The 112451-nt window shown below is 37.9% G+C and overlaps 1 protein-coding gene across 8 annotated transcripts; it reads left to right on the top strand.

The window, feature by feature from the left end:
* The first annotated feature begins 15175 nt into the window (after nucleotides 1-15175).
* On the top strand, nucleotides 15176-96194 carry CSNK1G3 (casein kinase 1 gamma 3). 8 transcript variants are annotated; one of them, XM_069001235.1, is made up of 17 exons: nucleotides 15176-15335; nucleotides 15688-15787; nucleotides 30418-30475; nucleotides 32632-33048; nucleotides 36910-36950; nucleotides 55736-55805; nucleotides 67619-67767; nucleotides 69051-69285; nucleotides 77671-77756; nucleotides 77886-77970; nucleotides 79899-80047; nucleotides 81039-81134; nucleotides 81781-81876; nucleotides 89252-89358; nucleotides 89738-89761; nucleotides 94477-94568; nucleotides 95863-96194. In XM_069001235.1, exons 4-16 carry the CDS (start codon nucleotides 32871-32873, stop codon nucleotides 94532-94534), a joined length of 1374 nt encoding a protein of 457 aa, XP_068857336.1. In that variant the 5' UTR covers nucleotides 15176-15335; nucleotides 15688-15787; nucleotides 30418-30475; nucleotides 32632-32870; the 3' UTR covers nucleotides 94535-94568; nucleotides 95863-96194. The 8 variants fall into 8 exon arrangements, with proteins under 8 accessions (XP_068857336.1, XP_068857335.1, XP_068857334.1 ...); XM_069001234.1 differs by lacking the exon at nucleotides 15688-15787; XM_069001233.1 differs by having other exon boundaries at nucleotides 15176-15787.
* Nucleotides 96195-112451: the final 16257 nt, after the last annotated feature.

Below are 112451 nucleotides of genomic sequence, written 5' to 3'. Positions count from 1 at the left end.
CCAGAGTAACTTCTCTGGAGATTTCCATCAATTCAATTTAGAATAATACACTGGTGCCATCATCCTGCCTGGCTGATCTGTCCTAAACTCCCACAACAACATCTGCTTTATTTGCTTTTCCTTTAATCCTTACCTAAAGGTTCTCAACCATGTCACTCCCAGCTGCAAACACTGTACAGTCTGACCTCTCCTTTACATGCGGTGTTACTGCTCTGCCCTGCCTGCTCTGCCTGTCTCTCCTGAAGTGTCTATAACTGTCCATCCAGATCATCCATTGAGCTTTTCCATACTTCGGCATGAGTGCTCCAAAGATATAAATCCCTTATGTGTACATTAATTTCACCACCATCCCCATAAATTTTGTATGTCCTCCCTCACCAGGAAGGCAAAATCAAAGGCTTTCACTCCATTGAGGGACATGGAGTGAAATTCTCTAGGAGATACCCAAAGTGAAAAATTGATTTTCTCTCTGACCTTACTTTTGGAGCTCAACAATTTTGTGTTCAATGAAGTCAGTCTATAAGGACACCAAACCCAGAAACTTGACCCAGTTGCCCATTTTGGTCATCTCTCAAAGACTCATTACTTTATTGGTGCAGATTAAAACAAGAGTCAAAGTGCAGCAAAATACGCAGTGGTGAAACATCTGTGTTCTTTTTCACAAGCTAAATCACTTAAGAAATTTTGTACAGAAAGTAAAACCGAAATGCAGAAAAGGCCAGATTATGTACTGCATTGCACAATCAGCTTTTTATCAAATATCCAATGCTCACTGCAAATTAGCTGAATGCAAGCATATGTTCCTTTCATGCCACTGGAAAGCTCACCAGACAGTGACAGAAGTACTATCCATATTTTAAGTGGTTACCAAAAAGAACTGCAGACAAGACACAGTGTGGACACAATTTATTTTTCCTAGACTTGTTTAGAAGAAAAGATCTCCTTTGATTTTTCATGATGGAAAAATGAACAAGCAGATATAAATTCTTCTAAAGTAAATGTGTGATATATAGCTTTCTACTTTGATTCATCAGGGAGTTATGCTCAGAGGTATTCCTGTGAAAAGCTTTTTAGTTGTGCTTAGGATTTCTATTGCAGTGCTTCTCAGTGGTAAACAAAGGACTCTTACTTTCTTATACAGTTTTTAATATTATTTCGGGTACTAGTTATTAGAATTTAATCAACCACTTAGTCTTTAAGAAATAGGAAGCTGAAACGATTGAATATAAATATGTAACTCTTTATTTTCAGTGATCTTCATACAATTATAAAATGTGCATCATGTCTCTTAAGATCAGTCAGATGTGTTATTTCCCATATAGTGGCCAATCTTCACCTGATCTTACATGTTTTCTGGATGACTAATAGCACTCAGCAAAGTGAAAAAAGGATATATTTTAGGGATAACTAGCTTTAAATTAATTTTCTTAATCCTACTTCATTACATCATGCCCAATTAAGGCAGTATCATTAATTAAAAAAAAACTTAATAAATAAATTCACACTACACAAGCCATTCTGATTTTTTTTGTCTCTAATGCATAAAGTGATGCTGGACCATACTGCAAATGGCTACTGCTAAATATATTTTGAATGTGAAAAATAAAATTCAGGTAAAGTGCTTAGATGAAATGCCTAGTCTAAACCAACAGAATGTTTCTTTAGGCATAATAAAATTTATTCAAAGTTTGCAATCTCTGCCTGTGTATACAGAGATGCTGACTCAATTACATTTTGTGTGAGGTCTCCTTCTTTCACCTTTGTTAAAAAGCATATAACTATTACTGGAAATACATGAGATATGGAAGTGTAAAGTGTGGCCATTGTCATTATTACTTATAATAAAATGGCCATGAATATTACCGATTTAGATTTTCACAGTGTTGAACGCATCTAGTGTGGCAGGAGAATGCACAGATTCAGAGCTATGTAAGACTATGGTAAATCAATCATAGTTGGTTGGGGTTTTTTTCCTTAGTACTAATTACTAGATGCTTCAAAGAAGGATCAAAGTTCCTTTGAACAAAATATTGACATATATTAAAGGAAAAGAGTGTTTCTTGCTCTCTTCTTCACTACTAATATATATTAAGATATGTCAATTATCAAGTATCTGTCAGGCATAGCACTCTTCCAAATCCTCATTTGACTACAAGCCTAGGATAAGTGTTGGAGACTAATTACTGCAAATGACAGTGTTTAATTTTATTATGGAATATTGCATTACTGAATATTCTGCATGTTAAATACTTTTTCCTAGTCCAATTAACTGATTCTTGAAAACCTAAGAACTTTGTCTTGCTAGTGCAGTCAAATACTTTTAAAGTATTCTAGCCTGGATCCTTCCCTTCTGCTCTTGCTCTCATAGCAGAATCAGAGAAACATTTTAAAGTCTTAAATTCTGTGTTTAAAGTGGGCAATGCCCAAAGACTAAACAAGATATAATTTATTTTTTAATATTTTACTTTTCTTCCATACCTCTTTACTGGTAGTGAGGTTTTAGTTTTGCCATTGCCTTCAATCTAAATTCTATAAGGTTATAAAAGTGGTGTGTAAAAATCAATACTACTCACAGTCCCAGATAAGCAAAATTTAGCAGTGCCTCTATTTTTTCTTTTGCAACCTCTAAATAACCTTGAAAAAATTATAATGAGGCAATTTGGATCATAGTGAAATGCAACCAGAATAACTAGATTGCAAAGGATACTGTTCTCAAGACATACATTTTTAGTAATAGACAGAATTGTACGTAGATGATTTCCATATTATTCCACCTCCAGGGAGAACACATATACTGCATTAATTTGCAAGTTAATACATTCTGCTGTATGCTAATATGTCAAGCCCCAAAAATCTCTCCACGGGAAATCAATAAGGCCTCTAAAAAAAGTTCTAAGAATTTAATATATTTATTTAAAATTCTAGACTCTTTCCTTAGTTGCTGATTCAGAAAGTATTTCTAGTATGTTCTGGTGCTTGTCTTTTCCTTGGACAAGATTTTAATAGTAAAATGGTAAGTGAATGATATAGCAGTGTAAATTAAAATAACATCTAAAACTATGTTCTAAAGGGATTGAAAACTTTACTTGTATTGCTAAAATGAATGATCATTACACCACAGAAGCAGATCCCTTTCCAGGTATTCTCTCACCTTTTTTTTATCTGCGGTTTTACATTCATAGCAACTTACTGAAAAGGCAGGAATGGTACTAGAAATATTTTTTTAAAAAGCAGAAATTTTGAAGATTTGTTTGTTTTTCCTACTTTATTCATCCAAAAAATGCAAGGAAAACTTTCTTACTGGTGCTGTATATTGCCAAGAAGAACATGCAGCATTACAGAATATTAACACCAGGTATTTTTGCTTTATCTGTTTTAATACAGAAAATTAACCTGTACATTAAGGATGGATCTCTTGAATAGAATAATTTAACTTTTAATTCCATGTAACCAGGGCTCCAATTAAGAATTTTTGGGGCCGAAGTCACACAATGCCTACTTGCATTGATAGTTGGCAGATTCCACCCTAGGCATCAGGCAAGATCACATGAATGCCTCAGAATCAAGGGCTGAAATGTGTTAGTGAGAAGAATGTTTCAATGACAAGAGACACTGACAAATGTTGACGGCTTATACTAAAACAGAAAAAGCAGTAATCTAAAAGTATTTCATTTTACTGGATACCTACATATTAAAATCTGGTTTATTTGCATTTGGTTTTCACTGTATTGTATTCCGGGGATAATTAACATTTTTTTTGTGATTTCTCAGCATTAAGTAATTCCTGCCTCGATTTTATATTGTTAAGGGATTTTTAACATCATAAAAATTATAATCTTCACCCTGCCATGCCTGAAAAATGTAAGCAGTCCTGGTGAAGTCAACAGAATAATTCATGTGGAAGAAAAGCTATTCATACGTTTGGGAGTGTTCAGGTCTTAAATTTTTTGCATGACTTCTTCTCAATAGTGAGAACGCATATAACTTTACAATTGGCTCACAGTAATTCTACATGGTAGAGAAAAGTATGTCCTCTCCAGATGAAAAACTGTTATAGGGGGAAAGAAAATTATACCTGGTGACTATTCCATATTGTTGTTCCATGACAAAACAAACTAATTGCATATGTTACTGGAGAAAAAGAATTTTAGATGAATAAAAATAATTAATTTTCAAGTGAAAGGTGGATTAAATTATCAACCCGAATGCTTGATAGCATTCCAACTTTCCACATTTTTTCTATTGACTTTAAAAAGGCTTTAGATTAGGACATGAATTACTTAATTTCTTTCAGATCAAGCAACATCAGTATTAAGTCACCCAGTTCCATCTTCCTCTTTTTTTGCCACAGAAGTTCACCTGCAAGTATTGATTATATACTTTAGGTAAACTTATATTTCTATCATTCTCTGATATAGTTGGCAAATAACATATAATATAAATATTATCCCCGTAAAGATGGGGTTTTTCCCCCCTCGGTTTCCAGTAGTATAGAATTTATAGACTGACATAGTACTAAAAGCAAGGGTGAGTTTTGGGCTATTTGCCCAATTATATGGCCATTGGAAATCTCTTGGGAAAAGATTAGACAAGCATTGGCTTGAATTAATGTAGATGTAATCTTGAGACAGGGTATTGGAAATTGTGATCTTTAAGGGCCTCTTAGAACATTATTTTTTAATTTAGCTGTGCCTAATTTTTACATACCTACAATACATGCACTGACAATTTAAAGTTGGTGATTTTAAGATTTATTTAATTTATGATTTCAAGAAATTACATGAGTATAGGTCACAAAATTCAGGAACAAATTTATTAGAAGTGAAAAAACAATGTTAGACTGCTTTATCCAGCTGCAAAGCAGGAAAAAGTGCTGGTATATTTTCCCAAGAAGTCTATGAAGTTGAGGAGAGGGGGGAATGATTCCTTTCAATGGTAGCACTGTTCAGATGGAGGATAAAAGAATCTTTTGGCTGAATGTTAAAAATACACTTGGTATGCAATACTAATTAATTTTGGCAACACTGTGTGTGGACACAAAAAGTAGTTCCCCTTGCTGTAATTGCTTAGCTGTTTTAGTTTTTTTTATTTGGTTGGTTGGTTGGGGTTTTATGTTCTTTTTTTTGCTCGTGTTTGTTTTGTGACAATGATCTAAATAACTAAGAAAGTAGTTCAAAATTTTTACAGTGGACTGTCTGAGAATGGATAGCATGTTAATGGCATAACAGGAATAAGAGAAGACTTCATAGTATCTTCAAATTCTCAAGGTTCTACTTTTGTTAGCCTTGCCAGAGAAAAAAACAAACCACAAACAACTAGTGAAATAATTGAGAATTTACTCTACACAAATATAAATAGTGTAGAATATATGGAACTTTATAGAATTTGAAGAATAATAACAGCAGAGTTAAAGCTATTAGGGTAAGTGTAAAATATATATTTATCTGTATACCATGTAGCCTGTATCACAAGCAGTGCTACAGCTTCTTGTTTAGATTTTGTTAACCTGAGCGATGCCTATGTAACTTAGATGCTTAAACTTTTTCTTTTTTCCTTCTTGCATTTCAGACTGAGACGGGAAGTAAAATGCATACATTGCACACTGCCTGAGCTTTTATTAACCACACTAAGAACAAATAAGACACACTTCTCTCACAACAAAAGTATGTTGGTCCAGACACCTTAAAGGATTTCCTTCCTCCACTCTCTCTGTCTTCCCAGCAGAAAATAACTTCCTATATTTTCTTTGTCTTAACACTTACTTTCATTATTCCTCAAATTCAACAACTTCAAAAACATTAGAGAGCCACATCCTGCTAGATAGCTTCTATTGTCCATGAAGTGGACATTCACACTCTTTTGAACCTTTAGATATGCAGTGAAAGTGGGATTAAACGCTGTTATGCAGTGTGGGGTTTGTCTGAAACTACCCTGCAGGGATTTTTTGTCCCACACAGGAAAACAAAGATATGAACTTAAGGCCTATTTAAATGGGAAAAAAATATAACTTAGCTGCAATGTTTTGAAAAAGAGCAAACTGCTTACTCTTTGAAAAGAGTATTTTTTTTTGAGTCAGATGCTCAGAGATAAATCTTCAGTGGTACAATGACTTTCTGTACTATACTTAGTGTGATGGAATTTCCATTTTTCTTAAGATAAATGTCTTGTCACTTGCCTTTTCATCTTCTAGTGTCACTTTATTTTTCAAAACAAAAGATAACTACAAACCCAAGCTTGATCTGTATTTTAAATGTATCTTAGAAATGTGCACCAGTCTGATTTTTTAGATGACCTAATGATAGAAATTCCTGCATCTTATAAGACCAAATTTTGCCAGCTGAAATGGCCAGGTGAACTTCCAGACAGATAAATGTGAAATGATGGACCTGTGGCAAAACAACGCTAGTTTCACACATAAAAAGGCGAGCTGATCATAACTATGCAGAAGATGACCTTAGTTTATGGGCAAAACTTCAACTTAATGCTCTGTATAGGCCAAAACAAAAGAAAATTGGAAATTAAAAATTGTTTGAAAAGTAATACAGAAAGAACCAAGGAGGATCATCCTGATCCCCGTATCTCGGAAGAGATGTATTGGAATTGTAGAAGATTCAGAGGAGGATAACAAGGATGAACAATGCATGTTACAGTTTCTTTACACGTCTTTACAAGGAACAAAAGAATAAGGTGGGATTTTTTAGTCTGGAAAAAAATCCCAAACAAAACAAAGAACCCCTCTTCCCCCCAAAAAACAGTTTAGTAAGGGTTATGTGAGAGGTTGCAAAACCACTGGTGGCAAAAATTAAGCAGGACTTCTAACAAGAGTAAAGGCCAAGAAGAGCCAGGTTCAAAACAAGCAAAATTCTTCACAGCAGCTGCATTTTCTGTGAATCTCCCCACTACAGGATGTTGTCAGTGCATAGACACGACATGACTTCAAATGGAGCCTGGAGTAACATTGCAAAAGGGATCCATTGAGGGTTACTAAACAGAAAAAGCAAAGAAACTTGTTGCGGTGGCCCAGCCCCCTTCTGGGCTGTGGCAGTCAAATGTCAATGAGGCCAAGGCCATCCCATGGGTAGATTTCCCCGCCCAAGACAGTGAGTCTGGGGGCGGGTCAATAGGCGGCACAGAAGTTTAAGCCACATCCCCCTGGGTGGCACCGTGACTTAAACCCCTCCTCCTGTTCTAGAAAGTTCTTCCCCATTCGGTTCGTTATTGGCTCCCCGTTGTAACTCCCGCCCTCTGTTACACCCATTGGTTGCCATTGAATTGTTTCCTCCCCTTTACTAGTACCCTATTGGTTCCTCCCCTTTCCTCTGCCCTGGCCCACCCTCTATAAAATCCCCTGCACAGTCCCTCTCCTTGTCTTTTTGGTTCCTGGACACTCCGTAGCGTAAACTTGTAGGAACCCATACCAAAGGGCCTTCTCTGCTTCTTTGCCTCCGGGTGACGCAGGCCCAGACCAACAGCCTCCTGCTGTGCCTCCTCCGACAAGGAGCCAGCACGCGCGCCCAGCAAGCGCAAATTCCCACTGAGGACGTACTAAGGACGTCTGTGGGAAAGATGCTGTGTCCCCTCTGACTGAGGGCACACCCAGGACAGCAGCGTCAGGAACTCCCTGACCTGAAAGCAATTAGTGGCTTGAAAAACATGTGGGGGCAATCTTATATGTGACTGCTATGTTCTTACTAATCTCTGGGCAGTGATGGTTCAGGTCCTTTGAACAAATAACAAAAATCCTGTGGAATGCTGTTTGCATTGGTTGTCATATAAAGGCCAAGGGCTGATTTCAAAACATGCTGCAGGCTTCCAGTCCTGCTGGTTCAGGTGAAAATTGCTCAGTCAATCTTTAAATCAGACTAGTATTATGTTAAAGAGTTTCTTCAGATGGGGCTTCTATGAATACAAAGCGGTTACAAGGTGCCTTATCAAAATAATTTTCCTAGGCAAAAGCTTTGGGAAATTTTCCAAAAGTCAACTTTTTTTTCCAGATGGAAATGGGAAGCACTTGAGGACACCTCTAGGCAGTAATATATCTTTGTTTTCAGAAGGAAAAACAACGGAGGAAAAATTAAGAAATATATAAGCTAGTTAATTCAGGGATCCATTAGCTGCTTCAAGACAGCATATTCTGTTGTCTTAATTGCTCATACAAGAGTATAAATCAGGATATATTTTACTTTTGTAACCCTTAGAGACAGAGTATAACTAAGGATAAAATATGATTCTTAGAACTAGAAATTTGTTTGCATGATTTTTGAATTGACAAAAAAAAATTCAGAAGTTTAACTTATTGAAGTAATAAATCCATTATTGGGACACCAGTGCACCCGTCCCCCCCCACAACAAACAAACAAAATCAACCCCCCCAAACAAGCAAACCTTCCGAAACTCAAAGAAAACAAAACAAACCCCAAACATGTCTAATAACATACATATAGCAACTATTTGTAAAAGTAAAAAAAGCTCACGTTGTATTTATCTCACTTTTCTACCTTTCCCGACACAATCCTTTTTTTTTTCAGTACAGCAAACAGCTGCCAGAATTTGTACATTACAAATGCAAGGATTTTCACGAAAAGCGATTCATAGAAATGTCCTTGATCTTGTAATAGTAATCATTCTCTGAGCTTAGCATTTATATACCATACAATAATATACTATTATTTGTCATGAATAAAGAAGGTGAGTTTTGTGGAAATGCCTCTATTTTCAGCACATCGTTGGCAAGTATCCAGAGAAAATTATATAAGAGCAGCAACACAGAGACCTTAAAAACAGGTTTTTATTGAATTAATGAAAAGGTAGTGATGTTAAGGAAGCCAAGATATTTCGTCTCTTATGTTCCATCTGATTTTCTAAGTGGTTTCTATTTCTGGATTGGGCAGGAGATCTTATTTTGTTCTCCAAATCCATGTGAATCCAATTTTCAGAAATTCAATACTCATATCTTAAAAAAATACGTAGCACTTCTTTAGGGTCAAAATTAGTGGAAGAAACTCATATGAAATCAATAGCATAGATAGAAACCTAAATAAAGACAAGAGAATCTCCTTTTGAATGTGTTTTAACAACAAAGTTATTTTTTAGGTTCAGTTCTTCCTTAATTTTCTATCTGTAAAATACAGTCCATTGATCTAAATTTTCAGAGAAAATGTAAGATACAGTGATCAATTCAGTGCAATATTTATATTTGGAAAACCAAGCAGAAGCAATACAAATCTGAACATGCATTTTACTACTGTAAAACTAGTTACTTCCAACAGGAAAGCATGATTTGAGTAATGATGGATATGAGTTACTTCTCTTTAACATTTTAATGTTAAATGCATTCCCATTAATTTTCATAAGAGCCAGTACAGTACATAATAAGATACAAATCTTCAGAGAATTCTCTAGCTTCTACTATACAAAAGCCACTTGGGTTTGGTAGCACAGCCATAATTTTGACATATAGTTCTGTATCTGATCAATTACTCTATTTCAGGAAATATTTTTAGTGTCAATGAGCAGAATGCTATTGATTGGGTAGACAATTAGAAAGCCAAACCCTAATGTGACTAATGTACTATTGATTTTCTGAAGTAGTATTCAAACAGTTAGTAAACTAGAGAACAGATTTGAGGGCAGAATCTTGTGTGTAATCAAGGGTAAAAATCTAGATTCAAAGGAGTATTTGTTGCTCCTCTTCAAGGGAAAGGGTTGGGAAGAACTACGAATATTGGCAAAGCCAAATAATGAACTGTTTAGCAGCTGGCATAAAAATCAAGTACAGTTTCCAGTGTCATTTGTGATACATTAGCAAATGTAGCATTTTAAAAACCTTGAACCTTGGTACCTACTCTCATGAAAGGAAATGTTGCAGAATAGCTTGAAACACTTAGTTTATTTGTACTTCCTTACTGTTACAATAAGAGAGGAAAATAATCACAAAGATCCAGTGCCTGAAAAAGATTGAAAAAATTTACATCACAGCAGTATTCTTCTGGGTTTTGGTTTAGGTTTTTTTCATTCTTTTTCCAGAATTATGGAGACACTTCTAAAACATACAACAGAAAATGAGATAAACAGAATATAAGGAATCTTATACTGATGAAAAAGAAAAGTTACTCTTAAAAATACTCTATATTAATAAAAACCCCCTCAATTAAAAAAAAAAGCCTGTATCCGCTTTAAATTAAAATACTTAAAATTAGAACCATAGAAAGAAAACAAAGAAGTAGCTTTATAATGAAATCAATACATTTCTTTCTAAATATTCTGACAGAAGTGTCTAGTTTTATTTTCAACATTTACTGGGAAGCTCAGCTTTGAAAGTGCTTATGGGACAGAAAACCTTTTCAAATGCCTCTTTAATTTTTAGCCAAAAACTTTCAATCTCCATGTTTTCTTGTCCCTGAATTTTGAGCTTTGATGATCACTCTTACTTAAATGAAAAAATATGTGTGTTCTGTTCAACCTCTTGGATAAATGACAAAGTGATTACAATAGGTTAAGCAGGTCTATGATTAAATGCTTAAAACAAACAAAATCCTCTCTGTACATGAAGCAGCCTTAGATCAACAGTCAGATCACTGATCAGTATCTCAAACTCCAGAATTCCAGCATTTTGCCAAAGTGCATGATCTTCTGTACCTTATCATGTGGTTCTTACGTATGTGGCCTTTTCAGTCCTTTCACTTGACCTGACTCACATATTTTTCATTATACAGTTTAATTGGCTAATTCACCAGTTGTATGGAAACAGATTTAGATGCAGTTGAGGCATATCACCAGTGAAGGTCTACATGTTCTCATGTCCTCTTTTTTGCTTGTTTTTTTTTCGCTTTTTTTTTTTTTTTTTTTTTTTTTGTGCAATTCTGATTTCCAGCAGCTTTTAAAAGCCCATTTTTGTCCATTACTATGGAGGGAATCAACCTGAACTTTTTCACATCTCTCCCTCATGTAGGATTACTATTCCCCGGTTATGGGGAGTTCTTCCAAAGAAAAATGGCGGCTAGCGAATGGCTGAGCAGTTAGCTCAACCAAGAATTTCAGGATTGTGAAGAGAAAGTAGTGTAACATTTGTACGTGAGTCAGATGACATAAACAGCTGAAGTGAGTAACTGTTTTTTATTTCTATTTATTCTATCAATTTTTTATGATTGTATGATGTATGAGATTGATGCATTACAGGTATTCTTTAACTGGTCACGTCACTACCCTTAGCAGTGACAGCACTACACCATGAACTGCACAAGCCTCACATGTCTCTCTTACAGTATTAACAAATCTAGGTTCCTTGCTGTGCTATGTTCATAAAAGGACAATAAAATGCTCCTTGTGGTGCTCTAATTTTGGAACCTAAAAGTAGATTACAATTCCAGTCAGCAATGCATACTGCTCAGTCCACCCAGGTAAGGCTTTCTCCTTCACATCAGCATGCTGCCAAACTGCATGAACTTTAGAACAAATGAAGGGTACCCAGGGCTGTTTGTTTTCTCTGTTTGTAGGCACACATTTGCAGCAGCCAGGAACAGATTCCCTCCATTGCCTCTCCACATAGGGCTAAAAGCTGGTGAAGTGCTGGCTTGTGACTATATACTGTACTGTGTCACAGTAATTTTTTTATCACTCACTGGTAACTTTTAGACCAGAATGAAGAACTTAAACAAAAGGGTAATTTAACAGAATTTGGATGATCCATAAAAAAAAAAAAAATTACCGCAGCAGCTTATATTACTGCTTGTTTAGCTCTATATTTAGGTGTTGAGATCTTCCTAGGCACATGGATTAAGTTACAGGATCCTGAATGGAAGAAATTTGAAGGGACTGTGTTTGAGATACCAGAGTGAGAGCAATCATTCTAAATGAGCTTGACTGGCTCAAATCCTATGCCAGTGAGAAAAATACCAATATTTAGAAATCAGTATGAATTTAAAACAAAGGATGGAAGGAGGAATCACATTCATTTCTTCCACATGTGTGAAATGAACAGAGATCTTAAGAAGCTGGAAGAGCTTTTAAGATGTGAAGGGAAAGTGGAACTATAATACTTAAAAGCCAGATGTTATCCCCGTGGGTTTCTAGTGTAAGAATTTAATTTATTAGTATCTAGTATTTAATTACTATTTTTGGCATGACAAGGGGGAATAAGTTCATTAGAAAAATACAGCATAAATAAAATGGTGTAGGCTACTGGAAGCAGCTGGTGAAATAGTGCCAAATGGTGAGTATTAAAATGCAAGCTCAAATATTAGAGGGAACAAAGTATCATGTCACCTTTATAATAAAGTACTTTATAAAAAGATAAAAGGTTTTGGAAAGTTAAGAGGTGTGGTACCTGGCAATTTCTGTTACTTTGCTGTGTGTGCAGGAACTGTCAAAGGATTCCTTTCCATGAGGGGAATAACGCTCAGTCTAGGATTAAACACTGGAAGTATTTTTCCTTCACTTAGAACAGCATCCATATATATACACAGCAAATTAGATCACCTTTTGGGATGTTCACATGGTGGTTTTGGCTGGGATAAATTTTCTTCACAGTAGCTAGTATGGGGCAGTGTTTCACATTTGTGCTAGAAACACCACGCGTGGTAACACATGTATATTTTAGTTAATGCTGAGCAGTGTTTACAAGGAGCCAAAGCCTTCTCTGTCTGTTGCTCGTGGCTGCTTGGTTCCCTGCCTCTCACCATAAGTAGGCTGTGGGTGCACAAGGACCTGGGATGGGTCACAGCTGGGACAACTGACCCCAACTGACCACAGGCATATTCCTTATCACGTGGCCTCACGCTCAGCATATAAAGCTGGCAGAAGAAGTAAGAAGTAAGAAGTCTGGAGTGATGGTGTTTGTCTTGCCCAGTCACCACTATGTGTGATGGGGCCCTGCTCTTCTGGAGATGGCTGAACACCTGCCTGCAAGTGGGAAACAGCAAATTAATTCCTTGTCTTGCTTTGCTTGTGGCTTTTGTTTTCCCTATTAAACTGTCTTTATCTCAACCCACAATTTTTCTGGCGTTTACTCTTCCAGTTCTCTACCTTATCTTACTGGTAGGGGGGGAGTGAGTGAGTGCTGCGTGGAGCTTGGTGGCTGGCTGGGATTAAACCACAAGAACACTATAAAGTTGAAGCCACAGCACTCTTTTTCTGTTTTATGTACTTGATGTATGGCATTGCATGTCTCTGATGCTCTTAAAAATTAAGATTACATGTAGCAGTCATCCACTTTCTTCACCACTGCAGCCCAACTGTAATTCTAACTACCCAAAATCGATGCACTTTTCTTTAAATTCTGAGATGTGGAAGACATCTTTCTCTTTTGCCTTATGCTTATCAGCCAAATCTTAGAATTACAGGTTATCAAGTAATTTGTTGAGCTGAACGAATGGCCAATCATAACTGGAAAAATATCCTACAGCTTTTACACACAAGCCCCCCCCCCCCAAACCTGCACTTACTGTTAGGTTTATGAGGCCGTATTTAGAAAAGGTTGGGAAAACCAGTATTGGTACTTGTGAATGTGTGTCCATTTTGGATTAAAGTTGATGAACTTGGCATCACAGTAGTACAAGACTATTTTTCATCTCTGCTTAGTTGCTTGGGAGAGTGGAATGCTTGTGTCTGTCAGGATCCTGCAATAGTAATTGGAACTAAGTATGTGCTCACTCCTCTTTGATAAAGACATCTTTTACAGAGGGGAAAATTTCAGAGCAGAACACCAGCTCTCTGTACTGTCACGTATGATGCTAGAGAAGTTGAGGTGAATTGCTGGCAGAGAGAAGTTCTGAAGGTGATTCTGTGCTCCTCAGGGTGAGTGAGGAGTTAAATTTCTGAGAATGAAAGACAGTGACGTTCCTGAGGCCTGCCCTATATACCAGCACACTGCAAAATACTTAGCATGAATACAGGGCAATAATCAATGGGCCTAAACTGCAAGATCACAGTTAAATGTCACCAAGATCCTTAATAGGACTAACCGCACAGATTGCCTACGGAGAATTTTTGGCAAAAGTAATTCAGTGTCTACTAAGACAAGGAAATGAAGCTTGAACAAATGATTTCTGAAAGTTTCTTGAGGGCATATTGCTTCTAATTCTTTTTTTCTACAAGGACTTTTAGAATGTTCTCGAATGTGCCAACTTTAGCTAAAAAATTATTTGAACAACCAATACTCCAAGAGCTGTCAGAACCTCCAACACTTACCCTTTGCATCCTCTCTCCTCCATATTTATGATTGTAAACCAAGTTGTTAATAAACGTTTAAAGTTATTTTTATGCTTTCAAATACAAAAAAGATAATACTTAAAAGCCTTACACCCTCTGTGGCCTAAATGCCACTCAAATTTCAATGCTACTCTCCTGACTGGAGAACTAAAAAAGGGCCTAAAGATCTTTTCTTTTGCACGAGTGTTGGCACAAAGTCGGTGGTGTTATATAGCGTTTATATATATATTTTAAATAATTACATGGCAGCTGTTGCAGACATCAAGCGAGAGCGGGGTTCTGTTTTCCCCGTTTCCTGTATGGATACACAGGGAATGCAGGATGCCCGAGTGTGGCGAGCAGGGTAACCTCACGCACGTGTAGCGACAGTGCGAAACAAGCGCTGTGGCCGCCGCCAAGCGCGGGGAGCACAAGACGGGCACAGCATTTCTGTGAAACTCCAGGCGCGGTCCGCCCGGCGACGAAGGATGCTGGTACTTGGGGACTCTTACCCAGCAGAGGATGGAAAAGAGCTGCGGTTCCAGGCGCCCCGCGGCTGCCGTCTGACACTGACTCAGCCACCTCTGGGCACAGGGCAATCCCTGCAAGCCAGACTTTCACTAAAGAGGTGCCTTTGTCCCTACTAAGAAGACGCTTGAGGCGAGGGAAGCGCGCAGCTGGGCCGCTGCCTCCTCCGAGCGGGATGTCGGCGTTCTGACGGAAGCAGCGGAGCGGCGCCTCAGCCTCCTTACCCCGGGCCCCTCCCGGCGCTGGTGCCGCGGCCCCGCCCCGCCCCCGGCGGCCCCGCCCCGCCCCGCCCTGCGGCGCGCTCATTGGCTGCGGGCTCTGCCCACCAGCAAGCCCCGCCCCCCCGCCCTGGAGTTCGCTTCCCGCCCTCAGAGTGGCCGGCGCGGCCTGTCAATCACCCGCGCGAGGGGCGCGCGGCGCCTCCCGCCCGCCAGGGCGCCTACGCCGCGGTGGGAAGGGGCGGGCGCTCGGGGCTGCCGCCGCTTCACCTCCGCTTCGGAGCGCCGCCCCGGCCGGCCCCCCTTCGGAGCCCCGCGCCAGGGGCGGGGCGGGTCGGAAAGCAGTGCCCGGAGGTGAAGGGCCGAACGCCGGGCGTGTGCTCCGCTCTCCTCGGCTCCCTGGTAGGTCGCTGTCCCCGGCCGCCTCTCGGAGCGGCGTCGGTCGCGGCGGCCGCAGCAGCCCCGTGGGCCGAGGCCTTGGACTGGCTCCTTCCCCCTTTCCCTGGCGGCTGCGGGGCGGGCGGGGGCTGCGGAGCCCCCTGTGAGCGCGGCAGCGGCCGGGGCAGAGTGAGCCGGCGCCCGTGCGGGGCCTTGCCCCAGGCGGGTGCGGGGAGCCGGGCAGAGCGCACCCCGCGGCCGCCGGCAGTGCCGGTGGGGCTCGGCCGGCGCTGGAAGGGCCCGTCACCTCCCTGTGGCTGCGCTCCCGGGTGGCAAAAGCCGTCGTTGTGAGACCTCCGAGTGCCCTCTCCTGCAGGATTTGGTTGCGGCGGTGGGGTTCACTGGCTGGCGGCCGGTGTCGGTGGCGCTGGCGGCGGTTGGTCTGACCGAACACCGAGCTGGGTTTGTAGGAACAAGTAAGTTTGTTTTCCTGTTCTGTAGACGCAGGTTGCTGGAGTGCGATTCTGCTGGGTTAGCAGACTAGCAGGTTAGAGGGAAACTGAGCTGCCAGTGCTCTTCTATTCTTACCTTTTATTTTGCTTTATGGGAAGTTATTTATAGGCACTCTCTGAATGTAGTGGTTTTAAGTTTGATTAATTAAAATCTCTAAAAGTGATATTTCAGTGATCCGCCATGGAACTTGGACAGAGCTTATTTTCAGGCATTCCTGTTCATTTTGCTGGTACGTCCTTAATGAGCGTTGAAGTGACATGCAGTGTGTAAAAAGAAATTGGAATATAATCGAAGATTTTTTTTTTTCTTGCTGAATTTTGTAGTTAAGATCATTTGTATTGACATACATAGTTAGAAATAGGTACTGTGCATGTCCTTAAGCATGATTATAAGTGAAGCACACTGTTAAGCATATTAAGCCTTACTGCTTGGGTTATGACTGCTTGTAAGGATAAACAACTTATCTGCTCTTTAGACTCTCTTACCTCTTCTGAACGCAATTATCTAGTGAATGCGTTTTATCCTTAGCTGCATTGGGATGTTAAAATCCAAGATGGGAGTAATGCAATTTTGCTTTAAAGGGTAAAGATGAGATAGAAGTTTCTGTGCTGGCTATATTTTAGCAGATGTCTTCTCTCGACCTCAATATCCCTTAGTCAGTTTCTTTTTAATTGAGACGTTTCAACAGTTAAACAGTATTTGCAGTGGAAAAAAGTGGTACTTTGTTGTGCTGGCCTGAAATGGACAAATTGTCTGGCAAACGGCTGACTATTTACATCAGCTGAGAATAACTTTCAGCTAATGAAATTAATCTTTTTCTCTTGCCACTCTGCGTCAAATAGATTGGCTTATAAAATATAAACGAATTTCAGAATCTAGAGTACCAGTTCTCATTCATCACATTTTCTGTAGAGCTTTTTTCATCTCTGTGATCAAATATATTTAAGATTAATTAAGAGAATAACCTGTTACAGTCCATATCTTAACACTCCTGAAGTTTTTCTTCCCCTAAAAAAAGGTAACAGAACCGACAAGAGTTTTTCCTTGTCCAGCCTACTTATGTATGATTAAAAAGAATGAATTTACTTCCTGTTGTAATTTTTCAGGTTTTAGTAGTCTCATAATTAAATTAATTGCATTACTAAAGCTCATGTAGTGTATCAAATCTTAGCGTCCTCGCTGTGTCTGCAGTTTGTCCTATGAAAATAAAGTTGTTCTTGTTTCACTGGTTACTGTGCTAAATGGTTCTGTGATTACAAGTATCAAAGTTACATGTATTTCTGATACGTCTATTCTTGTTTTGAAAATTTGTTTGAAAAAGACTAGGAAGTCTTAGGATGTTTAAGAATTACTTAGTTTAGTTATGCCCTTGAGACAACAATAGATGGAACATGAGGAATAGGGAAGTGACAGTGGTTACTTTTCCCCAATATCTTCTAATTACAAAAATGAACTTTCTAAGGAACAGGTACTGATCAGCTGTATTAACTGTCTTTATCTAACTTTTCTCCTGCTGAACATTTTTTTCAGTCTGTTGTAAACAAAACATATAGCTACATCTTGTTCCTCAGGCTTTTCTTTTCACTTTCAAGTGATTTTTTTAGGATGGCATACATAAAAGTGTAATTAAAAGCACACACAAACCACAGGAATAACAGAGTTTTAAGGGAGTTTGACATACTGTTTCTTTACAGTTAAAGCTCAATGATTCAACTGCAAATTAATGTCAAGAGTCCTCAGTCAACCCTTCATACCTCACCTGAGGTTGTATGAACAAAATACCTGACAGTGCTTAGAGGAAGAGTGGAACAATCCTTTTCAGCTGTGTCTGTGTTTAGATGATCTTAAACTAACTGTGATACTGGGGAATAATTCAATAATGTAAATGGAATGGTATGTTTTCAACTAATGTATGTGGGGCCTTTAACACTTTCAGAAATGTTTTGAGACTTCTATATAATTGATTTCCCGTATCTATTAAAAGGTAAAAAAATAACTTTGAAGTACTTGTTTTATACTTTCTGATAGTCCTTAATTTTTTTTATGCTATGTAGGCATTTTAATGTTTCCTCAGTGCGGCTACAGAAACAATGCAGTGAGATCAAGCCTGATGCTGCTGAGCTTGTTTCCAAGTTTAATTCTGAGTAGCTTCCTAGACATTGTCACTGGAGTTCTAGAACTTTGTAAGCTATAGCTGAAACAGTTGGATGAACAAAAACGGATGTGTTTAAGCTAAATAGTTGCTTAAATAAAAGCAGACTAGTAAGAAAGTAGTTAAAAGCTAGGGTGATGATCACAGATGAAGTGACTGGACCATCCGTTCCTCCCTGTGATCTTAGGTAAGCCACTTATAATTTAATGTCTCTTTGGTATAGGGAGGATGTAGAAGAGGAGACATCACATACCAGTCCATGCTGTGGAATTGGTTTGGATTATGGTTACTTTGGGAGCTTTCTGAAAGCAGTACTTTCAAAAGAAGTTCTGAAACTCTTAGTAGTAAAATATGCATTAGTTTATTTTGGTCAGATTTAGCTCACCTCTTACATTTTATTCTAGTGTTTTATAGATGATATATTCATTACCTTAAATAAATGAAAAGGATTCTTTCTAGGAAAAGGGGCAGAAAATATTTTTATATTAAATATATGTATACATTAAATAGATACATATTTGTATTAAATATATAAACATATACTATTAAATATACAATTTTCAAATATTACAGATGTGTTTCCCAGCGCATTCTTCTAAGATGTTTATTTAACTGTGTGTTCCTTATCTCTTACAGAGAATATTTTTAAGAACTATACTTCCCTCTCTTTTTCATTCCTTTATCGGGTGTTTCTGAGTTTATGTAGGAAAGCTTTTTAGTATAAGATACATTAAAATCCCCATTTGGCTGTTCAAAGAAGGGTATTTAGTACAAAATAAGTACATCCTGGAGGTGTGAAAAGCTAAAACAGTTTTCTTGCCATTTGTGTGTCTGGTATCCTGCCTTGTGCAGTGGAGTTAGGAATGGGAGGAGACATATTGATCAATCAGAACTGTCTTTGCCAAAATGTTTACTCAGATAACTGTAGGTCACAGAAGCCCATGATACACACACAAGTAATATTTGCATATTCAAGTAAGTTTATTACTTAATCTGACTTTGTGTGTAGCATCATTAATATAATTGCAACCATTTTTTCCTATACTTTTGGGTCTTCTCTCTAAGCTTACTAGCCACCTTAGCTTTTAACATGCCAAGACTTTGTAGTAGCAGTTTTACTTCACTGAAATCTTAGTGATTTAATGTCATTTCCCTAGAAATAATTTATTTTCCCTGCAGACTCCCTCTTCATCAACTGTGTGTTTAAATTATGTTATTTTTGATTAAGACAGGATGCAGACTGCAACAGTGGAGGATGATGTCCTTTTCAGTAGGCCAAAAATACAAATGTTTTATGACAAGCAGAGGCTAGACTTCAGTTTGAAGTATGTGGTTTGTCACACCTTCTTGTATTCTCTGCAATTATTCACTGAGTAATTTGTGAGTTGCCATGCTCTTTATTCAGTAAACCGTGTGCAATAACAGAATGTAGATGTAACAGTTTCCTGCAGAAGCAGAGTTGAAGGTGGTGTTTGGGTGGCAGTCTGGGTATGGAGGTCACTGGGGTGTGATGTTCTTGAAGGGATGCGCTTGATGGGCTGTGAAGCACCAGTCATTGCGACTGTGCTGCCGGCTGTTGGAAAGGCCCTTCTCTCTACTACCAGGCATTCCCTGGCTCCATTCCTGTCTGTGCAGTTTTGTAGCTCCACTCATACTCTGTCTTGTCTCTTGTATACTCCACTGAGTGGATTCAGCTTCTGTTCAGTAGTGAGTTATTGAGTGTGTGAGGTTTCTGCTGCTCTGAGCGAGTAATGTCTCCACTGAGGCATGGAGTGCTGATGCTAGTGAGCAGCAGGAGCAGCAGGTAGTGTGACCCATGCAGTAGAAGAGCCATTGTACTAACCCATCATAGTTATCTAATTGCATTTTTCAGAACAAAATTTCAGACTTGGGTTCTATTGTGCCCATCAAACTGTTCTTTTTGGTCCAGTTTGTCTTCCAGCTTGAGGTGCTGATTACCTAGTGAATGTTGCATTTGTTACGTTTTGAGAGCTGCATTGGCTGTATTTTTGTAGAAAATGCTTTAAAAGCATGGGCTTCTTGGCAGATTCCCTTTGTGAGGCTGGAAGGTGTGATTTCATCCAGGGTAGGACACATGTCTGCAGCCTAAAAGAAAGTACTATTTAAAAATTGCATTGTTATATGTAGAAGAATCCTGTGAGTATCTTTCTGTATTTAAGGCACTAAGCATTTTCCATTTTAGGTCTTTATATTTGAAATTAAATGAAGTAGCTAACATGGCTGTTAGCATGTTTCAACAGCTTTTCAATGTAACGGCATAAAGCAATCTTTAAAGGCATTCAGTGTTGCTTTAGAGGAGTTCTGCTAGCTTAAAATGAAGAATATATTTAATGTCATATACTCTTGATATTTTTCATGTCAGTTTAAATATATAATGTCCATAAAAATACAGCTTTCTTAAATCCTAAGTAATTGTGCAGTAATCTTGGGAAGATGAAGTTATGCTGTAGAGGCTGAAGTCAGGGACATGATTGCTTTAAGGGTTATGGGAGACATGTTTCACTTCTAACCTCAACCACTAGTATTTTCTTAGTTGCACCTTGCAAATACTTTCTTCTGAAAACAGAGAAGTTCAGTATAAAATGTTTTTTACTGTCGTGGAAAATCACCTCAGTTGGCAGTTATTCATTTCTTGCAATGTTCCAGAAGCAGGTTGCTCAGTGTGTCAGGTTATTAAAGTTTCTGTGTAACATTTGCTGATGGTAGGCTGAGGCATCTCTAAATCTGGAGAAATAAGGATGAAATTTGAATTTATGGTTAACAGTAAAGAGGGAAGGCAGAATTTTTCCGACAGACAAGAGGAAGACAGAATAACTAAATTTGCTCTTAAGCTTTTGTCAGATTGAGATATATATGTCTTTATGGAAATGCTCATCTTTGCTTTTCATTTTTCCAACAGTATTCAGTATTGTTTGTTTTTGTGTAAAACACTGGAAGAATTTTAAGATTGTACTTTGAATTTTCTTCTGAAAAACAGTCTGTTTTTTAAGGAAATTAGGTATTTCTGATGTGTAGCTCTCTCAACTGCTGCCTATTGAAATTTGGAATTTCTAGGGCAGTTTTCACCAAGCTGAGATTGTTACGCCTGTGAAGATAAGTTCCTATAAGCTTCATAAAAAACAATTTAGATAGATTTATTAACCATTATCATGGTGAAGGAGGGATGTTACCTGTTTTTTGTGATAGTAGCTTGAGAGCTGTTCAGCTTGCAATTTGTGATACTAGGCAAGCAACAGAACCTCTCTCTTCACTGAGCAAGAAGGGAACATTTTAGCGTGGGAAGAAACAAGGGGTTTTGTGAAGAAAGAGAGCTGAAGATGTATCAGAGGGTGGCTTGGGAATACTTGGGAAATGTGGAAGATATCCAGCAAGCTGAAATTACTGCACTGGGGCTGTGAGGGTGTTGAACACTAATCTGTAGACAGCTAAGCTTAGCTAGTGTTGATGCTTTTGAGGAATGTTTCTATCTTAATCTTCCTGAGTAGTACATCAAGAGTTTACTACACAGTGCCCACATCAAGATACTGACATTTTCTCATTTTAGTGCTTGAGAATTTTGTTTTGATTTAAAATCAGTGAAGTAATTACCATCAGACTGTGGCAAAACTGATGTCAATAGGGTCAGATTATTTTGTTCTCAGAACTTTTAATTTACATCAGATGATTTTATATTCAGTGTTGTTTGATTTTGTGTAAAACACTGGGAGGCTTGTTTTTTCCTCTGAGTTCCACAGGAAGGCATTGGTTTAAGTATGTTTTGTATTACCTCACTAATGATGAATCCAAGATCTTAACTGTGGCTAGTGTTTTCCCTTAAATTTGTGTCACTAGGCATTGTATGGATTCAATATGAAGGTGTCAAGCATGATTCCATTTGGTGTGGTGTCTGAGACTTTTTCTGTACATTTTTTCCTGTATTAAAATTACGACACAAGAAAAAGGCTTTATAGCCTTTTGAAGACTGTAGAGCTGTAGTTTCAATTTAGTAAAGACATTTTAGGTATACATTGCAGTGAAAGCCATGCAAGCGAGAGGAGAGTTGCAAGTGTATTTCATAGTGCAATACTTGGAACTGCTCTGAAAGGTACCTATCTAGTTTATGGAGACAATAGGACAGCAGAGTAATTTGATTGCCATGTAGTTTGTTATTGTTAGAAAGCCTTGACAGATTCATAGCTGCAAAACTTACTCTGGAGACATTTCCTGTACTGTGAGTTATCCCTTTCCTGACGTGTGGAGTTACTAAATTTGAATTTGGCTCCTATCTAAGTTCTTGAAGTAGAATTTGATCATGTAATTAAAGTTAAGTGACAGAGTGAATTGTGTCAGAGAACTAAAAATACCTTTAATTTTGAAAACTGATCTTCACAATCACCGTGGAATGCTAGAGCACGTTATGTATTTTAGCCAATACAAAATTTAACCTGGAGACAGAATTAGTGTTTTTAGGACTCTCAGAAATGTTTTGGGTTTTTTTTTCCCCATGTAGCACTGGTGTGCTTTACCATGGTGCTTAATTTTGTCTTCAGATGTAGTTACGATGTTAGGTGAAATGCAATACTCTTTGCTTTGTTTTCTAACATTTAGATGTGTTAACTTCACAGTTTCTCTGGCCTAGCCTTAGGCTAATCTGAACCTTTCTGTTGTGCTGCTGTAACAGTTGTGTGCCGTGGTACAATTATTCATGTAGAAAATTGAAGCCTCCATTATGTAGTATTAGCTAGCTCAGCGTTAGCTTTCTGTCAGCTGTGGACAATATAGCCCATTTAAGTCTGTATGGTTGTGGTGGTGGAAAAGTGAAAAAACAAATGACTGAAATATTGCTTAACCATCAGTTTTGTCCTTTCTGTGCTCTTTAGTAAATCAGCTTTAATACTGTCATGATTAGACTTCTAAAAGTTATTCCTGTTGTTATGACTCTCCTTTCTGAAAACTTTTACTCTGAAATGGGGATTATATGAAAGTGCAAGAAGGATGCAAGATTATATGAAAGTGCAAGAAGTTTTGATCAAGTAATTGCATGGAATCATAAAGTGAAGTCGGTAGGATTTTGTGGTGAAAGCCTATGATGAAGTGCAGTTCATAGGTTAGGACCAAACTTGCTGTCCAGGTCAATGAGAAAATAAAAATGTTTATGCAGTGACCATCTCTGCTAATGTTTGTTTAGAATTAACAGAGATGAAGAGATTGCTTGGAGATCTTAATTGCTACATAGTTAGTCCAGTCTGGTATTTGTGGAAAAATTGTATTGAGTTAGGATGACCTCGAGTACTATACCTGTCTTCTGATGTGACAGCATTTTGCCCAGAGCTGGCAATGGGGTGGTGCAGAAGGATGCATTATTGTTCACTAGGTAGCAGACTTTCAACTGACAAAATTAAATGTACAGAACAGATACTGTACTTTGAATATTGGCAGCCCTCAGATTTGTTCATGTGACTTTAAACCTTGGTACGAGAAAAATTACGCTAGCTTAACTAGAATAGACTTCTTAAACAAGCTTCAGTAAAGATGAGGTAGGTTTTTGGTTAGTTTTTGCACAAGGGAGTGGTTGATTAAATGCGTTAATAAAGCTGTTTCCCTGTTAGATTTTGTGCATTAAAGGAGGATTATATCTGGCCATATGTGGCTTGCTGATGAACTTTCCCTAGGGAGATGCCTATGTACATGCAAACTGAAATGCTTATTCTAGAATCTCAAATTAATTATTTTTGTTGAAAATAGTGTGTGGCTGTTGATACGGTAAGAGTAAAAGGTAGTTTTTTATTTTTCTTTAATATATTTACAGCTGGAGATGGAAACAAGACTTTTTAGAAGGCTTGGTTATGTAAATTTTCGTTCTTAAGAAGGACATTTGGATTTACTTTGACATTTTCAATTAGGCTGCCTCTTTGAGTGCATCTCATTCATACGTGTTTGTAGACTGAGAGTAGGTGTATGTAGACTTACATTCAGTTACCTATGCCTTTGTTTTGAGGAAGATCATGCATATCTGTAAGAGTAAGCAAATATATATTTAGAAAAAATCATAGTTTTTAGGACTGCTGATAGTCTAATTTGTACACCAAAATTAATAAATTCTGTTCTTGGTTTGCAAAACTTGAGTCTAGAATAGGTTAGTGTTACAGAAGGCATATGTGGAAAAAGAATGTTGTGAGAACAGTACTGTTGTCTGAGTTTCAGAAAGTGAAAATAAGAATATGTGAAAAACTGAGACTTTTAAGTAAAAAAGAAGTGGTAATGTAGAAGGTACTTGAGATACAAACATCGTATTGTTGGAAGTTCTGGTAATGGAAACAAAATTTATGTGTACTTGTGATCTTAGTTGCGTTGGGGTGCTGAAGAGCCTGAATCAAAAAAAAAGTGTTTTGGGGCCATGCACACTGAGAAATAAACTGCACAGTTGAGTTCCAGCATGATTTGTTACGAGGAGATTTCATTTGCCTTTGAAATTAGGTTATTATATTTGCCTTCTTAAACACCTGCGTCTTCTGAAGTGTGAAAAATTTGATGTGATCAAGAAGTAGCAGTTGCTTTGTGTGTTTTCCCTCTTTGCTGCTGAAACTCTAGGATTTCCAATGTTGTAGTATATTATGTACTTTTTCTCTGTGGAAGAAATGTAGCAAATGTGGGATTTGTAGTTCAGTATTTTGAAAGGCAAACTGGCAGGGAAAGGATCTGGCAGTGGTTTTTCGTGGCTTGAATGGGGATCCTGCCAAGGACCTTATTTAGGTGCGTTGTCATTTCTTGTATATCCCCTATGTTTCTTACCTTATTATTGTGGAGAGAGTAGTCCTCCCATGTGAAGCTGAGAAAGACTGTCCTTATTTTTTGGATTAGTTCACATCTGCTACAAAATATTGGTGGTCTTTTTAGGGAAAAAGATGCTGCTTCAGAGGTTTTGCATGTTATTTTTACAGTGTTTCCAAGGTAATTGAAGTCAGAATAAGTACCTAAGGAATGGGAGAATAAAGTAGTCTTTGAGGAATTAACTAACATCTGAAAATATAAAGAGCAGATATGGCCAAGCTGTATTTTGTTTTTACGTTAAAAGTTTTTTTAAAATGTTATAAGATCAGGCTACATTAGTCTTGGAATTCCCCAGGTATATGAAGTACATTATATTGTTGAGAACACAATGAGTTACTGATAAGTTTTCATTATGTTCAAGTCACATTTAGAGAACACCATCTAAGACTTGTAAAGTGATTCAGTAATGAGCAATTTTGATACAGGTTATTGATAACTGGAGAGAGAAATTTTGACAGGAGAAATTTGTTTGGAAATGTTCTTTGCTTTTGAAAGCTGATACCGTGAATATGTACCATCTGTGAAAGTTTTATGTACTGAATATTTCAGCACAACCATTTTGTCTTCAGTTTTGGCTAAGGTGTCAGTGATTTTGCATATTTTTTCTGCTTCTGAAAAATGATGAAGTAATAATTTGGTTGCATTTAATTGAGTTATGCAATGAATCATTTAACAACTTTTTATTTTAGAGCTTGCCTAGGAAAATATTATACAAAAAATAAAGCTGTAGACATATTTATTTGTAATATAAATGATTGGAATAGCAACTCAACCTATTTGGGTCACATCAAAGTCATGTGAAAGCCTGAATTTCTCTCATTGGACTAAAGTGAAAATAATTAAATCCACTCTTCAGTCATGAAATATTTATTTTTCATTTTAAATGAACAATGGATCTGACTAAACCATATATAATTTTAGAGGTATTTTCAAATTCAAATTCTATCTGAAAACTTTTTCACAGTTAGAAACTGCTGTCCTAAACTTTCAAGGGATCTTCAATTATGAGCCTGTTTGCTGTGGATTTGAAATTCCGTAGATTTCTTCTGTTGCATGGAGACATGTATATAAAGATGAATTAAAATGATGCAGTAATAACTAATCTAGAAAGAACAGTTTAACCTTTCTGTGCGGCATACAAAAATAGCAGACATAGTTGATTAGATACTTAAATTTTGTATTGATGACCTCCCAATGAAGCTCTTGCTTGGTATCAGATTTGTAGAATGAATTTCAGATTTTCTACTCTTAAGTATTTCTAAAGGAGTTTTGTTGCATGGAGTCTTGTATTATTCTCTCTGCAGTCCAAATGTATTTGTAACATTCAAATGATTGTTGGAAAGTGAACATGACTGTTCTCCATCTCAGTTAAGGGCTTTGTAGTAGGTGAAGTGTTCCATAAAAACTGCATGTGATGTCAGAGAAAGTTTTTTGGAAGTCTGTGGTGGAGGCACTAGGAACTTCTTCTGCACTCTTCTAGAAGATGTGAGGAGAAGCTGTGTTGCTAAATTACTGTCATTGCCAAAAATCATGAGCTCTTGGGATTAGAAGTATGTGAGCAGACACTTGAGAGGTGAGAAGCTGCAGAGGTATGAAAATGCCAGGAGGCTGAGTGAATTTAAAATTCCTTATGCTTAAACCAGGACTGTTTCTTTACTGTCTTTCACAAAATAATAAAATATCCTGTGTTGGAAGGGACCCACAAGAATCATCCTGTGCCCTGCACAGGACACTCCAAGAGTCACACCATGTGCCTGAGAGTATTGTCCAAACACCTCTTGAGCTCTGTCAGGCTGGTGCTGTGACCACTTCTCTGGGGAGCCTGTTCAGTGCCCAGCCACTCTCTGGGTGAAGAACCTTTTCCTGATATTCAGCCTAAACCTTCCCTGGCACAACTTCAGGCCATTCCCTCAGGTCCTGTCACTGGTCACCACAGCTCTGTACCTGCCCCTCCTCTTCCCATGGGGAAGTTGTAACTGCAGTGAGGTCTCCCCTCAGTCTCCTTCTTTCCAGGCTGAACAGACCAGGTGACCTCAGCCACTCCTCACACGGCTTCCCCTCAAGGCCCTTCACTACCCTTGTAGCCCTCCTTTGGACACTCTCTAACAGCTCCATGGCTTTTTCACTTTGTTCTGGTTATGGTGGTTAACTGTCCTTAAGGAGTTTATCAGTATCTCCCAGAATAACCTCTACAATTTTACCAGTAACTGAAGTTAGAATGACAGGCCTGTAGTTTCTGGGGTCATCCTTCTTGCAGTTCCTGAAAATTGGGGCATTAGCAACTTCAAATCAAGTGGGACTTCAGCAGATTCCCAAGACCTTTCAAAAATCATGGAGAAGGGTCTTGTGATAATATCAGTGATCTCTTTGAGTATTCTTGGATGAAACCCATCAGGCCCCATAGACTCTTAGGGATCCAGTTGAAGCAGCAGGTCCCACACAAGTTCAGGATTGACTGGGAGTTTGTCATTCTCACAGCCATAGTCCTCCATCTAGGAGTATTTGAGACCCTCTTGACTGGTCATCAGTGTTGAAGACAGAGGCAAAGAAAGCATTATGCTTCTCTCTGCCTTGTCTCTGTCCCTGTTTGTGAGATGACCATCCTCATTCAGTAGTGGGCTGATTTTATTTCTGATTGCCTTTTGCCATTAATGTATTTGAAAAAAACTCTTTATTGTTCCCCACAGTTCTCTCCAGCTTCAGCTGGGTTTTGGCCACATGGATTTTCTCCCTGAGGTGGTAAGCAGCATCTCTGTAGTTCTTCCATTCCACCAGACTTTGCTTCCAGTGTGCATACACCTCACTTTTTTGCCTTATTTGCAAGATAAAATCCCTGTTTAGTCAAGTTGGCCTTCTGCCTCCTCAGCTTGACTTCTGACATTTTGGAACTGCCTGTTCCTGTGCCCTTAGGAGGTGGTGCTTAAAAAATGACCGGACCTGATGGACCCCAGCACCCTCAAAAAGCATTTCTCAGGGCACCTTACTCATTCCATAAACAGCTTGAAGTCAGCTCTTCTCATGCCCAGGGCTGGAATTTTGCTGGCACTTTTACTTCTGACAACAGAGATTTTAAACTTGATTGCTTTGTGGTCATTGTGGCCAAGGCGGCTTCATTCATGAGATCCTCCCTGTTAGTAAGCAACAAATCAAGGAGGGCACTTTTTCTAGCTGGCTCCCTCAGTAGCTGTATCATGAGGCTATCCAGGTTTAGGACTCTTCTGGACCTGTTTTTGCCAGCTGTGTGATGCTCCCAGTTAACATCCGACAAGTTGATGTTCCTATAAGGACAAGAGCAGTTGTTTTGAAGGTGTCCCTTAGTTCCTCAAAGAATAATTCACTGGCATCATTGTCCTGGCTAGGTGGCCCATAGCAGACTTCTGCGATGACACCTGCATTATTTGTGTGTCCCTTAATCCCTACTCAGACACTGTCACCCTGCCATCGCCAACTTCAGGCTCCGTACATTCTAGCCCTTCCACCTCTCCTGCCCTGCCTGTCCCTCCTGAAGAGCCTGTGACCGTCCAACATGGCACTCCAGTCACAGGGCTCATCCTGCCTGGTTTCACTTATTCCAGTGATGTTCCTTGTGCTGTATGTGTTGGTGTAGAAACATTTCGGGTGTGATCTATTGTAGCTGACGTCTCATGGACCAGGTTAAGGATCTCACTAGCACTCAGTTCCTTGAGTTTTGGCATACCATCCTGTCGCTGTAACCCGCAGGGATGGCGAGAAGCACGACACAGGAGTCCAGGGTAAATGGGACGGAATCCTTTAATTAATTACGGACTCGTTTATATAGCATTGTTCGCAAAAGTGGTATAACGTTATTGGGTGCTTGACCATACACCTCCCAGAGTGATTGGCTGAATGCTACGATGCCTATTTCAAAGTATTTTCTTCAGTGAACCAAAACAATATCCACTGCATTCTCACAACACCCTATCCCTGCAAATAGTTTACAAAATAGGAAACCGTCTCTCAGCTTAGTTTGCGTGAGAACGGAGACTTTCACAGAAGACTGTAAAAGGTGGAAAATTTCTCTGCTAACTTTTTTAGCATCCATACTATCCCATTGCTTATCACTGTCAAACCTGTTTATGTCCTTTTCCTTCTTCCAATCTAGTTTAACACTCTATCCGTTTTTTATTTTCCTTTGTGGCTCTTTTGCTACTGTATGCTTTTCTTAAAAATAGGGAAGAATGTTAGTATACTGATACTAGCAGGGATGTAGAATCTTGTAATTGCAATGTTAAGGGTAATGTTTATGTTACCTAAGGGAGCAGTTATGGTTGCATGTTTCATTTAAGTTTGTCATTCCTGGGCAGTGGAATGGTCTATTTAGCAACTTTAATGTTCTCTTAATTAGTTTATTTAGGAATAAATGTAGAACATAAAAAAGGAATGAAGTAGCTAGTAAGTTTTTATTTTAAAGGTGACTTGCACACTTGAATGTGAACATTGTCATGACAACACTTTGGACCATGTCAGCTTGTATATAATTACAGTGGTACTCCTGCTGCTGCTGCAGGATCAGGCATTTGAGAAACACCTGAATGAAGAAGGTACTTAAATGAGCTTTTCTTTTATTCTGCATTATATAGTATTCTAGAGAGTTGTTGCTGCTACAGAATAGGGTTCTTAATGTGGCATATAGTGTTTGGTAGTGTTAACAAGCATTTTCAAATGGAGATTTAGAGAGATGTGTGGATTTATAACTCTAATCTAGGGACACTTCTGCAGGTGTTAGTTTGTGAGACTTGTCAGTCAATTGAAAGTCTGTTGTCAGTTGTCTTTGTCTCTCCTTTTCAGCTAGTCTCTCTAGAGTGCTTGGGAAAGTCTTATCAGTTTACACAAAAAAAAGTAACCTCTGGTAGCTATTGTTAGTTCTGTATCTCAGTTACTCTGAAGTTACCTGCTTTCTTCCAATCTTGTTTTATATTTTATCTTCAGTCTATATGGATTGTAGATTTAGTTTATAATTGAGATCTAATTACTTTTCCTTCAATGTAATACCATTTTGACCTTTTTTTTGATAGCTTCTTTTGCCTTCTCTTTCTCTTCATACTTGAACATAGTCATTTCAGTCCTGTGATGTTGCTTTGTTAACTTGGTTTTGATGGTGTGTTTGCCACTGTCCTGATGTTTAGTCATGTACTTCTTTAGCTAAGAACAGTTATTTAAATCCTAACAATATTTGCTGATGTTGTGCTGAAGTTTATGGTTTAAGTGTGCTCATTTTTGTAGGCAGAGATGAAAAAATGAAAATTAAACAAAATTAAGCTGCAAAATGGGGACAAGGATGGCATGGGACAGAGTGCCCATAACTATCACAAAGCAAGAAAAGAATTTTTGAAATAATTTAGAATGCTTACACTGTATGTATTCCTTTTTCACTTCAGATGATGCACACTTTTGAATGATGTCTGACTTCTGAGCCTTAAAAATTATGTTGAGTCTTCGAGAAAATTCTGCTGAATCTTCCTTAGCGGTCTAAGAAAACTAAGGCTATTCCAAAAACTGTACTTTCATTCTATATCAGAAATTTTTACATGCTAAGTAGTTGCAAATACTACATATATGTCTCTTTTCCTTTTGGTGCTTTTCCTCTAGAATGTGAGCATTATGGTGAAGAAAAGATAGTGCCATCAACAGTATAACACTGCCATAGGTAAGTGCAATACAAATAAAAATAACCATGAAAACTTTTTGTATTTTTTAAGGTAAATACATCATAAAATGTTTTACAGGAACTTCAGTATGAAGAAAGTCATAAGTGCTGTCCTTATTTTGACATAGTTGCAGATTATTTTATTAGGAAAATGTTGTAAGAGAACTTTTGTGTCCTGGAGAAACTGTGACAGGAATGCTTGCATGTCTTCTTTTTAATACATAGTGTGGGAGAAATGTGTAGGACTTGTGCTGCTTGTTTAGCAGGTATCTTATAAAAGGTACTAATGCCAGTTTATATAAGAAAGCTTACCCATAATGTAACTGTAGTATCTGTTGTTTCAGCAGGAGGAAAGGGAAGGACATAAGTTACTGTGTAACAGATTTATCCGTATAAGGACACATTTCCGGAAATCAAAATTTATGTTGTTCGTAATGTATTCGGTACACTAAAAATTCTAGGATTGTTTATTGTTAGTTCTCGCTGAAGAAGCCAGTAAGATATGGAACATAAGTCTTCTTTTCTTTGGTACCTAAAATACTTAGTTGCATTCTGTTGCATCAGATGTGCTGACCTTCTTTCTAAGAACTGAATGGTTACCTTGAAGTTCTACTTCAATACACTTAATGTCTAGCTTTCTTACTTCTTCCGTAGCTTTCGTAGTGATGGGTGAGGGCAAATTACCTATTGTTTCTCATTGAGTCTGTTCCTTTGAGATCTGTGGTTTAGGAAGTGACTTTAGGGTATCTGGTGGTGTGGCTTAAAAACCTGCAAGATTATGTTGTAATATGCCTATCTTTTTCTCTTAAATGCTTCTGTCTGTACCATAAAACACCACAGCGTTCATTATTCACTGCTGAAGTCCTTTTCCCTGGCATTAAGCAAGTCATCTTGGATTGGAATCTGCATTTGTGTTTTTTGATTTCTCTCAGGACAAGCCTTTCATTCCCCCTTTCACAGTATTGTGGTCATGTTTCTTTGCCAAACAAATCCATTCAGGTATTAGGTTAGTTAGCTGTTGATTAATGATTTTTAAATGTCATCTAGTTATAAACATGCTATAACTATGTATGATTTAGCAGATGCAATTGTTCAGATGACTGTTCATATTATTTGTTATATTTTCACTACTATCTCTTTGGTTTTTGAAATTTTGCAGTAAGTATGATGTAAGTAATAATTTTACTTTGTGAGAAATTGGTTTATGAAATGAAAGTGTCTTCAGCTCAAAGTGTTAAAAATAAGTTCCTGGTTACTACCTTAAAAATAGGCTGTAGTGCATGAATTACATTTTTCCAGAGGATGTTTTCCATTACTGCAGTGTATTCCCAACATTGAAGCAAATGTAGCAAAATAATTTTTGCACAGGTATTTAACTCATCATGGAATTTTGCCTGTGTAGAACCTTCTGAATTATGAGGTTTTATGCCACTGTCATCAAATAGAAAACAGTATCCGGTGTTCTTATAGCTGAGATTTAAAACCAAGAGCTTTCTTATGGTTCTTTATTGCAGTAGTAAGATAACATTGTTTTTGTTGAAATCCATGTAGGAATTAGTGTCTAGGCAATGATGCTAAACAAGGGAGAAGGGGAGCAGGGAAACAGATTTATGACATAAGTTTAGTAGGGAAGAGTAAATAAATGCAGGTTTTTTTTAGATTCTAGGAGTTACTGAAAGAACTCAAGTGTCCTTGCCATGAGTTTATAATTTGTGCATCTCAGAAATTACAGTTCAGAAAATACAATATATTTCTGTAACTTCAATAACTGTGCGGCTTGAGCATTTACTTTAAAACAACAGATAATATTTGAGAGAAAATAAATAAAATGCTTTCTTTTGCAGAGCTGGCATAAAGTGGAGTGAATGGGTCCAAGGGTCAATTTTAGATGTGTTTATTCAGGAAGAAGTTTTATAGGGCTTTTCTGTTGCTTTTTTAAAACTATTGCTTGAAATGTTGAAATTTTGGCACACTTCAGTCACACCAATATCTCTTGTCATTACATACTAGAAATAGAGACAATTAAAGTAGTGCTTTTCATAGATCTGTAAAGCAAAATACGCTTAGTTATAGCTTAATTGTTTGACTAGTTGAAGAGAAAGTAATTTTGTGCAATAATCTTAGTGTCTCAAATAACTTTGTTTTTCTTTTAACAGAGTTTGTCTAAAGACTAGGAAATATTGCTGGTGTTGTGCATTCTGGAATTACATTTCACCACAGATACCTCCAAAGCTTTGCAAACAGGATGAACATGCTGCTGTTGACTGCTTACTGATAATAACCAGCTGGGCACTTCACTCATGATGTTTTCATTCTCACATTGTCCAATTGGAATTTGCTTATACTGATTTTTTAAAAAGAGGAATACGTCAAAGTGGAGTACCGTAAACTTGACATGGAAAATAAAAAGAAGGACAAAGACAAACCAGATGAAAGAATGGCACGGCCTAGTGGGAGATCAGGCCATAATCCACGTGGAACTAGTTCTTCAAATTCTGGAGTTTTAATGGTTGGCCCTAACTTCAGAGTTGGTAAAAAAATCGGGTGCGGTAATTTTGGAGAACTACGGTTAGGTAAGATCCTTGTTTCTTTATTTCAGTTTACATTATTCAAGGCCATTTTTATGCAGTCTAGGCATAAAAATTTCTGTATGAATACCATGCAGCTCTTCAAACTGCTTTGAAGTTTCAGATATGCAAGGCATATTTAACCCATCTTTTGTGGCTTTACCCCAGCCAGTGCAAGCTTGATGACATGAAGAATCTGCACAGTAGGATACTTTCTGGGACTAAAATGTTTTGTAACTGTGTGCAGTGCTCTCCTAAATTCACTCAGTTTTCTCTTCCAAGATGCTGGAAGTTACATCATGGTTATTGTAGATGTCTCTTCTGACTTCCTGAGCCAGTTTATTGAGGTCTATTTAGGGCTAAATGTATGCGAGGCACGTCCCTGTCCTGTAGGTCTGACGGATCTCTTGGAGATACTGTACCAGGTACTACAGCATTTTTAATAGCAGCGAGCACAGAAATTCCTTGGTTTATTTTCTAATGTAGTGAGGCTAAACATTGAGTTGCTGTTAAACAGGGCAGTGAGAATCAATCTGTCGAGAAAATCTGAGATAATTCGGTTTCTAGTTCTCTGGTGAACAGATTGGTGAAAATCAGATGGTGGAGAAGGCACAGACTGAGAAGGACCTATAGAGTTTTGAAGAATTTGGGCAGCAAAGCTGTCCAAATGAAATGTTAGCATTTAGTAAAATAGACACTGATGGGTGTGTGGTTTTGGAAGACTCTGTGTTTACTTTTGGGGACTTGTATTTCCAGGATGAACAGCATGATTAGCCAGGGTTTTCAAGGTGTGCAAATTCTGTATGTGTTAACAAATGCAACTTGACACTTAATGGCAAGGATTTATTCTAGTATTGTTAGAAGGTTTCAGTTGAAGTGCCTCATGCATTAAATAGATGTGAGTTTCAAAGTTAGGTATTTGAGAAGAGGGTTGTCTGTATAGGTGTTGTTTCTTTTGATCTTTGCGTATAGTAGAACTAATGCTCATTGGCCTTCCGACAATATTTGTGATACAGTGCTTGCATAAAATATAACATGTTTTTAATATAGTGCATTGTGAGGGCTGTCAGGATGTAAACAAGCTTAGCAAATTTATACTGTACAGGGATTAAAGACAATATTGCTGCAGCTCTGACTTAGGACACTGAATTTTGCAGTCTCAGTAATAGGTACTCTTGTTATTATTTTTGATAGTTAAACGAAATTGATACATTTTGACTTTTACAGTGTTGCATATGTGCCTTTGCAGTCCACAAATAAAGCTGAAAAATAGGTCTTCCTCACTTCCAAAACTTTTGTATACTGCCTTCAAATTGTAACTTTTGTTTCAATCCTCTCAATGAACTAAGTCAAACCAGCAAGATTAATTTTACATAAGGCAACTGCAAACTAGTAAATTTAATTTTTTTGTCTGTTATTTGGTCACAATGTACAGAGCTCATTAAAAATTAGTATCTGATTAATTCATTTACTTGCAGCTGGTACAGAGTGAAACTATTATTTTAAATACAGTATTAAATAGGTAAGACTTACAGTTTGATAGTACTGAAATAAAATAGAACAAGTAGGTAAAATAAATAGGAAGATTACAGGGCAGTGTAGTGTCCTGCAACAGTTACCAGGACAAGTGTGGCTTTCTCATTTTAATATCCTTGGGTTTTGCATATATACTAGATATTTCAAATCCCTATTTATTGTTGTTTGTGAGGTAAGATGTTTTAAATGTAAGTTACTGAAAGCAAGAGTTAATACTGCTATTATAGATTCTGATTTAAATTTTTTATCCCTTGCTTTGCTACAGTAGCAAGTACTTAGAATGCATCCTTTCTACAAAGATGTACACAAGCACGTAGTTTGTTTTATGTGTTTCTGTAAATAGGAGTATATTTTGAGCATGTGTCCTAAGTTTAAACCTGAGGGACTTATAGGAAGAGAAGAGACTTGTAGAGTGGTGAAGTTGCGCTCAGAAGATAAAAATCCAATTATGTATTGGGAGCTGTTGTAGTTCTTACACCAGGGAAGAAAGCGGTGGTCAGGCTTCAGTAGTGGCTTACGGATCAAATGGGAAATTGGCTATGCATAGCAAATTACTATCTGTGATGTTCGCCCATTAGCTTGCAAAGGACTAAATTGGTTTGGATATTGAGCTGTTAATTTTAAGGCTCTTTGTTATAGTTAAGTTAAACTGATTTAGTTAAGATAAACTGATGAGGTAGTAAAAGAGAACTTGTTTCTGTTGCAAGTGATGCATTACTCAAGACCTGTTGTGTATTTTTAGACAAATCAACAATGGCATCATTTATACTTGTCTGCTGTATGTTAAAGACACAATTGTCTTGACTGACCACCTGGAAAGTTAGTGTCCCTTCTGATACCACTTCAGAATAAACATGTCATTACAGCTTTTGGAACTCAATATCCAGCTACTTAACTGTAGCTGGATTGGTTACTTACTCAGAGTAGGTGATTTTTATATCTGAGAGATGGAATGAGCAGGGCTCCTGCAAGAATTTCTATTAAGTGTTTTATAGATTGTAATACCATACAAAGACAAAGAAACAACTTCAAACAAAGTACACTTTTTATCAGAAATGTAACTGATATGATCATCAGATAAGAAATACTTAGGATGCCTGGATTTCCACTCTAGTCCCTAGATAGGTCTTGGAATACACATCCTTTTGTGGGTCAGATTATGGCATGCTGCTGGTATTGATTATGTGTTTGTTGTTGTGAAGCCATCAGGTAATTTGTTTGTTTTGTTTTTTTTTTGTGAAGTTGATCCACTAAGTGAGGCATGTTTTTAATGCATCTTGTTTCAGCTTTACAACAATACTCTATTTTTTAAAAGGATGATTAGAGCTTAAATCAGTCTTTGACTATCGGTGTAACTCAGTTGGTCAGAGCATGGTGCTAGTAACAGGAAGGTCATGTGTTCAATCCCTGTATGGGCCATTCACTTAAGAGTTGGACTCGATGATCTTTGTGGGTCCCTTCCAAATCAAACATTCTATGATTCTGTGTAACTGTCTTCACAGGGAACTTTTTAGACTTGGTCCATGTTTTTACCCCGTTGTATTTCTTTAACAAAACTGAGCTAAATATGGGAAATTCAGACCTGAGTAATACTACAGAGAAAAAAGTAGGATTATCATTAAGAATAATATACACTAAATGCATTTGAAGATTGTAAAGAAACAAAAAATGTTGGAATTGATAGCTTAATTTTTCCTTTATCTGCTTTTAATTTTACACTGTTATTTTTTAATTTTAATTTTATAAAACTTGTTTAACATTTTAGTCATTGCATACAGTTTTAAGTGATACTTACTGAAAAGTTCTTATCCTGTTACAGAATCTCTTTTAAAGCAGCAGATGTGTTTTCCAAGTGGTGTAAGCCTGTCAGGAATGTCATTGTCCTGTCCTAATTTCTAGCTTCGTAAATTATATAATTGAGGAAAAAAATACGCCTAGTTAATTCTAGTTTTAATTAGTGGCTGATGTTTCAAAATTATATGGTAATTTTAGAATAAGTTTCAAATAGTTCTCAGCAATAATGATGAGAATGTAGGATATACCATTCCAGTTTTAGTGATTTACCAATATTCAAGCTTTTTTAGTACATAAAAGTTTCACAAACTTGGTGAAATAGCTGAAACTCTCTGTGAAATTTCCACCTCTAACACTATTGAAGGAAAAATTCTTTTTAAAGTAAGGTATTAGACTAATAAACGCACATTTCTTGTCACTGCCAGAACAACTAGCACCTTAGGTGAAAAATGTTTTGAAGACTTTCATGATATTTAAATGGCATTTTATTAGAACAGAAAAGCCAGTCTCACATTCTTGTTTTTATTCTTTTTCAAGGAAAAAATTTGTACACAAATGACTATGTGGCAATTAAGCTGGTAAGTTAACATTTTTTTTAAGGATTTGGGATGAATAATTAATTAGATTTTTCCTTTCGGATGTTATTGGTTTGATTTATTGCATTGAAACCTTTAATAGTCTTGTATGATTTCATTGAACTAGATAAAAGCAATTAGTGATAGATGTAATTGTATAGTTTGGCCATATTGAGTAAAACCAGTTTTTAATTGTTGTCACTGTTTTCAAGGCTAAATGTATGTTTGCAAAGTCAGCAGTAGTTTAATGCTGCTTTAAGGATGTGCTCTGTGGCAGTCATCTTAGTAGATTCCTTTGTTGTCCAACAAGTAGAGGTACAACAAATTTACTGTGAATCTTAATATCAGGTGACTACAGAGAAACTCCAGAAATTCTTCAGACTGCATGTGTTTTAATGTCCACACTCCTGCCCCTAAGTGTTTTCCATCTCTAACTGTTGGTATTTGCACATCACTTTGGTAGACATGTTTTATTTGCAACGTTGTGTAATACATTTACTTCACTTGCGAACATGATACTTTTGGATATTGTGTTAATTGTGTTAATGTTATTTGGCTTTTTCGTAATCTTTCATCAGAACTACTTTGGTAACACCATAATTTGCTTCTGGATACTTTTAGCCTCTTGGTAAATGACTGTTTTTATAACTGAAGTCTTTCATGATGAAATCCACTTGATTACTTTTTATCATTGAAGGACTTGTAGGACTACAATTCATTTTTGTTGCTGCAGTAGCACAGAACTTTTTACATAGTGTAGTAGGGTTCCATAAAGTGAAGGGTAAGCTGTGGGAACAGAAATGCATGGCTTTATATAAGAAATCTAAAAAGCATTACAAACATATAATAAACTCCTGAAAAATACCGGTATCACTCTCCTTGCTTTGTAAAATACTTACTTTGGGAGTAGTAAAAGTTTTTAGAACATGCAAATTATGGCTTTAGAGAGCAACATTGGATATAGTTTTGAGGGTTATTGTGTGTTAAATCAGATTTAAACTCATTTTGTTTTAACCTCTCTTGAACTTATTCTGTATGTCTGGTGAAAGTTGAAAATAGTCTGAGAATTCTTCTAGTTAAAGGCTGCCTACTACAAAGCACATTTAGAACTACTTTGCAAGATAGTGGGGTTTTTTTAAGCACTAATTACTTGATCATGTGGAGCAAGAGAACTTTTATCTGATCAGTTTTGGTAAAAGCGTTTTTATTACATATGCAACTTAGTAAGCTACCATTTCAACCGATTTCAGCTGTCCCAGATGATACTGTTCATTGGCAACATTTACTTTTTTGGTTTCCAAATATCTCAGTCTTAGAGCTGCTTGTTTCCAGCTGAGTAAAAAGCTTGAAGTAACTTTATTGAGTAACTTAGTTTGAAGTCACCTAAAGAACCAATATAGTTAAGTCTATCTGTAATTTACTACTAGCACTGAAAGAGCTCTGAGTACGTAATGAACTTTCCATTTGTCCTCATACATTAGTGGTGTGAAAAGCTGTAATGAATGTCTTTGCAGTGAAAAGCAGACGAAGAAATCATAGTGAAAATCAACACTGGAGCTTGCGTCATCATAGTAAGATAAAAATACACTTATCAGCAGGTAGAACTAGTGGATTCTTTTAATACGGTTCTCCCTTTTTTATTTCAGTATGTATTTCAGATACATACTTACTTCCAGATTGGAAAGGATTTGAGTCACAAGGTTCAGCCTCCTAAAAGCAGCTGCATCAAACTGTAGATTTATTTGGATTTTTGCATTTTTTTCTGTTTTTTTCTTTTGAGACAGTACCAGGACTTTATTCTAACAGTATAGATACAGTGGCATATCATCCTTTTCCTTTTTAAATGTGTTTGTTTTCCCTGCCACTTTTACTTTTGTGCTTTCAGAGCAGTCATTAGGCCTATGCTTAGCCTTCATTTTGTTATTGTTAATTAAATACTCTTAACTTCCTCCCCGTTTTGTACCTGTTATAGTTCAAGTTTAGCCTTCATGAATGGGGTTACTTGAATTATGTTTATGTTATAGTTTGAGCAGTTACCTTTGGCAGGTCTGGTTGTTGTAATCTCTCCTGCAGTATCCTAAAATTGTATTTGCATTCCTTATGGTAGCATTCCATTGTTGACCTACTGTTGCCTTGTGAGCAGCAAGACATTTCCTATGCCAGATGTTTTGTGTATCAATGGTAACCATATACTCTAGTGCAGGAGGACTTTGTGGGTTTCTCTCAAGTGCAATGAATGGCTGTGTTTATACAGCAGCATTCAAGAGTGCTTCTGATGTTAAAAGTGTTTTTTAAAAGTGCTCTTTTGACTCAAAGTTTTTAATTGTGTTGAATTAGTATTTCTTTTGTGGACAACATTATACAAGCATGTTCCTGTTACAATGCTTAGGGCAGCTTCAGGACTTGTGTAACAAAACAGCTTAAAAATTTTTTTCTACATGAGGTCCAAGGGTCATACAGTGTATGCATTTTAAAGTATAATGTTTATATGTAAATGCGTATTTATTTTGCTAAAACAGCTACAGTTCCAGAATCTTCCTCTTAATCTTAGTTCATTATGGCCTGTTCTGTTTGGGGACATACTCCAGTTTGAGACATCAGAATAGGCTTTTATAAGAAGTAGAATGAAACTCTTTAAGAACTGGGCTTTACCAGTTCTGTGCTGTGTAGTGGTGTTTGTATGTTTCTTCTGGTCTTTCAGTATACAAACTGATTACTTGTGATCAAGTCGTTCTTTAGCAAAGCTGTTTGGTTTGTAAAAACTCTACTGCTCACCTCTTCTAACGGTTAGATTTACTAATTTTATTATATGTCCCTGTACTTGACTTAAACCTCCTATTCACTGTTCAGCTTTTCCCTCTCCTTCATTGTTTTTCCCTTTGACGTATTTCTCCACTGCTCAAACTTACCTCTTCAGCAGACACTTAAACACTACCGAAAGACTAGCTAAAGGAATTTCTGCTTGAGCATGTTATGACCCATCAGTAAGAGGCCATGATGTTCATTATAAATTCTCTTCAAGATTCAACAAAGACACTGGATGCACTTTAGGGAGCTCTTGTGCTTTTTTGTGTGATCGCCTTGTGTCCAGCAAACTTAAAAGGTGTTGGCTAACAAGCCCTTATGTTTGAAGACTTCCACAAGTGCTGACTAACAAGCCTGTAATTTTTACACTTTAATATTAAAGTCTCAACACACTACTCAAAGGTGCTGGCTCACAAACCACAACACTTCCACAACTCTCCCACAACAAACTTCAGTATGGAGTATGGAATAGAAAATGATAGCCATGCTTTTGCCCAGACAGAGTGAGGAAGAAGAGAAATAAAAGCAGAAAAGAAAGAGAACAAAGAATATCACCAGTCCTTAGATCCTGCCTTGTCTCACTGTGGGACTGGTCCAGAGCTGGAAATCTGACACAGTGAAAGAGAAGGAGAGGAAAAAGAGAGCAAGGAAGCCCAATCGGCTTCCTTTTGTAGTTAACCTGGTGCAGCCTCTTACATGAATGAGATTTTTTTGATGTTTTGTTCTTGGATGCAAAGCCAGGCCTTGGAGCCCTTCTCCAATGAGTTGAGTCCAGGGTGGGGAACTGAGCATGAGTCTCCGGGTGGAGCAGGGAGTCGGCTCAGCAGAGTGCTGCCCCACCTCCGCGAGACCCTCTCTTCTATTCACAGCTTTCCTGCCAGAACAGTCAAAATGTTTGAGACAGAACGTGCTTGTACCAGGTCCTCCACAAGGCCCAGTGGTTCAAACATTCCTTACTATTGGTTGGGCATATGGCTCATCTTTGGCTGTGGTGATCTCTATGTATTGGACAGAGGGCTAGAAGAGGGAGGAAGCAGAAGACAGTAAGCAGCTAATCATAGCTGCAAATAAGGTCCATGCTCATCATTAAAACCAGAAATCCCACCAATATTACAATCCCGATTTATGTCAAACACATTCCCCCTTGATTTCAAAACAGAAGAAATCTGGGGTTTAAGGCTTGATTCATTGAACCAGTCCGTTGGTTGGAGTGATTGGAATAGTTCAGTCATCTGGTCAGCAGCTTCCTTCATCTTTGCTCAGGCCTCTTCAGTTGAAGTTGTAGCATTGTGGATGGTGACAGAGCACTCCCTTTTGGTGAGGCTGAGCATCCCATGTAGCTTTTGTTCAATAATGGGTGTGCTGAGGGCGCATCCATCTCTGAGGGGTTGTCAAATTGAACACTGATAGGATATAGGGGAAGGAATTCAAGCACTGCATTTCAATCCAGTATGTATTCTGCTGTTAGATAGGAATAAGATTTTTCATCTGAACTCCTCCAAGCCAACCCCAAAGAGGCTGTATATTTTGTCATTCTTCAATTCAGTAAGATTTAGGATAATTATTTGTGGCTCTCTGGCAGGCTAATTCCTGCCATTGGGTACCACACTGAAAAATATATGGGGCTTTGGTCCCGTTACAACTGTAACAAGTACACAATTTTTTTTCAAAATTCTGACACCAAGTATGAACCTTGTTTCAGGGGAAGTCTTCAGGTCAAGTGTTACAAGTAATACACATCACAGCAGACAAACTTACAAGCAACAGAAAGAATCTTAATTCCTTCCAGTGTGAAGCAGGGCATGGCAAGGCAAAGCCCTTGGCACTGAGGCCTCCATATTCTTACACATTTTTGTATTAGCTCCCAATCTACGTTGGAGTCTTACTACAATAGTTCACGTTTAACAGGCTGAAGGGAGAAGGATGCATTGCTGAAATATCTTGAGTCAGTAGTGCTAGGTACTAATTACAAAACAACAGCAATATGCAGTTAAAATGCTTGATGTTAACATCAGTCACTGCTTTTGTCATAGTTCCTGTAGGAAAAGGAAAAATGTCTAGTCCTAAACCAGTGGTTGAAAAGAAGGTACTATCCATTGGCATGAAAACAGTGCTCTTTATCATGGGCATTGGTAGCTATCCACAAATAGCTGCTGAAAGGCATCTTAGGTCACTGCTCCAGTAGTAAAAAAAATCTGCTCAAACTGGTTGTCCTGTGTTACAGTGGGGATAGTGTAACATGCATATATCAAACCAGGAGTCCCGTGGAAAAGAAATATATATGGACGGATTCTTGATAGATGTTTCAGAGATGTTTATTTCTCCAGCCGTGTGGCCAGAGCTCTGCCGAGGAACTGAGGCAGTCACAGGACCTGAGGGTCCTTTGCCTGTGCAGGAAACCACAAACCAACCAATGGGGAATGAGGCTGACCAGGAGCAGGGAAACTCCGTGTCTCCCCTCAGGGCCCCTCTCCCAGGGCTACATGGCAGGGGGAGGGACCCCAGCATCTCACCCGTTTTATTTTAATAAAAGGAGAATGAAAACAACTGGATAAACATAACAAGAACAGTTTCAAAACAAAACAAGCCACCCTCCTGAGTCTTTAAATGTCCAAACAGATTCTGTGGAACATCTTAGGGTTGATAGAAGGGAGACAGAACTCTCTGAGCATGCTTTGTGGGGAAACTGAGACAGGAGAGGGTTTAATTTCTTCCCTCCCCCTTTTCATCCCCCACTCAGCACTAGAAAGGGATTTTTGGGGAAACAATTGCCAAAAGCATGGTTTTGTGAGGGAAACTATGGATGAAAAAACGGATTTGGAATACACTGGGGGTAATAGGACATAGGATAAAAGGGAAAGGTGGGATTAGGAAAGGGAGACTGTAGGGGGGGCTTACAATGGAGATATTGCTCGTGCCTGCGCGCTTTTCCCGGGGTCGCGTTCAGGGCCGTGCGGGCCGGGCTGTGCTGCTCAGTTCTCGGTGCGTCGCTTTCTCTGGTCACAGCTTCGCTGCCCCTGCCAGGAGCTGCATCTCGGCTGGGCCCCCAAGCGGCGACCCTCCAGCGCGCATTTTGGCTGGGCACGACTCTGCTCTGGCACCACTGCCGCCAGCCGCTGCCCGCGCGCCGCCCCTCTTGTTCGGGCGTTCACGGGGCTCGCTCCACCACGCGCTGTGCGGGGCCAGGCAGGCACTGCCAGGTCCCCCCGCTCCCGCCATGCCTCGCTCCGCTGCTGACACTGCAGCTCACCTGGCTCTGCCCGCGCATGGGAACTGCCTCGCTGCTGCTCGCAGAGCGCTCGGTGCACGTGGCCGAGGCCGCACGGTCCCTGAGCCAGGCTTCCCTTCACCAGGACACAGCTGACATTGCTCAACAGTCTCGGTAATTGAATAATATTCACGAAAATATTCTTCCATCGGCATATATTTTGACTCAAATATTAACTGTGTCCAAACGGTCTTCCAAAAGCCTTTGGTAAGAATTAAATCCCAAGAAACATAGAAAAAGTCCTTAAACAACCATGCCAGGAAGTGTTTCAGTTCTTTTTGAGCTTGAATCAAGCTAAAATTTACAAATCGTTGTTCAAGAATCATTTTAAGTTTAAGATAAATGTCCATATGCGGCTCTGAGAGCCAAGAGTCTTCCCACGGTTCCTCCATAGTTTCGATATGGAATAGCAAAACAAAACCGAGAAGAGGAATCCAGAGTTTCCAGGGTTTACTCACACAAATCAGTCACTTAGGGATTGGGGATCGTTCTGCTCACAATTCTCCACCATTTGTTACAGTGGATACTGTAACACGCCTATATCAAACCAGGAGTCCCGTGGAAAAGAAATATCTATGGATGGATTCTTGCTAGATGTTTCAGAGATGTTTATTTCTCCAGCTATGTGGCCGGAGCTCTGCCGAGGAACTGCGGCAGTCACGGGATCCGAGGGTCCTTGCCCGCGCAGGGGAACACAAACCAACCAATGGGGAACAAGGCTGACCAGGGGCAGGGAAACCCCATGTCTCCCCCCCAGGGCCCCTCTCCCAGGGCTCCATGGCAGGGGGAGGGACCCCAACAGTCCTGGGTGATGCTTAAGTTTAATTGGATCTTTATCTTTCCTTTTGTGAAAGATACCATTGATTCCTTTTCCCATGGCCCACTCCTGTACCACCAGAGCAGTAAGGTGGTTGCCATTGTCTCACTGGGTGGAACTGGGTAAATAACTGAACCACTGCTTTGAATCTGTATACTTTTGCCTGTGCCTGGACTAACAACTTCTACTTGGATTAGTCCAGACACAACCTCCATATTTGAGTTGGGAATATGTACAGCATCTTCCTTCTCATTTAACTTACCCTGCAATAACTTTGATATTTTGGTTGCCTTATACGGCGCTATTTTGTAGCAGTTGGCTGACCCTGTCCATCATCTCTGGTTTCAGTTTTAACTAGGGGTCCAGATTCCAGATTCTACATCCTGCAATTCCTTATGAAAGATTCTCTCTTATGCATCCCAAAGCTGCGCCTGAAGCCTCCTAATATGACCATGCTGGACAGCAAATAGCCCTTCTGCCTTCAGCTTCTTTTCCTGATCACTCTCAGCAGCAACCAACATCTTCTCCTGAAGCCTCCTCTCCCTCTTCAGGCTACAGGCCAACAGGCAGCCACTGGATGAGGGTCCAGGACTCACAGGATCATTTAACCATATGAAGACCCCAGGTTCCCAGATGCCTTGGCCTCCTCTTCTGCAGCTTCTTTCTGCTCTACAGCAGCTGTTGCCTACACTTCTATCTTTCCTATAGCCACTTCTCTGGCTTCAACCTCTTTCACAGCTGCTCAAGGACCTGGTTTCACTTGGTGAGTAATGCAGAAAGATGGGGAAACCTTAAAATTAGGTCTCATTGTGGTACACAATGGGTCCTTGAGCAAAGACAATCCCACAGATTAATCCAAACAGTCTTTCCTAAAACACCTCTCACGTGTGCCACAGGGACTCTTGTCTCCATCCACTGTGTGCAAGGGTTCAGACTCGGCAGGACCAGCTCGATTGATGGACTCTCAGGTATTGGCCATCCAGGTAGCCTTCGCTAAGTTCACTCCCCAATTTTTGAAGGTCCCCCCACCAAGTGCCTTCAGGCTGGTTTTAAGTAGTCCATTGCAGCGTTCAACTTTCCTGGCAGCTGGTGCATGATAAGGAATGTGTTATATCCATTCAATACTGTGTTCTCTGGCCCAGGTGTTTATGAGGCTGTTCTTAAAATGAGTCCCGTTGTCCAACTCAGTTCTCTTGGGGGTGCCATGTCTCCGCAGGACTTGCTTTTCCAGGCCCAGAATGGTGTTCCGGGCAGCAGCATGAAGCACAGGGTAGGTCTCCAGCCATCCAGTGGTTGCTTCAACCATGGTCAACACGTAGCGCTTGCCTTGGCGAGTTTGGGGAAGGGTGATGTAATCAACTTGCCAGGCTTCCCCATACCTGTACTTTGACCATCGTCCACCGTACCACAGAGGCTTCACCCGCTTGGCCTGTTTGATTGCAGCACAGGTCTCACAGCTGTGGATGACCTGTGAAATGCTGTCCATGGTAAGGTCTACCCCTTGGTCACGGGCCCAGCGGTATGTTGCATCTCTCTGACCAGAGGCATCATGGGCCCAACGAGCTAGGAATAATTCTCCCTTGTGCTGCCAGTCCAGATCCACCTGTGATACTTTCACCTTGGCATCTCGGTCCACCTGCTCGTTACTGCGATATTTTTCATTAGCCCGACTCTTGGGTACGTGCGCATCCATCCACGTCGAACCTTCACGGTCAGCTTCTCTACTCGGGCGGCGATGTCCTGCCAAATCTCAGCGGCCCAGATGGGTTTCCCTTTGCGCTGCCAGTTGGCTTTTCTCCATCGAACCAGCCATCCCCACAGAGCATTAGCTACCATCCACGAGTCGGTGTAAGAGATAGAGCCTCGGCCACTTCTCTTGTTCAGCAATATCCAAAGCCAGCTGGACGGCTTTAAGCTCTGCAACCTGACTCGATCTACCTTGTCCCTCGGTGCTTGTCCAACTTGTCGTGTGGGGCTCCATACTGCAGCTTTCCACTTCCTGTTAGTGCCTACAATTTGGCAGGAACCATCAGTGAAGAGGGCATAACGTCTTTCAGTCTCCGGTAGCTCATTATATGGTGGGGCTTCCTCAGCACGAGTCACTTGCTCTTCCTCTTCTTCAGAAGACAATCTGAAAGTCTCACCTTCAGGCCAGTTTGTTATAATTTCCAGAATCCCAGGAGGATTCAGGTTTCCAGTTTGGGCGTGCTGCGTGATGAGGGCGATCCACTTGCTCCATGTGGTGTCAGTGGCGTGATGCGTGGAAGGAACCTTTCCCTTGAACATCCAACCCAGCACTGGTAGTCGGGGTACCAGAAGGAGTTGTGCCTCTGTGCTAGTTACTTCTGAGGCAGCCTGGATTCCTTCATAGGCTGCCAAGATTTCCTTTTCTGTGGGAGTGTAGTTGGCTTCAGACCCTCTGTAGCTTCGGCTCCAGCATCCCAGTGCCCAACCCCAAGTCTCACCAGACACCTTCTGCCAGAGGCTCCAGGACAGACCATGGCTCCCAGCTGCAGAATAGAGCACGTTCTTCACCTCTGGTCCTGTCCTGACTGGGCCAAGGGCTACGGCGTGAGCAATTTCCTGTTTGATCTGGGCGAAGGCTTGCTGCTGTTCAGGGCCCCAGTGGAAATCGTTCTTCTTGCAGGTAACCAGGTAGAGAGGGCTCACGATCTGGCTGTACTTGGGAATGTGCATTCTCCAGAAACCTATGGCACCTAGGAAAGCTTGCATCTCCTTCTTGTTGGTCGGTGGAGACATTGCTGTGATCTTATTGATGACCTCAGTGGTAATCTGATGCCGTCCATCTTGGCATTTCACCCCCAGGAACTGGATCTCTTGAGCAGGTCCCTTGACTTGCTCTTCTTGATGGCAAAGCCGGCTTCCAGGAGAATCTGGATGATTTTCTCTCCTTTCTCAAATACTTCCTTTGCTGTGTTTCCCCACACAATGATGTTGTCGATGTATTGCAGATGTTCTGGAGCCTCACCCTTTTCCAATGCAGTCTGGATCAGTCCATGGCAAATGGTGGGACTGTGCTTCCACCCATGGGGCAAGCCGGTTCCAGGTGTACTGCACACCCCTCCAGGTGAAGGCAAACTGCGACCTGCATTCTGCTGCCAAAGGAATGGAGAAGAAGGCATTGGCAGTATTGATGGTGGTGTGCCACTTTGCTGCCTTGGACTCCAGCTTGTACTAAAGCTCCAGCATGTCTGGCACAGCAGCACTTGGTGGTGAGACCTCATTCAGGCCACAGTAATCCACCGTCGGTGTCTGTTCTCTGCTGGACTTGCACACTGGCCATATAGGGCTGTTGAAAGGTGAATGGGCCTTGCTGACCACCCCTTGGCTCTCCAGTTTGCGAATCCTCTCATGGACGGGAACCACAGAGTCTCTGTCGGTGCGGTATTGCCGACGGTGCACTGTTGCTGTGGCGATTGGCACCTGTTGTTCTGCAGCTCTTAGCAGTCCCACAGCAGAGGGGTCATCCGAGAGGCCAGGCAATGTACTCAGTTGTCTGATATCCCAAAAGCCCAACAATGTCCTTTTGGGTCCTTGAAATATCCATTTCTGAGATAGTCTATGCCGAGGATGCATGGGGCCTCTGGGCCAGTCACAATGGGGTGTTTCTGCCACTCGTTCCCAGTTAAACTCACTTCAGCTTCCAGTACAGTCAGCTGCTGGGATCCTCCTGTCACCCCAGAAATAGAAATGGGTTCTGCTCCCACATACCTTGATGGCATCAGAGTACATTGAGCGCCTGTGTCAACCAAAGCCGTGTATTTTTGTGGGTCAGCTGTGCCAGGCCATCGGACCCACACAGTCCAAAAGACCCGATTATCCCTTTCCTCTACCTGGCTAGAGGCAGGGCCCCTCTATTCCTGGTCATGGTACATGTTGTTCCCCCCTGGTGAATATGCTCCTGAGGTCCCTTCAAGAGAATCAGTGATACTATCATTCCTATACCATCTGGAGTTCTGTGTGCGAGAGACCGGAGTGGCGTTGACTCTAGATGAGCTTCTTGTGGTAGCGGTCCCTCTTTTTAGTTCATGTACAGGGGCTACTAAGGAGGAGGTGGGTTTTTCGTCCCACTTATTCATGTCTTCTCCATGTTCCTGAAGAAAAACCCAGAGATTACCTCGTGGCGTGTATCCTCTCTCCCTGGTTGGGGGACGCCGGCTCCTGATGGCAGAGACTCTTGTTGGTTCTGGGGAGATGTGGTAAATCTCTTCCTTAAGTTCCTTTTTCAATTTCTGATGGCCTTCTTCAATCAAGCCCCGGACTTGCTCAGCCAGCCTTGTTTCCACGGATGAGATATGGGTGCGAAACAGGGCTGTGACGGTGTCCTCGTAAATCCTCAGTTTGTTCACCAAGACGCCCACCCTGTCCTCGCCTTCCCTCCATTGCAGCGTTGCCAGGTAACGGGAGTATATCTCTGGTCCAAGGCGTGCGAACCTCAACCACATCTGTGACGTGCACTGGACACCATCTGGGCTCTTAGGAAATCTCTCGTCTTCTGAGAAAATGATCTCCAGCACAGCCAATTCCCTCAGGCTCCGGATACCTTGTTCCATTGTGCTCCATTTCCCTTGGTGCACCTGGAGGGTCTTTACAAAGGTACCTGTCCCTTACACTTGTAAGCAGTCGCCGCCAGAGGCTGAGAGTTTCTTGGGTTCTCCCGATCCCCTGGTCAATGACCACATCCTGGGACAGAGATCCCAGCTGCCTGGCCTCGCTTCCATCCAGAATGGTGTCATTGGCTGCAGCGTCCCAAATGCGGAGCAGCCAGGTCAGGATGGACTCATTCGTCTGGCGCGTGAATTCCCTCTGCAGGTCACGCAGCTCACCCAGGGATAGTGACCGAGTGATGATCTCTGGCTCTGTCTCTTCTGCCGGGTGCGAAGGTCCTGCTGCATCCTCGTCAGTCACTATGCGGACTGACTTGCTTTTTGATTTCTTCTTCTGCACGGGGGCAACTGCAATCGGTTTGGGCTGTTCTGGTTCAGTGATGGTTTGTGTGGAGAAGCTGAGAGTGCCTTTGTTTTTTTTTTTTCCTCTGAGTCAGTCTGCGTAGGCACGGACACTGTTGTCTTGCGTTTGGTTTCTTTCTCCTCTGTGACAGTCTGTATAGACATGATGTTTGTTGCTCTGCTCTTTTTTTCCCCTCTTATCCTGAGGATGCTGTGCCATAGCTCTGACTCTAAGCATGGTGTACACAGTGCAGGCTGTACAGAGAAGACAAAGCAGAGCTAACAGCAAGTTTATGCTGTCTTTGACATCCAGAGAGAGCTCAATATTTTCAAAATCTGCTGTGTCAGGCCTGAAAGACTGGAAAAAACCATTCTTTACTCCTCCCCCCAGGGGCTGGGTGCGATTGTTGAGGCCCCAGATGCAGCAGCCTAGACTAGGACAAGCAAGCCAAGTTGAGTATGTATTCCGAATTATGTTCATTGCCTCAGAGGTTATCATGCAGTATAGGCGTAATAGACCAATAAAGCAAGTTTTATACCGTACTGTCTCGGGGTGATTTTATGATGTGTATCCCCTATCCCTGCTCTATGCCCAGAAATTAATTTTGTGCCTTTCTGTGCCTTTAAACTGAGCCTGAGAGGGGGAAGAGAAAAAAACTGAGCAAAACTTTTCAAAGCAGTTTGTTTTAAGGACACAGAGATAGAGATGGCTCTCTGCGTTCTGCAGTGGCGGGAGCGGGAGGAAGCAGCTTGCTTGCTTTTCAGCCAGCTTTCGGCTTCTTTTTCTCTGGAGAGAGACAGAGAGTTGCACTTTGTTTTTTTCCTGGGACTTTGGTTTTTCCTCTTCTTCTTTTTTGGACTGTTTCAACGTCAGAATACATCAGGAGGACTTTCCACCAAGGCCTTGGCTCTGGAGGTGGGCCTATGACCCAGCTCCAAGGAGGGGGAAAGAGACCTGTGGAAGGACTCTAAAATTATCCCAGGTTTTCTCTCAACAGAGTGAGAGGCTTTATCATTTAGCATTATTATCCTTTTTGTGTGTGTTTGTTAAATAAATAGTTTTTATCTCTTGCACTTTCCTTCAAGGAAAATTTCTTTTTTCCCGAACTTGGTGGGGGAGGGCTGGTTTTAACCTCCCTTCTATCAGAGGATATTTTCCTCTAAATTTGTCCAAACCGGCACACATACCCTGGTCTACACAGGAGCATTGCACTTGGTAGTTCCCCCTGTGCAGAAAAAAATATAGAGAGCAAGGTACAAGACCCATGAGTATCATAATGAGTAGGTGGTCTACAATACAAAATTGTAATTCTGACTTTTCTTCAGTACCTTGCTGCATGTTGGGCGCCAAAATATGTACTAATTTGAAAACAAACCAGTGGGAGGCACCAAGTCAGAATAACAACAGGGAAATTAAAGAAAAAATAAAGGCAGAAAACACTGGTTTAAACTGACAGAGTCAGGATACAACCTGACACTGTTAGTCAGGGTGGCAGTAGCAGTCCAATAAGATGGTGGCTGCAGTCCTGAAGTGGTGGATGTGGTTCTGTCGAAGCGGTGGTCCTGTAGAAGGGTCTGCTCTTCCTCAGAAGGTCCAGTGGTGGCTATGTAGTTCCTGTCCTCTGGGAATCCAGTGGAAAGGGTGTCTGTGGTGTTTAGAATCTCAGATTATATCCAGGATGAAATGCTTGGTTCCTCCTTCTGGGTGGAGCACCTCACAATGGGCTGATGAGTCATGTGGCAGGGCATTGGTGGGCTCATTAACAGAAGATAGTCCAGAGGGAGGAGGCAAGGAAATACTGCCCCACCTAGTTTCAACAGCTCATGAGGATGGTAGTAGAATATACTGCAACCCAGGAGAGGTCTTTTCTATATTCAACAAAGATTCCAATTTTACTCTCTCATTTTTCTCTCTATGTAAACAGTGTCATAAGTGGTCAGTCAAATCTTGTGGGTGTTTTTATAAAGACTCAACCAAGACTTTAAAATGTTTTTGCAAAAAGTCAACCAAATTTTGCAGTAAATTGTCTCTCTCTTTTTGCCATCTACACATTTTGGTAAAAAAGAGTCTTGTCTCATCTTGCTCTCTGTATGAACATTTTTGTAAAGAGTCAACCTGGTTTTATAGAAATGTCTCTCTCTTTTTGCTCTCTATCTAGACACTTTAGTAAGGAGTCTTGAATCTTTTTATCCTTTTGTGTTTCCATTGGTATGGCACACAGTACTCCACATATGTCGATGAATGTAGGGCAAGTATTGTCCATAATGGGAAAGGGGTCCATTCTTGACATTTCCTGGGCTGTCATGTCCTCCCTCTCCCTGTTCCAGATCCATCCTGTCCCCCAGTCAGAGATATTCAAGCTCATCCCAGCTATAAATAGCTGAAGAGCTGTTCAGTCCCTTTCAGCCTCATAGGAGTCCTGTCTGTGATGCCAATTTATTGTTACAAGCCATTGGTAGGAGTGTGATGTTTGTTGTATATTCTTATCGTGCTAAACGAAGACACCAGACCACACGGTGGGGAGCTCTTGTGCTTTATTGTACAGTTGTCATAACTTTGGCAACCCCCCACTCTTAGACTCAAAAGGTATTGGCTAAGAAGCCCTTGGATTCTTACAATACACTTCTCAAAAGTAGTGGCTAACAAGCCCTTCATTTTGTACAGTACAGGGAAAAATATGACAGCTGTGCTTTGCTCAGGCAAAGCAAGGGATGAGAGAAATTTAGGTGGAAAAGAGAAAGAAAACAGAAGTTCACTGATCTGTAGATTCCTGCAGTTGGTCCTGCTGCATGGATGGTTCAGAGCAGGGACAGCAAAACAAAGAGAAAGATACGGAAAAAGAGTGAGGGGGCCTAGTTCGCTTCCTTTTATAGTTAACCTGGTGCAGCCTCTTATGTAAACAAGACTTTTCATGCTGTTTTGTTTGCATATGCACAGGCAGCTCTTCGAGCTCTCCTCTGGGAAGTCAGTTGCGGGGGGACTAAGGAGTGGGAAGCTGGCTCAGAACAGCACTACTCCATCACCATGGGACCCTCTGTTTCGTTCAACTTTTCCTGTCCTAACAGTCAGAATATTTGAGACAAAACATGCTTATGCTTAGTCCTCCACAGAACTGCTTCTGGAAATACGTCAATTTTTCTTTCTTTGGGTGAAAGATAAGAAGTTACAAAGTAGTCATCACTGCCTTTTAAACTGTAATCTTTAAGTCACTGATTCATTAGTCCACTAAAGATTTGAATTTCTAAAATTAAAAGTGAGGGGTGTGTGTTGGAAAGAAAGTTGTTCTTCATTTCATGGTTGCAATGTTTTTTTCTCTCAGTTTTTGTTTTTAAGGGGTGACTGTGGTCTAGAATGACACCTATTTAGAATCCCTCTAGGAAATGTAGTAAATCCAAATCTAGTGGAAGTCTGTTTAATAGACTGGTCTTTTCCTGTAACAAGAGCCTACCTCTTAAAGAATTTTTTTTCCTGAAAATGGCTTGTTTGCCATTGCTTATAAATGTGTGAAACAGAGACAGAACGTAAATTGAGCTGAATTCTCACTGAATTACTAAAACCATGAAAAGTAGGTAATAGCTGAATGTTTATATTGTGCTTTGGGTTATCAGACTTGAAATTTCAACCTTACAGTTCAAGCAAACTGCTTTTTCAAAGCCCCTTAAAAGAGAAGTGACTTGAAAATTGTACAGTATTTTATTCCGTGTATTTGGGACAAAAATAATTGTGAAAAGAATTCCTAATGAACTTGAAACAGATTTCACATTTCAGGTGTCTTTTTCATTTTGTTTGAATGTATAAGCATGCTACAGAATTTAAAAAGGAGGGTAAGAACCTCTCTGATAAACTAAGGACCAGTTGTTTCTGTCGCTCAGGTAGCTGGGGCTCTGTAAACGTCAGTAAACTGCACATAATTCTTTGATGGCATCAAGACCCCATATTCCTCATTTAGAGAGAAACAGTCTTTTGCAGGGAAAAGAATTTGTCTATGTTTTAATATTGAAGCTTTGAAACAATTAGATGTGAATGTAAGAGCAGGGTAGGGAGGGTCATTTGCAGAACTTTGCAGATCCTGGAACAGTTCTTTCAGGATACTTCAGTGAAGGCCTGGGCTTATTTAAGTAAAGAAAATACACTAGTTTCTTTTGGTTAGAGAAGTTGGATTGAAGGGACTCTGGGGTTAACATGACGTTTGAACAGTTATGTGTTCTCAGGCTTATTTTTAGATGCTGCAATGTACTGAAACACTAATGAGACTAAGGAACTATGATTTGCCATTTATTTTATTTATTACTGAATATTCTTTTTAGACTTGTTGATGCCCTAGTGAATTTTTCACTCTTATGGTGAAAGATTACATTTAGCATTCTTTTGTCTTGATTTATCTTTTCCTGTCTTTTCTCATTTATGTGTAAATACTGCATAGTGCAGAGTGGGATGTGCAGAAATAATTGTATGTGGAGAGGTTATTGTGCTTGCCCTTTTACAAGTTCTGTTGAACAAGATGGTGTGTTCCCTTTGCATGTTTGGAATTACAAGAAGATATCTAAGCCTTCTTACAAAAAGAAGTGATTCAGTAAAGGAACTACAAGTACATACATATTGCCATATTTTTTTCACTTTTACTGGAGGGAATAAAAGTGTTTAATTGTCTCTCTGCTGAACAAGGTTTAGCTTCAATCTTTGGCTGTGTGTAGTAGTTTAGTAGATGTGTTTGACTGTTTGAGAGCATTGCCTTCTGGAGATTTATCAGAACTGCTTTCTGCTGATGGCCAGCATAAGCAGCATTCATGAAAAAGAGGATGTATGTGTTAAAAATTGTATACTATTTCTTTTCCCTAGAAATTTTCTTTATTTAATCTATTCCTGTAAATTTAATACATACAAGTTTTTCATCCTTTTTATGGGACCATGTTATAACACTGAGGGGTTGTTAATGTACAATCAGTTGAGACAAAACTGTATAATTGAAAAAAATTAAACTTCCTATAAGCCAGTGTTATTATAATCAGCAGACATGCAGAGTTTTATGGACTGAAATATTTTCTTCTTAGCTGGCAGAATCATAAGTTTTAATTAGGCATTATGTAGAGTGTGGTGTATTCTGCAGCTAACAGACTTGTATGCTACAAGTAAACTAGTTGCTAAATTTATGTAGTTTTCTAAAAGGTTAAAATGTTTCAATAAATGCTTCATAGTGGGTTTCCTCATTCCTCTGAAAGCTGAGTAGGAAAGGTTGATAGTTGCACTGATTTGCTTTTGATTTAAGATGGTTTTTTGGGAGTAACCCTCTTCAATACTTGACCATAAATTTAATATGTCTTTTTTGTAAAAGGTAACTAGGCCTTTGGTGGGCCAGTTAGTCTTGCTTAGTAATTAATTTTTTGAATAATAAACACTTTCTTGTTTTATAAAATTCTTGCTCTCTTCTTTGCAAAGAATACCAATGTTCAGTTCTGCTGGTTGCTCTGAAGTGTAAAAAACATACAGTAATTCTATTTGTTTTTTGCAGAAACTGTTACATTGGTCCTTCTTTACTTTTAGGCATCCGCCTTTGGCATCCTGGCAAGATCAAATGCATGAGTGTACACTAACAGGGACTTTGGCAGCAATTGGAAACACCTAAGTCATGGAGGGAGATGGGTTGAGGAAGAAGACTAAATTTCTCATGCTTGCACATTGGCTCATAGTTTTTATGCACTGGACGTGGCACTGAGAAACAACACAGGTGTATAAACTCGTAGCTTCTGAAGATGATGGAGTAAGGAAAAGATGAGCACTTCGCCCAAGCTTTTCCCAAAAATTCATATTCAGCAGTATCAGTTATTGCTGATAACTCTATTAGCAGTTACTTACTACGTGCTGCAGTTCTAGTAGTAACCAAATTAGTTTCCAATTTATCACTGATGCATTGGAAGATCACAGAGTCAATTAGGCTGGAATAGACCTCAGCATTGAGTACAATCTCTGACTGAACACCACCATGTCAACATCCCATTCAGTGCCATGGCCAGTCTTTTCTCAAACACCTCCAGGGATCATGATTCCACCACCTCCCTGTGCACTCCATTCCAATGTATAAGCACCCTTTTCTGTGAAGAAGTTCTTCCTGATGTCCAACCTAAACCTCTTCTGGTAGAGCTTAATCTTAAAATCATGGTACATACCAGAAGAAACAAGGCACAAGGCATATATTCTAAAAGATGCCGTCATTTAAAGAATCTTGTGGTAAAGTACCTTTTCTTTGCAAGGGGAGGTACCCAAGAAGTTCAGGTTTCCATTTGGGCTGCATGTGTGTTCCTCTGCTTAATCTCATGTCACTTCATTTTGTTCTGTGAGATGCTGACACACTGGTGTGTTGAACACAGAAATACGATTTAATTAATGTGCGTAAACTACAAACTTATTCTGGGGCTTTTTTTTGCTTGTTTTGGATTTATAATTTGGAATGGTGGTACTTAATTTCTGCTAAGATGTTACTATTTGTGGAAGGATTTGGTATTTTTTGTTAAGATCCTAGGATAAGACTTTATTCTTACAAAGATATGCCTATCATGTATTAGGTGTTCGGAGGTTCTTTTCAATCTGTTAAGCTGTATATTAATGCCACTTTCTGAGGAATGTAGGACGTATCATCCATGTGCTTTAGAGAAACATACTATTTTTTAGCTGCTCCATTGTGTGTCTGTTATTTGGTTCACATGTTGAACCCTGGTCCAGTAGAGCAATACAAGATGCAAATGTCCTTATATGCACTAGTCTCACCTGAGGGAGGTTTAGTTTTCTCTGTTTCGTAATTGCCAGTCACTTTGGAAGAAATATTCAAACTTTCTGTGTTGCTTGGAAGCAGTAGGGCTAATTTGGCTGGTAGTAGGTTAGCATATTAGTTTTTAGGCTTTGTTTTAAATGTTGTTTTTGTTTTTAAATCAGGAGCCAATGAAGTCGAGAGCACCACAGCTGCATTTGGAATACAGATTCTACAAGCAGCTAGGATCTGGAGGTAAAAAGCAGTGTAATGCATTTTACTGTGATGTAATATAGGGTCAATTTTTGGCTGAAGTTTTCTGGTTTAGAGGTATAAATCTATTTAATAAAGTGTTCCTAGCTACTTAAAGGTGAAAAAAACCCCATGATTTAGAGGATTAATGTATACATTCCAGTATTCTAACATTTTTTTCTCTGCTCTTTAAAGTGTACCTATGAAGTCCTGACTAATAGGTCTTACCTATCACAGCATTTGTCTACATACAGGTGCACCTTAAACTATGTAATCTTAGACTATTCGCAGTACAACTCTTTGAAAAAATTCTGCAGATCTCCACACTGCTAATCTACTAATCACATATTTTTAATTAAAATTGATGTGATATTTAAATAGCTTCAGATTCAGTTTTACTTTACTTCACTTTTATTGATACAGTATATATTGCTGCTTGCTAGTTTTAAACCTCTTAAATACCTGTAGAAAAAGTTTAAATGCAGTTTAATATTTGAATTTCTCATTTCACTCCCCTTGTTGCTTTTATACCCAGAAGTACTCTTATGATGGTCACCTAAATGATCCAATTGTCACCTTTTGATTTTGTAGGTGAGCGATACTTTAAATTTTTCACATATTTTTTGTGCCTTTTGCTGCATTTAATCAGTTAGGAAGATGTGAAGTTTCTTACACTAGTAAAGTGAGTACAGATTTTCTCTAAATCAGCTATAACCTAGGAAAAAGAAATCTTTTGACATCTCTTCCTTGAAACTATTCCTAGAGTAGGTCATGTAATTAACTATTTTTACCTTTTTTTTTTACTAATGTAGAAGCTTGTTTTATGAGTGGACTACTAACAGTGGTTTTCTACGTGTGTTTGGGGATTTATTGGCAAAGGCAGCCTGGAGTTTGTAACAGTGATTTTAGTTGTGCTTAAACCAGAATAAAAATCCAACTTACTATGAAAAATTGTCTCTGAAAGGGAATACACAACGAACACACCCATACCACTTTGATTTTGTTACTTTGAATGTGTGTGTTTAGTACTTTTAAATTACTAGTTTCACCTTTTTACTTAAAATTCAGGATCATATGCTCATTGCTGCACTGTCGGGATAGTGTTTCTCAGTTAGGTAGCTTTCAAAATTTCATGCTCCTCTTTAAAGACTACATCTGGTGAAACATAGTTTCTAGTATGCTCAATTAATACAGAAATTTTTTTGCTGCTGTACTGAGAATGCTTTGCAACCAGGAATTTTTAGGGATTATTCTTTGCAAAACACAGCATTGTCAGTTTCTCTTCTGAGATGGAAAATAAAGTTGTAGATAGGTAGTCAAAATCTTGAGTCTTATATGCTTGCTATTTGGAGAAAGTCATCAGACTATGATGTATGGGTGGTTTTTTGTAATAAGTTTTAAATTACCAGCATACCTTACACTAGCATTGTGAAATAGCTGATGAGTAGAAAGCTGAGATCTTCAGGGCTTAACTAATGGGGCATGACTACCCACAGGTTAGGTACAGTCTATCTGTGTATATAAAGGTGTAGTTACTAGATAGTTATCTAAAATTGTCAAAGAGCTGTGTAGTAGAGGTAAGAAGAAAGCTGTAATTTCTATTTCAGACTGTAGAAATCAGGCAGTGCTCCTCAGAGGTAGCAGCCCTTTATTAGGAGTATTTCTTGGGAAAATGTCTTAGTGAATGTAACTATGTTTACTTTTTTATTTACTGAATAAGACTGGGAACTGTGTTTAGTGTAAGAACATAGTCAAGTCAAAGTTATTCTGCTTTACTTCAGATATCATTTGGTCTTTTAAACTCTGTTTGCTGGTTGCAACAACTTTTCTGTCTTTCTCTGATGCATTATTGAAGTACTGAAAGGGAGATTCATCTGTCTGATTCTCTGCATGAAGACGAGGTGACCTTTAGGGTGAAAACACGAAGATAGAGCTGGTGGCTTACTAAGAATCATCAATATTTATGAAGAACTTTGTTACAGACCTCCTTTGTTTTTGCAATAACCTTCTTTAATTCAAAAGTGAAAGCCTCTTCCAGCACAGAACCTTCAAAGCTCCTTTTTGAGCCTTTCTCAGGCACCCCACTTGAGACTTACTTTAATGGATTTTATGGCAAAGGCTCATTATGAAGAAAGTAATTTTCTTGTTCCTATCTGCGTAGAAGTTAAAAAAAAGCTGATTCCTTCTCTTTTGGCAACAGTCTTTTTTTTCCATCTTTGCAGGAGTTGGGCCATCAAGCCGAGGAAGTTACGCAGCCTATGATTTTCAGAAAAAAAGTTGCAGTATTACATAGTTTCTGTTCTCATGTAGTCTGTGGCAGTTGGTTTGAGTTTACTGATTTTTTGTGATGTGTATTTACTGTCAAGCATAGATTTAAGTAATTTTATCTCATGAACAGTTGAAAACATAGTGTTGGAAAGTTGATCCTCCAAGCGATAAATTCAGGAAACAAGTATGTAAAACTCCTATGTAAAACAGGAGATAGTAAAAAATTTCATGCCAAGTCTATCCATGCAGATGGTATTGCGTTATGGGCAGTGGTTGTACTTTGGTCAGAGAGAGAGTAGATTGAAGGAAGTGGTCTTCAGTGTGCAAGTTGCAGAGGAGTCTGCCATAGCAGGTATAAAAATAGCTGCCATTGCTGGAAGAAATTTGAAATACAGTGATTGTGAACAGATAGAAGGTTTCTCTGATACACAATTACATACGATGCTAGCAGTTAAAATTGTGTGAAGCTTTCTGTCTTTTAAGCTTCTAAAAATACACATTTGCAGGCTTTCTTACGATGAAGTAGTCTTTTACTTAGCTAGTTTTGTTTATTCACACAAACTTGTAATTTGGCTGATAGCTTTACAACTGTGTGGATTGTGTATTTTGCATTTGGTTGTACTAAATTGTGCTTCCCCTTGGTCTCCTCATGTTTACATGCATACTTGTGTATTAATAGCAGGTGACTACTTAACTATGGTTTCAGAAACAATTGGTGAAAAGAGAATTGTACTCCCAGTACTCATTCGCAGTCTTGTAAGCAGAGCCATTATTTTCTATAAAAACCCCATAATTTTCACAATTAAGAACTACGAAGTCCACAGTTTATGCTAAAAATTGTCTTATGCTTAGTGTGAAATAACCTGAAGCTTAAGGGCTAAAATTCCTGTAGCCCCTGTGAAATCCCACTTGAATTGGAGGTGGCAGGAGGAGGAAAGAAAGGCGTTAACATGTGAATGAATACTTCTAGAAGAAAATTAGGTTATTTTCTGGTAATATCTTCCTGAAAGCAAGTAAAGATGTTTTTGGGATTAGAGATTATTTTACCTTCAAACTGTTTTTAATAGAGCATCTTTGTGCTTCCTCTGATCTTTTGGGCATCCTAGATGAAAGGAGTAGCATTTTGAAATTTTATGTTTTCTTGGTATTTCCTTATCTCCAGCCAGTATTTGTCTACTAAGTCTATTTATTTATTTTTATAGTATCCTTTTTTTTCTTTTCTAATGACCTTGTAGCTTGGGTTTATACATATATATATATATATGTATGTAAAGATACGTGTATATATATATGTATTATCAATCTCTGTGCTATTTTGTGTCTTGAATGGTGTGAACATGGGAGACATTCTTGAGGGAGGAAAAGAATCAGATCTTTTATAGCTCTCCTCACTGAGGCACAAAATATGATAGATGCGCAGTTTTGATACACAGCACTTTGGAACTAAGAGTATTAATTCTTTGTATTTAATAAAAAGTGGTTTTGACTTGCATGAGTAAGAATTAACATTTCAAAACTGTATTCCTTTGGAGAGGATCTGCTCATAAGGAAGGCGTAACTGTAACTTTACCCTTAAATATGCTCTTTGAAATGCCTGTGAATGTGCAGTAACATGTAGATGGTTGTCAGGAAAAAAATGTGAAGAATCTTTCTTAAAGAGGAAATAGTTTCTGTGCTTTTGGGTTTTCTGAAATGTTTTTAATTTTTTAGGGGAATGGACCTCAAACTTATTAAAAATAGCTTTTAAAATTAGTTTAAAGATGTGGCTTATTTTAGTTTCATCATTATTTAACTTTCATTTAGGTTTTATATATGAATAGAGATTTTTATGAAAATTGCGTTCTCTTTGCTGTGATAATTTTGTCATTCAGTAACTATGAGGGTGTTTTCCTTGGGAAGTTTGAGATTGTTAGTTAATATGCAGAAATTTCTAGTCAACTGAATGAGCAACATATGGATGGAATTTAGAATATCTTTGCTTCTAATAAATTTTGTTCATTGTGTATTTTCTTAATAAGCAATTATGAGTTACAAGAAAAACTAATATACTATTACAGGTGCAGTACTTCAAATAGAACTATGGCTGAATTCTTACCTGAAATTGCACTAAGGCTTTTGGAATTAATAGAAAACAGTTTTGTATTTTCTGTTGATTTTTGATTCATCTTTTATGCTATCAGCCTTTCTTTGCATGAATAGAAGATAGGCTGTAGGTGTATTTCATGTGCTATGCTGTAATTTAACTGACAAATAGATATTTACAGTATGGTTCAGTTTCCCTTGGCAGAAAGGAGTCAGTAAATAAAAGAAGTTATGTGTTGTTATGTGTTGAAGAGTGTAAAAACTATTCAGCTTTAATTGTCTTGATTTTTCTAACCTCTCTTAATAAATGGGTCGTTATCATAATGACTGGGAGGCTTTGCAAGTAAATGGGATCTCTTTTGTTCTTACTTACCTGACAAGTGAAGCAAAAGAATGGCAAGCAGCTTCTGCTGCTTAAAATTACTTAGCAGAGCTCCTGTTTGTAATGCTGCTGTTAGAACACACTTACTGTAGTTCTTATTTATAGCAGCGAAGGGTATCTATAATTAGATTTTATTTTTTTCATTTAATGGCATTCTTGAGATCACAGATCTCAAAACAGGTCACAGGTCTGTTCAGCTCTGGATTATCCTAGTGGTGAAACTGCTGTATTAATGTTGCAGACAAGGCAGATGCTCAATACTGTAAGTCAGATTTTATTTTTCTTCACTTTTGTACATCTGTTCTTTTGGTTGAAATCTAGTGAACACTTCCACTTGAAAAACTGGAAGCCAAACAGTTTTCTTACAGGGTGATTATTGACCTGTCAGTGTATAGGATATATTTGTGTACAGTGGAAAAAGGTGTTGTATTTAGGAAGGTCATGGCCAGTGTGAAATGAGTGCTAAGCATTGCATTTTGTACATGAATTGTCGTGATTTGGTACCAACATTCATGTGATGTACTCTGTATTGCTATCTAAAAATGCACTTTTCAGTTCTGAGATCATGTGAGCCTGCCTTTGACACAACAGAATCATAGTACTTGTGCAGCTATAAAACGTTACTGTTGGATTAGTGATTCAAGAAGATTTCAGTGCGGGCATAATGTGATTTTGGAAGATACAGAAATATTACCAGATGACTTGTGTACATGTTGACTGGTCAATGTTGCTAGTGCAAAACCGGGCTGTAGGTAATCCTGAGAAGTTGCAGCCAGGGAAGTGTGAAGCATTTGTGTGTGGTAAGCAGCTGCTGTTGTAGAGCAGTGGAGTCTGCTCACTGTTTTCTAGTCAAGCTCAGTAGAATATTTATTTTAGCATTTAAAGCATCAGGATTTGCCAGATAGATAATTACATTTTGGTTTGGGAATGAAGCAAAGTGAGTTTGAAATACTCTTGAGTTTCTGATTTTGAGGGGGGCAGAGTACCTTAAGGTACTTCTTTGTTATGAGGTACCTTATGCACAGTTTCATGTGGAATAGTAGGTTAGACATTGCTGTTTATAGTTTTCTTTTTTGTGTTGGAAATGTGTTGGGCCAAAGGCCAAGAATGTGGTTCAGTAGTTCAGTATTTGTGTTTTTTCCTCTAGATAAAGACAAAAATATTTAAGAAGGTGAGAAAATGTGATTCTTCATCTAATTTCAGTTCAGGCCAGCTTTAGCCAGTGTGTGTGAGATCTGCGTGTTCAGTGACAGCTATTAATTTTTCTTGTACAGCTCTATTCAGGGTATGGAATCTGTGAAGCAGATTTTGCCAGTGAAAGACAAGCTATCTTCTATATTTAAGATAATTACAGGTGACTTTTTTTTAGTCTGTCATTGAACCACTGGGAGAAGGCAACGGGCTCTCAGATTTCTAGCAAGACCATTTCTAGTTCATCCCCTGGGCTGTAGCCACCTTGCCTTCCAATTCAGCCTCTGGGAGGAAACACAGCCCAGCATGATTTCATCGTGGTGTATCAGCATCTGTGTTCTGCTACAACTCTTCCCAAGACAAAATTTTCAGTACAATAATTTCTTAATTTCTCTCTCAGTTGGTCGACTGTAATTTACTTTAATAGATTGATATTCTATTGTATCATGAGTAAGTATCTCAATAGCAAGTCTCCTTGAGTGTAGTGCTAGAAACAAAGCCCTACAGCTAGATTAATGTGTCAGGTGTTTATTTTTGTTCATGGATCTTCTAGAAGCAGTTTAAAATAACTTAATCTAATTCGGTATTTTTCAAGGTATTTTGGGCTTGGTGTCTTGCTGCTATTATAGGATAAACATTATGAAAGTTATGAAGGTTTGTAGCAAGTTTGAAAAGAAGATTTTTATGAGAATACTCAAATGTGACATATGTGCAAATATATTAATTGAATGTTCCTGGTATTTAGTTAAAGCAGCAATAATTTACTGGAACTTCAGGTTTTAGAATACTATTTAATTTCTAAAAGAAGGGTGTTATGTTTCTAGTGCTCAGGGACACTGGAAATTGAAGACAAAATGTCTAGCTATGAACTACAGAGTTAGCAAGTAAGTCAGTTCAGGGTAGTCTTAATTTACATATCTAAATAACATTTTATCAGTTCTTACAGATATGTCTGAGTTGTCTCACGTCATATCCTTTCTATACATCTTGCTAGCCATCATTCAGTATACATGCAAAGTGACTTTTATTAGTATCTTCACGTGAATATTGCTTTGAGCTATACTTCTAGGTAGGTAGCTGAGAATTTACTCTTAAACTGAAAGCTGTTTCTTTAATTTTTTTTTTTTAGTAATGCTGTCCTGCTTTATTACTTCTGTTTTAATTTGACTGGGATTATTATGTTGGGGAATAAGAAATAAGCAGTTAGTTGAAGTGGTTTGTAATCTATATTAAGTAAGAAAAACAAACATGCAGGTCATCTTAGAAAATAATTTTCTCTGCTTGATTTAAGAATGTAGTGTTAGAGCACTTAAACTGAATCAAATATCGAATCTCTTGACTGAAGAGCAGTCTGTTCCTAGGTACTGGTAGTCTGTGTACTGATGACTGCTCTGGTTTTGTTGTGAGTTTGGGGAAGACTGACTCAGTTTTTGAGTTTTTGCTGCTGATATGCTTCCTTTAATAGGAAGGTTGAGCTGCTTAATTATTAATGTGAATATGCTAATATTTATGTTTATATGGATAAACAATGATGATAATATCTAATTTATTTTTTAAGTGTAGTCCAACAATAACTATAAAAGATGTTGCTGGTAGTTTTTCTTGTTTTTATGCCAGTCGTTTTCTAGCACTTGGCTTAAGGACATGTAAAGCAATTTTTTCCCTTAGAAAAAGTGTGAGAGATCTGGTAAGAATGGCAGCTGCATAATAGAGTCACATGATAACGTTTCTGCGAAACAGCTGTTACTGCCCATAAGAAGCCTGGTTATATGCAAAAATTTATATTGATTTTCTGTTGTGAAATAACACAGATTTCAGAGATTAATTGTGGGTGTTGTGAAGCACACAATAGCTCTAATTGTGAAAGGAGGCTTGATAATACAGTTCACTGAACAAAGTGAATGTTTCATAAATGGATATTTGATTTAATAAAGATTACAATAAAATGCATCTCTAATTCTGTTTTAGTAATGTAAATAACTAGTTCCTAGTTATCTATGTCTTCCTAGTTAAGGAAGATTTTTCCTTTGAAATAGATCTAAGTATTATATTACTATTCTTCTTATTGCAAACATATTCTTATATTTCTAAGTAAGAAATGTAGTCTGAGTGTTGCAGTGATATAGTGTCTCATTCCATGTTCAGAGTTTTGTAGTTCGTGGCTGATCATGGTTTCAGTAGCATTAAGGTGCTGTGTTTCCAGAGATTGTATGACCTTCTGTGTACGCTGCTTTTGCTCAAGTCAGAATCACTACCCTGGGTTTTATAATCACTTCTTTGAGAGGATTCAAACCAGATTCCATAGACTAAGTAGGGAATACTTGTGTTTGTGGCAGTTTTTTGATTTGTATCCTTGACAGAGTACCAGTATGAATGTGCCGTGAAAGACAACTGCAAGTCTTCCAACTAGTTTAAGGTATTTGGCTTGTGTCCAATGAATTGCCACATAGGAGAATAAAAACTGGAAATAAAAGGCAGTGGGGTATGGGAAGCTGAATGTAGAACACCTTGATCTGCAAGAGCTGTCTTGTGTATTTTGCTAGCATTTATGTGTATGTTTTAACAGACTCTAAGCAACAGGATATAATGCAGATCACATCAGTCTGTTTCTTGACTGGTTTAGAGAAAGCTCTAAAAGGAAATGGATATTACAGAAAACTGAAAACCACTGGAAATCTATTTACTAGCTTAATATCTTTCCAAATATCTTTACAGATTGTATTGTATAGAGATGTTTTGCCAAGATACAGCTCAAAATTACGTCAGTGATAGATGAGGTTAAATACAAGTGGTATTCCCATTGACCTATGGGTTACATATTTCTTTCGCAGTCAGTCTTTGTTGCCTCTTTATCAAGTTAATTTTTTTTTCCTGGATGAGGACACGCACAATGATTGAAGCTGCAATGTAGTATTTGTGTCAAAGCAAGTAGATGGAATTTTTTCTTTAAGACACAAAAGTGTGTTTGTGCTAGTCATGTATCTTGCTCTAGATAACTGAGTGAACAACATGCAGTCTCAAATTTAAATCAGGTTTAGTGATGAAAAAGACAGTGACCGAGATGGATAATGGTCCAAAAGCAGAAATAATGTCTATATTATTTTCTTTACTTTAAAGAGGTTTAGCAGATACAGTTTAATCCACTAGTCATGTTTTCTTTATTCTAATGTTTTTATCCTTTCATCATTTTAGAAGAAATCAGATCTGTCAGCTTTAAAAACTTCCTTTAAAAACATCATGTACATAAACATGGTGGACTAAAGCATTTGAGTGAAAATTAAATAACATAATCCATAAATCCACATAACTGCTTTGGCATTCCTCCCCTCCCCCCACGGTGGATAGTCAAGTACTTTTGGGGTGTTTCGACTTGATTTTGGAGACCAGAAGTGTACAGCAGTAATTTTTAGGTGGCTAATGAAACTTTTCTAGAAGAAGAAACTGGAGTCCAAGTGATGTTGAAATAGTTAATTTCCAAGTCAAGACTCTTTTTATTTTTGTCAGGAGTAAAATAGGACTCAAATCATACTGATTAAAATAGATTTACAATTATATGGCAGGGCAGTCACAAGTATTGTAGATTGCTTTAGTCAATGGAGCGCATTCAAATGAAAGTGTTTTACTTGTCAGCAAGTGTAAATATCTAGGGATAAACAAATATGACTCATATCTGGAAAAGAAGATGCTATATTCAGTTTTAAACCTAGAAAGGAAAGATGTTTAAATGTTAAAGTAACTTAGTGGGAATAAGTGAATCTGTTTTTTGGCCACAAGTAAATTTCTACTTTGGTGGAAGAGTAGGAAGTTACATCTAACTTTTAGTGACATCAAAAAAGATGATTTAGAAGATCTGTCAAGGTACTAGAAAGGATTGAATGGTAATCCAATTAATTATTGGTCAAGAAACCTAAGACCAGTGACTTCTTTAAATTCACAGCAAGAAGACTGGGATGCATCTTACAAGCTCTGAGTACTTCCTTCTTATATTCTTCCATGGTTTGAGCCAGAATAATTCAAAATGGAAATAAAATACATCCTCTTAATTGGTAATAAGTAGGGGAATATCTTGTCAACAAAATAGGGCAGTCTTAATTTTCTAAAACCTAGAGTTTCTTCATTTTTAACTTAACCAATATTTCTTAAACATATATGAAAGAGCTTACATTTATCTCTCTATATATAAAAGCCTCATACACGTTTTTATTAGTAGCATGTTACTTTTTGACTTCTGGAGATGTAGAGACGTGAAGAAAGAATGTAAGTAGCAGCATGATATTTGCTTATTGCTTTTAAGCGAAAGCACTAAGAGGGCTTTGATTAAGAACCAAAGCCCCTAACTTCTAGTACTTTGAACTGTTAATATCAAATTATTTGTCTGCTTGGGTAATTTTAGATAGGATTCTCCATATGCAGTGCAGAAGATATAACATGTTAAACGCAATTTTGGTATGTTTTGGAATTCTCATCTAATCAGAAGATTGAGTGTTTTAAGTGTCTATCTGATAACTCAGGATGATATTTTTAAATTGAAGAACACTATCTTGTACCATATTCTGACACAGAATGTGATATATTCTATGCTTCTTCATTAGTAGCAATAAGCTACTCCTGTAAAATCTTTCTGAAGTGCATATGATTATGCATTTTAAGTATATTAGTATATAGATGTGATGATACATATTTAAAAATAAATTTAAGCTCAAGTCGTGTGAAAAATGAACAGTTAAACTGGATTTTTAGGGGATCTTCTTTCTTGTAGGAAAAAAGATTAGTGAAAAACCTCTTAAAAACAGTTCATTCATTTGATGTTAGTTCTGGTGACGCAATATTTTTAAAATTCTTTTTTTAACCAAAGCTATAGTGAATACAATTACAAATTTGAGCCCTCAATGTAAGTGTCACTGTAGTAAGGTATCAAAAATTGAGGGCTTTATGTACCTCAGAAAAATCAGAGATAGGGTTATGTTCGTCCTACAGAGAATGAAGGTGAAATCCATTGTTTCATTGAGGTGTCTGAAAGTAGGTTTGGTACTTCTCTGTATTGTAACAGTGGACACTGTAGAAAAAGCTCACATGAAAAGAAGAATACATTTTCAGAGTATTGAATATTTGGAATAAATGAAACAGAGGATACCTACTGAAGAACAAAAAAACAAAATCTGGAATTATTTGCTTCCTTAAGTGAACAAAATTTATTCTGCTGAATGAAGAAGATGTCCTCTGCATGTGAAAAAGTACAAAATGAGTAGAAGCAATGATACCAAGTTATTTTTAATTAAATAGACACACAGTGCATATTGTACAAAAAGGTGGAAGTAGCATTGGATCATAAGGCTTTAACTGTTTATATTTTCAAACTTCTGGATTGCCTGTCTTCCTAAGGCAGGTGTTCATATAAAACTATAAAGCCCAGACTTAATATATCATTAAACTCTCAGGTTCATTAATCTCTTTTTTTGATTTTTTAAAATGATTTCTCTGATAATAAGGTGGTTTTATGCTAAAGGTAGGAATAGTCTTAATTTAAAAAGTTTAGTTTAAGTGTATTGTTTTGTAAAAGAGCTTATTTAAGCCTTTCTTCATAGCATTTTAAAACCCTGTCTCAATTAATGGTTACAAGACTTAATAGGTTCTAATTTTAATTTTTTTATAAAAATCTTCATATCTTTCACAAGTCAAATATGTAATAGTACCATTTCATTAAATATTTTGTGGCTATCTTCAGTGTTGCTGTTGTATCTTTTACCTGTAGTTTTTATCAGGTTTATTTTTGCTTTTATGTGAAAAATGTATTTTTAACTTAAGATCAACTTGAAATTGGGTAGGAATTTTATTGGTGTGTTCATTAATCTTATTTAACCCCTTATCATTACTTTGTATTTTCATTTTACAGATGGAATACCTCAGGTTTATTATTTTGGCCCATGTGGCAAATATAATGCTATGGTGCTAGAACTACTTGGACCTAGTCTGGAAGATTTATTTGACTTGTGTGGTAGGACATTTTCTCTTAAAACCGTTCTTATGATAGCCATACAGTTGGTAAGTAGAATAGATGTTAATTTGAGTGTTCACTAGAATAACTAAATCAGTCTTCAATGGCTTAAATGCTTATTTCACTTAGATTTGCACTTCTTATGTTTTAAATTGGTGTTGGTGGTATTTAAACTACTTGTGATACAGTTTTAACAGGAATACTCTTATATTACTTTCATTTACTTTATTCCAGTTTTTATGTTACTTTCATTTACTTTGTTCCAATTTTTCAAGTAATTTCTTGAGTGTAATTACTTGTGTCTTCTGAGTTCTCGTCGCACACAACCTGAAATCGTGAATTTTAGTTTGACATACTCTTTCAAAAAAGAAAACCTTAAAGAAATAAAAATAACTTTAGCCCACACAAGTAGTTGTACTATGGGACTCTTAAATAGCATAAATATTTTTTTCCTGGGCATTCCTATAAGCAAGAAAGCAAATAGACAAATGAAAAATTCCCCAAATCCTTCCAGAAGTTATAGCACAAAATTATTCAATGAAGTATTATTCTCTTTTTTGAAGATTTCCTTATTTGGTTCCGACCTAAGGGTGGGTGGAAGTGGAAAGAAGAACAATTAACGCTGTGCATGTTTACCAGATTTCCACTTCCCTAAATAGTGATATTTTTACCTGTGAAAGTTAAAAATAGCTGTTTAAAACATGGCTGTAATTGTGTAACAGGCCTCCCAACTACTGACATACAGACACATTGAACTTACTTACCGCCAAAATGACCAAGTTCTTCTTTTAAAATGCTCAAGACCTCACAGATCCAAAGATCAGCTTTATTATTGATACTTCCTGTTCCTTTCTGAATATGGAAATTTTGATAGAAATTAGGTACTGTCCAGGTACAATGGACAGTATATGCATAGTGATGAACTTTCAGCGCCTCTCTCATTTATACCTTTAATATGTAATTGATGTACATCAAACTTGGCTGCTTACTGCCTGGTGGCATAATTTCTGATTTTACTTTTAATGTACACAAAATATGCTTGTGCCAGTTGTTCTTCTATTATGTACAAGATTCATGACTAATGTGCAATGTGAAGGTTTCCAATACACGAACTGGTGTATCTGCTTTGGGGAAGTGCACAATTTTCATTGACTTTTAACTGTGAGTTACTTTGTTAAGAACAATATCCCTTTGGTCTTAAGATACTAGGAGGAGTTATTTCTTCTAAATGTAAAGCCAGTGTAAGATATTTAGCTTCTAACACATTTTAATGTGGCAACCTGAAGCTTAAACTAAACTTTCTTGTCTTCTTTTTTTTCTTTTATTGAAGATTTCTCGTATGGAATATGTGCATTCAAAGAACTTGATATACAGAGATGTAAAACCTGAGAACTTCTTAATAGGACGACCTGGAAACAAAACCCAGCAAATTATTCACATTATAGACTTTGGTTTGGCAAAGGAGTACGTAGATCCAGAAACAAAGAAGCACATACCGTATAGAGAACACAAGAGCCTTACAGGAACAGCTAGATACATGAGTATAAATACACATTTAGGAAAAGGTATGTGTGCTTTATAGGTACAGAAAGAGCTGTGATTTGTCATAAACCATCTTGTTCTTAAGTTATAATTTTTCTTAGTCTGTAGTAATTAAGAACTGCAAATTTTGTGTATTGTGCAAAATATAGTTGGCCTTTATGGAAATATTGTTTATGGGAATAATCTTTTTTGAAAAAATGTTTAATCATCATGATCATGTCTTGGGAATTGTCCTCTTTGTTAGATATTCTTAAAAGAAAGGTGAGGTGTTTATTTTTGTATCATAATACTTTCACATTATAAGTATAGCATGGCAGAGTGAGGTGTCCAGGAAATAGATGTGCTTATTAAATACATTAAAGCTGATAGGTTGCAACAACATGGGTTTTCAATGCTTCCTTGCTAGTTTTCTGATCTCTTTGAAATGCACATAAAATAATAAAGTAGCTGAGAGATGATATTGATTTCTTGATTATTTTTTTAGTGCTTACACTGTTAATAAGTTATGGGTTATGCCAGCAAGCTAAAGAAATGACAGGAGGTTTATAAATATGGAAGCTGTAATTATTGAATGAATAAATTCGCCTTGAAAAAGGTATAAGCACTCATCTTTGGTTATGCCAGCTGTAGAGAGGTTTCCTAGTGAAAACAGTTAGTTTGAATTTGTGTAAGCCAGTTGCTTTTCACTGCATGGTAATCACTAATTAGGGTACTCTTTGAATTGGTCATAAAAACATTGCACAATACTTACAGTTTAACTGTAAGTGTAACTGTTAGTATGGCAAATGAGAAACCATTCACACTTCTCAGGCAGGAATAAGGTGCTTTATCAATAAAGCAGAACCACAGAATTGCTTAGGCTGGCAAATACCCTTAAGGTCATCAAGTCCAACCGTTAACCCAGTGCTGCCAAATCCACCACTAAACCATGTCCCTAAGCACCACATCTACAAGTCTTTTGACATACCTCTGGAAATTGTGACTTCGTCCTTTTGGTGAAGAAAATGTTCTCAATATCCAATCTAAAGTTTCCTGTGGCACGACATGAGGTTTTTTCCTGTTGTCGTACTCCTTATTCCTTGGAAGAAGGGGCCAATGCCCACCTGGCTACACCCTCCTTTCAGGGTAAGAGTGGTAAGGTCTCCCCTGAGCCTCCTTTTCTCCAGGCTAAACACCCTCAGCTCCCTCAGCCGCTCCTCATAGGATCTGTGCTCCAAATGCTTCACCAGCTTTGTTGCTCTTCAGTGGGCATAATCCAGCACCTCACAGAAGTCATGTTGATGGTCATCAGTCACCTCCTTATTTTCCATGTCCCTCAGTATAGTTACCAGGAGGATCTACACCATGACCTTGGGCACTGAGGTGAGACTGACTGGCCTGTAGTTCCTCATGTCTTCCTTTTCTTCCTTTTGTAATAATGGGGGTTATCTTTCTCTTTTCTAGTCTGTGGAAACTTTACTGGACTGTGATGACTTCTCAGATGTAATAGGTAGCATCTTCACCTGAGGTTCCTAAAGACTCATAGATGCATCTCAGCAGATTCCATGGCTTTGTGCAGCTACAGGTTCCTTAGATGGGCTACCTGATCTACAGCAGGCAGTTCTTCATTCTGCCAATCCCTGCCCTTGCCTTCTGTGACATGGGTGATGTGACTGGAATACTTGCCAGAGAGACTGAGGCCAAAAATAATTTTTTGCCTCAGCTTTCTCCATATCCCAGGTCTCCTTTTTCCTTCTGGAGAGGTCCCACATTTTTCCTAGTTTTGCTTTTGTCACCGATATACTTATAGAAGCTTTTTGTGTTGCCCTTGACATCCCGGGCCACATTTAATCCTATCAGGGCTTTAGCTTTCTTAAGCTGATCTCTGGCTGCTCAGACTATTTCTCTGCACACCTCCCAGACTACCTGTCCTTTCTTCCCCTCTCTGTATGCTACCTTTTTTTTCTTTAACCAGCTTTCTTAGGGTCCTGCTTCCCTGCAGAACTTTATCTCATGGTACTCTGCCAAGCAGATCCCTGAAGAGGCCAAGTTGCCTCTGCTGAAGTTGAGGTTACTGAGCTTGCTTTGCTCCTTTCTCACTACCCTTAGGATCTCAAAACTCCAGCATTTCATGGTCACTGCAGCCAAGGCTGCCCTTGAGCTTCACATTCCCCACCAGCCTCTGCTTGTTGGTGAGCACAAGGTCCAGCATAGCACCTCTTCTTTTTAGCTTCTCTGTCACTTGGAGAAGGAAGTTATCATCATTGATGACTTACTGGATTGCTGATGCCCTGCTGCCTTGTCTCCAAGAGATACCGGCATGATTGAAGTCCCTCATGAGGACCAGGGCTTGTGAACAAACAGGAGGCGGTTCCTGGATATCTTAGATGACTGTTGCTAACGCATGTTTGAAATTGCTTAAAAAATCATCAGCAAAGGTATCAGTAAAAATCTGATTTCATACTAAGCAACAGTAGGACAAGTTCTTTGGCAAGATTCACTCTGCTAATTACTGGACAGTTAAGGCACACCAATGAAAAAGGGAAAAAAACCCAAAAAACAACAAAATCCAATAAATCAAAACAGAAATGATCTGGGGGGGAGGGGGTGTGTGTGTGCTCGCGTGTGTATGTTTAGGTGCGTGTGACAAAAGGAGGGTGAGGGCAAGGATGAAAAGTAATACAGCCTAAAAGCTTAACAGCACTCAAAAGTATTCAGCTTTAATTTATGCCTTAAACTTAATTTATACCTTAAACATAACAATTTAACACAGGAATAACACTTAACAGCATTTAACCTAACTTACTACTTAACCTTACTTACAGGCCTAACTTACTTTGATATCCAAGCTACTTAAACATCTAAGAGAGCTGTATTTCTCACAGAATTTGCTTTAGCATATGTGTGTGTGTACATTTATGCACCTGGAGTCAGTGCAAGGTACCTGTGAAAAATTCCCCTCAAAGGCAGTGAAATACACACTCTTTCTGCTTTTCCATCTCCTCTTTGTGAATAGTTGAGCCTTGAGGAGTGGGGGTATTGGCCCAGGATTCATTGTTGTTCAGTAATCCTCCGAGTACAGCAAACGTGGGAGATGTGGGCTCTGAGAGGCCCCGCTCAGAGGGAGGTTGCTGGACACAGCTTCTGCAGTCCAGAAGAACTCACACATTCTCGTTTTGGACCGCTGTTTATATGGTCGCAAGAGAGTGGGCTTTAATCATAACAATGATTCATCCTGACCACAGTGTGGGTTGGCACTCTTTCTTGTAAAGTATGACAAAGGGATGTTATGCTACCCAAGGAAGAAAATTAGTTTCCAAGGCTGTTCATAAAGAAAACAGGAGCTTGTTAGACAGCAGGAGTTCCTGGGAGCAGAGTGTTTCTGCTAAACTCATGAGAAGCTGAGCGCAGGTCCTGTTTGTCAAAGCTGAGACCTAATGAGCATTTCTCAGGTCACAGGCCTGGAAGGGGTGGGGGAGGGATGCACCACTACAAGGACTCAGCTGCTCAGTCTTCCTGGTTGGGGGGCCTGTGGCTGCCTAACCCTGCCCTCCCATTCCTTCTCCACTAGCTCTTGGTCAGCTCCTCTTCCATCCCCAGACAGAACTCCATGCACTCAGCTGGCTATTGCCATCGAGGGTGACATCACCTCCTGGTCTCCCTTGCCTCTCCTTCCTAAAGAGCCTGAATCCTTCTATTCCAACAGTTTTTTTATGTTCTGTGATATTCCTCTAAAAATGTAGTACATCTTTAAATTCATGCAGTGAGACATATAGAACACTGAAGGTCTTCAAGCTCTGTGTTTACAGAGACAGTGGCATATAGGATACAGGTTGCACTGAAAATAGTGATAATAAGACAATTTTTTAGGGTGGTATTTTTAGTCTGTAGATAATTTCCTGAGCTGCTTGAATGATCTGATAGCTGACCCTTGTTAAAAATAAGTGTTTTCAGTAAACAGGGAGACTGTCAGGTTTGCATTCTCTTACAATTTACTTTTGAGTATGTCTCTATTGAACTGTAGCTTTATCTGTTAGTGCATATGAGTATGGAAGGATTTTGTTCTTGAATCAAAAGTACGCTTAAGGATCCATAGTATTTAAAACTATCATAACAAATGCATAGCTACTAGAAAGACTTTAAATGCATAATCAAAACTTGCACAAAATCACCAAAGCTCACTCTTTTAAGGTACATATAGAAAAGATACAGTTACTGAACATGCTGTAGCCAGTAATCTTTTGTTTCAGAAGAGACATTTGATCGGATTTCTGGTAGTTTTGTGCCAAGCTGGGAATTTGTATACGGAATAGAAGGTATTTTGTCTCTGTGAAGAATAACATGGCTTTATTCAGAGAGCTGTTTGAAGGAAATACAAATACTCTGCAGCCCTTACTAGAATGTAGCTGATGCCCTACCTTCCCATGAGATAATTTCTCTTAGGGATAAAATTACTCTGTGTTTCTTTTCCGGTTCACTTCATTTTTGGGAAGGGAAAGTGAGATTCCAGAGAGTGTAGATTCTGACTGGGAGGTTAATGAAGACAAAAATCTGCATCTATAAAAGTCCTTCAATTTTCTGTGTTTGCTGGATATATAAATTGGTAATTATTTTGGGATTTCCCCAAATTCAGAAAAACAGTGTCTTAAAGTGTTGTCAGAGTTATTGACTACAGAAAGTATAGTCGCATGGAGTCATAACTTACTCTAATCTAGCCATCTGTAAAGGTCTCTGGGGAACAACCCATATTCTTGATTGTATTGGTCTTTTCATGGTAGCGCTTAATTATTGAAGAGACAGAGGTTAGTTATCATACAATGAATACTTGAAACTCTTCTGGGAATGAAGCAGGTCCGCTCTTAATGCCAATAGAAAAGCCACATAAAGCCAATTTCTTTAAACTGTGCTTATCCTCAAACAAAATTAGGAGAACCCCAGTCCTACCTTTAATACGTGTGCTCTCTTGTCAGACCTTCATATGTTCTAGATTGAAAATCACTTGTAGGGGCCAGACTCCTTTGTAATATAAAGAAAAATAATGCAAGAAAAATAAACATTTGATCCTAAAATTTTATGAGCCAGTGGTTCAGGATGAAGTCCTTTCCCAGACCTAGGTTCCCTTCTAGGAAGTTTGGTGTTTTCCTTCTCATACTCACTGAATTATCACTGGACCTCAGGGCAGAATTTTAGCTGTTTTAGATAAATCCCTTTTCCTGTGTAAGTTAACCTTATCCACAGTAATATGAAACAGTGCTTCTAATAAAAAAATAAATGAGTCTTTGCACCCTTAGTTAAATGTATAAATGAAAATAAAGGGTTTTTTTCAGTCTCTATTATTCTTAAGACAACAGTATGGTGTACAATGTGTGCTTATGATAAAATTGGCATGCAACTTCATTGTTATAAATCAGAATCATTAACTTCAGGATTCATGGTTTTATTCAGGAAGAAAGGTTTTCTTCTCTCATAATATTGAATGAAATCGAGTCACTTTTAGTAAGAGTACAGACTCTGGGCTTCAAATTTATTTTTGCTAAATTTTAAGAACTGAAAGTTCAAGCTAGGTAATCACTTCCCATCTCTGTATCTAGCCATGTCACCTTCTCAGTAACTAATACTGTGTCTTCTGATCCAAACAGATAATATGTTTCTACTGCTAAAGCTTTCCTAAACTTCCTTTAGGGAGTTGGATGCTTACTAAAGACTGAATGTCTGTTGTTTAAACTGTGTTATGGTTACTTAAGTGTTTATGCTAAAAAAAGATAATTTCTGGGGATAGCCTGCTAAATGAAGCTCTAGTTTTTATTTAAATCAGCCTATTTGAATTGAGATAATTGTCTGTAGTTTATGAGTTAAATACCAAATATTAATTTCTTACCAATTTAGCTAGCTTCAGGTGATCTCTTTGAGAGAGAGGAAACCATGTGCCGTAAAACTTTGTTGTGTATTTTTTATCTCATGATTGTATTACCTTTTAGGCAACATATCCTCTCAATCTTTTTAAAATGTGATACAATAGGATCTGTATACATCAGCAGCTCTTCCTCCAGCTGATGCTTGAAATCCTTTTGTCTTCCAGCTAGTCCACTGCTAGTTTTTTCCAGTTTTTGGATGTCCTTCTTTGAATAATAGCAGTATAGTCTTTGGGTTTCTTGTTTCTCAGGCTCATCTTGAAAATTTCCATAGGAAAGGATATTTGACTTCTGTTTCTTAATTATTCCAAAGTGATCAGTGAAGAACTTGCATGGATTCTAAATAACAATCCCTGTCCCCCAAATTAAAACAAACACAAAATCCTTTCCCGTAGCATATTTTTGAGGGCATTGTGAATTTAAATGTTCTATCCTAGTTCCCAAAGAAATTTCTGTTGTCCTACAGAAATATTGCCAACAGTCCACATCTTATTAAAAAACAAAACAAAACAACAAAAAAACCCCAACAAAATACCACCATGAAACACCTTAATTTGAAATAATAAAGATTAAAAGTTTCATAGATAGGACTCTCTGTAGAAGAGCAATTGCTTCAATAAGATGCTATTACTTTGGTTGGTTTTTTAAAGGAGAAAAGGTTAATTTTTCATCGGCATAACTCATAGAAATTAACTGAACGAGAGGAATTATTGTCCTTTAGCAAAGACCAAGTGGAACATTCCAGTACATTTTTAAGGGCCATACCTTAGTGTTGCCCAGAGGTGGACCATCTGTTGCACACTTTCAACATCCTTGTATGCTTTGCCACCATCTTAGCACTGATCTGCATTACATGAAACGCGCTGCATTGCATGAGATGTCTGTCAGGAGTGCTGTCCCTGAAGTAGTGATTTTCTGCATGTTCACCCTACCTCATAAAGAGCACAGGATTTCTGCCAGCAATTGGACCTAATGTTTCTTTCACGCTCTGAAACCTGTAGAACTTTGCAGCTTACTCCTGCTTTCTTCTTAACCTATGAGATTGTATCAGGATAGCATGTGGTCAGCAAGTGGGATGTTGTAGGGTCAGCAGAGAAATTCAGATAGGACCAAATTGTCTGGAGTTCCCTCACTGAGACAAGTGGCAGCAGTGGACAACAAGAGTGGAGAAGTGAACACAAGAGTGTTGGCAAGGGAATTGCAAACATGGAAATAAGTGAAGGAGGAATCACTGGAAGAGCCTCATGTGGCTGGCAGATATATGATGAAGTGAGGGCCTAGATGTAGCCTACATCTTACCACCATCCTTTTTTTGGTATTTGCTTACTCATTTGATAATGTGTGTTTATTCAGTGTTCAAATGAGAAGATAGGGCTAGGAAACAGCATAGTAAGTACGTTGTTCTATTTATACGAAAACTAAAAATTGTTCTTCAGATTCAATATATTTATGGCAATATTATCTGTTGATCAGATCAGGGCCAGGTTGGCTTTGTTGACTTCTCTGTGTTCAAAAAATCAAACAAAAATTTTTTTCTTTTACTTTCCTGCTCCATTTCTCTTGCTATCAAAGCATAGTGATTTTGTTTTGTGAAATATCGAGTAGAAACAATGTTACTATTTTGTTTTTCTTCTTTGTGTCAGGGACAAAGTCAAGTGTAGAATTAAATACTGCCTCTTACTACAATACGTACTACAATGTGTAACATTTCTTTCAACAGCAATACAGAATGAAGTTAGGTGGAAAATAAAAGATCTGTTTTCTGCTAGTAATTTAAAGACTCACTGTTCTCTATAACCTTTAGTTTTCCCAAGAATGATGGATTTAATTTAAAACCTATGTGAAATATACTTTGAAAACTTTGAATACACTGTGTTTTACTTGTTACTTTCCTTTTTCTTTAACCTTCTGTGAACTTCTTGAAGGACTGCCACTGCTTTACTGCAGATGAAAAATTGTAGCTTTGCCAGGCATTGTGTTCTGTGAAAGCTCATATGTCAGCTAGACTTGATAGCAGGCTGAAGGTACATGCTGCTTTCTGTTCAAATAATAGTACTTCTGAGTCTTCTTCAATCTACCTTTGGCTCAGAAATTCCATAATGAGTCCCTGAAGAAAACACCATCTTCTCCATGATTTTGTAGAGGAAAAATTAATTCTGTTGAAGCTTTCTTAAATTGTTTCAAGTTCACAAATAATAGGTAAAAAAAAGGTCAGAATTAAAATGCAATTTTAAGGGTCGAATGTGTTTTAGAATAAGAATGATTTTTTACAGTATGATCATTTGCTTAAAGTGCTGTTGAGATGAGTATACCTGCAGTTTGCCCCTGCTTTTTTTCTGGGTTTAGCTGTGTTCTTAAGGCAGTCCATAGTATACAAGAACGCCCCCATATGCACAGTTTGGTTTCAAGTACTTTATACCTAACAATTATTTTTATATAATTTGGAGCTTAGTTTTTAAAATATAATGTAAAATTACACACATTGAAATTTCTAATAATATTTGCATTTTCTTTCAGAGCAAAGCAGAAGAGATGATTTGGAAGCTTTGGGTCATATGTTTATGTATTTTCTCAGAGGAAGTCTTCCATGGCAAGGTTTAAAGGTAGTGGGTTTTGATATCTTCCTCTGTCCTATTTTCAGATCATCAGCTTTTATTGACGTGTTTGGGTTTTTTTGAATGTGTGTCTGCAAGCTGTATAACTTCAAAAGCTTTTTTGTTCTTCTATCGTAGGCTGATACATTAAAAGAACGTTACCAGAAAATTGGAGACACTAAACGAGCAACTCCTATAGAAGTATTGTGTGAAAACTTCCCAGGTAATGTCTGCTGTTAGTAAAACATTATGTATTAATTTATAAAATGGAACTGGCATAGGTAATTGCTTAATATCTGGATTTAAAATTAGAGTATACATAGTAGATTCCAGAATATCAGAATGGGTCAGGTTGGAAGGGACCACAGTGGGTCATGTGGTCCAGTCTCCCTGCTCAAGCAGGGCCATCCCAGAGCACACTGCACAGGGTTTTGCCAGGTGGTTCTTGAATATTTACAGTGAAGGAGAATCCACAAGCTCTGGGCAAACTGTTCCAGTGCTCAGCCACCTGCACAGTAAAGAAGTTCTTCCTCATGTTCAGGTGGAGCTTCCTGTGCATCAGTTTCTGCCCATTGCCTCTCCTTCTATTGCTGGGCACCACTCAGCAGAGCCTGGTCTGTCCTCTTGACAGCCACCCCTTAGATATTCATAGGTATTAGTCAGGTCCCATCTCAGTTGCCTCTTTTCAAGGCTGAACAGGCCCAGCTCCCGCAGCCTTTCCTCACATGAGAGATGCTCCAGTCCCTTGCTCAACTTAATAGCCCTTCGCTGGACCCTCTCCAGGAGCTCCATGTCTCTCTTTTACTGAGGAACTCAGAACTGGACACAGCCACTGAGTAGAGGAACAGGATCACCTCCCTTGACCTGCTCTTTGTAATGCACCCCAGGATGCCGTTGGCCTTCTTGTCCCCCATGGCACACTGCTGGCTCGTGGAGAGCTTGTGTCCTCCACAGAGCTGCTTTCCAGCAGGTTGCCCCCAGCCTGTGCTGGTGCCTGGGCTTGCTCCTCCCCAGGTGCAGGACCCTGCATCTGCCTTTGCTGAATTTCAGAAGGTTCCTCCCTGCCCATCTCTCCAGCCTGTCAAGGTCCTTCTGAAGGGCTGCACAGTACCCTGGGGTATTGGCCAGTCATCCCAGATTTACGTTGCCAGTGACACTGCTGAGGAGCCCTCTGCCCCTTCATCCAAGTCATTGATGGATAAGTTAAACAAGACTGGGCTCAGATAGAAGAATTATCCTTTGAAGCAGCAGTAGGCTAATGCTGTCGTTCTTCAAATATAGATTCTTCTAAAGGAAACATTAAAAAAATACTGTATGTATGGTTACAGTGATCAACTAGTCTGCACTTGTATCTTCACACTGAGAATTTTGCAAGCCTTTTCAGCTCAAATCTGATATCATACCCCTATTAAAAACAAGGTGCATTAGAAACAGCTTAAACTAATTTTTAAAATAACTTCTAAGTTTCAAGTGTCACTTCTAGTTCTCTATAAGTACAGGCAGAATCAATGCGGTGTTGGAAAATTGGACAGAAGCAAATATGACGTTTTCTAAAAGTTGTAATGAAGTTCTTGGAACAGGGGACATGTATGACATGGACATGATTTTGCCACAATATAAGTAAACATCTTGAAAAGTAATCAAAATACCATTGATAGGCAAAGTGGATTTGCTGAGAGTAGCTCATGACAAATGAAAGGAAATCCGTCCGCAGTAGGCCTTGTGGACAGGAGGCTGATGCTTTATGTTGTATACCTCTTTTTTACCTTTCCTTAGTCTTGTCTTTGTAAAATTCATTGGAATGAAGAAAGTAGAGGCATTTCTCTCCACACTTTCTTGCACACTGTGCGTTAGAATTGGAATGTTGAATAGAAGATTACAACAGGCAACACGAAGGAAAAATTAGTGAGGTGTAACTTGCTTGGATATGTTTGGAATATGGCAGTATATCTCAGAATATGGTAGCATCTCAAAGAATATTATTACTATTAAGTAACTTCTTTTTTCTGTTCACCACTTTTTCATAGTGAACAACTGTTCAGGTTTTATGGTGAGATGTACAAGTTGCTTTAAAATGAAATAAGGTGGTGGGGTTTTTTGAGTTCCATTAAAACAGATGTTGGCAAATATGTATACTTTTTATTTATCTAGAGGAAATGGCTACTTACCTACGTTATGTAAGAAGGTTAGATTTTTTTGAAAAGCCAGACTATGACTACTTGAGAAAGCTCTTCACAGACTTACTTGATCGGAAAGGCTATATGTTTGATTATGAATACGACTGGATTGGCAAACAGTTGGTGAGTACAGTTCAGCTGTTAGTAGTATAATGGGTTTTTCTGTGATCAGTTTTGAGTTTCATAAGATGTGTGCATCTCTACGCTGCTATTAGAGTTGTGAACAGCTGCTATTAAAAGTCCATCTGCAGATGCATGTTCTAACATTATCTTTCGGCTTGAGTGTTTCATATTCAGTCTCTTTCCAAATCTACCCTTAATATCAAAATACATCTCTGCTCAATCCAAAATGAGGTCGTAGAAATTCAGATTGGTTTTTGAGTTGAAGGAGCATAATATTTTGCAGGTGATTGTCATGGTTGCAGGTTTTGTTTTTTTCCCAGTATTTTTAAAATGCAGACCTATAACTTCTCTGCATATGAGGTATACTCCAGATATTTATAAATTCATTTTGAAGAAATATTTCATATTGCATCATTCATTGCATATTTCATCACACAGCATCTAAGGTTTCAGAAACACTCTGTTTATATACTTTCTAAGAAAGAGTAGAGAATGGGGTTTTCTTCAGCTTCTCAAAATTTTCAGTTCTTTTTAACACATAGGGAAGGGAGGGCTAATATGTATTATTTTGACCAGTTTCAGATTATACAGTTCACTCTGCAGTTCTCTAGGTGACTCTGAAAGAATTATAGTATTTATTGCAAAATACTTTTTCAGTGTTTTGCATTAAAAATTACTTTAAGACTTTCATCAGATTTCATCAGAATGTCTTAACTGCTAACTGCAAAAGTAACAGTCTAAAGTCTTCCAGAAAATTAATGTGTGCTAGTACTTAGGACTGCTTCTTCATTAAATTCTGTAAGTCTTGGTTTGCTTTTTTTAAAATTGGTCTTAGTAAATATCCAGTGAAGCTTCTGCTTTAATCTGATAATTTTGTGTTACTCAAAACTGTCAGATTTAAAGATTATTTTCTATTACAGACCAGTAGCTTTTGGTGAGACTTAGAAATTTATTTTTTTTACCAGTTGGTACATATTATTTATATTTGTAGCCTACTCCAGTGGGTTCAATACATTCAGACCCTGCAATGTCTTCAAACAGAGAAGCGTATCAGCACAGAGACAGATTGCAGCAATCCAAAAATCAGGTAAGCTACTCATGTAAGATTATCAGCATTACTCTGTCTTTTGTCAAATGATTTGTGCTATGTTTTTATTAGAATTTGAGAATAAAATTGACTCTAGGTTTTCTTTGTTTTTACATTGATTTAAGTATATCTTTGTTAAAGTCTACATATATAGAAATACATAAATATCTCCTAAAAGCTTGCTTGTTTGAAGCTCTGATGTAGTGTAGTGAATCAGTAGTGAATTTTCTCCCTACTCACACTTCTTTATTTGCTGTCTCTCGTCCACGCACTGTATCCTCTCTTTCAGTTCTAACATGTATGCATGACATTTTCACTTTTGTTTTTTTTAAACGAGGCTAATGACTAAGGTGGTAACAGTGTTAGGAATTCCGAGCTGTGTCTATTTACCTAAGCAAAATTGCAGGGTTGTCTTAGTGTGCTTTTTCTTACTAGGAATTTTGAGGTTTAGCTGCTTCACCTCTCTGTGAAAATGTATATGAAGGCATGTGTAAGTATGTTGATAATGTGGAAGTGCAATCTATATAGGGATTGAGTGTGTAGTGCTTCTGTGCTTTTTAAAAATAATGTATAATAATGCACAAATTGTTTATTTTAAATGTTTTTTCTTCTTTTGCATAAATCCTAATACATTCAAAAATGATAGTCTACAGACCATAGGGCAGCTTGGGACTCACAGCAAACCAATCCACATCATTTGAGGGCTCACCTGGCATCTGACAGACATGGTGGCTCTGTACAGGTATTTTCTGCTTCTTTGCATGACTTAAATCAGTTGTTTTGCATTATATAATACTACTTTCCTGTAATGTATCATGATTCATATTTTCATATTAAGATTTCTTACCAAGAAATTTCTGCTGTTATTTATTACTTCACAGTTTAGTTGTCAAACTGAAATTAAAAAAGGTGCTGAAACTATGGAACTTTTTGTTTATGGAATTTTTCTTGCATGTTTCTTAGTGAAAGTCTTAAAACAGTTGAACTGTCTTTTTAGAGAATATATGCTTACCTTAGTGCAAGCAGCTGAAGTTTAGACTTTTAATGTGTTAGTTGTATTAGCAACTAAAAAACACTGTTCATTGAATTCAGTTTTGCTCAAGTAATATTTTTTGTTCCTTAAGTAAACTTCAAATTAAGATGCTATTTAGTGATGTTTGCTTAAACTGTACTCCTTTTATTCAAACAATAATTGACTAGAAGAATGTTCCCAAGGCAGTACCTCACAAATACCAGTGAAAAAATGAGAAGAAACCAACAGCTTTTCCTTTATTATTATTATTATTTATTATTCATTTATTTCATCTTCAAAGAAGATTTTTCTGGTTTGTTTTAAATTTTTAAATTAATTTTTGAAATTTTTGATGTCTTGCTCTTTGAATATATTTAGGGTGAAATAGTTGGGGTAATACGTAATGAATTAATACTGAAAGATTCAAAATGCTAGCTGTGAAGTCTATGCAGATTTTGAGCTTTGAGTCTCAAATGAAAATGATTTAGATTTAGGAAATCTTATCTGGACGGGAGGTGTTTTGTGGAAATTGCCTACTGCATTTTTGATTATGACAATCTAAATTGCGTATGTTTCTTCTGAAGTTTTTTGTTTCGGAAAAAAATTGTCAAGACCTGAAGAAAGAATAAAAAGTTCAGGGTACAGAAAACAGTGCTGCAGTCCTGTCAGTGTGATAACATTCTCAAAATTTTGTTGCTTTAGAAACAGCTGTCATGTGTCATGGAATGAAATCTAGTAGGTGATAATAATTACTATGTATCAAAAAAGTTTAAATGTTTTGTGCTTCCCATTGAGAAGTGTTTAAAAAACTTTACCTGTATATCTAACTTGAATTGCAATTGTTCCCTCAATAACATAAGTTTTAAAGGTAATTATTTATCTTTTGGGAACAGCATAGTCATGAGGAGTCAAAAATGGATTTGAAGTATCTTCCAGAATTTCTTTTGCCATTTTTTTTAGGTTAGAAAAATACCCACTGAATTTGCTAAATTACAGTTAGTAGAACTTTTGAATTGTCGTCATATGTCTCTGTTGGCAGTTGTGGCACTTAAGAAATGTTTTATTCTTTGTCAGGTAAAATGTAACCATTATAAGAAATTTTCTTCCTTTGTAAAATACGCTAAATACCCTTGGGGGATGGGGAGAACATTTCCTAGGAAATAACACAAGTAACACTAGTATTCATTACTGTTAATATAGTGTTATTTCTGTTCTTTTTCCTCAAAGGATACAGGCAGTCTGTCTGAGTTCAGGTCATTTGGATCAGTTGAGGCTAAGCAATTGCCACGTGAATAAAGCACTGTGTGAAACTGCAGCCATGGTCTGTGTCTTTGAAGATCAGGTGTTGTGCAGCAGGGTTGCTTTTTGTTGTGGAGTGGTCATGCTTCCTTGTTAAGGGCACTTAGAAAATCACATAATATCTCCAGTTATGCCGTGACATAGCTTCTGACTGTTGTCAAATACCCCTTTGTTGCAGGTATACTTACTGAATCATGCTATTTGTTAAGTTGCTTCATTAGCTAGCTGCTTCAGTTGGATTCTTAGTTGCTTTGAAGAAGACAAATTCCAGAAGTTCCACGGAAAATTATTCAAAGGAAAAGTTAAGTCTGAAATGTGAAGTTAAAAGTGTATTTATTTTTTTCTGTGATGTTAGTGAGGCATTGCTCATCTTAGAGATCAGTTTTATCAATTTTTCTGCAAGATATGAAAATCTGTCAGATTATTTTGAAGTGACAGTGGAATGTTTTTAGGTCAGCGCTATTAGTAATCTGTAATACTACTGCTGCTGTCATCTCTGAGGTTCTTTTTTAGGAGATTATTAAAATGTGCTAGTGATTCTTTTCTGTGACATACTAACATCAAGTGGACTTAATGTTGGTGTATATATTTGTTAGCATACATTTGTATGCTCCTAGTGATAAGTTTAAGTGGAAACTGTTGAGGTTCAAACAGGTTTGTTCATTAATAGATACTGTTCTGGTTTTTGCATTAATTTAATTTATCCCAGACCCTAGGCCTGTGTTCAAAAGATCCTAATGTGCTTAGTTAGACATGTCTAATTATGCTTTGTAGCACCAGTTAAAGTTCAAATAGTATTAAGAAATTGAGTTCTAAAGGGAAGACATCCCTTTTTCCATTTACCTCAGTCCATCTTTCTAGTTTGTGTAGACTTATTAATGATCAACTGATACCTCCCAGCAATTCATTCAACAACTTCTTTTGTGCCTTTGTTTTTGTAAGTTTGCCTCAATTCTCAAAATGTCAGTTGTACAACACTGAATTATTTCTTTCTCTGCATGAGCTACAGTCTGCTTGTGCACTCATAAAGACTGTATTAGTCTGTTCCATTACTTTTTTTTACTCACTGATCTTCCTCTTACCTTTTCTCTTTCTGTTTTCCCATTGGGAAATTCTTTAAAAGGAGGTTAGATTGAAAGATTGGGTTAAAGAGTTCCCAGTTAAGTACTTAGGAACTGCTTGAAAGGTTTTTATATTTGATGTCAGCAGTTTTGAGTTTCAAGATTCCTCTCCTTCAAGAAGTGAAGATACTAAAGCGTTAGATGAAACAAATCAATTTTCCTAAGCTTTTGTGAACTAAAAAGGTATTGTGATGACTTTTATTCATTTGTCTTAACGGAAAACTTTTTGAAGGTAAAATAAATGATTGTGTAATATCACTACTGAATACTTTTTTTTTTTGAGTGGAGAATTCAGTTATTGAGATTCTTAATGGAATGAAGGGTTTTTTTCTATGTCTTTAAAATTTTTGCAGTTCCTTGTTGTGATTGTAGTAATGAAAATCAGCAAAATTTGTTTTTTATGGCACACTTTCTAACTGGTTTTTTAAACATAGCAAATAAAAGGTTAGTTTACATACTAATCTAAAAGTAAAGAGGCTGAAGATTTACTGTTGCCATTTAGGGAACTGGCATTTAGACTTAACTTTGTCTGTTATAAATGGCCCTTACCAAGCTTCCTGAGGATCATGTGTTGAAGAAATCAATCTGTTCCACAACTAATGTGTCATTAATGGCTAGTGAGTGGAATTTTTGTTTCTTTACCTCATGGCATAGAGGGTAGCAAGAAACAATCAATGTGATGTATATGCTTCTTTATATAGATGCTCTTCATATTAAACTTAAAGAACTGATTAAATTTGAAGTAACTAAATTTCAATGAGGATAAGTTTATAAAAATGGTTAAAGTAGTTTTCAGTTTAGTGGTTATTGAAACTAGGTGAATAGATTAACTTAATCTTCAATATTGAAATACTTCTAATTTGAAACTTTTAAAATATTTGTTTTCTGAAACCTAATTCTGTGACTATTCAGGGAAAAATGTTTATCTGCATTTTGTGAACAGAACTTTTAGGTGCAAAACCATAACTTAAATATCCTAATTTTTTCACTGTAGTGGTATTCAAGTCTTCTAAGAGATGAATTGTGCCTCGCATTTTTCATCAGGCCATTGATTTCATCAAGGGAAATCCATTCCAACTTGAGTCACAAGCAGAGAAATTAAATTAAAAGTTTTTCTTAGCGCAAACTTGGTTTCATATATCAGTGCTTCTCTCTCCTAAAGTTTTAACTTTTTATGTGGGTCTACTGTGATGAATTTTCATTGTGCCTCATTTGTGGCACATTCTGGCTACACAGTTTGGTGTACCACTCCTTCAGTGCATACAGTGTCCTCTGGCTGACTTATTCTTGCTCAATTCTGTTATATTCCCGTGTCTTCCTGCCTGTGTTGGGCAGATTTTTGAGCTGATTGGCATGTAGTTGGAGAGAAAGGTGTAATGATTGGCCTAACTGATTAAAGGCTTTAGGTCAGATTGCAAAGTACTGATGTAACATGGAATTAAATTCATATAGCTGTAGCCTTTACTGACAGTGGAATTGAAGCACTCCTGCCTATCTCTTGTACTCCTTTGTATGGGCCTTTGTTAGTTTCTTGTTTCTTCATCTTAGTGATGAGCTCCCAGAGCTGCTTTTGGCAGTAATAGATTTGAGTGAAATTCAGGACATTTGTGATTCTGGAGAAGCATGACTGATGCTGTTTTTTGGATTTATACTATATACCGTTCGGTTCACTTATGCTTTCAGTGGTCATAATTCTTTCCAGAAAGAAGAACTTCATATTCCTCCCATCCAAACTAAGTCATGCAACAGACAGTTACACTTGATAGTATTTGTTTGTGTATTTGGTGAATGTGTTTGGGTGTGTATGTGTGTGGAAAAGATTATGGTCTCTTTCTCCCTGATCTCTGTCAAAGAGACAGAGATTGTCTATCATTGACCAGAGCAAGGCAGGACAGGCTTTTGCTATCTGGTGAGAAGTTTTCAGCAAAGTGTTTTGAATTCTTTCAAAGTAAACAGTCAAAATAATAAGCCAACTGAGGACAAAAGTCTTGAAAAGAGATTTATCCAGCTAATGGAAACCACTGTCAAGAAAAACTAGTAATTTTGAAGTCAGTTTGAAGAATAAGCTGCAATAAGCTTTGGGGTTTTTTTTACCAGATAGTAGTACATTGACCCCAGCAGAGGATGATTTTGCCTACAATAAAGATTGTCAGTTTAGATTAGTATAACACATACATAATACTTAAGATATTATTAATATAGGAAGAAGTTTTAGATACCTACTTTAATATTTTTCAATTCAAATGAAGATATGTACGTAGTTGAGTTTGATCTCTTTTTTTGAATGTTGTCCGAGAAGATAGATGTGAATCATTGCACAGGCACTCCTGGGAAGTAAGTGTGAGGGAGAATGTCATGTGGAAGCTCTACAGATGCTACAGTTGGGCAGTGTGTTTGATATTTGTGTAAAAATCATACATTTTTTCATTTATTTTTAGGAAAAGAGAAGAAAATAGGAGTTCTTGCAAATGCCTCTGCAAACTGTGACCTGTTTTTTACAACAGTTAGGAATGCTAAGTTGTATTGTATTTGCTTCCCATCCAGAAAGGGTCTTGTTTTTTCTTGATGTACCCTACTTTTATTTGAGTAAACTGAAGACAAAGGCCCTCTGTTTCTCGTCAACCACTGTTACTTAATCTTGAGCACGGATCTTTTAGAAAAGTTTTTAGAAAAGTTATTTTTAAGTCTAGACTATGGAGCAGAAATCTGCATTACTAGGGCTGCAGGCAAGGTTAACTACAGTGTTAATTGTGTGATATTGCTGCACATGGATTAGTACAGGCTGTAGTTGTGGTTAGTTATATAATTATGCACAGGAAGTTGCATGTGAGCGTGACCCCACCAGTGGTCTCTTCCAACCATAACCATTCTGTACTTCCTTTGGAACCAAACTCATTTGGTGGGCAAGTTGAGCAATTTTTTTATACCCTTACATTTTTATGACTGCTCCTATCTTAGTTAGAAAATACTTCTGGTGCACTTTTCCACTCTGGGTATTTCACAAGAAACAATTAAATGATCTTCACAGTAAGATACCTGGTGAGGTGGTTGGACAGTGATGACAACTCAGAATATTCTGTGACTCTGTAAAACCCAGTAACTACTAACCCAGGATGTTTGGTTCAGGATGCATTCCCCACTGTCTTAAGGTTTGTTGAAGTACAGTTCCTACCTATTTCTGTCACTGAATCTGAAGTGCTTCTGTCGTGCCCAGTGATACGAAAGTAAGCTTAAGATACCTCGTTGACACTCCATTGACTTACTTATCATTGCAGAAATAAAGTCCAATCTCCCATAATTCCTTCACTTATATTGACTGAAATTTAAGTAGTTAGATTCCTGCAATCTCAGACATTTTTTATTTTGTTACAAGCTTGTAGGGTTTTTTTGGCAGTGGCTCCTATTTTAGTGAAATTAGAAACAGGAGAAGACTTGTCCTGATGTCAGCATATGGCATGGAAAACGCCTGGAGTGCAGCAAACTTCTGAAGCTCTGTATTTAGTTACGATAGGAACCACAAAACAAATCTCCATAGACTAGACTCTTAGCTCTGGTTATAAATAGATGAGACATAACTGCTATATTAAGAGGAGAGCTTGGAAGAGTGAGGGAAATAATATTATGGTGATGACTTTCCTTCCCTCCCCTTTCATCTACCTTAATCTCTGACCGTCAGGCAACAGCTGGTAATAATCTTGAATTATGGGCTGCTCTTGGTCCTTATAGCTGATTAATTTTTTGCAGATGTTTTCTGCAAACTCTTGTGTTATTTGTCCAGAATGATATTTTTATGCTTGCTGCCTTGCCAAGCAGTTGCTGCTACTTAGTAGCTAGTAGACCTCTCCACGCAGTCAGTCAAGTCCTTAATGGGTCAGTTAGCACGGTCAGCAGCTCTGATCAGATAGATACTTGTCTACAACTGGTTAACCATCTTCCTTTTCATATTCTGTGGGGTGGGTAACAGAGAGGCCTCTGGAATGGCTCCATTTGTCATGCAGGAAAGCTGACAGGAACTGAGAGAGACTGTTGGGTTCCACTTGGTTTAAAGTCATAACAAATATTCCCAGAGAAACACAGCATTCATGGTGACTTGAACAATTTACATAGGAGTTTGAGTGTAAACTAATAGGAATGAAGATTAATCTGATTTTTATTAATTTTTTTCGCAGTAGGTGTTTTTGTGTTCTAAAAATTGGACACCATCTATACTCTTAGGTCTAGAAGATGGTCTTAGTTTTCACCTTTTCTGGTGAGTGCTCTTTGAGATACAACTGAATCAGGCCTTCATATTCACTCTGAATATAAAGACCTAAACTAAGGAGCATAAATAACACTGAAGGTGCAGGGATAGACTGAATTGGTGTCAGAAAAGTGCTTAGTGCCTTCCCTTAAGGCTCTGAAGAGATGTGGGGGAGATAAACAAACCTGATCCACAGAGTTGCTTTGCTTCTTCCACTCACCTTGAGTCTGTCATGTAGATGACAGTTCCATTAATAGATATGAAAGGAAAATTACAAGAGCACAGGGATGCCAGAATAAAACCTGGAACAGGTACTGTTACTGGAATAAAAATAACTATGGAAATAACAAAAATTACTGGGTTTTTTAAGAGGTATTGTAACCTCAGGAATTAACAAATGTATGTCTGGCAGTGGCATAATTTCAGGTCTTTCCTGTGATTTCAGGTAGTAAGCTCAACAAATGGAGAACTGAACACAGATGACCCAACCGCAGGCCGTTCAAATGCACCCATCACAGCTCCTGCAGAAGTAGAAGTAATGGATGAAACAAAGTATGTCCTTCTTTTTATATCCTTGGGATCTTGTGTGCTCAGCTGCTTCAATATTTTTCTCATATAGGTTTTCAGAAAATATTATCTGAACTGAATAGCCATTGGTGAGGGGAAAAAGTATAGTGCTATACTTAATTTTGTCTTTAAGTTTTTAAATAGTAGAATTCCTGTAGCTTGTGCTTTTTTAGGCTAAGTCTTCAATGACATAACTTGCTATGCTGGCTAGAGAAGTGCATGCATTTTTGATATTCCAACTAATTTTGAAATATTTATTTTAAAATAGTGTTCTGACTACAAAAAGCCATGTTTGAAAGATGTAAAATTTTTCCTCTATGTGGTATTCTGATTCTCTTTTTTCCCTTACTCTCTTTCTGTATAGCTGCCAGAAAGTGTTGAACATGTGGTGAGTTATACAGCACAGGCAGGCAGAAATAGCCTGAGGAGCTTTGTTCTTGTTATTGGGTTTACAACTAATTTCAGAGAACTTAAAAATAAAATGTCTGTTTAGAAACGACAAAATACATTTCAATTCTGTGAAACAATTAACTGTTTTTACAAAAAGCCACCTTCAGGAGCTATTCTGCCTGCTTCAAATCCTGCTTGCTTTTAAGTTCTGTAGTCTGTGATGTACTTTATGTCAACCTTTTTAATGGGTACTAGAATATTTTTTCTTACTTTCTATTCTGTTTGAAAGGGGAAAGCATTCTTTTCAGATATTGTAGCATTCAGCTAGTGTATTAACATCTAGAAAATAACTCACATGAATAAGTGCAAATGTTTGCACTTTTCCAGTTATCTCTGTAAACAAAGTATTTACCAGCATATTATTCATTGACAACCTTTTAACTAATCACTAAAACATAACTTCAGGGTTCCTTAATGTTACAGTGTAATGAAAGGGAAGAATATTAAAGTCTGTTAACATGGGATGGACAACTAATGTTTATATATTTGAGTAGTAAACTCAGACTTGCAAAATCGTACAGAAATGTATTCTTGATAGCTAAAGGCAGTATGAATTCCAACATGTTTTATTTTATGATAGAGCTTTAAATAGGATTTTACAAGGGTATGGACCTAGTTTACTGTAATATAGAGGCACACAAGTATGAAGGATACATTAGTAGCAGAACAATTCAGTAGCAGCAAGTTTTCTATGACCCATTTTCCTAACTTTTAGGAAAAGGGAAGCTTTTCAAAGTGCAATTTTTTCTTGATGCAGTTGTTTTACAGATTCTTATTTTGGTAGTTAAGCTTTATTTGCATGTGTAATGGAGGTGTCTGTAGGGCCATGTTTTTTGCACTGGTTTTCTGTGAGCACTGAGAAGAACTAAATTCTTTGCTTCCATCTTTGTAGAGTACTGTAGTATTTTACTGTCAAGAATACATTTTCTTTTATAAATACATTATTTTCTTATTAAAATACAAATTTTCTTACATGTATATATTTGAAAGAAAAAAAATCCCAAAGCGCAAGGATGTTGATAGGCTGCCCATATGTAAATTCCCTGTTCTCTCTCTTTAGATAAGCACAGTGATAACTTCCCTTATGCTCATGTACACACAGAAAAAGATCAAATTTCTTCCACTTTGGGCAGTGCTTAGCACAATTAAACCCATTTTTAGTTACCTACTTTACTTAGTTACCTGCAGAAAGTTAAGAGAATTCTCAGGAGCCAAGATGCTCAGCTGCTTTAGAAGTGTAGAAGTTCACTCCTTCTGATGTGAGTACATAATGGACAAATATACTATCCTTGACCTTTCTGGCCTACTCTTAACTGGTTTTGTTACAGACAAAATAACTAGTCTCAGTGTCCTACTCTTTAGTTTAATTTTCTTTTTTTTTGAGTATGAAACACTCAAATTAGTGTTTCAGCACTGTCTGTTTAAACTGCAGTTTCCTCTATCACTGGAGGCTTTTCTGGGGGTAGAAGTTGTTTCATATTTTGGCTGTAATTAACATGCATTCATGCCCACTCACCCATACCCCCTCTCCAGTTTTCCTATCAAACATCAATGCATAGGTACACATACTTTTTCAGAAACAACACTTTAGGAGATTTAGATAATTTTACATTTTAATATGATAATTACAAGCTTAGTGTCAAAAGTTGTGAGACATTTAAAATTTTGTTTATAGGTTTTACACTGCAGAATAGTGTAAGGGAATGGGATTTCTAGTATCCTTCATGTCTGTGACAGGGGTATTTTTGGTTTTAAGGAGACATTGTTTTCTCAAAAGACTCTCACTTTGTGCCTCTTTCGTAATCTTTTCTCCACCTGAAAGTATGAACAAAGCTAACCTTGCCCATATCTTCTGTTTGTAACATTCCTCATATTCTGGGGAGACAAATGTGAATCTTTTTTAGAAATGCTTCATTCTTTGTTCTAGAGGTCTTCTTACTTTTAGAAACTTAGCATGACTATATCTTTATTTAAAAGATTCAAAAAAGGGTGCCCCTCATATGGGATTGCCCCCATTATGTGTGATTTTAACTATGAACACAAATGTAATTTAGTTGAATATTAGAGCTTCTGCTACCATCTCACTGAAATGCTGTAGATCAGAAAGGATAAGTTTAGGATTTTTTTCTTCAGTAGGAATTTTATTGTTTTGGGACATTTAACCAACATTTAACCAAACATTTCATTGCTCAATAAATATTTATGTACTTATGTGCAGTACTTACTCTAAATCTTATGCCATGTCATTTTCATGGTGGCTGTGCAGTTAGTGTGACTTAGCAGTGGGTGTTGTGTTTTGGGCATTTTGGTGGGTTTGTTTTGTTTGTGAGTGTTGGAGGCGGAGGAGGTTGTTGGTTTGGTTGTTTCTGTTGGTTTGGGTTGTTAGAAAAGTAGCTACCTGCCCTATTTCAGTTGTTACTTACTGAAGTTGTAAAGCAAGGAGAAAACTAACCTGATCACTGTGCTGCCCTGACACTTGAGGTTCTACAGATCTCTCTATAAACTTCTACAGATGATCTTCCATTTATCAGTAAGCAATTAACCTGTCTTTACTGTTTGCTAGCCATCAGAACAGTTGCTTCTATGAAGCATGTGTGGTCTGGGTAACCAAAAGGCTCTTTTGGTGGGATGGCAAAGAAGGGCAAGCAGGAAATGATTATATGATCTGTCCTTTTAGCATCTTCCATCTTTTTTTGCCACTTTAAACACTTGTTATTAATCCTGCGCTAAAGTGCCTGCCACATGCTCAATGGCAAATATAAAAGCACAGCTATCTAAATACAAATGACAAGTTGCTTTAGCATGTTGGCCCAAGGGACTGCTCAAATGGTAGAAGGAAGGGTATTTAATAGGAAAAAAAAGTGTGATAATGTTTCAAGGACAAGAAATGTTTGAAACCGTAATGCTGAGATTGCTACCTTAAATAATATCTTAAAGGTCACTTTGGATTGTACAGGAAAAGTGCAGTGGCTTTTTATTTGTATAGATTGCTGTTATACTGCCTGCTCTAGAAATGTTACATAAACTACAGATAAAGGTTAGCAGTCATTAAATGCTTTATTAAAAAGAAAATCCTTTCCTAGAAGTAGAAATTTTTAAAGCATATCTCTTCTGTATTTTTGCATGCATATTGAATATTGTAATAAATTTGTGGTTTAATAGTCCTTAATAATGCACCTGTCTCTAACTTTAAATGTGGCTCTAAGCAGTGTAATATCTGTATTATGTATAAGTGACAATAACACCCTCTAGTGACAGTATTCTTAAGAACAAGTCTACATTTCTGTTATGAATTATACTAGTTGAGAGATTATGCACTATGGATCTCTCATTCAGGGTTTCTTTCATAAAATTTATAGTCAGGCAATACAGTCTGATCTGTCTTAATCCCATGTAAAGGTGCATATATTTTAAAACTACATTTATTTGGCCTTTGAAGCCAAGTTGAAGTCCAGCACTTCTAGATTTAAAAATACACAGTGTTTCAGTGTACTTCAGTCCAAGACAGTCCTGTGGGTTACAATTCATTAGGAGTTTGCATTCCTTTAGTGCTTTTTAGATATGTTATCTATTAATAAAATGCTTATTTTCCCACATCAAATAAAAGTTTTCAGCATTTAGTGATTTTCCTTGAATTGAAATACAGCTAAATAGTTTTTATAATTAAAAGAAACGAAACAAAACAACTGTTAATAGAAATTATACTCATTATAGTAGTATTATGCAAACTCCAGCAGACCAGAGGATTAAAAAAGTAGTGCTTTATGTTGGTTAAAAATAGAACTCTTGAATTCACCATTGCATAGTGCCTTTTTCTCTGATTGACAGTGAAATAGCAAACTAAATAGGCTATGCAGAAGGAATAAAGGACAGTATGATATTTGCAGCAAGGATGAGTTAAAATTTTCTGATAAGGAAAGCAAGAAAACCTAAAGTGTCCTTGAATTGTGGATGATCCAAGTAGTCCTAAGCATTTAAGAAGTCTGATCTACTTGGGTTGTTCTCCATTTAAAATTTATTTAAAGAGTGAAGAGTTAAAATTCTAGATATCTGTTCTAGAATATAAATTAACTGTCTGCTGTACTTCCATCTTCCTACAGTTACTTATGTAACCAGCGTTCTGTATATGCTAATGTTATGAATCAAGACAAAATTTTTCTGTGGGCTTTACCTAAGGCCTGCTAATCTCAAACAAGTGTATGAGTGATTTACCATCACAGTTGAGGGTAGGATTTCCTCATCTACAGGATTATAGGATAATTCATGTTGAAAGGGAGGAGCACTGTAAAATCCTTTGCTTTGATATGTGGCATATATGTGCATAAAATACTTGGGGTGAAAGAAGAATAAAACTAAATTGGAGTTCATACAACTACAAGGAAATTCAAAGCTTAAGTGATAATGGATATTAGTGATTCTAGGCAAATGCTAAAAAAAAAAAGGGTTAGTAGTTACAGGGGAATTTCAGTTACAGTCAGTGGCTACTACCCTTTAAAACCAATTATGTCTCTTCTTTAAAAAGTACTTTTAATTTAGTATACAGTATGATACTTCTGCTAGCTGTAAAAATACTTACCTATGTAGTTTTCCCCTACTGAATTTTAATTCTGGGCTTCCTCTTCATCAATAACCAATGTTTTTTTCTACTGAAAGTTATGTAACTCTCAGAGCAGTTCTGGTCTGCCTCTGCCCACTGCTACTTTTTCAGTGACTGAGCGACAGAGTGCCTTGGATATTTTGAGAAGGTAACTTCTGTCTCCCCTTACTTTGGATGTTGTTCTCACCCCCTGTAGAACCTTATTTTTAGCCCCTTATCCTCCCTGAGTTTTAAATTCTTTCCCCATTTCCCATATTCCAAACTAAATCATCTGGATTCCTTCTGAATTTTAGTGATATAAAATACTTGGTGAACTTAAGGATTTACTGATCAAGGCTATTGATCCAGTACATTTATATTTTCATTACTGTTGTACTTCATAGTTTAAGACTGTTCAGTGTATAGCACTGCAGGTGAGAATGCAGTAACCAAACCACAGAACTCCATGGGGCAAGCTCTATTAAAGTAGACAGCTTGCATGTTCAGTTTTGATCACACACACTGTGAACACTTTACTGTGAAGCTTTATTTTTAAAGGTGGTGTTCAGGACCTGGCAGTTGCTTAAAATAAACCCAACAGTACAATTTAAATGAATTAAATTTTTTTGGTGTTATTTGTTGCTTTCCTATTTAGTTTATTTTCCAAAGTACTTTCTGGACTTCTGCAGTCCTCCTCTGTATTATCTATATCTAACTCCATCCAGCTCTTTTTTCATTTTGTAGTGTGCTTTCATGTACTTTCAGATTGTCTCTATTTGCTAAGTTAAATTCACAGTATTTGCCAGTTTCAGTTTCATTCATGTAGTATGCAGTAAGGCGAAAGAGAGAATATCAGTGTTCTTTATTCTTAAGCTGTGATTTTTCACTGTAGTAGTATTATCACAGCACTGAATCAGAACATTAATTATATTGTTCATGGACATTTTCTTCTAAAATATCTTGTGGAATAACCTTGCAGAAAGTTTTTCCAAGTTCTGGTTGACAAAGGAAGCTCAAATTGTTTTCTTGTCTTAGCAACAATAGTGTCTTAAGTGCACAGTTTAGGTGACACAATCATAAGCACAAGTTTCTATTTGGCATATTGCCAGTTAATATGAATGAGTACTCAGGTAATGGAATATTCTTTATTCTTAAAATTGCTTTTGTAAGTCAGCCTGTACTACCTGTGGTTTTGATACTCTTAATGATACTCTAAACTTAATAGCTACTTGTATTGTAAGCTTTTTTAGTTTGATACCTTTTTCCAAAAAAAGGTGAAATGTGTCAAATATATCTCTACTTCAGTTTCTTTATCTAATAAATCAATTGCCTGCAATAGAGCTTAGTGTGTTCCTTGTGGTGCTGGGTATACCTGAGCTACATACTTCAAAGGAGACATACAGTAAACAGTTTAGTTTTGTAGTTTCTTTTTATGTCATATGTAATTCATGTCACATTTGCAGGTGCTGCTGCTTATTCAAGCGGAGGAAAAGGAAAACCATTCAGCGCAACAAATGACTAGAACCAAACAGAACATGGGAAAATGCTTATTTGTTCAACTGTTGTCTTGTGATCTTAAAAAAACCCAACAACAAAACCCAAAGCAAAAACCTCCGTAATAAACACGATTTTCCAAGGACTCCCTCAGAAACAATATCATGCCTCTGTGCTTTGATTTGGTTCTTCTGCATCCATCTTTTGTTTTTTTTAATTCATCTGTTCTGAAAGCTTTAAGGTATTGTCAAACAGTAGTGCTTCTTTGACCATCAACATATGGACCAATGAAATGATAGAAATGAACAGTATCTTGAGCAAAACTGAACTTGAGAAGTATTTCTTCTTTCCTAGGAAGTAGTAACAGTGTCTTAGATGAAGACGGATGTCATAAATCAGTTACTTGGATTTGTAGCAGTGTATCTAAAGAAATTTTCTTCAAAAATGCTGAAGAAAAATACAGGTACACAACCATATTGCAAAATAATAAAATCCTAAGATTTATTTTATGACACTTGTGTTGTTTTTCTTCTTTTGCCTCAGTATTACTGGTTAGTCAAATTGTTACTGTACTCAAATTGTCACTGTCTAGTGATATGGTGGAGGCTAGTTTAACTGTTGACAGTTGTCAAAACGCTGGTGCTACTAATGAATGGAAAGTATTTCCAGTATCCTCTTGGTTTGAAAACCTGCTTTTATTTTGCCTACAATGAAAATTGCAGTACAGTAGAAATTATAAGAGTGTTTGTGCAAAGAATACAAATGTGTGTATAATTTGACTTCTCGTAATGGTAACAAGATTGAATTACCTTCAGAAAAGTTCTACAGAGCAAATATTGAATCTGGTTAAAGTGGAATAAATATTAAAGCCTGTATGTTCACTAAGGTAATTGATGATTGACAGCATCTTTAACTTGAAAATATGGACGTGCCATGTAAAGTTAGAGGTCTATTAGTTAATTATTTTGCTCTTTAGTTTAGAAAACAAATGCAGTGGAAGTGCATTAGACTTCTCCCTTCACTGAATACTGGCCCAGAGCATCCAAAATTTCCTTAATTTTTTTTCCTGGAATTTTCTTTTCTTGCAGTGTACTATTATCATAGGATGGCAAGAATGTGTCAGGTGCTTCTCTACAGTACAATGAGGTGCTTGCAATATGAACAAAGCAACAGTTCTGTAGGCAAGACAGCCCATTTCATATTTTCTTCTTCAGAAAATACATGCTTCTTTTAAAGCCATAATTGTGGTTTTGTCATGTTTGACTGCCAGGTATTGAAGAAGGACTGTGGAAGATGGAAGTGACTAGACAGATTTATTGACCAAAACACAGATTATCTGTTTTTTTATAATTCTTCTAGAGCTAAGTAGCATTTTTTTTTTCTATCCACAGATGTCTTTTGGCATACTTATTTATTTTTAATCTGTTTTGTGGTTGCATTTAAAATGTGTATGAAAGCAAAGATACATCTTTGAATTAATCATTGCATTTACAAGGATTTTAATTGTATTTTGTAATTTATTTTTCATTAAGGGCCAAAAGTGTATTTTATTATTTGGATTATGTGCTCATATGTATACTTTGATTTTTGTCATTATTACTGTTCACAATCTTAAGTTTTTGTTTTAGAAAACCTGAACTTGGCCTACAAAAACATGCTGTATAACAGGTTGTAAGTTTCCACTCCACCAGAGTGTGTTACTGATTATTTCAAAGTCATGAAGTTACTTCTTTGTTTTTGTTTGAGCTGAGAAGTAGGTCACTTGTCTATTCTCTTATGAAAACACATCCTTCTTTGTAGTACTTTACCAGATTTGTTGCTTGTACATGTGGTATATGTATTTCTCACAAACCTGATGAGTTTTATTCCTGGAGGTTTTTGATCTCTACAGTGTTTGTATGATCTGAACTCCATAACAAGACAGTGTGAATATTATGGACTTAAAATGGTTGAATATATAAAAGCTGTTTATTTGCTGAAATGACCAGTATCTAGGCACTTGCTTTTCAGCATTTTTTTTCAAGTGCTTGATTTTAATGTGGAAGAAGGTTTTCTTCTAGTAAAGCAGTCAGCACTAATGTAGGTATGCCAATATGATTTGCATTTATATACTTTTTCTTCCTGTCTAAAGTAATGAAGTAAACAATGGCTGGATGTCTAAAACTGACATACATCCCTGTTTAAATGTAAGAAAAAAAAATAAAAGATAGTTTTTTAAAATTTGTTGTTTTCCCCCCTTTCCTACAGTCTTAGATGAAATGTTTTAGGATGTGCTGAACAAATTTAGTTGTTTTGGATGGCAAGGAATTTGAAGGCATGATTCTCATAATGCTATCTTGACTTACATTTGTGTTTGCTTAGTTAAGAGGTGTTACTGTTACACGTTTTAATAGACCTGATAACAGCAATGGAGAGAGGAGACCTCAATGCGCACATTTGAAATCTACTAATGGATTAAAGTCTATGCCATCTGTGCCGCCTAGAATAAGACCTGAAGAGGTCTAGGAAATGGATAAAAAGAACATGTTTTGGATTTAGAAGAGACCCTTAAATAATATCTAGTCCAAACACAAAACACCACTCCCCCCCTCCTGGCATGAGTGTGGAAATCTTTCCCTAGATCAGTTTGCTCAAAGCCCCCATCCATCCTGACTTTGAATGTTGCCAAGGATGGGGCATCCACAACTTCTTCAGGCAACTTTCTCCAGTTGCCTGTTTCACCACCCCCATAGAAAAAAGGTCTTCCTTACATTCAATTTAAAGCTACCCTCTTTCAGTTGAATCTGTAATTTCTTCTTCTGTCACAGGCCTTGGTAAAAAGTCTCCGTGTTTTACTCTGCAAGTATTGAAAGCCCACAATAAGGTATTGTCAGAATCATCTTTTCTCCAGGCTGAACTACCCCAATACTCAGCCTTTCCTCATAGGAGGGGTGTTCTCATCCTCTCATCATTTTTGTTGCCTTCTCTGGACCTTCTCTAACAGGTTGCAAATGTTTCTCATGCTGGGGACCCCAGAGCTGGACACAGCATTGCAGTGGGATCTCACCAGCACAGAGCAGAGGGGCAGAATTCTCTCCCTCACCCTGCTGCCCACGCTGCTTTGGATGCAGCCCAGGACATGTTTGGCTTTCTGGGCTGTGAGTGCACATGGCTGGGTCATGTGTAATCTTTCATTCACCAGTTTCTCCCAAGTCCTTCTCCTCTGGCCTCAGACTGTTCATCCACCAGTCTGTACTTGGACTGGGGATTGCCCTGGGCCAGGTGCTGGATGTTGAACTTGTCTTTGCTGTCATTCAGGAAGTTTGCATGGGCACACTCCAAAAGCTTATCAAGGTCCTGCAGTACATAGAAGGTAGCTTTTGATAAAGGTGCATTCCTAGGTCTGTTGTTTGCAACTAAAGATGGTCTCATGGGTGAAGGTAGCTGTCTTGGTCACAGTTGATTATGAAATTGTTATGTTTAAGATATTTGGCACTCTGAAAAAAATGTCTGCAGAGATACTATCCAGGATTATGGAAGAGCAGGTTTTTGGCTTTCAGGGGTGTTTGGGTCCAGGTACCCCACTGAACTTGTTTACGTATAAATAAGGACTGCTGGGTGATGTGGTAGTTGAAGTCTGTCTTGGGTACAGAGATTACAAAATGAAGGAGGTTTTGGTTCTCAGAGAAGTGAGGAGGCGGATTAGCAGAACTGCCACCTTGGACTTCTGGCAGACAGACTGTGGCCTTTTAGCTTTATATCAGAGCAGATGTCATATAGTATGGAATATTCCTTTGGTCAGTTTGGGTCAGTTGTCCTGTTCATGTCCCCTCCCCACGTTTGCCCAGCCCCAGCCTGCTGGTGGTGGGGGTGCAGAATGTTGGGGAGACGGTGCTGATGCTGGGGCAGGGCTGCTCAGAAGTAGCCAAAGCACCACTGTTATCAGCACTTTACCAGTCACCGATGCACAGCAAAGGTGAGAGCTGCTGTCAGGAAAAGAACCTATCCCAGCTAGAGCCAATACAAGTAAACATGATACCCATCTACAAGAAGGCTGGAAGGAAGATCCAGAAAACCAACAGGCCTGTCAGCCTGGCCTCAGTGTTGGGGAAGGTCATGGAGCAAATTGTCTTGATTGTCATCACATGGCACTCACATGCAGGACGATCAGGGGATTGGGCCCAGCCAACACAGGTTTATAAAAGGCAAGTCCTGTTAAGACCACATGGTCTTTGACAAAGGTAACCTACTTAGTAGATGAGGGAAAGACTGGATGTTGTTTGCCTGGGCTTTAGTGAAGCCTTTGACACCATTTCCCGCAGAATTCTGCTGGAGAAAATGGCTGCTCATGGATTGGATTGGTGCTCTTCTCACTGAGTAAAAAACTGGCTGTGTGGCTGGGCCCAGAGAGTGGAGGTGGGTTACATCCAGCTGGCAGCTGGTCTTATCCATGATCTGGACGATGGCATTGAGTGTAGCCTCAGTAAGTTTACAGATGACACTACGTTGGTCAGGAATGTTGATCTGCAGGAGAGTAGGAAGGTCCTGCAGAGAGACCTAGACAGGCTGGGTCAATGGACTGAGATTAATTTAATGATGAACCTCCAGGCTGAGTGCTGAATCCTGCCTTTACAATAACCCTGGGAAGAGCTACAGGCTTGGGGAAGAGAGGCTGGAAAGGTGCTCAACAGAAAAGGACCTGAGGGTGCTGGTTGACAGCGGCTGAACACGAGCCAGGCTGTGCCCAGAAGAAGGCATCCTGGCCTGTATCAAAAATGGTGTGGCCAGTAGGAGGAGGGATAGTCCCAGCCAGGATAGTCACCCTATAGAGGGCACTGGTGAGGCCACACCTCAAGTCCTGTGTCCAGTTCTGGGCCCCTAAATACAGGAAGGGCTTTTTTTTTCTGAAAACTATGAGGAGGCTGCGTCCTGCTGATGGAAATTATCTCTGCCTGCTGAAAGTTCAAGGCTGAGGCTAAAATCCAAACAGCAACACTACCGTATTTGGGTTGTATTGCAAAGTTTCAGTAGCAGGGGGGCAGTGGGGGTGGTTTCTGTTAGAAGCTGCCAGAAGCTTCCCCCATGTCCAACAGAGCCAGTGCCAGCCAGCTCCAGGACAGATCCACTGCTGACCGAGGCTGGGCCGATCAGTGACAGTGGTAGTGCTTCTGGGACAACAAATTGAAGAGGGGGAAGATCTGTACAGGAGCAATTGCAGCCAGGGAAGAACGGAGTGAGAATATGTGGTAGAAACAGCTCTTCAGACACTAATGTCAGAGGAGAAGGAGGGGGAGAAGCTGCTCCAGGTGCTGGGGCTGGGATTCCCCTGCAACCCCTGGTGCAGACCATGATGAGGCAGGATGTTCCCCTGCAGTCCATGGAGGTCCATGGTGGAGCAGAGATCCAGCTGCAGCCTGGGGAAGACCCCACACTGGAGTTGGTGGGTGCCCAAAGGAGGCTTTGACCCTGTGAGAAGGCCACACTGGAGCAGGACCTGTGGCCCCATGATGAGAGGAGCCCACACTGTAGCAGGCTTGCTGGCAGGATTTGTGACCCTGTGGAGGACCCACAGTGGAGCAGTTCATGATGAACTGCAGCCTGGGGAAGCGCTCATATTGGGAAAGTTCATGGAGAACTGTCACCCTTGGAAGGGATTCCTGCAATGGATCAGGGAAAGCATGTGATCAGTCCTCCCCCTTTGGAGGAAGAGTGGCAGAGACAACTGTGTGATGAACTGACCATAGCCCCCATTCCCCGTCCCCCTGCACTGCAGGGTGGAGGAGGGAGAGAATTTGGCAGTGAAGCTGAGCCTTGGGAAGATGGGAAGGATGGGAATTGAAAGTACATTTTGTACCACTTGTGCAGACACAAAACTCATATTGCAGCTGAATTCGTTTTTGAATAGTGTTTAATTTTTTTTTTTTAACAGATTTCCTGCTACGGGTGCTAAAATACTATAATTTCAGTTGTGCTGCGATGCTGCCACTTAGAGTGAACATTTGAAAGTTCTTATTATATGTGCTTTGGAACCGAAACCATTATTTTCAAATAAAATATGCTTTACTGAGAAATGCCACAAGGAATTGAGTAACTGCTTCAGAAAATGCTCCATTTTGTAGCTAAAATTTGTAGCTTAAAAAAATAAAAAAAGGCAAGCAAACAACATGCACACAAAAACCCCCAACCCAACTACTGATCTTGTGTTAAGTATGTTAAACTGTTGTAAATGTAGGCGTCCTAGGAATGTTCAATCGGTGTTTCATGTAACTAGTTTACCAAAACGGTAGATTTTTTATTTAAGAACTATCTTATAAATACATTTTGATGTACAAATTGTTGATGTTATTGTTTTAAATCATAGAGTATTTTCTATACAATAGAGCATTGGAAACATACTTACAGAGCACAAATGATATCTGCATATTTCAAAATACAGAAAGGAAAAGCAACCAATGTTTTTAACTAGAAAAATGCACTCAAATTTTCAGAATCTGTCTTTCCATGGCAGCAATATCTATTGTTCTAAGCTTTCAATAACTTTGGAAGTGTAATGTACAAATGTGTAATGCAGAAATTAGCAGAGTACCTATGGTTGGTGTGTACTGATGACAGCTGTAGGAACTGAGGCACTAGTGTGCAGATAAAACTGAATTAAAAACCCACCACATCTTTCATTGTGGAACTAGAGCTGTGCAGTTATTCTTAAATATGATCACGAAGCTCAACAGCTTATAGATCTCTTTGGGATCCTTTCTTTGTGTAATCCAAAAATGTAAGATTTTGCTAATGGGTAAGAATACATGAATGAAACTCAGGCACAGACAGGCCTGAGCCTCAGTGGTTTGGTCTGGTTTGTTTGGTTTTAATTGTATTGCTCAGTAGGTTTTGAGTCTGCATGTTTGTTTATTTTTCCCCTGTCTGTGCCATATACATAAACTATTTTCCTGACCTAAAAGAGAGAAAATGGAGTTAGGGAAAAAAAGCAATTTGCAGAAACACTCCACTATAGATGATTATAAGGAATTTTAAAGGTGTGCCGCAACTGAAAAATGTGAAACGTTACATTTCCTTTCATGTGAAGCTTGGTATGACCTTCATTGTTGAAAATAGCAGGAAGTATTTCTGCAATGAGTATACTACACTTTCAGTAGTTGTCAAGCAGAAAGCTTAGCATGAATAAATACAGATATAAATTCTCAGGTCACATTTCAGTGAGAGTTCATGTTAAGTAGTAATATAAATGTAAGATCTTACAATGAAATGAAATTCGTAATATAAAGATCAAACCTGCCTATGAGAGTCTTTTAAGGAAATCTGTTGTACTGAAAAGATTAAAATTTTGTTTTAATATACAGTAGCATAGCACAACAAAACTAGGGCATTTCTGCTGGATAAATGTGATATGAATTAGGATCTGATTCATCAGAAAAACGGCATCTGCTTCTATGTGGATGATCTTACCATGCAAGAAAAAACTACCTTTTTTAAAATATGAAATGCTGCTCTTAGATCAAAACAAACAAACAAAGAAAATGCATAGTTAAATAGTCAGTCGTCACAATTTCTAACTTTAGAATACTCATGCACTGAACTTAGCTGTTGAAGTGTTTTAGTGATTTAAATTCAAACATTCCCTTTTAGCAGAGGTAAAATATTATCGTATGGACATCACTGACACTGTGCCTGTTTGTACCTTTCCTTCAGCAATCACAGTAGTGTAGGAGCATTGTGGCCGTGAGACATCACAGCCTGTGAGCGAAGGTGCAGAGCTAAAGGTGCAAAACCAGTTTGCGCAGAAACTCAGCAGATCACTTCTAGTCTGTGTGTCATGTGGAGATACAAGGTTGTCTGGATCAACAGCTGTGAATCTTTTAATGAAATGTACTTAAACTAAGATAGCTTATAAGAAACCACATGTAGTCTCAGAACAGGCAAGTGATTGCAAGGACATTTCTAGTGAAATTTTGTGATTTTTTCAAATGTTGTGTTTCCAAATATGCATAATTCATAGTAAGGGTGAGAACAGGTCACACTGCAAGAACAGCCACGTTGCAGCAGACTGAATGTGTATTGAACAGAGTAGTCTGTTTCTATCAGTGTTCACCATCAGATACCTAAGAAAGAGTGTGAGAAAAGATTATACTAATACTTCTCCCCGTAATTAAACTTTCTCAGCAATACATAGTTCAGGAATATTGACAGTCACAAGCAGTATTTATCAGTTTAATAACCTCACTGAATTTTATTTTTTCTTTAAGTTGCCTGATTGCTTTGTGAATTGGCATGTACCTCTTTTAGACACTAGGTGAATGGAAAGTCTTGCTGTTAATCTTTCTACATGAGTTCAACATATAGAAATGTTTGGATAAGCTCTCAAACAGAGCTTATCCAAAACTCAGTTTTGGTTTGTTGGAGTTGTTTATTTTGTTTGGACTTTTTATAGGTTAGGATTTTTTTTTTTTTGGTGGTGGTGGTGTTTGTGTTTTTGGTTGGGATTTTTTTTTGTCGATTTGTTGGGGTTTTTTTGTTTTTTTTTTAACTTCTGAAAATATGCACTAGCACATGTAGGAATGAATGATATGGAAATAAATGTAGGAAATAACTGATAATTCTGTGCAATAATTGTAGAACTTTAGAGGCTGATAATCAGAAATGCAAGTTCATAAAATGCTACCCCTTAACTGGGATAGTTTTGTTGGCTGTGAAACATCTCTCTCTGCTTGTCAGGGTGATGATATTACTAGGATTTTTTGAAACTTACCTTAGACTGTCACAATGTCAACTTTAGCTGGTCACAGTCCAAGGGGCTGATTTCACACATCTCCCTCTATTGTTGTGGCATGGCAGTGGTAAGGAAATTCAGAAACAGCTTCAACATTAGTTGAATTAGCAGGTTTTGACTGTAGTCTTGATCACCCTGGCACATTAACTTGTCCTGATATATAATTCTGAATACTTTTTAATGTTTGTTTTATGTTCTAGGCTTTGTGGGTTTTTTTGTTGTTGTTGTTTTGGTTTTGTGGTTTATGTGTGTATTTTGTTGGTTGTTGTTGGTAGTTTTAATTGCTGTTCAGAATGCAATGCAGTATTTCATGGTGTCAAGGAAGATAGTCTGAAATGGACAATTACTATCCTTGTCCTACTTGGAATGCTTGTTTTGACATCTGGCATATTTTGTCTGCACATAGTTTCTAATTTTTCATTTCTGCTTTCACTGTGGAAACCAGATAGATTTGTCTCAAATTGTCATGTTTTGGAACTTTCAGTAATCAGTGAAGGTCTCAATTTCTGAGCAGCCAATAAATGAGAACATGTAGTCTGTTCAGTTGCTTTCTAATTATATGCATCTCTGTTTAAAAGTCCTTAAGGCAAAAATTAAAAATGTCACTGTGACATCAGTTGTGATCTCTGAACACATTAGAGAAGAAATACTAATGCTACAACATATGCACCACATTTGCAGGGAGTTTGATTTTCTTTGTAATGTTCATTCACTGTTTAGCCACAGGCTTTCTAAATAGAACTTTTATTCTGGACCATTTTTCCCCCAATGTGTATTCTTGATTTAAGTCTTGAGAAAGCTTTTAAAATCTGTTTTTTATCATCTAACAAGTATGCCCTGTATTTCCTTTTAAACAGCAATGTAAATTTGCACTGTAGCTAGAGAAAGTGCTATTAACTACCCGTATGCATATGTGTTTGTAGTTAATTCTCACTTTATTTTGTTCACTTTGTGATGCTATTTTCCCTTAGGCTTCCACTTCTATTTCTGTACTCATTTTAGCCTGTGTATTCATTGATGCAAAGGCTTGTCTTGTCTTTACTTGCAGTAAAGTACCATGCTGCAGCATTAATATTTCAGAGGAAATACTGTGTTCTGACACTATGTACAAAATCTCAGTAATAACAGAATAGAAGGTTTTTGCCTACTGCCTTAATATCATAACTTAGAAGTTTATGAACTGTTTACTACAACATTAGACACATGAAAGCAAAATACTGCAATCATAATAGCTGGCTTTACTTAACCTGGTCTGCTAACAAACTGGCTTCTTCAAGTTTCTGGTTGTAAAACTCTAGAGAGCACCTAGTAATAATGTAGCTTCATAAATGTTGTATTGGCTGCTTGCTTATTATATGTTTGCCATTGACTATGTATGATCCTGCTGTGGATAATGCTTGTAACAGTCTGGCTGGTGATGGGTAAAATCTGCAGGTGCATGCAAAATACTTGATTTAGACCATCCTGTCTTGAAAGGGGAAGATACACTTCACTGCAAGCTGTCCACACAGAAATGATGCTCAGAAAAAGCACTGCTGTGCTCACTTAGATAATCTCACTATTTCACAGAAAGCTGAGTAAATAAAACAGCTCTTTCCTCCAATAACTTCTCTGGTAGAAAACCAGATGCTTTCTGTCACATATCTCCATATTTCTCATTAGGCAAATGCTCTAAGAATGTTTTTTTTAACATTCTTCAATCCAAAAATGTTTATTTAAGTTTCTCTGAGGAAAACCGTATCACATATTTCGGACATGTTCAGGGTTGTTTGTTTTGAAGTAAACTGGGCTTCTATATTTCTTTGACACCTGGAACTCATGGAGTTTATATAAGACCTTAAATTATGTGCCTGATAAAAGTGCAGTGTTTACCTTTTTCTTTTTTTGTTTGATTGTGTGTGTGATGAAGTTTATTTTAAAAAGTAACAAGAGACTTCTTGCTGGGCAGGAGGGTGGAATGTACTTGTAGATGTTTTGAGTGACTCAGAACGTAAGATGGACATAGGCTGTGGTCCAAGACACACTGAAGGAATCAATAACCTTTTCTGGTCTTTATTTTCCTTGAGGCGAGGCTTGTCTGGTTTAAATTGTCATGGGGTGTCTGCTGCTCTATTACCCCTCTGGCTGCAGTAGATAGGTCGAGTTTCGGGAGCCCAGCAGACCAGAGGGAGCTTGGGCAGCACTACCTTCAGACTGGAAGAGCTGCTCGGACGTTCGGACCCGCAGGACAAAGGTGGAGCTGAGCAAAGGAATCTTTTATCCCTGTCATCCCCCGCTGGATGTGCCACTGGATGGCAGCATTGGCTACGCGTTGGCACCGGCGGCACGGCGCCGAGCGGGGCTGGGCTCCGGTTCAGCCTCGTTAAACATCAGCCGGGTAAAAGATTGATAGCAATGCAAATGTATTTATAACCACTAGAGATAGTCACCTTCCACCCCAATTAGCCTTTGAATTGATTTAGTGAGAAAAACATCTATTATGGAATAAAAGTCTTAGTGATTAGTGTTGCATTATTTCGCTACATTTGAAATAGCTGTAGGTAAGAGGGTCTTACAGGCATCAATAAGCTTTAATATTATAAAGTGCTTTTAGGCTACATCAGAAGCAAATTACAAGTCGGTGGCTTGTTTTCTGAGTAAAATATAACTACAGGTACAGTGGGTGTGCTGGGACTCTGGCATTTACAAAATCTAGCTTATAGAATTTTTTTTTCATTCTTTTATTTTTAAAATGGATTATTTCACTGATCACAAAACTGTGCATCTTTCTGCAAGCAAAAAAATTGATTATATTTTGAAGTGGTCTGATTTTTTTTTTTTTTTTTTCTATTTTTCCTTCTTCCCAAATGCAGTTTGCTGGAAAAAAAGCTGGAGTGAGAGGAGTGGTGATGATTCTCTCTCTGGAGTGTGAATCCTGGTGGTACATCAGGTACATCCTGACATCTGACTAGTACTCTAGGAAAGAACACAGGAAAGAAGAGAGTTCTCTGCTTGAGTTGAAATTAATACAAGGGGCTGGTGTGGTTTAATGCTTCTAATATAAAGACCTAATTTATGTCAAATTGAGTTTCAATTACATGTTTGAAATGTTATTTCTTTGAGAGGCAAAATTTCCCTGATATTTGATAATACTGCACTGTTTTTGCTGCTTTTCAATGATGATGTAAATTAGCTTCCTTGCTAAGGAGTACAATGTGAACAAACAGCCTTTAAAAACAGAACTGGAGCTGTAGCTGGATGCTTCCCGATTCAGATTCTGCACCCTCCCCCCTGCTCCCCCTTCCCTCACTGTAAAATCTGTGCAATCTTTGCTTTCTATTTATGTATTCATTTGTATTTATATAAAGGATGAAGCTTAATGAAGTCAATGCAGTCACAGCAGGATAAACTACTGTGAGATCAGATGTGGCCCTATGCTGTGTCTGAGAGCAAGACCTTTGAGTGTTGTTATTCTCTTCATTGTTCCTCAGTCCATCTTTATTTAATATATAGTTTATATGGTTAACACCATAGTTTCAAAATATACTGTTAGCATTTTTACTTTTTGGGAAAAATTATAAGTTGCTGTGGTTTTGTGACAATAGAAAAATACTCAATCCAGCATGCTGGTTCTGAGGGCTCAAACCACAAAGACCACCTTCCTTCCACTCCCCACAGCAGCTATTGTGACTGTTTCAAAGCCTAGTCTGAAATTTACCTGAATTCTTAATGAATGCTTGCATCCAGATGGCAGAATATTTTTATTGATGCTAAACAAAAGCACCTTTCTTGGTATAAAGTTTTAAATACATTTTATATGTTTGTATTTATGATTTGATTTCCAACATTTAAACAAAGAGTATGGGGATAAAGAAAAATGATAAAACAGGAGAGAAATGTTAGCAATGTTTGCCAAGAATATCTTTGAATGCACAACAGGACAGGAGGGTTTCAAATCTAAAATGCCTTATAAAAATTGGAAAAAAGTAAAGTGAATAATTCTACTTTTAGTGTCTTTTGTAACCCTGCTTTGGATATCTACAATGTACTGCAGCATTGATACTAGATAATACAATGATATCCCACTTAGTCATGGTGAAGCATGCTTGACAATCAATCAAAAATCAGCTGGAAGTAAAATCTCCCGAAGGCAGCCTAGATCTGACGGGATTTGTCCTTATTTGTGTGTACATAAGTGCGAGATATGCAAGCTTTTCACATAAATGGCATGCATGAAGACTACACTGAGATTTAAAACATATATTGTGTATCTCCAATTCTAAAGAAATAAGCAGTCTGGTAAAAATAGGATCCAGGCAGCTAATATTGGCATTGATTTTTAATTTACACAAAAGTTATTGCAAATATATATCAGTGTCAATTAAAGCAGTTTCATTGCTTACAACATATAGGAAATCAGATTCCATAATTACATTTGCCATGTGGATGGTAGCACTGCTTCCAAGGTTCAAAGGTCACTGACAATTATCATAAGATTTAAAATTCAATTACACTAAATATTGTTTATTTTAATTGCTTGAAAATTTGACAGGAGAGTATGAATGTTAAATATAAAGAATACATTCTGGCATCAAACCTCAGTTGTCTTTTTTCTCTAAGGTTTTCATTTTCAGATGTTTAGTTTTGTATTTGGTTCATAGAAAATAGTTTATGTTGCACCTAGGTAACCAGATAGAGCTTATTTACCATAAAGACAAGACTTTCTGCAATTTTTGTGGTAGCCTGGGAACACAACAGTGTAGATAAGATTAATAAAAAGGCAAATGTAATAACCGAGAACTGGTTAAACATTTCAGTGGACAGCAACAAAAAATGTCAGTTCGGTCATAACTGCAGGATAGTATTTGTATTTGTTAGATTTTATGGTCTGATTTTTCCCAACAGAAGTTTTTAGCTCAATTTCTTCTCTAATTGTATTATATTTTTAGTGATCAAAATATGTGGGTATATGTGTTCAAAATTTAGTGGATGCTTTTCCAAATACTAAAATGTGGAAGGCCTTTCTGCAAAGATACAATTTTAAAGCAGGTGCTCTGATAGCAGAAAGTAGACTAGAAAAAGCGACACTACTTCAATTTTCTTCGTAGATACAATTGGAACATTTATAGAATGGTATCTGCAGTAATTAACGACATGAAACCAGGAGTATGACACTGAGGAACGTACCCTGACCAGGCTTTGCCTTGTGCCCTGATTGGCAGTCTCAGATGTGCTAAGATCTGCACAGCCAGCTGAATATGGGATTTATCCCTTTATATAGCTGTGGAAAAGAAGTGGAATAGACTTGGGCCTATTGCTGGAAGGCATTGCTAATGCTTCTTTAAATGAGGGCAAGCTGTCAGCTGTTCTCAGAGATGTGATGGTTCAGCCACTCATGGTCTGTGAAAATGTTGCTTGATGCTAATGCCCTTTTTGATTGTTGTCTCATGTCTGAGATTGGAAGATGTCTATGGTATTTCCCATGTGTTGCTTAAAGTTACTCCTGTCCAGTAAGAAACAGGGATATGGCTGGAAGCTAGTTAGCTTAAAATTAGCCTAAATAAAAAGCCAGTTTTCAGAAGATGGAAATCTACAGGAGTTCACTTGAGTGAAGTTTTCAGATGGTACATAAGACTGTAAAAAAGTATATCATATGCCCAGACTTTTGAGAGAGGCAGAAATGTCACAGAAATTAAAACCTTAGATTTCTTTGAATGTTTTTTCATTCATAACAGGTGAGAATGTTATGACAGATGTGCAATATTTTACATATGCAAGGTGTAAGAGCACTTTGGTTAAAACTTAAAAACGCACAGGAATTTTTCCATGTTACGAAACATAAGAAAACAAGCCTTGAACTGAAGAACAAGGCAACACAACATTGTCTGAGTTAGTGTACTACATATTTCTAGGGTTATGCATAAGGAAAGTATTAGTGGATTGTGTAAGACAGAATCTACACATTACAAACAAGGTTAATGTTCAGGAGGCCATGCGAAGAGCACTTCTGACATTAAGAGAACACAGGTTAAAAAATAACATGCTTTTAGTCCAATGAGAAACCAAACTATTTTTCAACTTTTGGTTAAAGATAAAATGTGCATTATTTAGGGAATAAGGTGTTTTTCCACTTCCTATATAGTAAAGAAGGCTTATTTGTAGAAAGTATTCAAGGATCAGGGGTAAATGAATTTGAAGCAAGGGTGAAGCAAACTTTCAAGAAACACCATGAAATTGCAAGCTGGTGATGATACTACATGTGAAGATCAGGTGACATCAGGACTGTAGTCCAAAAATGGCAAAGATTTTTTGCTGAAGCTATATAGATTTATATGATTATTCTAGAATTACAAAATCAGCATTGTAAACTTCTGTGTATACTGATTTCTGGAAAGCAAATTAATTGCCAATGCACATAATGAGACATAGTATGAACGACTTAAATTGCTAAAGCTTGTTACAACTAAAGTTGTGTCAAATGTGTGTGCACCCCATTGCTGTGTGAAAAAACAGTTTCAAAATGCACTAACACTTTACAAATTGTAGGGTAATCAGTTTATAAAAGCAAATATCGTGGAATAATTTCTTATTTCTTTTCTGCTTGACAGAAGATGTAAGAAAAAACACATGTTGAGTCTCCAGCCTGAGGGAGACTACAATTTTGCAAATGATCAAACCTTAGAAGAAGAATGGACTTGAGAAGAATAATGCAGAGGTTCTTTAAAGACTTAAAAACCCAATGATTGAATCGGAGACTATTTTTCTTTCTTTTTTAAATTATGATTATTGTATACTCTTTTAGCTGGGAAAGAAGTATTTTTTGTTTTAGATGGTTTAGATCAGCATCCTCTGTCCTGTATCTCTTGAGAAACACACAATTCTCAGTTGTCCTCTCTCCCCTCTTCCCTTTAGTATCTAATATTTTTTTATTTTATTATCGTAAATGCTTTTACTTATCAGCTCTTTTGAGAATTTTCTGTAATGACAGAGGCAGTAGCCAGTCTGAAACTAGAAGAAAGTCATAAAGCCACACAAACACCTACTTTTTCTCATCTGAAACCATTGAAACATACCTCTAAATAAGAAAGTGAATGTTTCTACTGTGCCAACAGTCCTAGGAAATTTGATGGAATTTGCTATTACAGTCAGTATTTATAAAGACAAAAATATATTTTTCTATATTTGTATTTTTTATTGCAAAAGTAGCATATGTCGTCTTGATTTTCCTCTGAGCAATGTTTTTAGAACAAAGGAAAAACAAAACTGGGTTTAACAATAGGCTTAAAAGAGTTTAAACTTCTAGAAATAGTTTTACTGTATGCTCTGAAACAGCATGGGAGAGTAACACTGAGGATTTAAGACCTCCCATTTTAGCCATGCCTATTTTTGAGAACCGGAAAAAGTTAGTCTGCTTCTACTACACAATTAAAGTAAACAAATTCAATCCCTGTAATATTTATGCATTTTATTTTAAGTAAGGAAGGTACATATTCTTTAGATACTAGCTTTTGTAGGTTTTTTGGTTTAGCATTGAGGCTGAAGAAAACATTTGTTTTATAAGAAGTTTTCTAAACTGTGAGTAGTAAAGAATAGTAAGGAAAAAAACTGAAGTAGAAATGAGATGGCTTTTTTTTTTCACAGTTTTTTTTTTTTGTGCAGAGTAGCACTATAATGCATTCCAAAGGTCTTTTGACTCCTTGTCAGCTCCTGATCTTAAACTTTTTCAGTTGATGTGACTCTTTACTGCACAAGTTCAAAATTCCTGATACATAACTTTCTATGTTTCAAAGATCTCTTAGAAATAGCTACTGAAATAAA

This window comes from Aphelocoma coerulescens (genome assembly GCF_041296385.1).
Source record: "Aphelocoma coerulescens isolate FSJ_1873_10779 chromosome Z unlocalized genomic scaffold, UR_Acoe_1.0 ChrZ, whole genome shotgun sequence".
Lineage (NCBI taxonomy): Eukaryota > Metazoa > Chordata > Aves > Passeriformes > Corvidae > Aphelocoma > Aphelocoma coerulescens.
This window is presented reverse-complemented; position numbering and strand designations above follow the sequence as displayed.

Coding starts and splice junctions, on each gene's coding strand:
- CSNK1G3 (XM_069001234.1), top strand. CDS start 32,871: ATGGAAAATAAAAAGAAGGACAAAGACAAACCAGATGAAAGAATGGCA. Junction 33,049..36,909: donor TTTTGGAGAACTACGGTTAG/GTAAGATCCTTG, acceptor TTCTTTTTCAAG/GAAAAAATTTGTACACAAAT. Junction 36,951..55,735: donor ACTATGTGGCAATTAAGCTG/GTAAGTTAACAT, acceptor TTTTTAAATCAG/GAGCCAATGAAGTCGAGAGC.